The sequence below is a fragment of the Tiliqua scincoides genome, chromosome 4, assembly GCF_035046505.1.
Source record: "Tiliqua scincoides isolate rTilSci1 chromosome 4, rTilSci1.hap2, whole genome shotgun sequence".
Classification (NCBI taxonomy): domain Eukaryota; kingdom Metazoa; phylum Chordata; class Lepidosauria; order Squamata; family Scincidae; genus Tiliqua; species Tiliqua scincoides.
The window spans coordinates 211,386,246-211,530,424 of record NC_089824.1 but is presented as its reverse complement, the minus strand read 5'-3'; the positions used below and the strand labels follow the sequence as shown (position 1 = coordinate 211,530,424).

Genomic DNA, 144,179 nt, shown 5'->3' with positions numbered 1-144,179 from the left:
CCATAGAGGAGATCCTTTGGGACCCGGCCATCATCCATTCTCACAACATGACCGAGCCAACGCAGGCGTCTCTGTTTCAGCAATGCATACATGCTAGGGATTCCAGCACGTTCCAGGACGGTGTTGTTTGGAACTTTGTCCTGCCAGGTGATGCCGAGGATGCATCGGAGGCAGCGCATGCATATACCATATCTGAATATGAACTGGACAGGTGTGCCAAGTTTGAATTTATTTCTCATTATATTTGCTTTTGAAACAAAGCTGAGCAGATGCTGGTGCTCTGATTCGCCTTTTTCTAAGCTTGTATAAAGAACAGTAATTGTAACTGATTTTGTAAATATAATGTCTACAATGTAAATGAAGTATGTTCCCGATATGTAACAGTTGGACAGCCCAGTCCTGAGCTGCCCAGTGTCCAAGGCTGCAGCAGCGCCGAAATGACTGCCTCTACATCCTATGGATGTCAGGCAGCTGCATGTGGCTATCGACGTTTCGTCAGGGAAAGGGGACATTCGTTCCCTTGCCCTGAGTTCGGCAATCCCCACGATGGGGCTGCTCAACTCTGCTCCAGCTATTTAGTCAGCACAGAATAAAATAGTTCCATGTTGGGCTGGGAGGCCCGATGCATGGCTTTGGATCTGGGGGAGCCGAGTTCTGCCAGTCCTGTGCTCTCCTGCCCCACTCCTTCCCCACTGCGCTTTCCCCCTGCCTTCCCCTACCCCAGGACACCTCCCTCCCTGCCTCTACTTACTGTTTTGCCACCAGCCTCTGACCAGGGGCGGCCCAGTGTGGGCTGGTGCTGAGTCTGCTCTGGCTTTGGGCTGGCGCTGACTGCCCCAAGCATGCTTTACAGCACATTTACAACAGTGTGTGCCGTGGGCTGGCGCACATTGCATTGGCTCTGGCCCCGAGTCCCAAAACTGCACCTTGGTGCCCTCCCTAACCTACAATTGTACAAATATACCCATGGAGTACATTTAGAGCAGAAGGTGCCATGTGGAGAAGAGGAAGCAAAGAGAAACCTTTGAGAATAAGTAAGCACACTCCCACCCCTTGCACAAAAGGAGACAGGAAAAGAAAAAAGGGAATGCATAGGAGTAAGCTGTGGGAAGGGAGAGTTCTGTGCCAATGCACTCCTGTGAAGGAAAAGTGTAACTTCAGAAATGGCCCTGGAACAGAAAAAGCAAGAAGTTTCAAGATGTTTCAGTTTAATCTCAGCTGTGCATCTAATGTGAACATTGGCCAAAATCCTCCAAATATCCACTTGGTTTTGACTTCGCCTTTTCACCGGAAAGTCTCCCACTGAAACCAAAACTGAGCAAGAAACCTCCAAGCTGGATGTACCGTTAATTTTCCTCAGATTTTCATACAGTGAAAAGATTGTTTTGCTTCAGGCTTGTTCTCTACCCACTTCCCTGGCCCAGCGGGACTTTTTGAAAATATTTTTAGCATCTGACGGCTGAGCTGAAATGTGTTGCTTTTTTAACTCGTTCAATTTGCAGCAATTACATTTATTTTCCTGTAATTGAGTAAACTCTGGTACCCAGCTGTTGGTTAAGTTTTGGCTGATTAAAGATGGCAGAGATCAGAGATACTAACAGAGGGAGAATACTGGAAGTTGATGTGCTTTCTGTGGCAGAGCCTTTTCAAGTCCAGGGAACCCCTTCCGCTTTGATTGGCCTGCTGAGGAACCCCTCAATGTTTGCCACTGAACCCCAGTACGATGCCAAAAATTCTGACTGGAGCACATTCCACGGGGCACAAACAGGTCTACTTTTTTTGCTGTCCTAGGCAGGGCAAGACAAAGGCATTCTCTCAGAAATGGAGGAAGCATCCCAGGGACTCCTGCAATGTTGCTGAGGATTCTGGGTGGGCATCAGACTTCACAGAGAAAACCAGTTTGGCAATGGCAGTCCTGAGGGGCAAGGGGAAAACCCCCAGGCGCCATGCTTGTGTGCCCTGTGGGGGCAGCACGACCGTGCCTGCCGTGGTACCATCTCCACCTGCCATGCTGCCACTGTCGCATCCGCCCGCCCTCCAGAGCTGTTCCGGGGGCAGGCAAAGCTCTGTGCTGTGGGTGCAGGTGGTCCAAAAGCTTTCTGAGGCCTCCAGAGTGCCCTTAACAGTACTTCAGGTTTTCATCTGTATGGAGCCTGGTAAGTATCTGGTGGAGGCGGTGTGTTGCAGGTCCACAACTGTAATCTGGTAGATGCCCTTTCTGAGTTGTGCTGACAGCTGACCGACTGCAGTTATGGCAAAATGTCGCAGTCTGACAATTAGCTGCGATTTAGCACATTAGCCCAACATTGTTCAATCTCCATGGGTTATCTATATGATTCTGGGCTCAATTCAAGATGCAGGTTCAGTTTGGAACCTGGGTACCTGGAAGACTGTCTTTACCTGTATACCCCTCCCCATGTGCTCCATTCAAGAGCTGAGTCCCTCCTCCAAGTGGACATACAAAGCAAGGTTTGGTGAGTGTCCACTAATAGCAGGGCTTTCTTGGTAGCAGAACCAATTTTGTGGAATGCCCTCCTTAAGGAGGTTCGCATTACCTTTATGTGTCATGTTAAGACCTGGTTCTTCAAGAAGGCGTTTGGCATTGGTGGATGTGATCAGTGGTGTCGCTAGGGAGGTGCGAGGGTGTGGGCTACATTAGGTGACACGCATGGGGGGTGACACCACTCCTGGCCAAAATTTTTAGGAATTTTTGAATAATATCATCATGTTGTATATCATTCTGTGTGTAATTTCATAAAGAATGCAATGAAACAAATCATGTTTAAATATATCTATTCTATCAAACGTTATAGCCAAAAATCCAGTAGGGACACGGTTATGGTGCATCACACCACACCCGCCGCTTGGGGCATTGCCCTGCCCACCACATGGGAGGATCTCCATCATGGGGGTGATGCACTGGCCTCCCGCACAGGGTGACACAAACCCTAGTGGCACCACTGGATGTGATCTGCTTTATTCCTGCCGTCTTCTTAATTGAATCAGAGGGTGACTATAATGCCATTTTATTATGCTTTGGCTTTCTAAGTTGACTGGTTTATGGCGATTGTTGTGAGCTTTATGCTGTTAAGAAAATGTTAGACATTATGCTGTTTAGGCATTTTATAATAAAAAAATAAAACTAATGTAGGACCTGCACTCACACACTTCTTGTGGGACACTGGCAGTGCCTGTGGGCCTCACAGCTGCCTCGTTTGACCTGAGAATGGGACTGAGAGGACTACCCCCTGTACTTTCTGCAGGAACCCCTGGCTAGAAGGGGCAGGGCCAGCCGCCACGTATTGGGTGACACAGAACCTAGTGACTTCCCTGGATGATGGCCGGATCCCAAAGGATCTCCTCTATGGAGAACTCGTGCAAGGAAAGCGCCCTACAGGTAGACCACAGCTGCAATACAAGGACATCTGCAAGAGGGATCTGAAGGCCTTAGGAGTGGACCTCAACAAGTGGGAAACCCTGGCCTCTGAGCGGCCTGCTTGGAAGCAGGCTGTGCAGCATGGCCTTTCCCAGTTTGAAGAGACACTTGGCCAACAGTCTGAGGCTAAGAGGCAAAGAAGGAAGGCCCATAGCCAGGGAGACAGACCAGGGACAGACTGCACTTGCTCCCAGTGTGGAAGGGATTGTCACTCCCGAATTGGCCTTTTCAGCCACACTAGATGCTGTTCCAGAACCACCATTCAGAGTGCGATACCAGAGTCTTTCGAGACTGAAGGTTGCCAACTATTTAATGTGGAGTACTGGGATTTAAATCTCTTTCCCTGCTGAAGCCTCGCGATCCACACACAGTGGATACACAGTGGATTCAGTGTGCCCGTTTTTGGTGAAGCTGCACCAGCGGGGTGGGGGGAGCAGGATAGGATAGGGCTTTAAGGGCCCAATCCTATCCAACTTTCCAGTGCTGATGCATCCATGCCATCAGAGCATGCACTGCACCCTGTGGTGGAGGAATAGTCATGGATGCCTACTTAAGGTAACGAATGTTTGTTCCTCAGGGCTGCACTGTGGCTGCATCAGTGCTGGATAGGATTGGGCCTGAAGGGCGCAATTCCAGGTGTGTCCTGGGCTGGTACAAGTCCCTTGTACTGTCCTGGGAGGGTTGCAAATATGCTGTAAAGCACATTTACACCTCCCTCCAAGCATCCAGCAGGGGCATAGGGTGAGTCTGCACTGGCCGAGCTCAGCTGGCATGGAGGTCTGGGGGGTGTGGGGAGGACGGAGAGAAGGGGGGGAGGTGTTTCACAGTGGGGAGGGTGGGCAGCAGGCAGGAGAAGGGGCAAGGATCCGGCAGTTATGCTGGATCCTAGCCCCGTTCCTGGGTGGTGCAGAACAACTTCAGGCTGCTCTGTTCTGCTAAGATCTGTGCCACCTCTTTAGGTGGGCAGATCCGAGTAGACCCATTGGGACCACTGCAACTTTCCCCAGGATAACGGGAAAGGTTTCCCCTTGCCTGGAGCCTCAGCCAGCCCCAACTTGCGCTGGATACAGCACAGGCACTTTGGCCTGCCTGTTCCAGCACAAGTTAGGATTGCGCTGTGTGTGTGTGTGTGTGTGTGTGTGTGTGTGTGTGTGTGTCCATGCATCTGTTGTGTGTGTGTGTGTGTGTGTGTGTGTGTGTGTGTGTGTGTGAGAGAGAGAGAGAGAGAGAGAGAGAGAGAGAGAGAGAGAGAGATGTCCTTCCTGGATCCCCCCCCCCCCAAAGAATGAGTTAAACAACAGCGACTGTTCAGAGTGCCTTTCTCCAAGGAACAAGGGGAAAGGGGATGAGAGAGGACTGTAAAACGTGAGAGGAGCAAAAACGCACGGTGGTTGTACCAAAATCAGTCATGGACATCTGGACCACCCTGGTCCTTCTTCAGAAACGCAACACCAGTCACGCCTCCTGAGTGGGAAAAATCAATTCAATGTTGTCGCCTGAGTATCTGACTTTAACTCACCCAGCTGATGTCTTGGTGAGATAATTTGCTCTTCTCTGTTGAGCCTCCTCTTGAGCCTTTCCTGGAAAATCAATATTCTCTGCCTGTCTAGGCTGCAGCTCTGACAAGGATAAAATTATATTGTCTTTCTGCAGAAGCATAAAAAGTTGTGTGGCCTCCATTATAACCTTATTCAGTTAGTGTTGTTGTTGTTGTTGTTGTTGTTGTTAAGAATCACTGTATACCTCTTTTCAACAAAGTGCTTTATAGAAAAAAAAATCATACAACTAAAGGTGTTCTGAAACATTTTTATTTTTTTACAGATTTCATTTTCATCCCAAGGAGGAAAAGTGCAGACAGTGGTGTTATGTGTTTTTATTTCAAGGGCAGTGTTGGCAACCTTCAGTCTCGAAAGACTCTGGTATCGTGCTCTGAATGGTGGTTCTGGAACAGCGTCTAGTGTGGCTGAAAAGGCCAATTCGGGAGTGACAATCCCTTCGGGAGTGACAATCTTCAAACTGGGAAAGGCCATGCTGCACAGCCTGCCTCCAAGCGGGCTGCTCAGAGGCCAGGGTTTCCCACTTGTTGAGGTCCACTCCTAAGGCCTTCAGATCCCTCTTGCAGATGTCCTTGTATTGCAGCTGTGGTCTACCTGTAGGGCGCTTTCCTTGCACGAGTTCTCCATAGAGGAGATCCTTTGGGATTCGGCCTTTGGGATCCTTTGGGATTTCAAGGGCACATCTTTATAAATTATCACTTTAAAAGTGTACTAGATAAGTGATATAGGTGGTATAGTGTCAGCAGATGCAGCCACAGTCATTACCATGCACCCTTTCTTTCTTTCTTTCTTTCTTTCTTTCTTTCTTTCTTTCTTTATTTATTTATTTATTTATTTATTTATTTCACAGATTTCCCAGTTTATTTATTTATTACAAAAATTAGTAGTGCAGAAAGTGGTGTTTCCTTAATTTTTTTAAAAGAATCACACCTCTATATATAACTAAATGGCTGCCTGACCCAAAAGGGCTCACAATCTTTAAAAAAAGATGATTTTTTTTTTTCACTGAACGTGTTCATTGCTTTATTTTTAAAAAGGGCACCCCTTCTTTCTAATCAGATTAGGAAATGTGGTCCACGGCAAGTTGCCCCGTTTCTTGGGGCTGGGGCAAGAAACAATGTGTTATCTCAGCTCAATCCTTTGGAATCAGTAATTTGGGAGAATTAATACAGCTCAATAGTGGAAAGGGGATTTCACTTCTGGGTCATGCTGGAACAGAAAAGTGGGTCTTAAAAAGCGAGCAAATCCTAGTGTGAAAAATCCCACTAGCAAAAAAGACTTGGCAACCACTGAATTAACCTACTCACCATCTTTTAATTCTAGTGGGGAATCTTGGGCCTGAGAGCAGAAACAAAGCTCTCTCTCTCGCTTTCCATCTGGTCCATTGAAGTTGCTCATGGCCCTTATTAATTTGGCCTCATACTGCTTTTGGCTCAGTCCCCATCTCTGTGGGCCATTTCAGCAAAGGAGGGGATGTGAAAAGAATCTGAGAAGGAGATGGCTCAGAAGTATATGTGCATAATTTTTAATTCTCTAAGCTGCTTGAGGTTTGTTCGGCCGAAAAGCAGCATAGAACTACATATATAAAACAAACAAACAAAAGGCTTCCGGGGGGGGGTGGACACGGGACGGGACAGTGGGTCCTGTTCTGCAGTGAGGTCCTGTTCTGCAGACTCGTACCTGTGTGGGTGTTTATGTTAGTGAGAGAGCACACATGCCAGCATGTGTAGGCAGGCATATCTCCATATGGGGGTGTGCGGACGTACAAGAGGGGAAGACATTGTGTCTACTTAATGAGAAAGAAAGAGCATTTCTGTGCATTATTTAGTGTTGCCCACTGATAATGCCACTGCAGATCAAAAAGTTTCCTTACAGCAAAGATTTCACCTTTTTAACAGTCAGATTATAGATAATCAAGCCCATCAAGTCATCCATGAATCAAAACTGAGCAGAACGTCATGGAGCCTACTGGTAGAATACTTGGAAGCTGGATTACAAGTGACTAATTACTAATTTGTAATTACAAATGACTCCACAGTTTCAGTATTCTGGAGTGCAGAGGGAAAATGTGGGGTGGAAGGGGCTTTATGATAAACAAAGTAACAGCTCTGTATTATAACTCTATGAAGTAATTCACCTTTCTTGGGCTTTTAATGGTTGCTATTGCTCTCTGAAGTCCACAGAGTACTTTAACAAAAATAATAACTGTTATCACTAGATCACTAGACCATGATCACTAGAATGAACCTCCATGCTCAGAGACAGTAAACCTCTTAATAAACCAACACTGGTGAGATATACTGATGGAGGGCAGTGCCCCAGGGAGCACACCAGATAACAAGAGACCTGCATCCTGGTGCCCTCCCTTGCATCTGGCATTCTGACATAGCCCATTTCTAAAATCAGGAGGTTGCGCATACACATCATGGCTTGTACCCCGTAATGGATTTTTCCTCCAGAAACTTGTCCAATCCCCTTTTAAAGGCGTCCAGGCTAGACACCACTTTTCACCTCTCTCCATTGTGAAAATTGCCCATTGACACCCACTCTTTTTTTCCTGATCTTCAACCAGGTCTCAGTCCAGGAGAGGACCTGCCTTCTAATTCCCTGACTGTGGCGTTTTTTCAGTAGCCTTTGATGAGGGACTGTGTTGAACGCCTTCTGAAAGTCCAGATATATAATGTCCATGGGTTCTCCCACATCCACAAGCCTGTTGACCTTTTCAAAGAATTCTAAAAGGTTCGTGAGGCAAGACTTACCCTTACAGAAGCCATGCTGATTCTCCCTCAGCAAGGCCTGTTCGTCTATGTGTTTTGAGATTCTATCTTTGATGAGGCATTCCACCATCTTACCCGTTATAGATGTTAGGCTGACTGGCCTATAGTTTCCCGGGTCCCCCCTCTTTCCCTTGTTAAAGATTGGTATGATATTTGCTATCCTCCAATCCTCTGGCACCGTGGCCGTTTTGAGGGACAAGTTGCATATTTTAGTCAAGAGATCAGCAACTTCATTTTTCAATTCCTTAATAACTCTTGGGTGGATGCCATCAGGGACCAGTGACTTATTGAACTTTAATTTATCAATGAAGTCTGAAACATCTTCTCTTTCAGCCTCTATCTGACTTAATTCCTTGGTCTGGAGGGGCTGTTTGGGCAGCGGTATTTGCCCAAGGTCTGCTGCCGTGAAGACAGATGCAAAGAACTCATTTAATTTCTCTGCCATCTCTAAGTCTCCTTTTATCTCCCCTTTCCCTCCCTCACCATCCAGAGGGCCAACCGCTTCTCTGGCAGGTTTCCTGCTTCTAATATATTTGAAGAAGCTTTTATTATTCCCCTTAATGTTGCTGGCCATGCATTCCTCATAGTCTCGCTTGGCCTCCCGTATCACCTTCTTACATTTCTTTTGCCACAGTTTATGTTCCTTTTTATTCTCCTCATTAGGGCAAGACTTCCATTTATGGAAGGAAGCTTCCTTGCCCTTTACGGCCTCTCTAACTTGGCTGGTTAGCCATGCGGGCACCCTCCTGGACTTAGTGGAGCCTTTCTTCCTTTGCGGTATATACTTCCGCTGGGCCTCTATTACTGTTGTTTTAAGCAGCCTCCATGCACTCTGGAGAGATTGGACTCTTTTTACCTTCCCTTTCAACCTCCTTCTAACCAGCCTCCTCATTTGAGGGAAGTCCACTCGTCGGAAGTCACGGGTGAGCATATCCTACTCAATTAATTTGCTTTCATCGGTTTGTAAATGGACTGGTGAGTCCTGCTTAATCATGATCACAGCTTCTTATTGTACCTATCAGGAGGGACCAATCGTGTTCATAAGCAAGGGTGGAAAGAGTAGAATCTTCATTCCAAGTGAATGTTCAATTATAGAGATGACCTTTGAAAGCCCCGAGCAGCCAAGCTGAACGGAAGAGGATGTGAAGGATCCAGGATTCTGTTTATACAAACGATCAAATTTCAGATCCCATTGGTGGCATGAACCAGAGGAGAAGGGAAATAGATGATGCAAGGTATCACTTTTCTAATTTCATATATCCTCAAATGAAAAACAAATGCACAGCAGCAATCTAGGCTAAAAATTTACCACTTTTGTTTTTAACCGAGTGCACTTGCTGCAAACAGCAAATTAACAGAGGAGTTAATGACAGATCAAAAGGTTCATGTTGTCCCTCTCCAGTACTGATGCATTTCTGCAGGAGAACAGTCCTGCTGAATTCAGTCAAAGGTCTAATTCAGCTAGGACAGTGGTATTCAAACTGGGGCGTTGCAGCGCCGCAGCATGTGGGTCCTTTCCTCAAAGTTTTTGTATCATGAGGGAGAGGGAGAGATTTTTCCAGCCCTACGTACTGAAACAGTAAAGGGTTTCAGATCACTGTGGTGCGCATAGGCTTTTTGCTGGGAGAGGCTATTTAAATTTAAAAATTCTTAATGAATTTTTTTCCATTTATTTAAAAAGGGGATAGATTAAAATTTCTTTTTAACATGTTAGCTTGCAGTTATCATCTGGTACAGGATGGTTATCGGGAAGGACCACCGAGGTCTACCCTAAGCTATCATTAATTTGGGTTGGAACTACAAGTTAATAGGCAAATGGGACTTCCAACCTCGTATTTCCCCTGTAACACTGATGCCAGAGAGAAGGGAAAATTAGCCAACAGGGGGTATTTAACCATTCCCTCACCCGGCCTGCAAATGCCCCTGGGCCATGTATATAATTTTTCACCTGCCAGAAACTGAAACTAGATTTTACCCAGCTGGAAGTGGGGCAATGGCTTGGGGGGGTGATTTTCAGGGGAGAGTTAGCAGAGCAGGAAGGGTTGTATCAATTATCCGCATAAGCATGCACCCCCCAACCCCTGAATTCACAAAAGTGCAGCATATGTGGGTTTGGGAACACACATTTGTCAAGATACTAGGTAGACCCATTCTAGCAACAGGATGCATGTTGGGAGGTGTTCATCCTATGCGTAGAGGTGGGAGAAAACGGTGATAATGAAATAATAACACATAACACTGCTTTCTGCACTTCTTGCTTTGGTTTTTAAAAAATCAGAAATCTGTGAAAAAATATTTTTATTTTATTTAGGAGATATATACCCTGCCTTTGCACCCTGCTTAAGGGCCCTCAAGGCAGCTTAAATGAAAATAAAACTTTTATTTGGTTTTTATTTATTATTTAATGGCAGATGCATGGGTAATGAGTGCAGCTGAATCTGCTGACACTATACCACCTATATCACACATCTAGTACACTTTTAAAGTGATTATAATTTTTAATTATAATGTAAATTTTGAATGATTCCTGGATTCCTGATTCCAGGATTCCTGACTGCATAGACCAGGGGTGTCAAACATAAGGCCCTTGGGCTGGATGCAGCCCATAGAAGCTCTTCAGCAACCCTGCATGATAATTGGGTACGCCTGTATCTTGAAAATATGACCAGTAATTGCACATTCTCTCTTCTGTCATTTGGAGCTAATTGTTGGCAACCTTCAGTCTCGAAAGACTATGGTATCACGCTCTGAATGGTGGTCGAAGTTGGAGTGTCCTCTTCAGTGCGTGAAGCCTGGGTAAAGAAGGTATGAAGGATAGGCTGTTACCCATGCAGCAAATCCCCCCTCTCCACGTCGCTAGGTCTCTATAAAGAAGAAAAGTGCTTATTTCTGGCCATCATCTTCTTAATGACATCACTTCCTGGTTAATGATGTCACTTCCAACCCTCAGCTGGCACCATGGATGCTATTCAGCCCACTATTATTAACAGTATTTTATTATTAACAGTATTTATATACCGCTTTTCAACTAAAAGTTCACAAAGCGGTTTACAGAGAAAAATCAAATAACTAAATGGCTCCCTGTCCCAAAAGGGCTCACAATCTAAAAGATGCAAATGAATACCAGCAGACAGCCACTAGAACAGACAGTGCTGGGGTGAGGTGGGCCAGTTACTCTCCCCCTGCTAAAAAAAGGAGCACCCACTTGAAAAAGTGCCTCTTACCCAATTAGCACTATATGAAATGAGTTTGACACCCCTGGCATAAAGCCTGGCAGAAAAGAATCCCAAAGGAGACCTGCATAATCTCATAAATGGATTTGAAATCACCAGCCAAATATCTAGGTATAGGCCTTTAACTTTAAATAAAACACCTGGTGGTATTTTGTTGTGAAAAAAGGAAAAAGTATGAAAGAAAATAACCCCAATCAATCCCAGCATAGCAAACCCAACAAACACCTTGTTGGGAAAATGCAACAGGTGCCTGCGAGTAGCAGCTTTGAAAAGGATGTCTCTTACAGGCCAAGAAAGAGTAGCCAGAGCCTGTGTGTTCTTGGCCTGTGATTCTTGATTATTTACCTTTGCTTATCATAATATTGACAGCATTTTTTTTCTTTTCAAATGCTGAAGAATGAACCATGATAGATTTTTTTTTCTCACCAAGCTGAAAAACAAATCTCTCTCTCTCTCTCTCTCTCTCTCTCTTTCAAATAACAGCATGGCAATAGACCCTGGACCACAGAAAGATTTGGGTTTTTAATATGTTTGGATTTGTTTTAACAGCTGCTTTCTAGCTAACACAGCCAATGAGCAAATATGAAGGGTTATTTTACTTTTTCATTATTGATGGCCTAGATTGCCGATGAATTCCTTTCTTGAGGCATACTGGCACTGGCCGTGCTTGGGGCCATAATGCAGCCTATTCCCTTTTTTTGGCTAGCCATACTGCTAAAAGGGGGGGGGGGGGAGCTTCACTGAGATTGTTTGCCTCGATGATAAAAGCCAACGAAAAATGGAAAAGAGCAAGGTAAAGATGCTTATACAGTCAACTAATTAAATGTCCATCAAACCATTAAGAAGCACTTCTCTTTCTCTAATTCAATGATTTTCAGTATTTTGTTCTTACAGTGCACTGACCTCTGTGAACTTCTTATGGTCTTCACCTCTTGTGACATCACTTCCAGGAGACTCTTCCAGGTTCTGTGGCTCTATTTCTAGGGCAACTTTCTGTACTAATGAATTTTCCGTCTCTCTTCCTCCGCCAGCAGAGCCCCTCTCCACGGCAGAGGGATGGACAATTTGTTACTACACACAGTTGCCCTAGAAACAGAACCACAAAACCCAGAAGAGTTTTTCAGCTCCAAACAAGCACCTGCTGACCTTTTGTGGCACACCAATGTGTCGTGAAACAGTGACTGAAAATCGCTGGTTAATTGCATGTTTTTTATATGCCATGCAGGTCCCAAGGCCCACCTCTGCATCTCATTATCATCTTTATTTCCTGTGGTGAGCATTTCAATGTTGAGCTGCCAGTGGGGTTTGAAGCAAGATGCAGGGGTGGGTAGACACAGGAGGGGATAATCATCAACCGAATTCAGAAGGTTGCACCATAGCATCAAACAAAAAAATATAAACTTGCCCTTCCCAAAATGTTTGTTCTGTAACCTCTGACCCATTACGTTTTAACACCCCGGCCATTGTGTTCAGTAACGCGTACTCCCAGGAAAATGTGTATAGGATTGCAGCCTAAGAATTTTAGTGAGCAAGGTATTAACTGAGTGTCTAATCCACTTCCACAAGTTGCCGTGCAGTTTTCATGCTAAACTGTGCTTGCCAAAGATGTATTACTTGGATCTGGTTTCTCTGCCCCCCCAAAGTGGGAAATAGAGGTGGACTTGGACCTACCTCTGGAATAAACCAACTTGTTATTCTTCTTGGTGGACAAGGAATGGGCTCACAGCAAAGACAAACGAAATTGCTGCTGACCTCAAAAATCCAGCACAAAGCTTGAACTTGAGACCAGAACTGCTCTTCAGAGTCTTATAAGGAACTGGGATTTTTTTTACATAATTTCTAATTGGAGTACTTTAAATATATATATATATATATATATATATATATATATATATATATATATATATATATATATATATATATATATATATATATATATATTAAAGTGTTTTAAGTGAAAACACTTTAAATGAGTGCTCACAAGGGAACAGGGGACTGCAATTGCCCCCTGCCTCCAACACAACACCCTTTCATCATTGTCCAAAAAGGAGATCATATCACCCAGGTAGTTTCCCATTACATTGGGATGGGAAGTCCTCCCTGCATGCTGACTGACACTGCTGCCAGATGGTAGCTGTTGCCAGTGGTGTAGCTAAAGGGGCTGCAAAGCACTAAGTTTTACAGGCAGCCTCATGGCGGCGTGCAAGTGGGCCCTCCCCCTCCCCTTTGGAGTCATTCCAGACTGCGAGCATTGATTCTGTTTTGCTCTCACGGCCCAGAATGGCTCTGAAGGGGAGGGAGAGGGTTGCTTGCATGCCGCTGTGAGGCTCCCTGCAAAACTTAGTGCTTTGTACCCCCTCTAGCTAAGCCACTGACTGTCCTCATGGCTGATTTAGCACTGTGCATTGTATATCACATCTACTACTTACCATATTTATCGCTCCATAAGACGCACCTATTTTTTAGAGGAGGAAAACAGGAAAAAAATATTCTGAACCAAATAGTGTAATAAAATATTTAATAAACTATAACAGAATAACATTTGAACCATGTAAAGTGAACAGCAGTCAACAGTGGCATTAAGAACCATTATCACTGTCATTAACAAATGGAGAGACTTAAAGGTTTGAGTACTCTAGTTTTCTGGAAACCCCAAGAACTCATCATCGCTAGAGTCAGAATTTATGAAGCTCATTTGCTCACAATTACTGACATCACTTGCTTCGCTGTCTTCATATAAGATACCATCTTCACTTCCATCTAAGGCATTGCTAATGCCTCATTTTTTAAATTACATTTTTTGAATGTGAGCATAAACTGGCATGAAGATCCCCCCCCTTCTTAGGGTGAATGGGATCATAAACTGGCATGAAGATCCCCCCCTTCTTAGGGTGAATGGGATCATAAACTGGCATGAAGATCCCCCCCTTCTTAGGGTGAATGGGATCATAAACTGGCATGAAGATCCCTCCCTTTATTTGGGATCATTAACTGGCATGAAGATCCCTCTCTTTATTTGGGATCATTAACTGGCATGAAGATCCCTCCCTTTATTTGGGATCATTAACTGGCATGAAGATCCCTCCCTTTATTAGGGTGAATGGGATCATAAACTGGCATGAAGATCCCTCCCTTTATTTGGGATCATAAACTGGCATAAAGATCCCCCCTTCATTAAGGTCCCCAACGTGCACTCTTTTTTGCAGTATTCGCTCCATAAGACGCACACACTTCCCCCCCCACTTTTTTGGGGGGAAAAAGTGCATCTTATGGAGCGAAAAATATGGTACCTCACTGTTCTGACATTAGTAAGATGTGTCTCTTCTGACTTCTTTCCATTTTTTTTTTTTTAACAATAGCACGGGTGTGCTCACACACACAGAGTATCAGATGTGTGCTGTTTCGAAACCATTCATGGCTTTGAAGAGATAGTGTTGTGTCAGGTGAAGTGACAGCTACTGTCTTCTGGGGCTTTTGTGTAGCTAACCACTGAAGATGCTTCCTTAATTGGCATTAATTGCTAAAAATAAAATACATGCTCTGTGTTTTTTTGATGACTGGTGGCTTCTAGCAATGACACACTCCACCTGTTTGGAATCTGAATAGGAATAGTTTGGAGTTGGAGTCTTTCCAGCAAAGGTGACAGGAGCCGGCTGGAAGAAACAGGCCGGGATGTGCGTTCTAATGTATGCGGGGGGAGGGGAACAGATGCTGTTTTGCAGACTGCAGCGTCTGCCTGGATGCTTGCCTGTTCCCTGTACTAAATTCTTATAATTGTAAACAAACAGATATTACCAAACACATTTAGTTGCCAGGACAATACTTTCTCCTTCCAACAAAATGGACCCTGGAGCAACACCTCCTGAAACTTTCTACCACTCAGAAAAGTGGAGGACAGTAAAACAATACTGTATCTATTCAATGCTACTGGCTGTGATTTAAAAAGGACATTTACAGCACTTCGATGTCAGTCTGTGCCATCAATGGTTCTATTTATTATTAATATTAACTGCATTTATATACTACTTGTCAACAAAAACTAGTTCACAAAACGGTTTGCATAGCAAGTTATTAGGGCAGGTTTGCAAAACAGTGTGGTGCCCACACTACTTGGGATCTTCCCCGATGCCTTTTTGAATGCTCTCTTAACAATGGAGAGAAATGTCTGTCTTGTATCTTCAATAAGTTGTCTCAAAGGAGCACAGAGCAAAGGTTTTGATACCTCCTAGACTAAAAAGTAGAGGCCTTGCTGGCTTGAGTGGCGTTGTTAGAGGTGGTGCAAAGCACTAAGTTTTGCAGGTGCCTGACCATGCTGTGAAAACGGCCCCTTCCTCTCCCTTTTGGAGCCGTTCTGGGTGGAGGGAGCAAAACATTGGCATTGGCCCCCCTGCCAACATGCATTCACTTCCATTTTGCTCCCACAACATGGAATGGTTCTGAAGGGGAGGGGAGGGGCCACTTGCATGGCGTGTTCAGGTGCCTGCAAAACTTGGCGCTTTGCACCCCCTCTAGCTATGCCACTGGCTGGCTTTGTCTGTCCAAAACTTTCAGAGTAAATTTTCTTGGAAGTAATGTTGCTGATGGTTCATTTCGTAGGAATAGGTGTGAGCTTCCCTGGACAAGGTGCATTCCATTTCTGAACAGCACATTGAAGCAGACTGAACAAACTGGGATAATGTTTGACTACTTGAGGTCATATCCCCTGGGGGCTGGGGATAAGAATAGGCCCTCAGTTTGGCTGTACTTGTTGTAAGAGGCGACTAAACAGCCACCGGGTAGATAGGACTCGATAGCCTGGGAAGGCAGCTCATCTGAGAGAAGGAAAACTCTGATCCCAAACCTCCACTGCCTTGTGGCTACATCCAGTTATGGAAGAGGCTTCAGGAGTCAACCTCGAGGCAAAATCCGGAGCCGGAGTCCCTGAGGCAGTTCATGGCTGAACACAGTCACGTTCTGGCAACTCCTGCGACGCCACTGGAACCAACCATATTGACCTCTGCCTCTCCATTGGACCATTTCAGCGACGTGGAGAGGGGGGATTTGCTGCATGGGAAACAGTCTATCCTCCATATCTACTTTACCCAGGCTTTGTGCACTGGAGAGGACACTCTGTTCCAAAACCACCATTCAGAGCGTGATACCAGTCTTCCAAGACTGAAGGATGCCAACAACTTGAGGTCGTTAGACAGATGTTTGAGCCAGAAGAAGTGTTTATTTTTCAAGCAAGGAAAAAAAGGTTGTCCATGAAGGGTTTGTTAGTCTTCCAAGGTGATGATGCAAAAGTAGTGGTGCCTCCCAGAAGACCCGAGCACCTTGTGGGATATTTTGTCCAGTGTGAACATGGCATTTAGCCCAAATTTAAACTGACATCCCCCCTGCCTCTCTAGCTTCATGCTGTAAGCACCAGACCACAAATATCTTTCCCCCTCTCCGCTGTTAAGAAGGACGCGTCAGTTTTCGAGCTTGGAGAGATGCGGTGAGCTAAGGGCAGGAAGGATCTGTCATTCAGAAGAAAAGCTGGGGTAGAGTTTCCAGATCCATTTTAATTTCAAATTGCTTCTCTTAATATTGATTGGGGACAGAAGAAAGCCTTGTATGTTCTTTGCCATGGGGAAAATCACAAAGGGGAAACAAAAAAGCTTATAGCTTCCAAACTGGGAACGTGCAGTTTGCATCTGCCCTGCACAAAATGTACAGCTTTTGATCCTTTGGTGGGTGTACTTCACTTCCCAAGAAGATATTTTGAATGAATGAACACTCCAGATGAAAGCAGCAATTTCAAACAAACCAGACTGCTTTCATGATCTTCTGCAAAGCCTGCAGCGTGTTTTTAGCATAAGAAAAAGCAAAGTGAAAAGAAGTCACTCCCTTTACATACTAAGTTAACTCTACAATTATCCCTGGAGATGCATATGAGTGATGACCTTTATCAGTTATGAGACTATTTTTCTCACAATTATAAAATGTACCAGCACAAGAGAGAGAGAGAGAGAGAGAGAGAGAGAGAGAGAGAGAGAGAGAGAGAGAGAGAGAGTGCTGTTAACCTTTTCTTTGTGTGGTTTCGTTCCCCCTCATTGCATTTACATTGGCCTTGAAGAGCTGGGACATTTTGCAGATGGCTTAGGATCTATAAATTCTTATTGAAACCACGAGGAGCCAAGTATAACAGGTAGCCGTCCAGACTTGTCTAAGATGGATAAACTCCTGCTAGGCATGTAAATAATATGCTGGTCTTTTTTAGCATATAAACATATATTCTGAGCCAGGTATTCTCAAAGTCCTTTTCACACTCCCCTGTTGTTGTTTTATGACATACATTAGGTAGTTGCATGCTCAGAATGAGAACGTTTACGTTTCATTAAGTGGCTGCTTTCATTGAAGGAATCAAGTTGACAATATATTCTCCTACACAAGCCACACTGAAATGTCATACTTTTGAGCAGGTCTCATTCCTATCAAGGGGGCTCAAATGCAAAAGATTCCTGGTTGGTTCCATTGAACCAACAGACATCGCTAATTTATTTCTTTGATTATTTCACTTCCTGCCCATCCGTATTCCACATGGAAAGGCTACGGCGTTTGGGCCTCTTCAGCCTAGAAAAGAAGCGCCTGAGGGGGGACATGATTGAGACATACAAAATTGTGCAGGGGATGGACAGAGTGGATAGGGAAATGCTCTTTACACTCTCACATAACACCAGAACCAGGGGACATCCACTAAAATTGAGTGTTGGGAGAGTTAGAACAGACAAGAGAAAACATTTCTTTACTCAGCGTGTGGTCGGTCTGTGGAACTCCTTGCCACAGGATGTAGTGACGGCATCTGGCCTGGATGCCTTTAAAAGGGGATTGGACAAGTTTCTGGAGGAAAAATCCATTACGGGGTACAAGCCATGATGTGCATGCGCAACCTCCTGATTTTAGAAATGGGCTATGTCAGAAGGCCAGATGCAAGGGAGGGCACCAGGATGAGGTCTCTTGTTATCTGGTGTGCTCCCTGGGGCATTTGGTGAGCGCTGTGAGATACAGGAAACTGGACTAGATGGGCCTATGGCCTGATCCAGTGGGGCTGTTCTTACGTTCTTATGCTCAAGGTAATTAACAATAAATTTTAAAAGCATGCAATGTCCCATTTAAGATATACTGTTTAAATAGAGTAAATTTCAGTCAAACAGTATGCAAGATTTCAGCTGCCACCATGCATAGTGATGTCCCATTTAAACAGGATAAAATGCAACCAACGTTGGTTGATGTAAGATAATGCAAGTTTAATGGCCACACAGAGTGCTTTGCCAGGTCTGATGGAAAAGGTAGGTCATTCTCAGCTGCAGAAAGAATAGCGGATAGAGACTATGCAGTGTTCTTCAAGCTAAGGAGAGTGACCCCAATGGGATCTCAAAGCCTCGGTTATGGGGTTGTGGCAAAATATGGGAATGAAAAAGCTTGGACCACTAGACTAGAGCACCACCAGGTCAAGGGGCAGGAGGTCTGGCTTAATGGTAGAACTGCCAAACTATGATGTGCAAAGAACATCTGGGACTGCCAGAAACACCTGAGAACTGCTGCAGCTGACAAGATGCGTCATCCCAGCTGGTCAGAGGAGCAGAGGATGACCCCTTCAGTGAGCGTGTAGGAGAGTGCCGTCAGATAAAGCATGGAGGTGAATGCAGCCAGGAAGATACCAGACTGTGAAGCATTCCACCTGGTGTTCTATGAAATATTAAAACTTGTATTATGAAAATCTCTACATGGGGATATAGAAAGCCTGCCTATGTAAACCGCCTTAGATTAAGGTTGGAAGAGAAATCCAGTGATGAGAAAGGTGGTATATAAATACTATTGTTGTTTCTCCAAACTACATGAAACACAGTTGTTATCTGGTATTGAGCAATTGATACAAGTCACAGCTTGAGACCCAAGTATCAACTTGGTATTGGCGCAGAATGTATAATGTTCCTAAACAATTTTTCTAATAATGATGTTGTAGTTGTTGCTGTTGCTGTTATTCTTAATCTGGTATATTCCTTCAGGTACCAGGAAATTGTGTCCCAATCTTGCTCAGGTTCTTAGCGATTGTGCTCAAATAGTTTTCACTAGTGCCAGGCTTCATGGCAACTTTTTCTGCTCTCTGTAATTTGAATATTTGTTTACAGCAAACAGTGCTGGGAGGGCATAACAAAGGTGGGAAGCGGAGGAATAGGGTCCCTGGGGGCGGCGACGGCAGGATTGACAGTGGGTCCCCAATCTCATTCATTCATTCATTTGCGTTATGGCATGGAAAAGGTTGAAGACCACTGCACTAGAGATTATTCTCTGCATAAAGAATACTCTAAGAATGCCGCTATTCTTAGAGCAAACCTGCATGGATCATTTGAAAAGTTTCAGATGTGCATTTGGCACATCTCTCAAACTTACAGCACACATTCACATTGGGAATTAATCTTCTGTTCCTTGTACCCCACATCACAGAAGGGGTATACCCACAACCCCCAGTTGTGCACTGGGGAGTGTCTTTACTATTTCAAAAAAGAGTGGTAAGCCAATAGCAAGATCAAGGGCCCTTGCCAGTGCTGCCCATTTTAATGGAGCATTTGCGATTCTTTCTTCCAGGACAGAACAGGAACTTAACAAGGTGCGCAATTACTGTCTTTGATTGCCCACATGCAACTGGTGCCTCTTTTATACAAAATAAAACCAGAAGCTCATCCAAAGCGCCAGCTGGATACTGTGGCACACACTGCGGAACAGGCAGAAAAGCAAGTCCTTCACACAAAGGTTGCCAAATTTGATTTCAAAAGATTGCTCCCTGGGTAGGGGTGGGCAGAGCCTGCAGGAATGTGGTGGCCCAGGCACATTCTGAGGTATGGAGGATGGGTAGAATTGAGGGAGTCAGGAGTGGAGCCACAGCAGAACTGAGAGTTTACTGATTTTAGTGTTTTCCGTTTTGGTTGCCTTACACCATGCACAGAATGTTCTACTGATCAGGCAAGACAATACTAGATAGTTGGCAACTCTGTTCTACTTGGGGAGGAGCTGTAACTCTGGCAGAGCACATACTTTGCATGTACAAGGGCCCAGGTGCAATTCATATGCAAGCTGGAGCATAGGCGAAGATCCTCTCTACATCCGTCTATCCATATTCCATATGCTCAAGAAACTTAACAATAAATTTTAAAAAGCAGGTAATATCCCATTTAAGATTGGAAGCATGATAAAAGCAGACCCAGTTCCCCAAATTAGGAGACTCTCACATACCCAGAATAGGAAGCTAAACATGTAGACTATACAACCCATAGTGGTCCACTTGTTGACCACATTGAGAGAGGCAGTAGCGGTTAAAGTCTTTCGTGCATCTGGAACCCGAAGATTGGAAGCACAGAAAAACACACCCAATCCCCCAAATTAGAGCCATCTGGACATAGCTTTAAAGGCACACAAATCTGCAGCAATTGTGAATTCAGTGGCAATCTGCAAAGAGGGGAATACCATTCCCTGGTGTCCTGGCAAACGTCCAGCTTGGGAAAACTATATTCTCCGAACTTAAATCCCTTTTGCAGTATTAATTGGATATGGTATTCTTCTCACCCTACTGTTGTGATGTGGCGCAGAACAGCTGGCATCCTTCAGAGAGACATACCAGCATTAGGGAAAAAAGAGATATTCTTCTCTCCATAAAATTTGCGTAGTGCTTTTTGTTATGTTTGCAAGGTCCTCTAGGGAGTTTTGGAAGATGAAAGGATTCTTGCCAATTATTATTATTTTTTTTCTATGCTTACTAAGGGCATAGAGGCTTTCTTGCATGTGACTGTGACCATTTTTTTCTAACACCTGTATGGAAAGCAGTGTTTAAATTGCTTGGATCTTTAAAAAATAAAAAATGAAAGCTGATTGGGGGGGGGGGAGAAAGAGAGAGAAAAAATGGCTGCAAAAACATCCCCAAAGAAATTTGACTGCTGTGAGGCCCTATTAATGTCGGCTCACGGATCACATTGGAAGCATTGTATGGGAAGGATCAGACGCAGAATGTGAAAGTTAAGATTGTTGTTATTATAAAATCATTTACTCTGTAATTTTTCAAAGTTGATGTGCTTATTTTCGGCTGCATGGATCCCATTAGAGCCTGGGAGAGCTCCAAGAGGAGTACGTTGTGCTTTCTTTTGAAAGCGACTTCATTTTCAAACTGTATTTTAAGTGAGGTTTTTTTTTTTAATTTTCAGGAGAGGGAGTAATTTAGGTAACTGATCACAGAAAACGACCAGATCTCTGAATATTCCGTTCAGATTTTAATTCCACCTTTATTCAGCACAAAGTATTTATGGCTCAGCTTGATTTTAGTGCTGGCATGGCTTGGAAAGAAAACAACCCAATTAGTGTGGTCCTAGGAGCTGCTCTGGTGGGAATCCCTAGCATTGGCAGGTGCAAAGCCTGTGACACTTGCAGCAGCCACTACATCTGAGAGGGGTGCTTTCCCTCTTGCCGACGAGGACTATGGGGGCAAGCAGCACACTCCAAACTTGCAACCTACACAGCCATTTGTGGAGTCCAAGAATGGTTCTCAAGCTGTATCACTTTACCACTCTGTCTGCATGGAAAAAAAAAAACAACAACTACAAAAGGGTGGAGCAATTTTGGGAAAAGTGAAAACCCTGGTTAAGTGTGCTAGTGTTCGCTCTCCATTCACATGCAGGAATAGCATTGGCATTAGGTTGCTGCACTGCTTCCCCAGTATACCCTTCATCCACCCCCTGATGGCACACTTGGCACTACAACTGTCAGCAATACTGAGGTTCATTGGGCATTGAAGGGCATTGCCCAACCCAGTGTCTGACCTGGCCAGCCCCTGGCTCCTTCCTCAAAGGAGCTTCACTCTGCACTAAGAGGGTCCTTTAGAACACTTCCCAGAACACTTTGTAACAGCAAGTAATTCTATTGGCCAATGAACACAGGAGTCCTGGCAGACAAGCGGATGTGAAAAGATTTCCCTGAACCTGCCTGCTCACAGCACTTCATCCTCATTACCTGTTATTCTGTCAAATTCCTTCACTTGTTGAAGGAGATGTTTCTGTAGCTTGATGACCAGCTGCATTCCCTCCTTTGTGCAGCAGAAAAGCAGCATATTCTGTCTTTCCAGCAGTCTGTGGTAAGGTTAAAGTATGGTTAGGAGTCCATAGAAACCAAGCCCCTTGAAGGGGAAGACTTCAAACCAGAAAGGACCAAACCCACAGAAACTTCATGAGCATTAAAGAACTTGCAGCAATGAAGAACTGTATAGCTATACTGTTCTTTCAGCCTCAGTTCCCTATCTGAAAAAAGAACAAGTCTGTACAAACTTAAATCCATTTAGCAGTCCATTGTATTCCTTGCCCATTGCAGGAACTGTAGTTCTTTATGTGAGGAGTGTTAGAGATCTCTTGTAGGTAGTTCTCAGTATCTTCTCTGAACCACAATTCCTGTAGGAAAAAAATTTATAGATGGGTCTGAAATAATTATGTATCTGCCTCACAAATGTGTGAGAGCTGATCAGACTAAGAATACCAAAGTATTTTGCATATGTGCAGTCTGATCTGAATTGTGTTTATTTTAGGATAAATACCACAAAAATTCCATGGTAGCTACAGTCCATTTTCATTATCTGCTAGGGTTAGGTTCCTGTGGAAAATCTAGTAGATACCCAATTAGTGGATACTGAATCATTGAGCCTATGGGAAAATTTGAATTAGGTTCCAGGGGACCCTCTTCACTATACACTCCAGGAGGTCTGGTCTAGAGGGTAGAGCCTCCATTTGCCTGAAGATAACATCCGCAGGTCGCCAGTTTGAGGCCACTGGCACCATGCGACCTTGAAGCAGCTGACAAGCTGAGCCAAGCTATTCCATCTGCTCTGAGCGTGGGAGGATGGAGGCCAGAATGTTGCGACCAGATCAGAAAGAAACATCTGAATGTTGTGGTTTCTTGAAAGATAGAACCTTCTTTCAAATTGTAAAAATCCCTACGGGGTTTTAACTAGCCTCAGAGGAGAAATCTGAGGACCAAGAAAGGTGGTATAGAAATACCATTATTATTATTATTATTATTATTATTATTATTATTATTATTATTACACTCTATGAACTCTATGAACCTGAATCTTAACTTGAAGTCTATGGGACTGGGTGATAGTGAAGGCTTATTAACAACTGATGCTTCCTCTTCCGTGCTGGCTATCCCTCAACTCATTGAAGGTTGCTATCCAATGATGAGGCCTTAGAGTTCAGCAGTGGGGAGTGGGTTGCTTCACTTGTCCTCCTCCACCCATCTTTTGGCTCCTTCCCTTGGCTTGTCCTAGCCCCAGAGCAGTCCTCAGAGACTTCTCTGATCATCGCCAGGGTTGTGAAGGTTCAGCTGGAGTCGCCGAAATGGTGCCCAAGATGGTGAGGCGAGTCTGGAAGCGGACACAGATGTGTCTGATATTCTCCACAGGCCAATTCCAATGCCCATCTGATATGGCACCAGCAAAATATTTGCAGATAAGTCTCAGAGAATGAGAGGTAGGTGGCCATTCTGCCCCTCACAGACAAGTGAATTCACATATAAAGAGAACTGACTGTACTTCCTAGAAAGTTTGCTTAGCTTGAAAGTTTAAGGTGCAAACTAAAGCTAAGAGTAATCCCAGGATGACCAGTCAAGATGGGGATAATTTGTGACAAAATGCTTTGTTTTAATAACATTCCTGAATCTATTTTTCACGTAATGAAGTCTGTCCATTTTTTTTTTAGCTTGAAGAGAACTCTTAACCTCAGGCGGTAGTTGAGACAGTGGAATGAATATTAAACTATCAGAGTCATTATGTTTTGGCTTCCACCCCTCAGCTTGCCAGCAGAAAATTCAGCGCATGAATTATGATGCTCAGTGTTTGCCTTTATTTGAACAGTGGAAAATTGCTCCACGTTCACCTTTCGTCAACATTTTGTTTCTAGCTCGCTGCCAATACGTGGTAGAAACATGGAAGTACTTTCATTCTTTTTCCCCTGAATTAAAAAATAAAAATCAAATAAAATACAGACCAGTTTACTGTCATCATGTTTGCTCCATCAATGATCATTTACCTTTTCTCTTGAGGCTAATTTAGGAGTGAGAAAGGAAATGGGCAGACAGGCTCAGAAATGCCTTTTCAGAAAAGTTGGCTTTACCTGACACTGATAGTGGCATCAGGCTGGGTGAAATTTAATGGAGGATCTTAGAGGAGGCCAAACAGGAGAATTTTAACATGCTTCAGCATGCTATTGAATGTGACAACATGAATGTCTTATTCAAGTGTCAGCTTCAATTCAACTCAGTCATAATTTATTGGCAAATATGGCCGTACAAGAGTCACCAAACCATTACCAAGGTCAGAACTAACCAAGTGGAAATTTCTTGGTGAGACGTACTAGAAAGAGCCACACCAAATGCCACTGGAATGCATTGGCTCCTTCTCGTACTTTTCATAATTCCAACCAGGCAACTTTGCATGGTCTACTAATAGTTAGAGGTATGATTTTTGGGGTCTAATTTTTTCACAGATTTTGTTTTTCCCCAAGAAGGAAAAGTACAGAAAGTGGTGTTTTTATGCCAAGGGCACATTTTTATAATTATAAAATGTAATTGCTTTAAAAATGTACTAGGTAGGTGATATTGGTGGTACAGTTGCAGCTGTAGGGCCCAATCCTATCCAATTTTCCAGCACCGATGCAGCCATGCCAATGGGGCATCCTGTGTTGGAGGGACAGTCACAGATGCCTCCTCAAAGTAAGGGAACATTTGTTCCCTTAGATTGGGGCTGCATTATGGCAGCACCGGTGCTGGAATGTTGGATAGGATTGGGCCCACAGTCATTACCCATGCACCCCCCCAGTTCAGCCCATCCAGCCTACACAAGTGCAGAAAGTGGTTATGTGTTTTTATTTTGTTATCACTGAAAAATCACACCTCTACAAATAGTATCCTGCATGCCTGTCACTAGATTTATTGTTTACTACAAGTATATGAAGTCCTGTATGAACTTTGTAGGAGGAGAGCCTGATCTGTCCCAGCTGCAGTGGGTCAAATCTAGAATATTTTTATATTAATGGTTCAATTCAGTGACATTGCCTGACTGGTTGGCATCCAAAGCAGGGTGACACCATGACACCATCATGTCACCCCCTGTATCATCGTGTCATCCCCCTGCCTCAGGAATGGCTCCTATTTGGAGCCAAATGGAGGCATAGACAGGCAGGAAGGCCCTTCAACACACTGCTCGCCACTCCAAACACAAGTGCTGCACACACACCCACCCCTCCAGTGTGCAAGGTACCAGGATGCAGGTCAACTCTTGCAACACAGAGAACTGGATACCTGGCCTCAGTGCTGCCACCAGCTGGTAGTTGCCAAGAAGAGCAACAAAGATCCATTCTTGCTGCTCCCCAGCTAACTTCTTCTATGAACCTTAGGGGGTGCCCTAACAAAGGTGGTTCCCGCCCCCATGCCCCTTCAGACCTTTAGCTGGCCCTGGAAACAACTAACCCACATGAACTGATCTTGAATATGCACATGTAGTGTGAAGCTAAAGAGTTGGTTGCATGTGACTATGAACATGGCCAAAAGCAAATACTGATAAATATGACTAGGGCTGGGGAGACTTGGATTCAAATCCCTGTTCAGCTCTGAAGTTCCTACACGGTCTTGTGCAAGTCACAATATCTCTGCCTAACCTACCTCACAAGAGTGTTGTGAGGATAAAATGGGACAATTCTCGGGTACTCCAACTTATGCTTTTTGGAGAAAAGGTGGGTTATAAATGTGATAGACAGAAAACAATAAAAATTCCTATGAAAATGACCACCAGAGTAAAACCAGAAGTATTTTCACTAGACATAAGAAAGGGATGATCTTATTGCAGCCTGAAGCAGCTCTCAACCCTTCTGTTGAATTTTTCCTAAAACAACACAATGCTACTCACTGGGAGGAACAGAAAATCAGACCTTCTCCTTCCCACCCCCACCTAGTCTGGCTTTAGAGAGATGATTGCAAAGAATACAGCCTATTGCTTCAACATTCACCATGTACCCTGAACGACAGTCCTGGGTAACATGGAGCACATTTGCCCAGATGCCTCCTGGCCTCTTGCATTGACCGGAAGTCAGTGGGAGCTTTCTGTATTTAAAAATATTATGCACTTGCTCCAGTTTCCTGGAAACACATGCAAGATCACAAACAGCCCCTCTAAAATGCAATAAATGTACTGGGGGGGAAAAAGAAACGTTTGTCTACAACTTCTGCTCCTGAGAGAGAAAATTCCAAGGCTTGCTTGTTGTCCCAGGTTCTGGCTTGCTACGGAAATGTCCTTGCCAGGAGATACTCAGCTTTGTTGACAGTGGTCTTTCAAAGCGGCATTGGTGGGAAAGGCATGCCATGGCACGGAGGCAAAGCAGGTGGGTGATGGGGGGAGCGGGAGGATTCTTTGGCAGCATAGAGAAGCTTGGCCTGGTTTCCCAGTCAAAGGCCGTTCCATTTAGACAGGGTAATGCCCAGCAAGAAAGGGCTAGCCTCAGGCAAATGTTCAAGTCACTTGACTCAGTGCCCACAAGGATTGGTTCACACGACCCTGGTGTCATCTGGGACTCTGCTTGTTTTCCTTCCTGGTTCCAGAGGGTGAACCCTTGGGATGAAAGGCTCTTTTACTTCAGTTTTGGGCAATGCTGAAACTAGTTGTTAAGTCACCCCATTCACAATACCATCTGGGGCAAAGGGTTGCTACAGGGAAAGCTGAAATATGTTTGGTACCAACCATCACCTCCATAGCAGAATTCATACATGTGGCTGCACCACGCTTCCCAATAAATACTGGTCTGCTAGCACACTTCCTGGGGCTGATCGTGGGCCCGTGTGGACAGCAGCAACACCAGAGAGCTGGTGAGATGCTTTAACACCATAATTCCCATCCTGCGTCAGAGCATCTGACTTTGCTGTACCATAATAATAATAATAAATAATAAAACTTTATTTTTATCCCGCCCTTCTCCCTAACGGGACCCAGGGCGGCTAACAACATATTAAAAAAACAAATTTTAAAAACATTAATCCATAACAGATAAAAACATTTAAAAACACATTACAGGGCCATAAAAACAGTAGTCAGATTAAAAGACAGCATAAAAGAGCAAGTCACCGAGGAATCAAGCCTGTAAAAAAACCTAAAAGATGTATAAAAATGTTAAAAAGGCCAGAAATCAGAAAGCTTGTTTAAACAACAGTGTTTTCAGGCCTCGCCGAAAACTCTCAAGAGAGGGAGCCATTCTCAAGTCAAGGGGAAGGGAGTTCCATAATGTTGGTGCCACTACCGAGAAGGCCCTATTTCTTGCAGCCGCCCCCCGGACCTCCTTGGGTGGCGGCACTTGCAAAAAGGCCTTCTCTGATGACCTGAGAGGGCGAGCCGGATTGTACGGGAGTAGGCGGTCTCTAAGATATCCTGGCCCAGAGCAGTATAGGGCTTTAAAGGTCAAAACCAGCACCTTGAATTGGGCCCGGAAATGAATTGGCAGCCAATGTAGCCCCTGGAGAAGCGGGCTGACAGAGTCAAACTACCTAGCTCCGGTGACCACACGGGCCGCCGCATTCTGTACTAATTGTAGTTTCCGAATTGTCTTCAGGGGCAGCCCCACATAGAGCGCGTTACAGTAATCTAACCTTGATGTCACCGTGACATGGATCACCGTGGCCAGGTCTGCACGATCCAAGTACGGTCGCAGCTGGCGCACCAGCCGAAGCTGAGCAGAGGCCCCCCTAGCCACAGCCGCCACCTGGGAATCCAGGAGCAGCTGCGAGTCCAGGAGGACCCCCAAGCTGCGAACCTGCTCCTTCAGAGGGAGTGCAACCCCATTCAGAGCAAGTCGATAATCCAGCACCTGCATCGAGGATTTCCGAACCAGGAGAGCCTCTGTCTTATCCAGATTTAATTTCAGCTTGTTAGCCCCCATCCAGATCCTCACTGCTTCCATACAGCGCTCCAGGCCCTCAACCGCCACCCTGGAGTCTGGAGGAAAGGAGAGATAGAGCTGGGTGTCATCAGCATATTGATGACACCTCACTCCAAACCCCCGGATGACCTCTCCCAGCGGTTTCATGTAGATATTAAATAGCATGGGGGACAGAATTGAACCCTGCGGCACACCGCACCTCAAGGGCCAGGGTGTCGAACAGGCATCCCCCAGCACCACCATCTGGGACCGACCCTCCAAGTAGGAGCGGAACCACCGCAAAACAGTGCCTCCAACTCCCAACTCGGCCAATTGGCCCAGAAGGATACCATGGTCGATGGTATCGAAAGCCGCCCATAATTAATATATATATAATTAATAGCCACATGGAGGAGGAGTAATTGGGATTATATCCTCTGGTCCTGCTGCAGTCTCTCATATATTGATTGAACCTTGTGCACAGAACCTCTGGGTACAGAAGCTGTATGCATATATATAGGGTCTGTGCATGGGATGGTACCTTGCAAGAAATTATGTAATAACACCTGAGCATGTCCAGAATGCTTTTCATACCCCACTCAGCAACCACCACCCTCTCATTCCATCCAACACCTAAGATCAGAGGAGAAATGCTTCTCTTTCAGGGGTGTTTAACTATCTGTCAAGGTCCAGTCCTGGACACTTCTAATTTTGGAAACTAAACTTAGGCTGCAGTCCCATTCACAATTACCTGGGAGTAAGCCCCATTGATTTTAGTGGCACTTATGTTTGAGTAATGCCTAGGATTGGGTTTTGAGATAGCTTGCCTGGACTACCCAGTCAGTAGTATCCCAAAGTAGAATCTGAAAAGTACTATCCCAGACATCCCAGAGTCCAGGGATGTCCCACTATCTGTCCCATGATCGACCTGTTCATCTAGTACAGTGTTTCTAAAACTGTGGGTCAGGACCTACTAAGTGGGTCGTGAGCCAATTTCAGGTGGATCCCATCATTTCAATGTCTATTTTATTTTTAATATATTAGACTTGATGCTACCATGATATGTGATTGCATTGACGAAATGTTATAGATCTGTACTTTTAACAGGCTACTATGTACAATATATGCTTTTAACAACAATAGTCAAAGGGGCTTGCTCCGGGGTAAGTGTGGATAAGACTGCAACCTTTGAGATCCTTGGAAAATTTTTTAAAATTTCAACTGCTTTGGAGGGGTAAAAGGGTTCTTCTTTGTTTTAAATAAATTTTAAAACTTATTGTAAACTTTTAATTTACTTAATTTATTTGATGTCATTTTATCCTATGGGGTGTTAAATGCTTGCTTGATGACATCACTTGCTTGATGTCATCACTTCTGGCCATGACATCACATGATGCTTGCTTGATGACATCACTTCTGGCCATGACATCACTTCCAGGTTAATGTCATCACCAAGTGGGTCCTGACAGATTGTCATTCTATAAAGTGTGGATCCTAGCGCTAAAAAGTTTAAGAATCACGGATCTAGTATAAATCAAGTGGCACCCAGTGGAATACAGGCAGGTGACCTAAGCAAGCCTGATTCCTCTGCTGTCTCTCCTCCCTGCTGGCACCCTAGCAGTACCCAGTGTGTGCAGAGGAGCAATGCAACCTTGCTCGACAGAGGACAGGTTTGTCTGATCTGCAGATCAGAGCACAATCCTATGCACGACTACTCAGAAGTAAGTGTCATTTAATTCAATGGGACTTATTCCTAGGTCAGCTGGTGTAGGATTGGTATAGGAGACTGCCACAGCCCAGGTGCAGTGGTGTAGCTAATGAAAGCATAGCCTGGTGCTGAGTGCAAAACGATGCCCCCAAACTGGCATCCCTTCCAGAAATGGCATCACACCCAGACATTTAAAAAAGTGAAAAATGGGGCAGTGATATAGCTAAGGCATCTGCTACCCAGGGTAAAAGGAGACTTTGTAGCCCCCCAATCAAATTTCATTTGTTAATAAATAAATAAGAAGTTTTCTGGCTAATTGGCCATAACTTTTGATAGAATATAGATTTTCCAGCATGGCTTGTTTCATTGCATTCAGCATGAAATTCCCTTTCCAATGATCTATAACATGCTGGCATTATTTGTACAGACCAAGGTTTTCACAAAGAAAACATTTTCTGGTTGATGGGCCATAATTTTTGTTCCATGTTGGCATCCTTCAGTCTCAGAACTGAAGCCAGTCCTTGAACTGACAACACAAGAAAAAAAGGCACCCAAAAGCCTCCTCCCTCACTGAAAATAGCATATTGTACATACAGTACATGAAGTTGGCATCCTTCAGTCTCAGAAGACTCTGGTATCGTGCTCTGAATGGTGGTTCTGGAACAGTGTCCTCTCCAGTGCGCAAAGCCTGGGTAAAGTAGATATGGAGGATAGACTGTTTCCCATGCAGCAAATCCCCCCTCTCCACATCACTGAAATGGTCCAATGGAAAGGCAGAAGCCAGTAGGGTTGGTTCGCAGGAGTTGCCAGGACGTGACTGTGTTCAGCCATGAACTGCCTCAGGGACTCCGGCTCCGGATTTTGCCTCGAGGTTGACTCCTGAAGCCTTTTCCATAACTGGATGTAGCCACAAGGCAGTGGAGGTTTGGGATTAACTTTTGTTAGGCTACTGATATTCCAATGTGGTTTGATTCATTGCACTTAGCCTTAAATTCCCTTCCAAAGATATAGTATATAACATGCTGGTATTATTCATAAGGACCGAGGCTTTCACAGTCTTGGCCACTAGTGTCAGGCTCAGCTTGTTGCCCCCTAAGGGTGCAATCCCAACTAACTTTCACAGGCATGTGCCAGTGGGGTATGTGTTGCATCCTGCAGTTGGGGGGGGGAGAATCACGGAGACCTCCTCAAGCAAAGACAATGTTTGTTCTGTTACCTCTTACCTCGGAGCTGCATTGCCTTTGGTTGGTGCTGGAAAGTTGGTTAGGAAGGCGCCCTAAAGCTTGTTGCCTGGTGCGATTCCCACTCCCTGCACCCCCTTAGCTACACCACTGCCAGCTCAGAACCCAATCCTAGACATGTCTACTCAGAAGTAAGTCCCATTAGAGTCAGTGGGGCTTACTCCCAGGAAAGTGTGGATGGGATGGCAGCCTCAGAGCCCAGTCCTAGGCAGGTCTACTCAGAAGTAAGTCGCTTTAGAGTCAGTGGGGCTTACTCCCAGGAAAGTGTGGGTGGGATGGCAGCCTCAGAGCCCAGTCCTAGGCAGGTCTACTCAGAAGTAAGTCCCTTTAGAGTCAGTGGGGCTTACTCCCAGGAAAGTGTGGGTGGGATGGCAGCCTCAGAGCCCAGTCCTAGACAGGTCTACCCAGAAGTAAGTCCCTTTAGAGTCAGTGGGGCTTACTCCCAGGAAAGTGTGGGTGGGATGGCAGCCTCAGAGCCCAGTCCTAGACAAGTCTACCCAGAAGTAAGTCCCTTTAGAGTCAGTGGGGCTTACTCCCAGGAAAGTGTGGATGGGATGGCAGCCTCAGAGCCCAGTCCTAGACAGGTCTACCCAGAAGTAAGTCCCTTTAGAGTCAGTGGGGCTTACTCCCAGGAAAGTGTGGGTGGGATGGCAGCCTCAGAGCCCAGTCCTAGACAGGTCTACCCAGAAGTAAGTCCCTTTAGAGTCAGTGGGGCTTACTCCCAGGAAAGTGTGGGTGGGATGGCAGCCTCAGAGCCCAGTCCTAGACAGGTCTACTCAGAAGTAAGTCCCTTTAGAGTCAGCGGGGCTTACTCCCAGGAAAGTGTGGGTGGGATGGCAGCCTCAGAGCCCAGTCCTAGGCAGGTCTACTCAGAAGTAAGTCGCTTTAGAGTCAGTGGGGCTTACTCCCAGGAAAGTGCGGAGCCTCAGTCAGAGGCCGGCCTCTGCTGCGCTTCGAGAGAGGCTCGTGGGAGCAGGGACCCTGGAGGCGGGGGGGGCACTTGTGCGCCGGCAGGCGTGGAGGAAGAGGGGACACCGCCCCCAGTCTCCACCTCCTCTGGCGAGGGAACCTGCGAGGCGATCCAGAGGCTGAGTCCGCGCTCCTGAGCAGCAGCTTGCAGCAGGCGGAGGCAGGGAAGCCGGCGCTGCCCTTCCTGGGGGGCAGCCCCCAGCCCGTCCCGTCCCGTCCCGTCCCGTCGCGGCTTTTCCTCTGCGGCACATGGATCCCCGTAGCGAAGAGCGCTGAGCTCTCCGGAGAGCTTCCTCCTCCTCCTCCTCCTCCTCTCCTGCGGGGCTGCGAAGGAGCCCGCCGCCTCTCCTCCCGGGGACAGGTTGCAAAGACCTCCCCCCCGCCTGCCCAGCCGGGGGTTCCGCGATGCTCCGCTACTGGTGGCTGGTGGGGCTCTGTGGCTTGGGTGAGTTGTGTGGCTTGCTTGGTGCGTGATCTCCAGTGGGAGTGCTTGCTTCCAGTGGCGTAGGCAGAGGGGGGAGACACTCGGTTTGCTGAGGCGTGCAAGCGGACCGGGCGAGGGGTGCAAAACGGAGGCATTCGCCCCCGTTCTGCACCCCCGCCCGGAATGGCTCCGAAGGGGAGGCTCCGTTTGCACGCCCCGCCACACTGAGTGCCTCCGCCCCCCCTCTGGTTACGCCACTGCTTGTTTCTGCCCTAGTAGCTGATCACTAGCAGCCCAATCCGATGCATGTCTACTCAGAAGTAAGTTCCATTCTAGTCAACGGGGCTTACTCCCAGGAGATTGTGAATAGGATTGTAGCCTGGTTTCCCGCAAGGGTGGTGGGACAGCGCGAATTCACATGTGCAGAATTGAGACTGCAATCCTATCCACATTTTCCTGGGAGTAAACCCCACTGATTAGAATGGGACTTACTTCTGAGTAGCCACGCGTAGGCTACGCATAGGTTCGTTGTGGTGGAGAGTTGCGGCTGGATCGCGAGATGCATCGTCCGGACCGCTGCATGCTTCTTGGGAAGCGCTGGAGGAGCACATCCTGGGCTACCTGATGTGGGGTTGGTGGTCTGCAGCACCCTTCAGCTAGGCTGGGGGCCTCGGATCGCAGTGGTTAAGAGCCCAGTCCTACGCATGTCTACTCAGAAGTAGGTTGTAATATAGTCAAGGGGGCTTACTCCCAGGTATGTGTGGATAGAACTGCAGCATAAGACCCAATCCTATGCCTTACTCAGAAGTAAGTCCCATTATAGTCAGTGGGGCTTTCTCCCAGGTAAGCGTGGATAAGGTTGTAGCATAAGGCTGCAAGCCTTCACACATGGACCTGGGAGTAAGTGCGCTGGAGTTGAACCAGAGTTACTTTTCAGTGGATATGAAAGTAGAACTTCCCCTGCGTATTTATGATTGCAGTTCATTTTATGGAGTTTCACTCCGGTTTATTCTGAGTCCATGGTTGTGATCCTCTGTTCGTAGCCATGCTGGAATGCCACTTGATTTATATTGTGATGTGCGCACATGGTGACCAGACATCCTCTTTTTCCAGGGCATGTCCTCTTGGAAGGCAGCACATAGCCTTCTTGGAATTAATAAATTATATGTAATAAATTATATGTAATTTTAAATTTAAATTTAATAATAACTAATATAGTGTTTAACCATATTAAATCAATATACAAGTGTTTTTAGCTTTAGTTTTTCCATTTCCTACATTTTTTGGATGTCCTACATTTTGGGCCTTGTCCTCTTTTGCAGTTATGACATCTGGTCACCCTGTGTCTACAATTTGTACTAACCTGGAGTAAGGACCCCACCTTGAGACACGCACGGTCCTGTGTGTGTCTAAGGCTGCAATCCTATGCACTCTTTCCTGGGATTAAGCCCCATCCAACTAGGTGGGGCTTACTCCTGAGTAGACATGCATAGGAGTGGGCTGCAAGTAACTCTGCTTCTCAGAAGGCACTAACATTGTGTTCAGTGGGGCTTACTCCATGGAAAGCATTCATAGGGTTTGCAGCCCTTGTAACCCTGTCTATGCCCACAAATATGCAGAAAAGGGCATATTTATGTAAATATGTATCCAGTTTTTCACTGCTCTTTAACACCCTGATTCTAGGTGAGGGTGTTAATGTATCAGGGGTTTTGAATAAGCAGGAAGGCTACCAAGAATAGAAGTTTAACCCTTCCAGAAGTAAAGGGGTTGATCTTGCATGTGCATTCTAGAGGGTAGATCTTCCTTTGGAGCTTTCTAAAATGTTCCCCTCTCCTATCTGCTTTGCCTTGCACCGCCTCCATAGCTTTGGATAATGCTCAGTTTTGTTTGGAAGGATAAAACCTTCGCATCTCAAAGTGCACTGTTGAGCATGTGGGAAGCCAGCTGAACGGGTTGTAGAGGATTGCCTGCTTCTTTCTGCTGTATGGATTGAGCCACCTGGACTGGGCATCTGCTGTGTAGATGAGTGAACAGGCAGGGAGGGCACAGGCCCCAAACTCCCCTTCTCCCAAAAGCCCCATATAGATGTGCTGCGTGTGAACTTTCACCCCCTTCCCATACTATCTGTTGGAGCAGACTCAGTACAGTTACGGAGCAGTGGGGGAAAGGGCATTGCCACAGACTCTCCTTGCCTCCCATGTCTTGTGGCTGATTATAGGTTCTGTGGCTTGAAGTGTCCTGGCGCAGTGTGAAGCCGTAATGGTTCCCCTGAGCCTGCTGGTCTCATCTGGGACACACTCCAGGAGAGGAGCCACATTCGCTTGTTGTAGCTAAAACAACAAAAGGTTCTGCAAGGATTTCAAGACTGAGCATTTGTAGAGAAGCCCAGCTTTGTCAGGCATGTGTATCTGCTGTTTTTCCTAACAGAAAAGAAAATTTTTTTTCTCACCCTTTGGAATATTTTGGAAGTTGCTGTTTACTCAGTTTGCAGATATTTTGCTTATTTTGGAGATACTTTGCTGTAACAAAAGGGATGTGCATGGACAGACACACTTCTTAGGGATCTGCTTCTTTTTGCCATGTCAGCCCCAGTCTGTGCCAACTAATAAAATATCACAGTCCTATGCATGTGTAATGCATGTCTAATTCACCAGAAGTGATTGTGAGAAGCTCCAGAAGGATCTCTCCAGACTGGCAGAATGGGCAGCAAAATGGCAGATGCGCTTCAATGTCAGTAAGTGTAAAGTCATGCACATTGGGGCAAAAAATCAAAACTTTAGATATAGGCTGATGGGTTCTGAGCTGTCTGTGACAGATCAGGAGAGAGATCTTGGGGTGGTGGTGGACAGGTCGTCGACGGCGGCAGTGAAGAAGGCCAATTCTATGCTTAGGATCATTAGGAAGGGTATTGAGAACAAAACGGCTAATATTATAATGCTGTTGTACAAATCGATGGTAAGGCCACACCTGGAGTATTGTGTCCAGTTCTGGTCACCACATCTCAAAAAAGACATAGTGGAAATGGAAAAGGTGCAAAAGAGAGCGACTAAGATGATTACGGGGCTGGGGCACTTTCCTTATGAGGAAAGGCTACGGCGTTTGGGCCTCTTCAGCCTAGAAAAGAGACGCCTGAGGGGGGACATGATTGAGACATACAAAATTATGCAGGGGATGGACAGAGTGGATAGGGAGATGCTCTTTACACTCTCACATAACACCAGAACCAGGGGCATCCACTAAAATTGAGTGTTGGGCGGGTTAGGACAGACAAAAGAGAATATTTCTTTACTCAGCGTGTGGTCGGTCTGTGGAACTCCTTGCCACAGGATGTGGTGCTGGCGTCTAGCCTGGACGCCTTTAAAAGGGGATTGGACAAGTTTCTGGAGGAAAAATCCATTATGGGGTACAAGCCATGATGTGTATGCGCAACCTCCTGATTTTAGAAATGGGTTATGTCAGAATGTCAGATGCAAGGGAGGGCATCAGGATGAGGTCTCTTGTTATCTGGTGTGCTCCCTGGGGCATTTGGTGGGCCGCTGTGAGATACAGGAAGCTGGACTAGATGGGCCTATGGCCTGATCCAGTGGGGCTGTTCTTATGTTCTTATGCTGAAATAATATGCACACTTTCCTATGCACTGGTGAGGAAGAGCAAGCTGGTTTTAGCCAAGCAGTTGGTGCCGAACTCAAGGCATGGCTCTTGCTTGACTTTGCTAAGCTCCACTTCTTCTGGCCCAGTCGGTATCTGTTAAGCTTGGATAGCCAGGCACATCTGAACAGGCATTGAAACAGTTTCAGCCCTTTGATTGTGGTTTTCTGGGGGTCAACCTGCCATGGTTTCCAGAGCTTATTTGCACTTATAGCTTTTGACTATATGAACATTTTATTAATGTTGTTATAGTACGTGTACATTTGCCCAAAGGGGAAATAATGCTTATGTGCATATAATGAGTGATCGTGGCTGAAACGCTTGTTCTGGTGTATGTGTGGAGTGTCCTCAATTGGGTGGCTGTTGACAGTCACCTGTCGACAATTCTAGGCAAACTTTGTGAATATTGGAGAGGTCACCTTAGTAGAATTGTCAGCATTCACTTATGTGGCTCTGGAAAGTGGAGACATCTATTTTCAGGCATTCATAAAATTCAGTTGGAACAGTCAGCATTCATGCGTTGAAAGTTGGCATTCACCAGGTTTGGGATACTCACTGTGATGTCTTATGGGTGTGTGTGCATTCATTCATTCATTTTTTGTCTTGCCTTGTCATTTTTTGTCTTGCCTTTCATCCAGAGGTCCCAAGTGGCTAACATAAAAGTAATAGAACAGTTTTTTTTTTTTAAAAAAGAATTTCAGTAAAAACAATAATTTACAAAGCGAAACAGTACTCGGAGGCAAGAATAAAGCAACTATTCCAGCCATGGGCTGACATCAAAGAACAAATTAGCTTCAGAGCCTGAATGCCTGGCAAGACAGGTGAGTGATTTTTGTTAGATGAGGCAGGATAGGGTAGGGGCCCCAAACCTTCTGGAGTAAGGAGTTCCACATTTAGGGAGCAGTTACAGATATGGCAGAAGACAGTTCTTAAGTATTGAGGACCGAACTGTAAAGGACTTTAAAGGTAATGAATAGTAGCAACTGGAAACTGATGGGAAGCCAGTGTAGTTCCTGCAAGATGGGCGTGTTATGCCTCCGCAATGTGCCTTTCATCAGCAATCTGGCTGCAGCATTCTGACCTGGTTGCCATTTCCAAATACTTTTCAAGGGCAGCCCCATGTTGCAGTCATCTGACTGAGAGATGACCAAGGCATTTGTAACTATGGCCAATCTTGCTTTCTTAAGGAAGGGCTGCAGTTGGCGCAAAAGCTCTCTAAGCCATGTCCACCACCTTCACCTAAGAGCAAGGATGGGTGCAGAAGCACCTCTATGCTGTGCACCTGCCCTTTCAGAGGGAGTGCAACCCTATCAAGAACAGGCTAGACACCCAGGTCAGGATCAGCCCTCCCACTGGCCATCAGCGCATCAGTCTTGTCTGGACAGCTTCAGCTTTTTAGTCCACATCTTGCCCATTGCTTCTGCAGCCTCTTCATGTAGATACTGAATAGCATAGGGGATAAAATAGTCCTATGGGACCCTAAGGGGCCATGGACCAAGGGGACCAAACTAGTGCTTCCACACCCTCTCATCAAGGGAGGGATTCTTTAAATGCATAGATATACTTGTGCTTTGTAACTACAAAGAAATGGCAAGATAACTATTTTTTAAATGTCCAAAATAGGAGAGAGGAAGGGTCAGGTAACAAAAGAGCCACGTTTCATCTCTCACCGAGGACTCCTTCTAACAAGCACAGATGAGGTGGTGAATTTCTATCTGGATGGGACCACTTCAGATTCAGTGGTGGGGATTGTTATGATTAAATACACTTACGTTTTTAAAAACTAAATAAATCCCTTTCTTCAGAAGCCTAATAGAGAAAAAGATGCTATGTACCAGTGGTATAGCTAGAGGGGGTGCAAAGCACTGAGTTCTGCGGGGAGCTTCACTGCAGTGTGCAAGCAGCCCCTTCCCCATTCGCCTCCTTTTTGCTCCCCCAGCCTGTGATGGCCCTGAAGGGGAGGAGAAGGGACTGCTTGCAGGCTGCGGTGAGGCTCCTGGCAGAACTTAGTGCTTTGCACTCCCTTTAGCTACGCCACTGCTACATGCTAACATTTTTTGTGAAAGGGTATTCCACCACATGAGCTCTCCCTTGCAGCCTTCTTTGCACAGGAAACTAGTATATGGGGCATCTAGGCTAGTTGTGGTTCTTTCTCAGTTCTGGACAGAATGGAAGAAAGTAAGAATTCTCTGTGCCAGCCCTGTTGTTCTGCGAACGAGGGTAAGAACTGAAAGTTTACACAGTACTTTACCAGATCCATAATGTTTGTTTGTTTTTTAAATGGGGCTCTTCAGTATCCTACTGGAGCTGCTAAAACAAGTGATGTATGTTCTATGCAGCTGTGGGATCCTGTAACTGGAGATCCCTTAATGGGAATGTTGGAAGTGATAACTTGCAAGTTCCTGAGAACTGTTCTGTCAGATTGGGGGGGAGGGTGATGGTGGTGGAGGAATCAGTTCGCCATCCATGTGCTACTGCTCCTTTTCTGCCTTTGGACTTGTTTTCTTGGGAAGTGCAATGGGGAAACATCCTGTGTTTTCTAGGATTATTGAGTGGGGAATACCAAGTGAATTCTGTATAGTTTAAAAGCTTGCGTGCTCCTGCTTGAATGGAAGCTAGCTCAGTGAAAAACATTGACACACCTATATAAATTTTCTTTTAATCCCTGGGATCAACATAGAAACAGCTGTTCATGCAGCTGATGGGAAGAAACAGATTTTTGTGCTAAATTAGCCCCACTAAAGTAGTGGATGCTCTAGAACAGGGGTGTCCAAACATTTTGGCAGGAGGGCCACAACATCTCTCTGACACTGTGTTGGGGGCCGGGGGGGGGAAGAATTAATTTACATTAAAATTTGAATAAACTTGCATAAATGAATTTATTAGAGATGGAACTTTTATGAATGAATGAAGGTCTTGCAGTAGCTCAAGGCCTATAAAAGGCCTTGCACAAAGCAAGGCTGGCCTTTCCTTCACTGCCACTGCTGCATCACAGATGTGAAACAGCAAGTAGTGGAGGGAGCGCTCGTCCCACAGCTCAGGTGAGAGGTTGAACAGTCGTCCTCACGCTAAGAGCAGTTGCATTGGACCAGCATGGGCTCCAGCAAGTCTCTGGAGGCCCATAGGCTCATTGGAGACTAGGGACTCCCCGCGGGCCAGATTGGGAGCCCCTGGGGGCCGCAAGTGGCCCCTGGGCTGGTGTTTGGGCACCCCTGCTCTAGAATAATGGGGGGCAGGGAATCTTTGGTGGTGGTGGGACCATAACTTAGCCACTATGCAGATATCAGATGCAGTTGGAATGGGGCAGTTTATTCAGCCCTTTGGCGTGTAGACTTAACACACGGTGGATCCCTAGAGCAAGTTTTGGTCCTGTGCTGCCTTTCCCCAGGGTGTAGCATGTGAACACATGCACTTGTACATGTGCACCATTTGCCCCCCAAAAAGTGGTGGACTGACTTCTTGAGTGGGACACATAAGTTTATGTGTGTTGACATTCTGTATATTTTGGGGGACATGTCTGAGACCAAGTCTTACCTCATCTCTAGCTGTATATCGCATCGGTCCAGTCTCCAGTGGGGATAAAGATGTTCTGCTGGGGCTTGGGGAGTCTGGAACTCTCTCTCTCTTTTGCTCCAAGGTAAGCTTTTGGGCATCCTGGGATGAGCGAAACAATGGAGGTGTGGAACATGTGCAAATCCTCAAGCAAATTTATGGCATCCTGGGCTAAACTAGTTGTGGCATTAGTCACCTAATTAGTCATGGCATACTTGCTTTTCTTGTTTAGGGGAAGTGTTTGGATCAGAACTTTCTTGGGGAGAAAGGTGGGCTTAAACCCCTCCCTCCTACAGTTCCAATCCAGGTTACCTGGATTGTTTACAAAAAAAAAAAAAAGAAGACAGGTTCTTTGGAGCTTATGAGAGGACTAAAGTCATGTCTAAACAATGACTAAGTAGAGAGAGGCTTGGGAAGTAAGGGCAAGTGCAGTGTTGGCCATACTGCTTTTGAAACGGGAAACCATGTCAACTGGTCGTAAGGAAGCATCTTTACTTGGAAATAGAGAACTGACTGAGCAGTCCTCTGCACCCTAACCTGGCCGTAAGCACCATGGCACAAAATTGAACTTACTTCTGAGTAAACCTGCATAGGATTGTGCTATGAGCCTTTGATAACCAAAGTGCATGGATGCACATGTCTTGCTGGACATCAGTTTGGGGTTTGTGTATTTAAACTACCCCCCCTCTTCCCCCCCCTTATAAAAAAAACACTGCCTGAACTTAGGAGAATAGCATGTTAAGGAGACATCAGTACTTTACATAACATAGTACTTAATTTTTTTTTAAAGATAATTATGCACACACTTTTCTTAATTGCGCATAGAAGTTAAACTTTTCAAGTTTGCTTCCCTAGGATACACTACATGGAAAGATTAATAGACTGTGACAAAGCAAGCTGTGGTCCCCAGTAGTCTCCAAGGTGCAGTGGAACTTGTGCCATACTGACTCTCTTGAGAAACATGTGACTGATGCTTTATGGTTCCTTTTATAAAATGTGAACAGCAGCCACAGAGGCAAGATCTGGGTCAGGATTTGACTTGGAGGAAGGGAGATTTTAAATCCCCTCTTTTCTCCCAGTGGTCCTGATCTGGGTACCCTCACAAAGCACACATGGGCATTACTGGGACCATTTCAGGGCTGTCCCTCTGATCTCTCCCTGAGCCAAAGTCTTGCTTTGTGAGACAGCTCCAATCTGACTGCTGATTCTGGAGAAAAAAATCAGACCTATCTGACGTGGCTGCTCTCCAGGAATTGGAGCCATCAGAGCCATTCTGGGTTCATTTACTGATTGTGTCTTTTTTATTGTCAGTATTTTACTTCTGTGCTCCACACTGCTGTGCAGCTAGATAAATGAAGCAGATAAAAGTGAAGGCATTGATATGCTTATTTTGTACATATGAGCTTAGAACAAGACATTACAAGGTCAAATTTCTAGGCCTGTAGTTTTTTTTGTTATGCAGATAAGAATTGGGAGGTTGTGGGATACCTCCCCCATCATCTCTGATTGTATCCTTTATCTGGGCTATGAAACTGGAAGTAAGCCTGGGGCAGGAGAGCCCATGGGGCATTGAACTGATGAGTGCTAGAGTGGTTCAGCCACCCATCTCCCATCTCTCTCTCCCACCCACCCATCAATTATCAGGGTTTGGGAATATGCATTTGCCACAATAAACTACAATATACTTCTGCTCTTATTCTCCTTGCAGCAAGAGCTATCAGTTCTGAGCATGTCTAAGATGTGATCATATCACTTAAATTAATTAGATGGGTGAAAAATTTGCATTTTTATGTCAAACACTTATTTTGCTCTAAGGAAAGTTATTCATGAAAGTGCTTGGTCTAACTGATCTAATGAGATGGGAGTCACTCAGAAGACATTCCAAAGGGTCAGGAGTGCAGGCAACAGCTTTCCTAAATGTACCATCTTCTCAAGGTGATGTTTAAAGGCTGTTGACTGTATACCATGAGACATATGTGTGAACCCAAGATCAAAGACAGCACCGTCTAGGCCAAATGCATCTGTCCAACAGTATCGCTAGTGGCTGAACTTCATCGCCTCACACCTCATTTTGATCTTTAGATGCCTCTTGGAACATTTCAACAAAAACATCATTTGAGAGTGGCAATTCAAGGGTAGTTGCCATTCCGCCTTGTCTGCACTTATGCTAACTCCACAAAAAACTAGGGCCGTTCCTAATACTCCCCCCTCCATGCGGCAGTTCTACCTCTGGGAGGGACACTTTGCACAAGCCTGAGTGCATAACCTGGCACTTAGTGCCAAAGTTGATGGTACATTAATTGCGGTGTTGGGACCTATGTATTTATTTTTTTGAAATAGACCCTGATAGACCCTAAATAGACCCTGATCTGCATTGAGATTGTGAAGGAGGGAGGGGGGCTTTAACCCTCTATCCCTTCAATCTTCCCACTTTCCCTGAGAAAGTGCCCCCCGACCACACACACTGCTATTTGCCCCAGAAGGAAAACTCCCATTGGTGTCAGTAGAAGTTTTTCCCCCCTCAAGAAAATAACAGCCCTCTTGATGCAATTAATATATCATCTTGGTTGGTTGGCACATATTTTCTGTTTTTAATGCTCCCTGGATTCTGGTGCATGTAGCAAAGGTATTATTCGAACAAAAGGATACTTTTCCCCAGTGCAATGTAATGTAATTCAGCAGTGTAATTCTGAGAATTCACGTTTTTGGCTCCTGCATGGAATTACACATTTGTGTCTGTGGTGGACTGTCCAGACCAGTGGTTCCTAACCTTTATGAGCCTGTGGACCACTGAGGTAGAAATTGGAATTGTTGTGGACCACAGTGTGGCTGTGGGCAGTCTGGTCTCTGCCCTCTCTGGTGGTCTGTCCTCCAAGCACTCCCCCATGGACTATCAGAGAGAATGGACCAGCCACAACTAACACTCCAGAGGCTGGGTGCATTCTCCTCCCTCTTTGGAGGTCTGTGGGGAAATTGCTTGCTCAGCAAGATATTGTGTAAGTGGTCAAAGGTGATTTTTCCTGAGACCACTTCTCAGGGTCTCGCAGACCACCTGTGGTCCATGGACCACAAGTTGGGAACCAGTAGTCCAGGCAGAATGTCCAGAATCTAAACCAGATTCCAAGAAGGTGGAAAAGAAAGTTGTTGACTTTTGACTTCCGAAATCTTGTCTGTGGAGCAAAACTCGGGTGGAACCAGGTGGGACTGAGAAGGAGTCGGATAAAATGTGGTGGGTCATGAGTGGAGCCTGTCAAGTCTAGGGAGGATGCAACAAAATCTTTGTAGGGCTGGCTTGAAAGTTGACTCCTATTTCAGAGCCCAGTATCAGGGGGTTTTTTTTTGGGGGGGGGGGCGATCAGTAAAATTATTATTATGAAGAATACTTATTCTTCATATAAGATTATTATAAATTAAAGATGAGCTGGGTTTGCCCAGAGATATCTCATTTTTGTTTCATTAATTTATTCCAGATATGGGGCATCATGACCAAGAAGTAATATTTTAAATAATAAAAAAATGAAGTAACATTGAGATTGGCTCTTTCTTCCCCTTTCATATGACTGTTAGGGCCTGGGATTTCTTCCCTTTGCTTAATTTTTATCAGTTTGCTGTTTTAATGCATGTTTTCTCTATTCCATTCTTTAGGACAGATTATACAGAAACCTGACAAAAGTTCTCACAATATGCTGAGAGTTAGATTTTTGGGTATCTTCAGAGCCCGGGCTTGCCACTTGCATTTTCTTTTCAAGTGTTGGTAATGCTATTTGTTTCAAATAAGGTTATATAACAGCCAGCAATTCCTGGCTGTAGAAGGGCCCAATCCTATCCAACTTTCCAGCGCCAGTGCAGCCATGCCAATAGGGCATGTACTGCATACTGCTTGGGGGATGCAATCATGGAGCCCTCCTCAAGGTAAGGGAATGTTTGTTCCTTTATCTCATGGTCGTATTGCGGTTGCATCAGTGCTGGAAAGTTGGGCTCAAAGTCTCATTTTCCGTGAAATGCGTAGTACATCTTTTTGGAATTAGGAAACTGGAGACACTGGTCTTTTCAATATCCTTACTTAACAAAAGTTCAGACCAATCTAGGAGGTGTATAAATGCAAGGTTCTGGAGCCCTTTCACCTTAGGACCGATTCTTTTGCAGTGATTTTCTGCAGTGATTGTATTTTTTTATGCCCTGACCCCGTTGATGAGTTTATAGTTTCAGAAGACTGTGCAGACTCATGTGGTGTCGGGTGCTGGCTTTGCTCTGGTTCACAAGAGAATCTTTTTCATTTCCTGGCTTTGGCTATAGCCACTGCAGAGATGCTCCAGCCTTTGGAAATTAAAAATCCAATAAGATGCCTTGCTAGGAGTGGGAGGGGAGCTGCTCCTAGTGGTCTCTAATTTAAGGGCTAGGTGGCATAGCTTGCTGTTTATTGGGCCAGTGGCCTGAGCAATGACACGAGGAGACAGTGGTGTTGAATCCCACAAACCATCAGTGAGAAAGACATCTGTGCAGTTGAACTTTCTGTTGCCCTGAACTGCCCAACAACCCCCTCTCGAGAGTCAGGGGATATCTGAGATTATATGAGCATGTATACAGTGCTGAAACAGAGACACCTGCATTGGCTTGGTCATGTCGTGAGAATGGGCGATGGTTAGATCCCAAAGGATTTCCTCTATGGAGAACTTGTGCAGGGAAAGCGCCCTACGGGTAGACCACAGCTGCGCTACAAGGATATCTGCAAGAGGGATCTGAAAGCCTTAGGAATGAACCTCAACAGATGGGAAACCTTGGCCTCTGAGCGGCCTGCTTGGAGGCAGGCTGTGCAGCATGGCATTTCCCAGTCTGAAGAGACACTTTGCCAACAGACTGAGGCAAGGAGCCAAAGAAGGAAGGCCCATAGCCAGGGAGACAGATCAGGGACACACTATACTTACTCCCAGTGTGGAAGGGATTGTCACTCCCGAATCAGCCTCTTCAGCCACACTAGATGCTGTGCCAGAACCACCATTCAGAGTGGTGGTAGTCTTTCATACCATAGTCTTTCGAGACTGAAGGTTGCCAACAACAATGAGGGTTGGATGACCTGCAGGGTCCACTTATAGAAGGGGCTTACGCTGCCTTTTGGGAAATTCCTGATGTAACTCATTGTGTCCCACAGGATAACCTGTTCTGGATGGCCCTCTGAACTGGCTTTTCTGGGGAGGGGTGCTGCTAAAGATGGGAGGGGTGGGATCTTGGAATCCAATCCACAGTGCTTTTCCCAGTTCTAGGCTTCTCAAGCTGGATCCTGTCAGCCGCATCTCAGACCAAACAGCACATGGCTTGGAAGTAGGAATGGAGCTGCTTGTCCAGTGAAACTTGGAACTGATCACAGTCAGCAAAAAACATACCCATGGCCAAGTCCTCCAAGTACTGTGCCATTTAGACTGCAAGTGGGGCGATTGTCTTTCCAGATACTCTCCCATGTTGAAAGCCAAACAAAAACCTCCCTGCATGTACAGAACTGGCATAGAAGGGGGGAAACGTTCTAATTTAACACTCTTGTTTGTTCTGCTAGTTTTCTATAAGCAAGGAGGCTTTTCTGTCCATTCATATGTTTTAATATTTATATAAATGCCTTCAGAAAACGGTATATGGTTAACAAATTCATTAAAACAAGATAAACAGACCATATAGTACAGCAGTGTTCCTCAAACTGTGGGTCGGGACCCACTAAGTGTGTGGTGAGCCAATTTCAGGTGGGTCCCCATTCATTTCAATATTTTATTTTTAATATATTAGACTTGATGCTACCATGGTATGTGACTGCATTTGGGGAAATGTTACAGATCTGTACTTTTAACAGGCTACGATGTATATGCTTTTAACAATGATAGTCAATGAGGCTTACTCCTGGGTAAGTGTGGGTAGAATTGCAGCCTAGAATTGTTACAAATTTTCCTGCTTGATGATGTCACTTCTGGTCTTGACATCACTTCTGGTGGTTCCTGACAGATTCTCATTTTTAAAAGTGGGTCCTGGTACTAAATGTGTAGTACAGTGTAGTACAGCATAAAGGTGGAGGATTAAAAAGTGAGCCTCCCTTCCTGCTTTCTGAAGTGGTAGAGTCCTACCTAGAAGGGTCCTGTCGTTTGAGCTTTGTTTGTGTTTTGCTGACTGTGATCAGCCAACTCTCGCTGCTTATGGACGTCAAAGATTGCACCGAAAACCGCCTTGCTTGTATGAATGAGAGGGGCTATGCAGTGAAGGGAAGCCAAGGTTACTTCCAGACTTTGTCTTGCCAAGATGCAGCCTCTCCTAGCATAAGATTCCAGCTCTGATTTTCTTCCTTAGCAATTTCTGGTTTTTGAAAATCTCCTTACTCATCAGTCTTTACTTGTGGAGAAACTATAGAAACCGCAATATTCTCCTTTTTGCTAGCATCTCCCCTCCCCAACCCTTCTTTATGTGAATCCTGTTTTGATCTAAATCCTTGTACTTTGTACTAACCATAAGCTATCATTAGAGTAAAGAACAAACATCTTCACAGCATCTAAAAAGAGATCATTAATCACTGATATCCTTTTTTCTAGGATTTTTCTTTTTACATACAGCATATATGACTAAAAATGCTTTGTCCAAATTAAACACGAGCAGCTGTTGGCATGGGTGCCTTTTGCTTATTAAGTATAACTTGTTCGCTCAGTGTTTGTTTTATTCAACCCTTCTCCACCCAAAATTACACCCCACTGTTAATCTGGACTCACGTTTAACCAAATGGTTTTCAGACATAAAACTATAGGCGTAAAGCAGCCCATTGTGGGTTCTATCATGTTAAGGCAGTCTGGACTGCATCAAAAAAAAAGTCGGTGCAGTGTATTGGAATTTCAATACTTTAATGAAAGGGTAGGTAGAATTTGGACTATGTTGCTGGTGACATTTCCAAGAAATAGTGGTTACTTGCCGAGTGACGATCCAAAAATCAGAAGCAATAGCCTGGCATTCAGAGAAATGAGAGCTGTTATGACTATTATGTACGATGTAATGCATGTCACTTTTCCCTCTGTTGTCACAGAAATACAGTACAACTCTGTCGTTCTTTACCAGACTCTGAGACTTGAAATTTGTCAATGATAAATGGGTATTTAGGTTTTGGGGAGACACAGTGCAGATACATATTTAACTCAAACAGAAGTTAATGACTTGAGATTAGCAGTGCCTACAAAAAAATAGCAGTGCCGTCATCTCGTGCCTTTGGTGGGTCTGGCACTTTCCTGCAGGATCAGGGCAACCGATGAGGGTGCCGGTGTGAGCCTTTGCAGGGCTAACCCCTTAGGCAATGATGTGAAATAGAAAAGCTTCCAGCATTTTTTTCTACTGCAATGATCTTTTCTGTGGGCATTTTTCCATTTCTAAAAATACAGTGTTGCATACAATTAATTAGTAACGTAATACTGTAAATGAGTACAATATCAAATTGGACAGAGATGAATTCATTTTTTCTTCCTAGGAAGCATGTCTGCAGATATAATAAATGTACAGACATAGCTCTGCAGGTTTGCTAAAATTACAGCCCAATCCTAACTAAACCTTGCCCCCCCCCCCGGCTGATGCAGCCATGCCAGCAGAATATGCTTTGCATCTTGTGGATGGGCAGTTAGAAGTCTCCTCAAGAGAAGGGAACATTTATTCCCTTACCCTGGGGAAAGCTTCCATTGCCCCACTGAGTCTCATTGAATCTGTACCAGGTAACTGGTGCACAACTGAGGAGTATAAGGGAGAGGGAATGGGGAAAAGACTGGTGCTGATGGGATCCACCTCCTTCCTCCCCCATTCCACCTCTCGCTGGTGGCCCTCCGTGCTTGTGCTGGAATCACATCACATACACTGTGCCGGCACTTCTACCAGTGGAACACTTCATTAGGATTGGTCCCTGAGTATATTAACAGTTTCCAGTGCCTTAAAGTGTTTGTTCTTAAAATTTACACAGCGTAAGGAAATTTGAACTCTTTGAGGTGTTATGTCTCAAAATATTTACAAGTCTTAAAAAAAAAAAATTTTCAAGTAAAACTTTGAATGTGACTGTTAGTGTTTCTCAGAGTGTGCTCCTAGGAGACCTGGGACTCCCTGAGACCAAGGGCTCCTCAAGCACACCATAAGTGGCCACTATCTGCCCCCTACCTGGTTTGCTTGTCTGTCCCTCCCACCTCCCCTGTTCATGGCTCTCATTCCCATCTTGTTCCAGCCCTTTGTCGCTATTAGATGTTGGGTTTGCCATTGTGTCACTCCATGCTTGTGCCCTTCTCTCTGGGGCACCCTGAGACTCTATGTATGTGCCGGTGGGGCTCACTGAGAGTCCTTTTAGGAGTGTAAAGGGCTCTGGAGACCAAAAAGTTTGAGAATTGCTGGACTATTATATTTAAACAGCCCTAATCAGATATTTCAGTTCACCGTGGATGTTAGCTGGAATAATGCTTCCATGAATGGAAGCTCAGTCCAAGAATGGAAGAAGCATACCACCTGCGAGCGGGTTAATGGATTTGTTGGGTTGGTAGCTGTGCATTTATCATTGTTGTTCTTGCAGAAGGGCATGGTTTCAGATTTTATTGCAGTTTTATGACTTTATTATACTGATGTTTTTATGTGATTTTGTTAAGATACTTTATTTTTATTGTTTTGAAATATATGAACATAAAAATGTCTCTATCTTTCGGTATAAAATAATGTATTGAAGGGTACTCCCTTGTACAAAACAGCAACTCGGACAGGATTCTGGTTAGCCTGAAGCAGTGGTGTAGCTAGAGGGGCTGCAAAGCACTAAGGGCCCAATCCTATCCAATTTTCCAGTGCTGGTGCAGTTGCACCAGTGGGGTGTGCGCTACATCCTGTGGTGGAGGGGCAGTCCCTGGGGTCTTCTCAAGGTATGAGAACTTTTGTTACCTTACCATGGGGCTGCATTGTGGCTACACCAGAGCTGGAAAGTTGGATAGGATTGGGCCCTAAGTTCTGCAGGGAGACTCACTGCAGCATGTAAGCGGCCCCTCCCCTTGGGAGCCATTCCAGGTGAGGAGAGCACAGTGGAGCAAAACCGGAGAGGAGGGGGAGGAGCCACTTGGATGCTGTGGTGAGGCTCCCTGCAGAACTTAGTGCTTCGCACCCCCTCTGGCTATGCCACTGGCATGAAGGCCAGAGCTGGCTATGCCCCTCTGGCTATGCCACTGGCATGTGCACAGCTGTACACATGAAGGGCTCCTTTCCCACATATGCCAAATGTTTGGCTGTTGGAGAGTTGGGGGCACTGACAGGCCTGGCCAGCCAGCTGCCCCCAATCCCACTGCCCGTGCTTCCATGCCTTCCATGCAATTCCACTACCCTCCCCTCCATGCATTGACTGAATGGGGGTGTATAACCCTATTATACACCCGCCCTGGGTCCCTTTGGGGAGAAGGGCGGGATAAAAATAAAGTTGTTTATTATTATTATTATTATTATTATTATTATTATTATTATTATTATTATTATTATTTGCTAATGCTGCTGGACCGAGCCACTGTTAAAGGCTGGTTCAGAAGCTGACCACACACAAAAAAGAGTGGCAGTGTAGCAGGGTGAGAGTTAACAAACTACATACTTAGGTCAAGAAGCACCTGATAGTTGTAAGGTAAAAGCTATAGCTATATGTGCTGTCCCAGACTGATAACAACAATTTTTGCAGGCCACAGCTTGTGCAGGTGGCAGGTAGGAGCACCTGAAATGACAAAAAGTGGGCCATCCTTTCTGCTGGCAGCATCAGGGTATTGCTGAATGTGTCACCATCTGGGTTTGTGCTCTTGATTTATAGTGGCAGTATTATTGGGGAACGGGCTCTACTGCTCAGATGTTTGACTCAGTGCATCTAGCTGGCCCCATCCCAGCCTCTGAGGATTTGGGAAGAAGAAAACACAGTGTCTGTGTGTGGACAGTGTAAAAAAATCTCATTCTTTGCCCCACTGCATGGGGCAGAGTCGGTTGAGACATTCCGGTTTTGTGCACTGGGTGTATGTGTTGAGTGAATGTGGCTGTAGGGCAACAGTGTGACATGAAATTGGTAATGTTTGCTTCTGCTGCTTACAGACACTTCACTAGCCTGAACTCTTCCTCACTATTAGCTATTGACTAATAGTGACTATTGACACTGACAGCTATATTTTGCCATTGAAACCGCACCCTGAATGCTCGGGTGAAGTCATGCTTAACAGGTGCCAGTTGAGATCATGTCCAGCTGCCTGATCATTCCCAAAATGGCTTTTTGGGAGTATCCACCACATTTGCAAAGCTTTAAGCTGAAACTGTGAGGGGGGGGAGGGGGGGACACATACCCTGAAGCCACCCAGCATTGGTTTTCTTATTTTGTAACAACTAAGGCATGAGACCTTTGGAGGCTTAGGAAAAGGATATAAAGCAATTTACTCTTGCAGAGGGCTGGGGTTTGCTGGGGAAGTAAAACTCCTTTCTGAACAGTGAAGGGCTGAATTTGAAACATCTTGCAAAACCTTGCTTTAAACAGTGTTTCTCAAACTGTGGGTCGCAAGCCAATTTCAGGTGGGTCCCCATTCATTTCAACATGTATTTTATTTTTTTTATATTAGATTTGATGCTACCATGGTATATGACTGTATTTGGGGAATGTTACAGATCTGTACTTTTAACAGACTACTATATACTATACTAAGCTTTTAAAAGTGATAGTCAATGGGGCTTACTCCTGGGTAAGTGTGCATAGGATTGCAGCATTTGGGATGTTTGGGGAATTCTTTTTAAACAGATAAACAACTGCTTGGGAGAGTTAGGAGGGGAGTTATATTAATTTTTAAAAAACTTACTGTAAACTTTTAATTTACTTAATTGATTTTTGTCTTATGAATGGGTGTGAAAAATTTTACTTGATGATGTCACTTCTGGCCATGACATCACTTGCAGGTTAATGACATCACTTTGGGTGGATCCCGGCAGATTGTCATTCTGAAAAGTGTGTCCTGGTGCTAAAATGTTTGAGAACCACTGCTTTAAGGAATCCTGCTTGTGGTCACTCAGTTATGTAGGAAAGGGACACTGCATACAGAGGCACTCATCTTTTATAGTTTCATTTTATTCAAGAGCTGAACAGTGAGAATGATTACAGACTCTGGAATGATGCCGGTGTTTCTCAGTGTGCTGTGTGGCAAGGGTCTTTCCTGCCTGTGTGAAGCAGCTCTGTCTTATGAAAGTGACCATGTGGTTAAGCCTTCCTAAACCCTGGACAGAGGACTTAATAAACCATCATCTGTAGACTCTGAAATTATGCTTATGCCTTTCTTTTTGTTCGCCTTCATTACTTCCTGCTGCTGCCTTCGGGATTAGGGCCAAACCAGACATTTCAGTGGAGATGTTTGATGCATCTCTGCAGCTTCAAACTTTTTTGTAAAGAGCATCTGCAGGGAAGAATCTGGGTCAAGACCGCAGTGTGGGTTAGGTGGGTTTAACACTTTTCCCTTGTGCTGTTTCCAGTGATTCCTCTTCTGTAGCTGCTAAGTTCGTAATTGTTTTTCAGTGGTTCTGGTCCTTCCTGGCTGACAGGTCCCAGAAAGAGTTATTGAAGGACTTTGGTGTGGCAATCCAGCCTGTGGCAGGTTGTATCTTGTCTCCCATCTTGTTTAATATCTGTATGAAACTGCTGGGAGAGGGCATTCACAGGTGTGGAGTTGGGTGTCATCAGTATGCAGATTGATGATATCCAGCTCTATTTTTTCTTTATCATCTCATTCTGGTGAAGAGGTTGAAACCCTGGAGCATTGCCTGGAGGCAGGGAGGATCTGGATGTGGTCTAAGAAGCTGAGATTAAATTTGGACAAAACAAAGGTCTTCTTGGTTGGAAAGTCCACTTTGCAGGTAATGGAATATCAGCCTGTTGTAAATGAGATTGCAACTCACTGCAGGAATGGGTCCATAGATTATGGGTCATGCTAGCCTCTGGGTGCCAGTTTGTGGCAGTGGCCAGGGGGACACTTCCCAGTCTAGGTTGGTATGCTGGCCATGGCCCTGTCTCATTATTAAGAACTAACCGCAATGGTCCATGCCTTGGTGACATTGAAACTTAACTTCTGCAATACAGTCTATGTGGAGCCGCCCTTAAGGTCTGCCTGGAGCTGTCAGCAAATACAGAATGCAGCAGCCTGGATAGTTTTGGGAGCTAGGAGACCTGACTCTGCCTGCCCATTGCTCCTGTAGCTAACTGGCTGCTGCTAAGTTTCCATGCCCAATTCAAATTGCTGGTTTTGACGTTTAAAGCAGGGGTCTCCGAACCCCAACCTGGGGGCCAGATGCGGCCCGCAGCAAACCTCTTTCCGGCCCGCGGCCAACCTCTTGTCCCCTGAAAGCCTCTGGCCCACTCAACCGAACATGACCAGAACTGTGGTCTGATTGTGTCTGGAGGGTGTTCTGAGGGCCAGAAAGGTTGAATGAATGAGTCAATTCATTCATTTATTCACTCGTCTAAGTTCCATCTCTTATTTATTTATTTAAATTTTATATTTAAATTTTTTTCCGGCCCTCCACACCACGCCAGATATTTGATGTGGCCCTTTGGCCAAAAAGTTTGGAGACCCCTGGTTTAAAGGATAGATGGCTCAGGGCAAGTATGTCTGGGGAACTGCCTTCTCCCATACAAACCAACCTGTCCCCTAGAGTTAGCAGAGGACTCTGCTGCATACGTTGCCTTTGGTGGAGGCCAGAGTGACAGCAGTGAGGAGTGGGGCTTTCTTTGTGTTGGTGCCTTGATTATGGAACCCCTTCCCTATGGAATTATGAACTGCTCTCTCCTGGTTATCCTTCTGGCAAGGGTTGAAGACTTTCCTTTTCCACCTGGTCTTCCCTATTTAATTAGTTGCTTTTGGGTTTTGTGGTTATATTCCATATTTTGTTTTAATTTTTTTAATTGCACTATTCTTTATGGTTGTTCATGATTATTGCACTTTACAATGTATTTCTATTTCTTGCATGAACTGCTTTTTCTCTATTTATATACTGCCTTGAGCACTCTGTTTATTCAGAAGGAAAGGTGGGATATAAATCATATATGTAAATAGCACGAGGACTGGAAGAATTAATCCCCTCCCCTGCACTATACACCCCAAGCTGGACAACCCCCCTCCTGCTTTGTTCATCTGCTATTTACAAAACAGCATCTTTAGTGAAGATGCATTCACACATCTGTAATCACCTGTAGTTTAGCCCTTAGAAACTATTAATACTGGGCATTGGAAGGAAAAGGGGAAGAGAAATCAGTTCAGGTTTTCATGCAACATCAAAGCCTGCAGGCAGAATAAATTCCTGGTGTAAAAAACCCAAACAGCTGCTCCTGTGGACATTTTCAGGAGGAGCTTTAAGGCAGGTTAGCAATGCAACAAGCCTACACTTGCCTGAATGTTTATTTGCAAAACAAATATGTGTCTGTCACATTAAGAGTTGTGACATTCCCATAAATAGTGTGGGGGCCAAAGGATGGTTTTTTGCTTTCACTTGTGGTGTTACGAAAACCCTTTTCTTTGTGTTCTTTTTAAACTTCTGAGTATGATTTGGGCATCAAGGAATGCAGAAAACAGATGCTTTTAAATTCATGTGATTTTCCTAAAATTATGGGGCTGTTCCTCAGCAGTTTCTCAGTCTTTATCTGGGGTCAATAAGTGACAAGCAGAGCATTTTAGAGCTCACGGTGTGTATACCTGTCAGCTCTGTCCTTCTGCAGTGTTCCTGTAGGTCCTGTGCAAATTCAAAGTTAGGCTGATACCCTTGGGTGAAGATTCCCAGTGGGATAGTTGCTCTTCACTGTGGTGCCTCACTACAGTGGGCTTGGTACTTCTAAAAAAACCAAAAGCATTAATTTAAACATGCATAATATGTGTAAATGGTGGTGGGGAACTTGGACATCTCTTCCAACAGGGCAGCTTTTCAGGGTTAATAAGGCTGCAGTCAAGGAACAAAGATCTCAAGCCACACAAACCAGTGGCCCATTGAATGAAATGTTGGTGTGGAATTCTGGCAAGGTTATAATGGCTGTCTATTTGCAGTGCCATTTTTCTTTAATACAAAACAGACATTATAATTTTTTGTGTTCCTCAGTCATGTTTGTGCCCTCCCCTTCCTCCCTCCCAACCAAGTTAGACCACCTGGATAAGTCAAATGAACAATCCAAGTGCCTGCATTTGTGGTGAGGAAGACCGAAACTTTGGTATAATTTGAAGGAGTGCAAGCTCTGTTATTAGATTATGCAGAGTGCAGGTTGCTTGTCAGCTTTAATTTGAGCGTCTGTCGGCAGCATTTAAGGGAACTGGAATGCATCAAAAGTTGGCCCACGCCGGCAGGCAAAACAGTAGGCTGAAATTTCAAACTATCTAGAAACCACACCCTTGCAGGCATCCCCCCCCCCAAAAAAAGAACCCAGTATATTGAAACAGTGCCAATTCTATGCTTTGACTGAGCAAGCCAATTTTTTTTCTTCTGTAGCCAGTTGGGAGTCAAAGCTAAACATGTTGCCCTTTCCCTTTATTTTGGTTTCTGTCACTGGTGCTGTGGTGTGTTTCATTTTTAATAGCCTTCTAAATTTTTTTTTCTTTTGCGATGCCTTCTGTCATGCCAGCATCTAATGTAACTTTGACTACACAACATGCACTTTCTTTATGGAAAAAGTCTCATTTTTCATATTTCCTGGCTGTGTTTTCCATCCTCTTGGGACACTCCTGAGGCTAGTTAATGTAATTTGCAAGCTATGGATAGGTTCTGATGAATTTTCTCCATCGTGAAAGGAAACTTCTGAATCTTTGTCTACATGATATAAGCATGAAAATGTGATGCTAAGAGGGCAAGCAGTGCTGTATTCGCAGCTAAGTAATTTTTAGCTGCTTATTAACCATCTGCCTTACAATGAATTTCTTAATTAATCTGTTCCGTTGAAGGTGTTTATTACTAAACCTCAACTCTGCAGTGTGAAAATTTACAAGAGAATAAAGCAAAAGCTATTGCTGTTTCAAGCACAAAGGGCATTTTTTTTCCACTCCCCGTTACAGCACAAAAATAACTTCAAAAAATGAACCCCTATTTCCTCCTGTTAAAATTTGCCTGCGTGGATTTAATACAGACTCCTATAGCCCAGTCCTAACCAACTTTCCAGCGCCAATGCGCCCATGACATTGTTGCGCATACTGCATTATGTGGTGGTAGGGCAGTCACAGAGGCCTCCTCAACTGCACTGCAGTTGTATTGGGGCTGGGAAATTGGTTAGGATTGGTCTGCCACTGTTACAATGGTTAGCACTTTTATTGATTGATCTACTGATTAAAACTTGTCCCTCCAGAATTTTTTTTTTTTAATCAAGGCATATTTTTAAAGCCCAAATTCATGAATGTTTCAGTCCTTGCAGTTTTACCATGCTTGGTTTCATGCCAGCTGCCCTTTGATTCCATGTGGTGCTCTAGGACAGGGGTGTCCAAAGTTTTTGGCAGGAGGGCCACATCGTCTCTCTGACACTGTGTCGGGGGCCGGGGGGGGGAAGAATTAATTTACATTTAAAATTTGAATAAATTTACATAAGTTTACATAAATGAATATATTAAAGATGAACTTATATGAATGAATGAAGGTCTTGCAATAGTTCAAGGCCTATAAAAGGCCTTGCACAACGCAAGGCTGGCCTTTCCTTTGCTGCCGCTACTGCATCACAGATGTGAAACAGCAAGCAGTGGAGGAAGCTCTCATCCTACAGCTCATGCAAAGAGGTCAAACAGTTGCCCTCACGCTGAGAGCAGTTGCGTTGGGCCACTATGGGCTCCAACAAATCTCTGGAAGGCCAGAGGCTCATTGGAGACTGGGGGCTCCCTGAGGGCCGCATTGAGAGGCCTCGAGGGCCGCAAGTGGCCCCAGGGCCGGGGTCTGGGCACCCCTGCTCTAGGACATAACACGAAGTGTGAGAGAAGCCCTGGCAGGGGTCTTTCCTTAAAGCCACTCCTGCACCACCAGATTGCAGTTTTAATGCATTGTGAATGATCAGGAGACCAGCACAGGTTGAAACCTCTTGGTGCAAATGTGTCAGGACCTGACCAGGCCAGTGACCACACACAGATGTGCAGGTGTGAAGAAGCTGGAGCCCAAAAGGTCCAGGTGCTGCTCTGTTGCTTGGGCAAGGGCAGAAAACCAAGCCAGCATTGGGCCCAGCCAAGATGCAGGTTTCATGCTGCCTGCAAACATAGGAGATGATGTTGCACATACATACCTGAAGAGGGCTTTGGGGTTTGAGACACACCAACCCGGCTCCCTGCCTCCATTCATGAGGTTTCTGGTTCATGCATTGAAGTCCCTGCCAGTATACATAACAATATACGTCAATGACAATATGTATAGGGCAGTGGTTTTCAAACTCTCTTGGAGAGTTTGCACCGCTGTAAGACCTTGTGGGGGGGAGGCAGCAGGGGTGGGGGGAAGGCATGACACAATCCCCAGGATCACACTGCTCAGGAGGACTGCAGAGACTGGGATGCACTCACCAGTCCTTGCAGCAGCCATTCTGGTGTGCGGGGAGCCTTGCGCGAGCATCTGCACAGCTCCCCAGCTTGGTAGAAGTGAAAGTGGAGCAATCGTGCTCCGCCTCTGCAAAACAGGAAGTGGAGCATGATCACTCCACTTTCACTTCTAACAAGCTGGGGAGTCCTACAGACGCTCGCGCAGGGCTCCCCACACCTCTGACAGGCTGCTGCAGGGACTGGTGAGTGCATCCCAGTCCCTGCAGCCCTCCTGAGTGAAGCGATCCTGTGGATCATGTCGCTGCCTCCTCCCTGCCCCTGCCCCTTAAGGGGAAAGAGGCCAGGGCCTTCAGGCTGCGGCATCGCAATGCCCCAGTCTGAAAACCACTGGTATAGGGTATATGCTATGTCATGTACTGTATGACTCCCTTGGGGGGCTGAGGATAAGAATAGGCCATCAGTTTGGCTGTACTTGTAGTAAGAGGCGACTAAACAACCACCGGGTAGATGGGACTTGATAGCCTGGGAAGGCAGCTCATCTGAGAGAAGGAAAACTCTGATCCCAAACCTCCACTGCCTTGTGGCTACATCCAGTTATGGAAAAGGCTTCAGGAGTCAACCTCGAGGCAAAATCCGGAGCCGGAGTCCCTGAGGCAGTTCATGGCTGAACACAGTCACATTCTGGCAACTCCTGTGACGCCGCTAGAACCAACCGTATTGGCCTTTCCATTGGACCATTTCAGCGACGTGGAGAGGGGGGATTTGCTGCATGGGAAACAGTCTATCCTCCATATCTACTTTACCCGGCTTTGCGCACTGGAGAGGACACTCTGTTCCAGAACCACCATACCAGAGTCTTCCGAGACTGAAGGATGCCAACTTCATGTACTGTATGTGCAATATGCTATTTTCAGTGAGGGAGGAGGCTTTTGGGTGCCTTTTTTTCTTGTGTTGTCAGTTCAAGGACTGGCTCAGTTTTTGCCCCTTGAACATAGCCCTGCCAGGATAAAAGTATTGCAGAATAAGGGCACTGTATCCACTTTTAGTTTGGCATGTGCTAGATGGATGAAACCAATGTGCAACTGGGTGTTTATTTCAGCCAAAGTGAAACATTTCACATTCTTTTTGTGTGTGAAAGAGCAGCATCTGCTGTATGTAATTCACTTGGAACAAAATTTGTAAAGAAGCTGCTCTCTAGTCATGACCACGCTTTCCATGCGGTTTGCATGTGTGGCATTGTAATGTACCCGTAATCTTTACCTGCTGGGACAGGCTTGTTCCTTGTTGTCCACAATATGCAGCTGCGTGTTCTGTTCTAAATTATACCATGGGGACTGAAGCCTTGAGAGCTTGCACTGCGGTCTGACAGACCTAAATATGCCGGATATTCTTCCTGCAATTCAGAACGTATTGTCTGTCTTAGTTCCCTCCTGGAACAGCCCCTTGCCTTGGTTTGCCACAAAAAATTCCCAACCTTTCGTGCTTGTACCCTTTTGAAGATTTATTATGTTCTGTCATTGCCCCAGCACATGCTTGTCGGATGAACAGGCAGTATATCCTGAGCCAGTAGCTCACTACAGGGGTGGCAAGTATTGCAGGCGACGCAGCACACCACGTAAGCAGCCTCTCTTACTCGCTGTCAGCCATTCTGGGCAGCGAAGGCAACTGTGTAGCCATTGTCAGTAGCATAGCTAGAAGGGGTGCAAAGCACTAAGTTTTCTAAGTTTCTAAGTTTTCTGGGGCACCTTCCTTATGAGGAAAGGCTACGGCGTTTGGGCCTCTTCAGCCTAGAAAAGAGACGCCTGAGGGGGGACATGATTGAGACATACAAAATTATGCAGGGGATGGACAGAGTGGATAGGGAGATGCTCTTTACACTCTCACATAATACCAGAACCAGGGGACATCCACTAAAATTGAGTGTTGGGCGGGTTAGGACAGACAAAAGGAAATATTTCTTTACTCAGCGTGTGGTCGGTCTGTGGAACTCCTTGCCACAGGATGTGGTGCTGGCGTCTACCCTAGATGCCTTTAAAAGGGGATTGGACAAGTTTCTGGAGGAAAAATCCATTACGGGGTACAAGCCATGATGTGTATGCGCAACCTCCTGATTTTAGAAATGGGCTATGTCAGAATGCCAGATGCAAGGGAGGGTACCAGGATGAGGTCTCTTGTTATCTGGTGTGCTCCCTGGGGCATTTGGTGGGCCGCTGTGAGATACAGGAAGCTGGACTAGATGGGCCTATGGCCTGATCCAGTGGGGCTGTTCTTATGTTCTTATGTTTTGCAGGCACCTCACTGCGTCGTGCAAGCAAGCAGGCCCTCCCCCTTCCCTTCGGAGCCGTTTGGGCCCGAGAGCAAAATGGAGGCGTACGCTTCTGTTTTGCTCTAGCAGTCCGGAATGGCTCCAAAGGGGAGGGGCCACTTGCACAGCGCATTAAGGCACCTGTGAAACTTAGCACTTTGTGCCCCCTCTAGCTACACCACTGGCCATCGCTGCCCAGAATGGCTCTGAGAGTGAGTGGGAGGGGCCGCTTATATGGTGCATTGCAGCGCCTGAAATACCACGCCATAGCTATGCTACTGTTTTGAGCTGCTTTTATCCTGCCTCATAACAGAAACCTTTTCCCCCTCCCCGCTCTAATAATTCCCCTTGTGATGTTTTCAGCTCCTACCAGAGCCACTGCTTGTGTTGCTCAGGGTGAGGCATATTTATTTAACTGTTTTGTGGTCAGTGGTCTTCTTGCTCCTGGGCCTGAGGTTGTTATTAGTTATTTAGACTTTGGGAATAGTTTTGAGGCATCTTTCTAGCCAAACCACCACCTGATTAATAGTTGTGCTCTTCAGAAAGGGAAAAATTGTGCTTATGTACCACGGTTATAATCAGACCACATTGGCCAGCAGCTGTGCCAACATGGCAGATGTCTCCTTGAGGCTTGAAAGGAACATAAGTAATTTCACTTCACGTCTTCTGTTTTGCTTCCAGTTGAGGCTCCAATCCTTTTCCTTGTCAAGTGGGAGCTGTGATTTGGAAAGGGCTCCTGTTTTTTGTGGGGGGGGGGGCAGGTTAAGGCCACTGAAAATCCTGTGTGGGTTTTGCTCAGGAGCATCAATATCTCTAGCCAACTTTTCACTCCTGTTCTAAATGATAAAGTGGAACTGTTGCCAAAAATAGGTGTTTGTTCGCTTATAAAAAGGCTGCTCAAGTGACATTCTTGCAGTTCTTGAAAGGTATACAAAAGGAACCACAGCAAATAGTCTTCAAGTACTTCGCTTTCCAGTGTAATCTTGACTATATGGTTTCAGAAAGTAGGCCTTTGAACTATGTTGTGAATCTTGATCCTGTTCCCTATCAAAATTCAAAATAGTATCCATGATTATATTTTTGCTTCTCCCCATAAGCTTAAGAATGTGAATTGCATTCGCAATACATTTATCACAGTACAGGTTTATTTAAATCAATGAAACCTCTCCAGACTAAGGGCTGATTCACACGTACATGTCCATCTTTTTATTTACTCACTCATTACCACCATGTTTATTTGGCAGGGGTTTTAGGCAGGTGTACTAACATCTGGATAGATGTCCAACTGGCAGTAACCAGTAGGACATTGGCTGGCATTGCTATATTACTCTAGGAAGACAATAGATTTGTATCAACCATGTGCTCTTGCTGAGCCAAACCACTTTGTGAACTTTTTTTGTTGAAAAACAGTATACAGGCAGGACCTCAGTGTCCACAGGGATTCCATTCCTGAACCTCCCGTGGATACTAAACCCACAAATAATTAGATCTGTGTTGAGCCCCTTAGAGAACCTCCAGACGTGACCGAAAGTGGTCATGTCCAGAGATGTTCTGAGGTGCAGTAGGCAGTGTGCAGTCTCAGTGCTCCTTAGAACACCTCCCAAAGGCATCTGAGAGGCATTCCTGGTTTTTTGTAAAACCAGAAGTGCATCCCAGAACCTCTGGGAGGCACACGGAGGCTTCAGCATCCACGAGGTTCAGTGGGGTCTTGGATTTGGAACCCATGTTAAGTCAAATCTGTGGGTTCCAAACCCACAGATGAGGAGGACCAGCTGTATAAATATTCTTAAAAATAATGATAAATATTGCTGGCGCAAGTCCACATTGATCCATGCAAGAGGATCAGGTCCACAAAGGTGGGGTGGGATGTGGCATGTGCTAGTTTCACTGATCCTGCTCCCTCCCAGGCCTGATCAGCCCACCCTCTCTGTCGCTGCCCTTCCCTTTCCTGTTCCGCCCCCCTCCCCCACCCCTGTGCCAGACTTACCTGGTCCGGCAGACCTCCAGATGTCCTGCTTCCCACGGGGCTTCCTTGCCAGTTCTACTGTGAGTAGTGCTGTCGCAATGCTCTTTACAGCACTTTTGCAATCGCATGCGCCGGTAGAACACATGTTCTTCTAGCGGAGCCCAACAATAGGATTGGTCTGTATTAAGCTGTTAAATGAAAGTATCAGTTTGTGATCAGCTTATTTCTGCTTATTACCTGAGCTGTCACTTTTTGACATTCTCCTCTTGCCCAGGGTGTCATAGATGCTGCCCAGGCATGCCAGAGTTTTTAAACTCTGAATCCTGTGCCAGTTCCTCACGCTAATAATTTTGCCTTTGCAAAGATCGCAGTCAGTTTTCTCATCCAACCTTACACCACAGCAAATTAGTGCGCAGTTTGGCTCTCACATTGTTGCAGTGCTAAAACTTGCCATTTAATTGCCAATTAATGCTTCAATCTTATCCCGTCACATGCACTGAGGCAGCCGCACCATGGAAGTGCACGTGCAACGCATCCTGTGATGAGCGGGTGACTTGGAGTCAACCTCAGACTTATGGAACTTTTGTTTCATTACCTCCAGGAAATCCCTTGTTGCCCTACTCAGATCTGTACCAGCTCTTTGGCTGGCATAAGTCCCAGTGGACCCAAGGGGTCATTACCTGTGCAAGGGGCATAGGATACTGGCAGTGACATGCCACTGATAACTGCCCCCCCTGCCCACTCCCGACATACCCTCTGGTGGTCCAGATCCCTTCCCTGATTCTCCCCCTCCACCATGTTACTCCTCCTCGCCCACCCCTTGTGCCAGCCCCATGACGCTGGGGGAGCCAGATGAGATTGCTGGTACCACTCAATTTCTCAATAATACATTAGAGTGTGAATTCTGGTGGCACAGATGGGGGATAGGGTCGGGCTGCAAGAGTGCTTATTTATCACTCCACTGGTCAAATTAACTTCACCACTCTTGTCTGCTGAGGGACAACCATCCTAGCTATCCTGCTGAGAGTGGCCTGGCAGAAGTACAGCGTTGTTAGCTAAACAAATACAAATACCACCGTCACTAACTGGAGTAGTTCTACTGAACTACAGCTCATGTTTTATGATGTTATTATGGCTCACACTTACTGTGGGATGAGGCACTGAATGTGCCTTCATGTTTATGGCAGTATTTTTTAAAGATTGCAGCCGTGTCTCCCCCACCCTGCTCCCAGCAATCTAGATCAAGACTGTGACATGGGCGGAGGATTTAAACTTTCTATCTGTAGTTTGATCCTGATGAAAATCACCTCCTTGAACCTACTGTATGCCCTAAGAAGGAAACTGCTCTGGGTGTTCCAAAGCTGCTATAGGTTAAATTCCCCCTTGCCCTGTGTTGTGGCCCTGGTCTGCCTCAGGTGCCCCTGCGGTTTCCAAAAACAAACAGAACCAAGTTGGAAATATGATTCTGCATTTAATGTTTTGCTTCTTTTCATAGGGGGAAAACAACTTTGAACGGGGATAATTTTCTTCTATTTGCTGCTTCTCCGCTCCAACCTCTCCTTCCCCAGCTTCTTTTCTCCCCATAAGGTTTCAGCCAGATGGTTGCAAAGGTGTATGGATGTGTGTGATGTGCACTTCTGCCATCTGATTTACTAAGTACTTAATGTTGTACTTCCTAAGTACTTAATGTTGACAGAGCTGATCCCTGGTTTGTATCTAAGTAGCATTAATGATAGTGTACAGTAAATATTTGGCTATTTGCTTGTGTGTGATTTGAATGATTCTTGGTGACATCTCTGTTTTTCTTCCCATTTGTACCCCCCCCCACATCTCTGATATTCAGAGCTATTAAACCACTGAGGGCCCAATCCTAACCCCTTATGTCAGTACTTTCCAGCACTGGCATAGCGGTGCCAATGGGATGTGTGCTGCATCCTGCAGTTGGGTGTCACTCACGGAGGCCTCCTCAAAGTAAGGGAAGGTTTGTTCTCTTACCTCAGAGAGCTGCACTGCCCTTATGTCAGTGCTGGAAAGCACTGACATAAGGGGTTAGGATTGCAACCTCAGTACTATATGATAGGGATGGGGAATTTTGTCACCTTGATGCCCCACTTGTGATCGCCCAAAGGCATTTACTGGCCACTGCTGTGAGAGTGAGTAGTGGACTGGATCAGTGTTTCTCAGCCAGAGATATTCGTATCACCGATGGTACTTGGTGTGGTGTCTGGTGGTAGTTGCCGGACCCCAAGACCCTGCTACCTGGCAGTGAGATAAACAATAAACATGACAAACAGCAGGAGGAGCCTTGGCTTGGCAGGCAGTGCTCCAGTGTGTGCTTTTCATGTGCCCTGAGCTTCTTACCGGTGTTTGTCGCATTGTGTCTGGTGATACATCACTGCAAGTTATTTCTGGTACTACTTCCAGTAGGTGGACCGTGTGAAGTGGTACGTTGGAGGACAAGCATTGAGAAACACTGGGCTAGATGGATCTTTCAGTCTCCTTCCTGTGTTCTTGTGGTGCACAGTCAATTATCTGCTTTTTTACTTTGTCTTTTAATTTTAACAGCTGTAATTTCTTCCTTCTAAATCAGGCTCTATGTGCAGCACACGTAGTTGGCTGGTTGCAGGTAAGGTTGAACTGGGAATGTACGGTATAATCCAAATTAGCCTGCTTATGGTTGCCACATCATAATGCCATGTCATGCTCCGTTGACAGGAGAGGCTATAGTTGGCAGAGTGTTCCTTCTGGGTAGGTCTTAAAGGTACAGCAGCCCTGTCAGGATCTCTGGTTGACTTAGCAACATTGTGGTCCACAACCTGGTGTCCCAGGCCTCCCTTGCCTGCCCAGTGGCACCTCCTACCATAACCATTAGCCTGTTCTTGCCTCAGTTTCCCATCTCCACTGCCTTTTTCCTCAAATCTCCTAAAATTATCTGTCCCTCAGGCAATGGTTGTATTTGCTCAGTACTTTGCCTGCTGTTCACCTTTCCTGCCACAAACATCTTACCTCTTGTGTTCTCTACCCTTGAACTTCCTTGCTTCCCCAGCCTTACTTCCATCTGCCTCACAAAATGACTGGCCTGTGTTAGTTTAATGCCAGCCAAACCAATAACGCCTTCTCCTTCCCACCTCTCTCTCCCCAGTTGGGCAGCAAAATTTCAGGGAGCTTCATTCTCTGACCATTGGAATGTCTGTGAGCATTCCGTTCCACCCAAAGCTGCTTTGATCCAAATGTGTTTAAAGAAGCTTAAATGGTAACTATCTATATACACTTACTTGGGAGTAAGTCTCATTGAATTGCATGGGGCTTGCTTCTGAGTAGGCATCCATAGGCTTGAGCCAGTCCTATCCTCCCGGCACCCCCATTGGTGCAGCCGTGCCGAAAAGGTGCTCACTGTTTCTGTTTGCCAGATTCCTGGTCTTCACTTAGAGAATTATGCCCACTTAGAGAATTCTCTAAGAGAATTCTTCACTTAGAGAATTATGCCCACTTTAAGGTAATTAACTCCCTTTCGTTCCCCAACATTGGCCCCAGTTCTGCATTGAGCACTGCTTGACCCCACCACCAGGGTAGCTCATCTGTTACCTGCAGAGGTCCTCCTTCCTTCCTCTCCTGCCAGCAGCTTCTCCAGCCACTACAGCAGCACCTTAGTCCTCAGCAGGTCTTGGACGTGGCAGCCACAAACCAATCTCCAGTGTCTCCAGCAGACCCTGTTCCAGCAATGCTCAGGAATTCATTTGCCTGTCTCTCCTTTAGTCAGTCCATTGGTTAGTCAGCAGGTTCAGTAGTCTATCTGCCAATCCGTTCATTCCTCTCCTTCCTTCATTCCTTCCTCCAACCTTCTGTTCCTTCCTTCTGCTGCCCACACCCCTTTTCCTTCCTGCAGGTGCTGCTTTTAACCCTGTGGACCTTGTTCTGCAGCTGTGTGGCACATTCACTGCAATCTAAGGCTCTGGAGGCCCTGGTGTTAACCCCATGCTTGCTTGCCAGGGCAAGGGGCCACTGTTGACACCACACCCTAACTCCTCGAGGGATCTTGCGCATTTCCATTACATATATCTAGCATGAGGGGGAGTGGTAGGCTTTGGAGGAGAAAGGATCCCTTTACTCCTCGATAAGCCTCCTATTCCACAGTGGGTCTTCTCGGATCTGCACTGCTGATTTTGCTGGTGCAAGTCCGAGGAGAGAAAAGGTGCAGGGAGGCTGCTGTTGGAAGGAATAGGATCTGGGGATAGATCACTGCTGGGCCTACCCCCTCCTGCAGCCTCTCCACCCCTTCCTCCCCCTCCCTGCCCAATTTTGCCCTGTCCTTGCCCTTGTTCCACCCTCTCCCCACCCTTTCCTGCCTCCTTCACAGGCTTATCTGCTCCAGTGAGTGACCAGAGATCCAGTGACACGTGTAGGAAGGACTTGGCCTTCCCACTGACGCTCTGGCAACATGCTATTCAATGCGCTGCTGGAGCACACTTTGCTTTTTAGCAGCTAGTGCTGGCAGAACACGTGTAGGATTCGGCTGTCCATTGACAGCCCTACATTCAAATCTGTGTTTACTGTTTATAACGTAGTGCATTTTCCCCTTATAAGTATTTGTTCAGATTTTCAGCCAACGCTATTATATTCACTTCTTTGGGGAAAAATACATTTCCGTGCATGAGGATGCTGCCACAATGAGGGCAAAATCTTTCACCCTTGTTATCAGATGGAGGGGTTTCTCCTAGGGATTCTACTGGAGATGCAAGCGTCCTTTCCCCACATACAGTTTAGAAAATGGGGATGGCATATCTGGAAGGAGAAAATCGTACTCTGAGTGATCTGTCACAGCAAAAGTCTGATCCCCTGCTGGCTTGCATCATGACAGCAAGTTCAGAGAGCTGAGAAGGGACTCAAATGACACATTCCCATCATTCCCTGGGTCCATTTGACAGTCTTCCTATGGGAAAAGCCCTAATTTGCCTGGCACTGTTGCAATGCCAGTCAGAATTGCATTGAGACCCCTTGGGCAGACTGTTGCATCAGCAGGTGCTATATGGCAGAGCGAAATTCCAAGGTAAATGTCCAGATTCCAATCACTGATATTCCCATTGTAGATGGCTGGGAGAGAATGGCGCATGGGCTGTGGCTGGGGCAACCCTACAAGATAATGTCCGGGATGGGATGGAAAAAGCAATCATCTGGGTCCAAAATTGCATTGCAATGATTCTGATGTGCAGATTTTTGAAATGAAAATCAGTGTGCTGGGGGAGGGTAGCTCTAATAGCTGAGACTGCGAAGCAGACAGCTGCAGATTTGTTCAGAAAAAGACACTTAGACGATTGCTAGAGAAACCAGGGTAGTATCTCTTCCACTGGTAAACTCCCACTGACTTCAGGTCAAGTTTTTAAACGAGTGATACATAAAACCAAATTAAAGCCTTGTTTTGGCTCCACATCCTCCCATTGCCTCAGCCAATAACATCCTGTGCTACGGGAAATGAGGCAAGTGACAAAATTACTGTCCTTGTAAAAGGGCAACAGGAATGTCTTAATGTTCCCATGTTGCAATTTCCCGGTGTTTGCTGTTACCCCTCAGTAGTAAATTGTGGCAGAAGAAGGGAAGAGAGCTGGCCTAGAGATGGGGCAGGCTAGAAATCCTGCTAAATGTAAAATGGATTATTTGTCTGGACCAATTTCAATTGCTGCTTGCATTTGCATTGAGCGTCTCATTGTTCCGGTCTCCCAGATGAAGAGTTCTGTGCAACTCAAAAAGCTTTGTTAGCTGCCTATATAAACTGAATAAAGTCAGCCCATGGAAAAGTCTTGCTGCATTCAAATGTCCAAGTGGTATAGGCAGTGTGTCTCCATAGACTCTACCCTGAATCTTATATTGAGAGGGGACTGGGAGCGAACACCAACCAGCAATTTTTCAACGTTTTTCTTCTCATGGCGAACTAACCTCTATGGTTTTTTCTAAGGTGATGTCTCAAGCCTCTTATGATGTCACTTCCAGCATCCGGGAGACTCTTCCGGGCTCTGCAGCTCTGTTTCTAGGGCAGTGGTCTCTAGTGATGAATTGTCTGCCCCTCTTCCTCTGTGGGTGGAGAAAGAGGTACAGACAATTTGTTACTACACACTTTTGCCCTAGAAACAGAGTTGCAGAACCTGGAAGATTTTTTTTTCAGCTATTTCCAATACTGTGCTCCAAACTTCTGTGGCACACCTGCAGACCTTTCGTGGCACACCAGTGGAAGATCACTGCATTAGGCAATAGCTACTAGTCATGATAGCTAAAGGAAGCCTCCGTGGTCTGAAGCAGTGTACCTTGATGCGGAAACAAACAGCGGAGGTCTGGGGCCTTCATATGAGCTTCCCAGAGGCATTCAGGTGTTCACTCTTGGAAACAGTGCTGTACTAGGTGAGCCTTCTTATAAATGACAGTGTATGATGTAGCGTCGTGTGCACAAATAATGCTATATTAATAATTTGTGATAACAAAAGTCCCTATGGAATGATGCCAATGTTGCTGAAATGAGATGGAAGAAAGGATCGTACTACTGTAGGTGGGAGAAATCCATTTTCCTATACGACTCCCCTATGTGGAACCAGGAATGAGCACAGCTAGAACTGTCCCCCCTTGCGTGCAACTTGTGGTGAGTTTTCACATGGCGGCATATTCAAAGATGGTGCTCCTGTTTGTAGACTGAGATGACACAACCACACATAGTTCTTGTCATGTAGACAAGGCCCTGTTCTGTGCGCTTGAGAACACAGAGTTCCGATGACTGGAGCAAAAAGCCATTTGGGGGCCAGAGCTTGGATGTGTGCAGGCCTCTCTAGCATTCTGCTTGTGAATTTGTATGCAAACCTTCCTTTCCTCTGGTGCCAGCTTTAGGCCTTTTGGAGACAGGCATAGGAAGCTCCTAATGTATCCCTTTCCCTCTTGTGGATTCGTCCTGTGAGCATTAAAATAGCAGGTAGCAAATATTTTCAAACGCCTGACCGGTTGCTCTTTGTAGCTAACGAGTAGCAAACAAGGGCCTGATACATTTTTGATCATGGTGCTAAAATTAGAGCTCCACTAAAAATAAAAAATAGTGCCAGCTAGATATGCCTTACTGAGTGCTAGAAAATTGTCCTGGGAATAGAACTGCGTCGCTGGAAACAGAAGCTGGCAGGTTGTAATACAGACATTTTGGCCAAGTGTCCAGACGGAGAGAGCTGCAGCAGAGGGGTTGCTTGCGGTACAGTGGATTAGAGTCTTGGCCGGCGTTGATGGGTGTCCAGTGGCATAGCCAGAGAGAGGGCAAGGCGGTAAGTACTGGAGACGCCTCAATGCGCAGTGTAAGCAGCCCCTTCCACTCACAGTCAGCACATGCATGGTGCCCTTGCTGCCCCGAATAGGTCTGACAGTGAGTGGGCGGGGCAGCTTACATGGTGCATTGCAGCACCTGCAGTACTTATCGCACCATCACATCCCTCTGGCTGCGCTACTGTGGGCAGTCATTTTATCCCAACTATTTCTATCCCACCTTGTATTACCTAAACCCCAAACCTTAGTTTTTGCCCATTTTAAATAAGTCTTAGGGTGCAATCCTGAGCACTGCTTGGGCCAATGCAAGTTCCTTGTGCTGGCCCAGTACTGTTGCAAAAGTGCCAAAAGACCCTTTGGCGCTGACTAGTGAGTCGGGGAGGCCAGTGCAAGGACGCACGTTTACCTTCCTGCACCAGAGCAGGCCCCGAGTCCGGTATGTTTGTGCTGGCCCTTTCAGGTTGGTGCGAGGGTCGGGGGGAGGGTGGGAGGGAGGCATTTTAGGATGGGGGGAGGGCAGGTAGTCTCGTGGGTGGGTGGCAGGGCCAGGATCCGGCATTTCTGGATCCTATCCCTGTTCCTGGGCAGCCTGAGCAGTCTCAGGTTGCTCGGATCTGTACCACCTCTTCAGGTGGTACAGATTCAAGTAGCTCCATTGGGGCTGTTACAGCATGACACGGGCTATGGGGAAGTGATTCCCCTTGCTCTGGGCTACAGTGCTTTTGGCCTCAAACACTGCTGTGGATTCGGGGCAGGCCTGCCAGCCTGCTCCAGGGCAGGTTAGGATTGGGTTGCCCATTACATTTATGTTTGACTAACAGTAGCTCTGAAGCAAAATGCATACTCTTTGTTCTTGATTATATGTGCATATCTTGTAGTAAATGTTAAATTATAAGAGAGTAAGGGAGGTGGGGGGAGAGAGAAGGGGGAATGCCTTTTCTAAGACAGAGCTTGTTAAGTACTTGTGTTAAAAATATTTCTTTTAAATACATTGTCTGCCTGAGTAGTTAGGAGTACCATTTTAGACGACAGGTAGTTTTTTTAAAGCAATTACATGTTGCAGTTGCAAAATACTGTATAATCTTTTATCTCTTATGAGTAGCCGCTATATCTGTAAAATGAGCATAAATGGTGACATATCTCATAAGGCTGCCTTGAAGGCAAGCAAGATAAAAACTACTTGAAAAAGCTGTATAAGTGACTGAGCAGAAAAGCAAAGGGTAAATATTAACAAATTCTGCAAAGACACAGGTGTTTTTTATTAAATGCTGCGCTTGAGAGTATCTACATCCATGTCCTAAAAACATCTGATTTCTCTCTTCAAGTTCATGCATCTGGAAATAAGCTATGGGATGCTCCTGGATCTCAGAAAGAGCAGTTCGGCCCTGGAAAACTACAGTGGGAGCCACTGTGCCAGTACCAATTGCGCCACCTGCAGGACGGTGCTAGAATTTCAGCTCTTCTGCCTCCCCGTTTGGAAGGTCGTTGGATTTCAACAGGGTAAGGCAGTGATTTTCAACCTTTTACATCTCATGGCACACTGACAAGGCCCTAAAATGGTCAAGGCACACCACCAGGTTTTTGACAATAGACAAGGCACACCACGCTGCCGCTGGGGGCTCACATCTCCCATTGGCCCTATTAATAAATGACCTCCCCCCAAATTCCTGTGGCACACCTGGGGTTGAAAATGGCTGGGGTAAGGAATGGAGTTCATGTATTGTAGTAATGTAGTAGGCCATGTAAACTGACCAGATGAAGCAGACGAGCAATGTAGCTGTTGATTGTGTATTACTCCTGTGTTTTAAATTGTAGAAATGGGTGCTGATTAATACTTGGGAAGCATTTCTCTGTTCTGTTCACTACTTTTTGAACTGGAATTCTTCATAGCTGAGAAAACAGGAGCTCCATCTCGCTTCTCAAAGGCACAAAGCCCCCCCCCCCCATCTATAAAAGTATCACATTGGACTCTTAAGCAGAGTTCTGAGTTCAATGAACTACTTGAAATACCTCCTTTCCTATTCATGCTTTGTAGACCTGTTTCATTCATTCTTGAGGGACTTGTATACAGGTATGAGATATTTCTGGTGGGGTTTGTGCCCTTCATGTTCTTACTTTAATCAAACCAGTTGAAACAACTTAAATTGGCTTAATTATACCAATTTAGTAGGTCTGCAAATCACCCTGTGGGCGCAGTACTAGCCAACTTTCCAGCACTAATCTAGCTGCAATGTGGACCCAAGGTAAGGTGACAAATATGCCCTTACCTTAAGGAGGCCTCCTTAACTGCCTCCCCACTGCAGGATGCAGTGCATGCCCCACTGGCACAGCTATGTCAGTGCTGGAAAATTGGTTAGGATTGTGCTCTGCTTTGTTTAATCAGTCATAGAATATAGCACAGACTTGTAGATGCTGCTGAAATGTCTGCTGGTCATATAGGAAATAATTCATAACTACTACTGAAAATCTAGTAGCCACAGGTTGTGCTTGCCTTTCAGTATTGGATTTTTTTTCTTTTGCATAAAAAACAGGATTTTAAACAAATTTACTTCATTCCAGTATTTAACATATTTTTGAAATAATTTATTGCTATAATCGAATTTCCACATCATAGCAGATCTTTTCTATTGGGCATTTCAATTTAAAGCTTTCAATTTTTCCACTTTGGTTGTCAGCTAAACTTTTGCCAACCATTCCCTTCATATCTCAGTCTTCCAAGTATTATTTCTTCCCCCACCAGCCCCCAAGTTTTGTGACAAAATTCTGGTTGTGTCTATTAAGATGCTCATCTAGCATGTTCTAATACACTGTGGGTGCAACTGGGCCAAAGTACTGTAGATGTAAAGGAAACTCTCCTCCTTGTCTCCAGATGTGAAGTACGGCCAGGACCAGAATTCCTCACCCGATCATATACATTCTACGCCAACCGCCTCTTCAAAGCCTATCAGTTCTACTACCAGGACCCTTCCTGCCGGCACCCCACCTACACCCTAGTCATCAAAGGCAAAGTACGGCTTCGCCAGGCCTCTTGGATCACCCGTGGTGCTACCGAAGCGGATTACCATCTTCACAAAGTCGGCATAGTCTTCCACAACCAGAGGGCTATGCATGAGACTATTGCCCGCATCAACCAGACTTCAGGAGAACACTGCAGTGGGTTCTTGCCAGCTGGACGGACTTGGACACCTGGCGCCCTCTACGAGCTTCTGAGTGCCAAAGCGGAACAGGATTGCACTGCGGGCCTGGGCTTTGCCATGCATGAACTTAGTCTGGTGCGGGTGGAGAAGTACAACCAGCCCTTGCTACTCCAACAAAACCAGGGGAGCAGGGAAGTAGAAGAGCTGTATCTGGGAGACATTCACACCGAGTGGTCCGAGAGGCTCCATTATCGGCCAACAGGATACCAGCGACCTCTGCAGAACGCTATGGTAAGGGTACAGTTTGTAGTTCTGAAGCAGTCTTTTGTATCATGCAGGACTCATGGGACCAAATTGTACTCCCTTGCATCACCAACTTTACTGCTGCATTGCAGCTGTTGTATTGTGGACCCTTGATATAACAGACTGGAGAAACAGGCATTTTCTGCTTCATTAAAAGCTAGTCGTATACATTTTGCACGTGCATTCATCCATTGACTTAAATGCATTTGCATTTTACAGGCTTTTGGCATTAATAAATACTCCTTTCCTCTGTCAGAGTGCAGTCCTAACTGTCTCCTAGGTGTTGCAAACATGCCATAAAGCCCACTTGTGCCACTTCAGCAGTCAGGTAGGCTGGTGCGACAATGTGCACTGGCCTCCCAGCACCAGATGTGGACCGGCGAAGGACAAGTTTGCACCAGCCCAGGGAGGCCGGCACAGGTGATTGGAGAGGTGTGGCAGGAGGGAGGTCAGGTGGATCAGAGAGGGGATGGGACTGGCATGGGCAACTTAGGTCAGATCCTAACCATTCCTCCCAGCCTGCCCTCTGCCTGCCTCCAACCAGCCTGCCTAGTACAATGTGCTGCACTGGAATTGGATTTGCACCAGCAATTTTTGCTGGCACAGAACTGAGTAGCCCCATAGGGGTATCTGGCATGCTACACGGGGTAAGGGGATAAATAGCGTCTTACTCCAGGTTGTGCCAGTCACCTCCTAACCTGCACTGGATACACCACAGGCCTGTTCCAGTGCAGGTTAGGATTGGACTGTCACGCTTTTAAATCCAAGGTTCACTTTTATTGAACTTGAAAGCACTGAGTTCAAATATATCCTCAGCCAGAAAATTGCTGGGCTCTTAAGCAGAGTTCTGAGTTCAATGAACTACTTGAAATACCTCCTTTCTTATTCATGCTTTGTAGACCAACTGCATGGAAGCAACTTTCAGAGTCCTGATGACTGGTAAAAAGAGGGCGGGGTGTTTCTTCTGCTTTAAAAAAAAAAGCATAGAAGACGGGCTCGTATTCTGCCCAGGACTGTATCGCTGCGAGAGGACATCCCGCACCTCCCTTTTGAGTAACTGGTACCTCCCTAAAGAGCCACGCCTCACAGTTTGAATAACACTGGCATATGGGGACTTGAGTGGATAAGAGAGTAGGCAACAGTGGACAGTATGCAAGGTGCACCTGACTCTTGCAAAACCAGCATGCAGATACGCCTGAACTGTTGCTCTCCTTTCTGTACAGGTTTTCATGGCATGTGTAAAAAGTAACTTTAAAGATTGTGAACATAACTATGAGGATGAGAATGTGGAGAACATTAAACTGTGAGTGCACCATGTGTGGGGGTTTTTTTCCCCCCTGATCATAGCACGCTGGCAAATCAGCATTATTTCCCAACCTTTACAAGGGAGAGACTGTAGCTCAAGGGTTGAGCATTTGCTTTGTAGCAGGGATTCCAAATTTGTCCCTGGTAGCAGCCTCAGGTTGATCTGACATAATTGGAAAGCCTAGAGATGGACTGCTAGTCAGCTTAAGGCATACAGAGCTCGATGGACCACTTTTCCGAAGCAGCGTAAGGGAGCTTTCTGTTTACAAAGTGCTGCAGTTAGGCAGACCCTGGGCCTGAAGCAAAACCCATTCTGTGAAATTTCTTCCCAAAAGAAACTTGGAGTGCAAGACGGCCCCATCCATCAGGCTGGATGTAGGTATGGCAATTCCTGGTGTCATAAAAGAGCAGTAGAAAATGCCTTTGATTTTCTGCCCTCTGTTTTGGCAGGTCCTCTTGAAGTTCATTTAAAAAGATGAAGAGCAAGGGAAACAAGCATTATCCCATAAACCATTATCCCCCAGCAGAACGCCATTTACCAGAGGAAATTGCCCTGAATGTAATTACGGGCGGCAGGCCTGGGTTATACAGGAACCCCACTTCCAGTTCAGGCGAAATATGATTACACAGCCAGCCTTGGTTTCTTTTTCAGTTTTTGTCAGCAGCTTGGTTGCTTTCCCAGAGTGTATTTTTATCAAAATCATAACTAATCAATTTAGAAATATGATTGAACTGCAAGATAGGACAAACGAGCAACAGCAGAAAAATTCTTATGACCGTTACCAGATGGCGAACAGAACAAAAACCAATGAAACACTTGTCTCGGGTGGCAGGGTGGCTGTTTTTCCACCCATATAATTTTGCAACTGGGATTTTAGAAAAAAGAGGGGAAAAAACTAGAGGTCTTGGAGACACGTGTTCAGATTGGCATAAAACTGAGTTAACTTGGGCCAAATCATATATACATATGAGTTAAACCAGATGGTAAACACGAACGCTTTTCTAAAATTAATTTAAAATCAAGCTGAGCTCCTTTGAAAACATACCAACTTCACTACAATCAGCTCACAGGTCTGCACGGCTTGTGACCAGTGGATGATGTCACTGCTTAAGGATAATTAGATGCTGTCATTTTTATCCTTCAAAAGAGCTTCATTTGGATGAAAGCGAGTAAGATTTTTAGCTATTGCCGAAGCCCTGCGCATTTTGGCTTGACTTAGTAGTCAGCTATTGTTTTTTGCTGCTATCAGTCCTGTTTCCTTACTTTATTCTCATGGATGTGTAGAGGATGGGGCAGGGCTGGAGCCATGCTCTTGCTCCATGATGGGCTTTGGAAAAACTCAGAAGCAGCATAAATCCATAGGGACTAGAAACTTGCTTTTTTTAAAAAAGTAGAGCTATTCAGCAATAAGCTAATTTCTTCACTTTTCCTGTGTGCCTGGAGATTAACTATTAATGTCAGTGAGTTGCTCCAGTGTCAGTGGCTTGTGGATCACAGCCAGTATTCTGTGGTAAAAGTTCCTAACTGGCTGTACAAAAAAGCCTCTTTGATTCCCCTAGATCTGTATCTGGTTTTAAAGGAAAAAACTGCTTGCAAGAAAATTATGTCCCATTTTTAAAGTATTTCCTGCTTATGAAGAATGTACATACTTTACTAACTGCTGGGATTACTGAGCTGTGTATCATCACCATGCCTTGGAGTGACAGTTATGGTAAGGAGAGTTGCTAATGGTTGAATTACTGCAGGCTTCCATCAACAGGCATGTAATATTATAGTTACCAGGATAGTGGGCAGTGTTACTTAAATCTCTTTCCCATGCAAACATTTCAGTGAAGATTTGGCTAGCTTCTCTCAAAATTGACCATGTGTAGCAACACGCACTTATGAAAACCGATACGCATCACTGTAAATTGTGTGTTACCCATTTCCATAATTAGCATAGGAACAGCTTTAATGCTGAGCAGAAACATTGTGAGGTCTCTTCGAATACATGATCAACTATATATCTCCCCCCCCTCCCTGTTTGGCAGCTGAAGGTACTCCCTTGCAGTGAAAGACTAGCTCCTCATAGTGGGGTAGCATGGAAACCCTCTAGCAGGGATTTTCTCACTACTAAACAAACTGCAAAGATTTAATTAAAAAAATTATGCTTCTCCAACCTGTAAAACACCACCATATACTTTTATGTCCAGATACAGGTTTGTGAGGTTTTTTCCCCCTTCATTGTGACACATTGCTTCAGCTCAGGGGGTATCAAACTCATTCATATAGTGGGCCAGTTAGCATTCATGGTGCCTGCTAAGGGGCGGAAGTGACATCATTAAGCAGGAAGTGGTGTCATTGAGCAGATGATGACCAGAAATAAGCACTTCGTTCTCATATAGAAATTCATTAGCTGCAAATGACAAAAATGTACAAATCATAATTTCAAGATATGCGAGAGGCCCACTTAACATGGTGGGAGAGCCCAATTATAATGGGGACTAGAGAAATTGCTTCCAGGGGGTGTATCTGGCCTGTGGGCCTTATGGTTGACACCCCTGCTCTAGCATTTAAATACTAAAATTTGCAAACGGCATAGACCAACAAAAGTGACTGGATCTCTCCTTTTGCGGAACATGTTGAAACTTTGCCCACGGGATTCGAGTATATAGCAGGTTACATCCTTTAGAATGCTAAGAATCTCCACCAGCTTTCGTTTTAGCAAGTTGCTAGACGGCATGACTTGGAGCAGAAAAATAAAGTGAATATGTTCACTGATAATGGAATGCAGACTGATGGGATTTTGTTCTGAACTCACAGTGGATGCTCATTTTTGCCCTATACTCTAAGAACATAAGAACAGCCCCACTGGATCAGGCCATAGGCCCATCTAGTCCAGCTTCCTGTATCTCACAGCGGACCACCAAATGCCCCAGGGAGCACACCAGATAACAAGAGACCTGCATCCTGGTGCCTTCCCTTGCATCTGGCATTGTGACATAACCCATTTCTAAAATCAGGAGGTTGTGCATACACATCATGGCTTGTACCCCATAATGGATTTTTCCTCCAGAAACTTGTCCAATCCCCTTTTAAAGGCGTCCAGGCTAGACGCCATCACCACATCCTGTGGCAAGGAGTTCCACAGACTGACCACACACTGAGTAAAGAAATATTTTCTTTTGTCTGTTCTAACTCTCCCAACACTCAATTTTAGTGGATGTCCCCTGGTTCTGGTGTTATGTGAGAGTGTAAAGAACATCTCCCTATCCACTCTGTCCATCCCCTGCATAATTTTGTATGTCTCTACATTCCTTCTGTCATCCTCCTCTAGTTCCTAATAACAGAGAAGGTACATTTTCTGCAAAAACTACTGCTTCACTTGCAGTTGGGTTTTCCTTAAGGTGTTTCTTCCCAGTGCTGCATATGCACAATAGGGACCAAATGTGTACACCTGTGGGCTGGGCAAAAATGAGTTAATGAAAAGCGTGGGTGTTTGTAAATATGCAGTAAAAGTATTGCTAAGAATTTGCTCTGTCCTTCCAACAGCACCACATACATCCGTGCCCTGCCTGTGGGATGATATACAGAGCTGATGAACACCACCCCCCTGTATTGCCAGTCCAAGCTGAAATCGCCATGCTGCTCAGTGGGCGTTGGGTCAGTTTGCGGTGTGAGGTGCGTCCAGCGGTGCTTTTCCTCACAAGATACTTCACCTTTCATGGCAACAACCGCAGCTGGGAAGGCTACTATCGTCACTACTCTGACCCTCTTTGCCAACAGCCAACGTTTACAGTTTATGCCTCAGGCCACTACACACAGGGAGCTCCATCCCTCATCGTGAGAGGAGGCACAGAGCTGGTCTTCAAAGTGACGCAGGCTCGGGTGACACCCATGGACCAGACAACTGTGGCAATGCTGAACTCCTCTGACTTTGGGAGCTGTGGGAAGGCCGGAGCTTGGAGCATTGGGCAGGAGCTAGACGTGACACATACAAACGGATGCGCAGCCCTGGGGATCAGGCTGCCCCACACCGAGTATGAACTCTTCAAAATTGAACAGGATGCCAAAGACCGCAGCTTGCTTTTCATTGGCGAGAGGCCTACAGATGGATCAAGCCCCAACACACCCAGCAAACGGCCCACCTCTTATCAGTCTCCTCTCCTCCAGTGTGCTGGACCTTCAGGTGCTTTCGCAAGGCACTTTCAGCCAAGCTACCACGGAAGGTTAGGTGCTTATATTCACAGCAGAGCATTAAAGCCATCACCCCCGGGACTCGTGTTGGCATTTCTAGCTGCACGGATGGTCTGGTGAGACAAACTCTCAGACTTTGCGCTTGCACAGAACCCAGATAGCTTTAGGGGTCAAGTCCTGCTTGTATCCTTGTCCGAATGAGCACACGTGGAATCTATTTTGTTTTATACCTTGCAGACATATACACTATATTTTCTTAAATGATGGCTGCACCTAATGGGTGATCTTTCATGCTTCTTATGTGCCTCCGCACGGACTTACAGTGTCTGACTCAGCATTCTTGGTTTTGAAAGGCAAGGTGGCCAGCTTTTTCAGTTGTGACTTAATTGAACACACCTCATTGCCCACTTCCGGGGGAATGCCCAAGAATAGATTATTTCCTCCCCACAAAGTTCTTACGTCTGGAGAAGCAAATCTAGCTTCACATGATAATTTGCCTGCCTGGGTAAGCCACACAGGAACATGCTGCCTACAGGGGAAGATGGTTTTCAATTTTCCCTCGAAGATGTCTATGCTCTCACCTATCCTGTTCCAGAGGATCCTCCTCTCCCCACCAGTGGATCTTTAAGGGGCTACTACCCCAAGAAGGGGGTGAGGAAGATTGCTTGTGGCACCCCCCCATGCACAGTTGTTATGCTCCAGCCCACTGTTTACCAGAAATATATGAAAAGCAAGCATTGGAGTTAGTGCTGCTTGTCTAGCTTCCATTTTATAGGTCAGATGCAGAGAAAGTAACACGTCTAAAAGAGGAAAATAATCCAAGGAGGGGAGATGGCAAGGAAGACTTTCATGACAGCTGTGCAGCTTCTCTTAACAAATGGATTTGCTTGCTTGTTTTAACAAAATACACAACAAGCTAGTGCTCTCCTTTTATGGTTCTTGCAAGGCAGGTGTTTTGAATTGCTTTCAGAGACTAAATTTGGCATATAGCAGCTCCTCCATATATTGTGTGGAATTCACATGACCTCTCCTGAAGAATTATACACAGCATTTGGTTAGGTGGAGAAGCCTGACAAATCTCAACTTCTAAAATAAAAACAAGATTCTAGTTCTCAGGGATGCTTGAAAAAGCAATGGCAAAAATGCTAGTACTAAGAGGCAGGCCTGTACAACATCGGCACAGCCAATGCAATTCAGTAGCCCTGAGGTTCTCAAACTGGGGCATCATGACACCCCTGCCTGAGAGCCTTAGCCACTGGCCCCTTATAGGGCAGGGAGAGGCAGCAGTGTGATTCCCAGGATCATGTCCTTGCCCTAGCAACTCCCCCACAAACTTACTGAGGGAGTAAAATTCCCTCAAAGTTTGAAAAATGCTGGCTTGGAGAGTAAATGTTGTGCAATTCCAATTTTGAAATGCCATTGTTGCACAGGTCTCATCACCCAGCTCCCCCAACTTTGATAATCCATTGAAGAGGAGCTATCCCTTGGTTAACTGAGAAGGTGCTCTGAATGGCTTATCTCCCAATTCTGTTCCTCTCTAGTGAAAAATACCCCTTTATCAGTTTCCCAGCATCATTAATCCTTCTTAATCAGTCAGTAAACAAAAATAACATCCAATTGAGTTGGCTCTGAAATACACAGCGCCTGGCAACTGGCAAACACTCTCACCTTTGTCTGATCACAATTTCAATTTGGCAGCTAGTAGTTGGAGCTGTCAGGTTCCGGTATAAGCAGCAACCCTCACATTCTATGAAGTGGTGATAAGTATTTTTTTTTTTAAGTATATAAGGAACTTTTCAGAGTACTGGTGACCTGATCTTCACTAACTCAGGATAATATAAAAAACCATTCTGCTCTTACTGCCTTCCTTTTGCAAAGATTTCCTTGGAAAGTGTTGCCCTTGCCAAATGCACCCATTTCCTTTAGTATTTTTCTTTTGAAAAAGCAATATGCGTTGTATATTTGCAAGGCTGTGGCTAATAAATAATTGGTAAGATTTACTGATGTACCAGTGGGAAACTGCATTAGGAACAGACTCAGATGCAATGCTCCACTTCATGTACAATTTTTAAGATAAAAAATGTATTACAGCATGTTTCTTCTGCACAGGAAACTCACGTACATAAACAGCTGCTTATCTGAAAAAAATGACCGTTTTGTCACTGGCATAATTACAGAATCCATTTCCACTCTTGTTGCTGACCAGCAGTGGGGCAGTATCTGAATGATTGGTAACATCTGACACACATCTGGTCCTCACTGCCTTGTCTGGTGGGGAACTTGGAATGAGTTGCTGAAATCAGAAATAAGGGGAAGAGCTCAGTGGCAGAGAACATACTTTGTATGGACCCAGATTCAGGCCCCAGCATCTCCAGTTGATTGTCAGGTAGCAGGGCTGGGAAAGTGTAGGAATACTCAAGACCCTGACAAGCTGGTGTGGGGTAAACAAACAGCATGGGGCTACTTAGAGTCATGTTTCAGCTCAGCATAATGCTAGGTACTCATAGAGCTCAAAGTGAAGATGCATTTTGGATTAAAAATCCATTCCCACTACAGGCATATCTTACTTGAAGGCACTTTGCTAATACAGCACTATTATTGGGGGCGGCGGCTTGCCTTGTTCTTATGGGGATTTGTAGCAGCAAAACATGCATTGGATGAATTGAGTTGACTGGTGCCATTTTGTTACCCATACTCCTATACCATACATACTGTATCATTTTTTACTTTTGCATCTTTTTTATGCTTGGCACTATTGTGCTTAAATATAGTGTAAATATGTTTTTAGAATTTATATGCGCTGGAAAGTAAAAAGAGCTGTGATTTACTTTAGGTAATATTAGGGGGAGAATGGTGGGATAGAAACAAAGTAAATAAATTTTTGCTTTAGGCTATGTTCTGGAACCAAACCAATGGTGATCTTGGCCTGTGTCATCTGGGGCCAGGACTACAAAGTGCTTGCTCCCCCCCCCATGCAACTCCACCCCCACGGAGCACATCTGGAGGTCTTCTGAAGGCCGGGAAAGCCTTGCACAGCCTCTTTGGCCATCAGAAAGGGAAAAAATAAAAATGGGCAGCAGGAGGGTGGGTCATGGTGCCGCCCTTGGGTGGTGCCCTGGGGTAACTGCCTCCCTGACCCCCCCATACACCAGTGAACCTAACCCACCAGATTATCAAGGTACGCCTGTACTCTTCTCTGCATACAGTCCCACACTTGATGGCACCAGATGTTGGCTAAGAGGTTCTCCCCACCCCCTCCTCACAGCTCAGCAAGTTATGCCAACAACAAATATGAGTAGAAGTAGTACCCAGCTTTGTGTTAGCAAACCTAGCATTTGAGTTTGAAAGATGCTGACACTCCATCCCCACCCAAAGTTCAATAAATTGCCCTGTGCATCAACCTTGTGTGGCTATGAAACGACTTCAGTTTTAATTGAGGGGTGGTGTAGAAGAGACAAGAATAAATAGTTCTCTTTGTTCTTCCTCAGCACAAGGTCTAAATTTCAAGTATATGGTCTGACATAACTACAGGAGCTTGGTTCCTGGATTCTGCACAGATAGCAAAATCCATGAATGCTCAAGTCTGCTTAAAAATGGTGTTAAATTGCATACATTTCATAAATTTGCGTAAATTGCCTAAAACCTAATGATACAAGGTAGATAAGAGCTCCAAATAGACTTGTGAGATGGTGGGAGGTACAGCAGGGAATCTAATACATTGTCAATCCACAGTTGGTCAAATTGGTGAATGCGCATACAGCGAGTCCATTGTGTATGAAAAATATAGGCATATCCACATATGTGAATATCTTCAGAGATCAGATCCGTTTATACAGCAGAACAAATCCCCACTTTACAGGCATTAGTAGCTTACTAGAGCTCTGACACACAGCTAACATGTATGACTGCATACCGGGGGGGGGGGGGCGTAGGTGCACAGAAGGGCACCTGCTGGGCTGGAGAGCAAAATCAGGCACCAGGGGAATGCCCACTGGGCCAGCACTGTCGAGATTGGCTGATCTGAGCTCTGGAGTTGGTAGTGCTCATGGCCCCCCCAACACAAACACTGGATCCGCTCCTGTTGCACAACCAATGCGGCTGGCTTTCTGCTGATGGGGCTGGCCTTCTTGGGTTTTGTTTTAAAAGAGACACTTTGATCCAGCTGCATAATCTGCTTCCATACATTAACTTCTTAATTAATTTAGCCATTTAGTTATTTGATTTTTCTCTGTAAACCGCTTTGTGAACTTTTAGTTGAAAAGCGGTATATAAATACTGTTAATAATAATAATAATAATAACAATAACAATAACAACAACAACAACAACTTAGAGATTCCTCTGTTCTTCAAAATTTAGCCAAATTGTTTAGGCAAGCAGTTGCCCCAGGCTTCACCCCAAAGTCCAAAAGAACAAAAGCAAGTTGGTACCACAAAGTCAACAGAAACCAGAATGCAGACATTGTGTGTTCATCCTGTAAACAGATACCAGATGCTTGTAATTAGCTCTTGGTACTTATTCTGCCTGGAAAAAAAAAATGCTCACATTCCTTTTAGCTTCTTTCATTTTCCGTTTCTGAAACAGCAGTAGGTCATCTAAATGCATGTTTGATTGAAGCAATTAGCAGGCCTTGGGCTGGGTGACCATACTTGGAACAATACGATAAACACAACATTACCCATATAAATAAAAAAAGGCTATAAACAGTTGGTAGAAGTGTTGTTAAAAACACATTAAAAACACAAACTGCCACACTTTGGTATTTAAGATGTTTTCCAGAAATTAAAATAGATTACTTTTCCAGTTAGAAATAATACAGTGGCTGCATCTGCCAGCCACTGTATCACCTGCCCAGTACACTTTTAAAGCATTTAAGATTGCTTTCTGCCCTTTTCAGCTTTTTCAAATAGTTAAATCTGTGAAACAAAACCATTTTCAAATGCCTCTAGCAATTGGTTATAATTCCCAATGACAGAGAACAACCTGTTCCCAAGAGACTGGATTTTATTTAAAATTTTAAAAACCAGACCAACCTCTAAGCCTTCAGAAGCAAAGGCACCACGGTGTCCCAGGTTTACAGAAACCAGGTACAGAGATTGCTTGCCTGAATTGTTCATCATGGTTGGGGGCCCTACAAGATGCTCTCCCCCTTAGATAAGAACAAACTAAGTATTATCTTCTGCGGGGGGGGGGGGGATCTCATTCTTTGTTTGGGGCAACAGAATGATCTTCATTCAGCAATATGAAATTTTTCATATTGGCAGAAATCCGGCAGATCAAGCCATTGGAACTATTCTATGCTTTCATCTAGAGTTTAATTGCCAACACACTTTGTTACCTTTGTAAACTGGAAGATTGCAGTTGTACCCATGCACAGTATACCCTTTCCAAAAAGTCTTGGGAATCCCTTAATCCAGTGGTTCTCAAACATTTAGCACCAGGACCAACTTTTTAGAATGAGAATCTGCCAGGACCCACCGGAAGTGACATCAACAAGCAGGAAAATTTTTAACAACCCTGGGCTGCAATCCTACCACACTTACCCAGGAGTGGAAGTGACATCAACAAGCAGGAAAATTTTTAACAACCCTGGGCTGCAATCCTACCACACTTACCCAGGAGTAAGTCCCATTTAATCATTGTTAAAAGATTATATATAGCAGCTTGTTAAAAATACAGGACTAATATTTCCCCAAATGCAGTCACATACCATGGTAGCATTAAGTCTAATATACTAAAAATAAAATATTGAAATGAATGGGGACCCACCTGAAATTCGCTTGTGACCCACCTAGTGGGTCCCAACCCACAAACACTGCCTTAAACACCTGCTTCATATTATGAACTGGAGAATAAAACACGGTTAGAAGAACTGGTATCAGAATCAGGCAATTAAGCTTCTTGTTAATGATCATTTTGCAAGGGCTGCTGTACAAGAGTAATAAAACAAGGACAAAGTTCCATTAATTTTGGGGAGAAGATTTATTTGAATTTTTTTTAAGATGCTACATAGTCAAACAGGATTGGTCTTTTTTTTTTTTTAACAGCATAGAACTAATTCCTACTAATTTATTTTCCCCTACATAGACTTTTTATATACAAAAAAGTTTCCTGACCTCTGTTTTCCCCAATGTTTAGATGATCAAAACTGACAATTATGTGGTGCCCAATGCATTAGGAGGCAGAAGAACCCATCATCACTACAGCAACAAAAGGAAAATATAGTTCTATTCACCAACTTGGAACAGGTGCCTTTTTATTTTATTTTATTTTGAACCAATTATAGCAGTAGTCAGATTTCTGTGACAATAAGGAAAACATGAGATGAAATACATTTAAATAAGTTAAATATGCATTAAACATCTGAATATAAAGAGTTTAACTCAGCTAAATGAACCAACAGCAAGAGTAGCTTGGTCCCCTTTTGGAAGAACAAGGCATTGTCCTTCATTCCACATAACCTGTCATGCAGATGACTGCCCAGTGATGCCTTTTAATCAGCCAACAGGGGCTGCATTCGGTTCCTTCTAGCTTTTCTCTGCTCAAGCATCAGAAATCAGTTCAACTGAAAACAACTGGAGGTGTCCTGATGCTGTGTGTTTAAATCTACTCATATATATCCTGCCTGAACCACACACAGGGCAACTCAGCTGCCTAAAATCAGGAACTCCATCCACATGAGTTCCATGCATAACATCCCTAGATTCTTGTCTTTTTTCCAGCACAGCTTGCAATCCAAGTCACTCTCCATCTCCCTGGATGCAGCACCATTCAAGAATCAGCATATATCTTTCTAAGCTGCATTCCCAAGAGGAGTTGCTAGAGAGAGCTGGAAAACAGCAGATGCTGAACTAAGATCATCTACTGGTGGACACCAAGAACAAGCCCTCATCCCTTCTCAGGACAAAGACCTAGTCTCCAAAAGTTTCATGAGAAAGTAACTGATAGAAAGGAAAAACAAGATTATGCAAGAGACAAGACACAACACAGTTTGTGGTTAAGCACATGGGACTTCGCTCTGGGTGGAAGCACTGAGGAGGAAAACATCTTGAGAGGGAGGGAGCGCAAGGATGTGACGGATACGGGGCAGAAGCACATGGTCCCCATTAATGCGGTGCCATCAGGAGTGAAACAGACAGGAGGAAACTATTTTATCTGACAGGACTAAGAAAGGGGGGGTCAGGGCACACAATGAAATGGCCCATGTTGCTCCTCTTTCCCCAAAGCCTAGTTAAAATGGGAGCTGCATCCTTAGTTCAGCCTGGAACACTTTGGTGCCACAATTGACCAAGGCAAGAAAGTGGGCCCCTTCGGTATTCAAACCAACACTGTCATCCAAGTTTCGCTCATTACTAGTGTCACTGAGAGCTAAAGGAATGCTACTGACTGCCATCCTTCTCAACTGCTCCTGCTCCTATAGCTAAGGACAACTCCGAAATCCCGAGAGCTTTTGATTATACTTATCCTGTACGCAGGCCAGCTGGGACCAAGTGCAGAAACACCACCTGCTCTTCAGTTCTGGCGATGCCAGGTTCCCTTCTGGGTCATGAATCTGCTCCAGGACCTTCTCCCTTTCTGCCCTTTCCTCCCAGAGTTCTTATCCTCCACAGCTGCAATGACAGTGGTTCACAGTCCCAGTGGACAGCCCAGGACCTAGAGAGGCAGAGCCATGCTTACAATTCAGAGTGTACTGTGATAGCTGCTTAAAGAGCTACACTGCTGAGAATGAGACCCCAAGTCATACCCACTCGACAGAACTGTTAGTGATGAGGAGGAATAGTGGGTTAACCTATTGTACAGAAAGCCACCAGCCTTGCCTGTCTAGGCCAACTTCAAATAACGAGAGGACCAACTCCTTCTTTGGAGGAAAAATTATTTCTCCACTGAAGAAAAAAGTCCATTAATATGTGTCAAGGTCCAAGAAATGCTTAAAGTGACTTTTTTCCCCAAAAAATGCACTGTTAGTGTTAAATTCATGATTTCTTCCTCACTGCTCACCCTAAAGACAATTACTCTTTCTTCTCCTGCTTTAATTCCTTGTACATTTTAAACTTTCTAGAAGATTATGTTATGTTAATGTTATATTTGTGCAGGGGGTAAAAATTTAAAAGGCAAGACCTGTGAGATGTCATACATTTTTTTTAAACATTTGTTATGAATAAATTTAATCCAATGATATGGCAGATCCATCAATCCAATTTACAATACTCAGCATGCTGCCTCTACAAGGCGATTTTCCCTATAATTACGCCAACAATAAAGAACAAAACCACCAGCGCAAGTAGTCTAGTGCTGAGACCCTCTTCCTTCACAACAGCTGCTGAAGCAGAGATTGGGTGGTTTGTCTGGGGTGCCTTCCTCATTCGCAATCCATCTTCTTCCTGCAGCATGGAGATGGGGAAATTTTTAAAAAAAACAACTGCTGTGAGTTCAGAAGCTCAGCATTCCTGAGCAAGGTGACACAATCCCTTCCCAAACTCAAGCTCCTGCACCCAGGCCTATTTTGTGGTTTAACCCATTTCTGCCCAACGTTGCATATATGCAGCAGGGATCAAATGTGTACACCTGTGGGCTGGGCAGAAATGGGTTAATGTAACCAGAATTCCTGCCTGACCAGTTACCTACGCACAGAAATTTCAAGTTCAGTCTAGATACTACGCTGAGCAGGAAACCTACAAAGCTCTAACCTCTATTAACCTCTATGGGCAGGAGGTCTGGTCTAGAGGGTAGAGCCTCTGTTTGCCTGAAGATAACATCCGCAGGTCGTCAGTTCGAGGCAGCTGACAAGCTGAGCTGAGTTATTCCACCTGCTCTTTGGTGTGAGTGAAGAAGCGTCTTGGCTGCCCTCCATGTGAGAGATGAAGGAGCTGCTTGTCAGAGCTTGCGTGGGAGGAAACTGGAGACCAGAATGTGATACCAGATCAGAAAGATCCATCTGAAATGATGTGGTTCTTGAAAGATAGAACCTTTCTTCAATTGTAAAAATCCCTACAGGGATTTAGAACAGCCTGCCTATGTAAAGCGCCTTGAATAAAGTCTGAGGAGAAATCTGAGGACCAAGAAAGGCGGTATATAAATCCCTATACTACTACTACTACTACTACTGCCAATACAACAATTAACCATGGTTAGACTCAGTAGAAGAATCTGCACCAAGATGAAACTTGTATGAGACAAAGCACACTTCCCCAAGTGTTACATTTTGTTGAGACAAATTTCAATCCCACTCTTTAATCCAAAGGCTCTCAGAGAACTGAACACCACTCAAAAAACACACACACATACACACACATAAAAAGAACAACCAATAACAGACTAGTTGCAGGTTGGAACACAACAGACAAAAGCAAAATATAAATGGTTTGAGTGGCTATCTTGTGCCAAAAAGCTTCCTGCAGAAAGCATTCCAAAATTGGGACACCACCATTAATGAGACCCCATCTTGAAAACTACCATATTTTCAAAGGTGAGACTTTAAGATGATCTTTGCTTGTGGACAGTGTATCATAAGCACATTAACACTCTTCTATCCTGGTCAAAACAAATTCTGCCATTAAGCACTGAACAAAAAAAAAAATAGTTTCCGTAAAAATAAAGTTACACACATGCAATAATCTACACTTACCTTAAATTGTTTATTCTCCTCTCGTAACCTCTGAACTTCTGACTGAAGCCTCTTGCATTCTTCCATTACTTTCTTAACTTCACTGTCATCCAAAGAAGAACTTAATGATTTAGACATTACAGAAGATTCTGTCTTTATTGCAGCTGTGGATATAATTTTATTTATTTCTACATCATGCTGCGGGAACAAGAAAAGAAAAAAGTTAATAATGCCACTTTATTAATATGACAGAAAGGCAGAGCCCTAGATCTTTAATTCTAAGACCACACAGCTCCCAGGTACAACCATGAATCTGAGTCAGGGAACCACTTTTTAGCTCTACATTAAATGCTGCACTAGATGAGACTAGTACCAGTGGGGTAGTTCACTGAACTGGCTTTTATTATAAGAAAAGCCACCATCCCCTGATAAATATTGAAGTTATTGGGTAAACTGAAACATATGGCCAAGTAAGGAGCTGAGAACTAGATGCCGTAACCCTGAGCTAAACTCTGCAGAAGTGAAGTGGCAGATTTCTACCAGTCTGGTGAACAGTCTTTGGGGACACTCACTCTGAGTGTGTTTCAAGGAACTTGAAAGTACCAGACCCTGACAAAGACTGCTAGAACCCACTGGGAGAGCCACCACTCCCTCCAAAACATTATACTGCCCCTGGCGTTGGAATCCGGGGAAGGGGGGCAGCCCTGGTATTTCAAGGGCTAGAGGCTTCCAAGTATGGATGCCTTAGTACCTCCTGAAAAAATTACATTAATTCCTAAGATACCAGATCACATCACCCCTGCAACTTCCAGGTTCCTTACCCTCTCTAAAAATTCCCAAGTCATCACAACACAGTGCATATGTTTTAAAACTGTTTGATTAGATGTGGGCATCTATAGTACTGTTATTAACAGTTATTAACAACTGTGTATGTGCATCGGCAACTAGAATTAAACAGGGCAAAATACCTGATACAGGTATAATGTTACTCAAACCAAGGGCAGTGTGTCAGGCCACAAAGCCTTAAGTGTCCAGTAATTGCATATCATATTATTGGCAGGCATAAAAGAAGCAACCTTGAAACTTCTCTTTAACTAGCACTTTCCTTCTACTCAGTGGCAGTGAGCAAGCAGCTCACAGGCTGTGCAAAGGCAGCTGCTCCATGGTTTAGGACAGGGGTCAGCAACCTATGGCCACCCAAAATCATCTGGCCTGTAGTACCAAAGAGATATATACACCCAGCCCACTGTGCTCCTGAAAAAGAATTCAAGTTGTAATTCTATCTCTGTAAGGCTTGCAGTATAAGCAGACCAAGGGCAGAAGCTTCTTTTGAGCATCATTCTCTATCTGGGCATACATCTTTCCACACCGTGCCCATCTCTTTTCTTAGTTCTGTGGCCTAACCAGGAGTTTTGCATGTGTTCTTATTACTGATGGACCCAATATCTGGCTTCTATGCCAAAGAGGGTTGCCAGCCCCTGATTTAGGAGATGCCTGAAGACTGTTGGGAAAGTTGGGAACAGGCTACAAATTGCCAAGTGTTGCACAATCACTCACGAAGGCCGAAATAACTGGCTGAAACTCTAGGGGCACTGCTGCAGTATAGAAATCAGTTTAGAATACCAGCATGAGTCAATGTAATCACTGTTCCTGTGTTTCAAAAGTACAGGAAGAAACACCAAGGGAGGGGCTCATGCTCCAAACCAATTTAAAGTAATCAGCTGGTTCTCTCTAATCACACCAATTCCTAAGAGGAAGATGCTTTTGAAGGGAACTCCTCTGTAAAACCTCTAGAGGTATCCTACACACCCTTCCCCTGGAACTTCTGGAATGCTCTGTTCCGTGTCCATCAATGAAAATTAGTCTCAAGATCAAATACCAAAAATAATTACTAAACAAAATAGCTTGCTACTGCTTGTCACAGGTATCTTGCTAGAACATTTAGCGATTAACAAAAACCAACTCTGAAAAAAATTCAGTATTATCTGCTGCAATATGCTGCATTCCTCCTTTCACATGGCCACAGAAGCAGGAAACAGGTAAATACATAGGACTTAAACTCTAAAACATTTTGAAAGACACACATTTCTAAATATGAAGTGTTGCTCTCATCTCACCAAGCTCCTTCATCCCACATCAAGACAGTGCTGATGCCTGATTTCTTGCTACAGCCAAATCTAGTCTGGTATTTTTGACCCTAAATAAAAACCAGGGGGAAAAAATCCACTCCAATCTGGCAAAGCAGGGGAAGTGCTGGAGTGTGTGATGCCCACCATGTATGAAATCACATTTCATTCATACAGGCTAGTGCTTCAAGCAAGTAACTGAACAGTCCAGAGTTTTCAGAAGCCAAATCGCAGACAGTCTTATTTATAAGGAGCAACTGCTTCCACCAAGTACATAAAATACTATCATACTCACAGGTTTATCATTTTCTGCTGGCAGCTCAAACACACATCTAAGTTTGGAATCCATGAGTTCTTCTGGTTTTGCTTCTTTCCACTAAAATGGACAGAATGGGGGGGGCAATTTAAAGAGAGACTGAGTTATTGACAACTGCTTCAAAACAATGCAATTCGCTTCCTCACCAAGGCACAACGTGCTTTGCTGTTTCACAAGGTGCTGGATCATTTTTGACTTGGTACATTTAATAAGCTGTTATTCAGGTTTTAAAGGGACACTTTGTTCCAGTCACTTGAAAAAACTGATCTGTCTGAGCCTTTGGGGTGAAAAGGGGGGGGGAAGCTACACATCGGAATAAACAGTGTTTCATAGCTTATGAGAAGGTTTAAGAGGAATTAAGAATAGTACCTATTTGCAAACACTTAGCATTCCAAAAACACATTCACACATAGCACAGTTCATCTCATGGCCAGATGGCATAGGACAAGTCGCCTAGCGGCTAGATCCATTTTATTTAACATGGTATTTCCTATAAGGCGGAGTATGCCAAAGAGCGAAAATGCAGTGGGACTGCTACTAACAAGGCCAACTTGTTCCACAAAGCATGCTGAATTGTAGGTTGCACACAGTGTGTCCACAACAGCAATTTAGATGTTGTAAACAGGAGGGCTGTTTGCTACAGTTGAGGGTAAAATGCTTTGCAAATGCAAACCAGTGGCATCAACATCATCCCACGGAACCAGCAAACTTCCCCTCCTAGATGTCAGAATACAATTAACCATAGTTATTGCTGGCATTTCCTGCTCTTTCCAGCGTGCATGTGAGTAATCAGGATCATTACAACAGCCTACTAGTTTATTTCAAACAACTTTTAAAATAACAATATTCATCAATTTGTGGATTTTAAAGGGACACTTTGTTCCAGCCACTTGAAAAAACTGATTAATCAACATTAATCCAAAGTTAGTTGTACAGATGACACGTCAAAACACAGAAGAGCAAAATAACTTTCAACACTGCATTATTTCATAAATCAAGATAGGGTCAAACATGACCACGGTGCTAAGCAACTGATCCATGCAACTGACATGGCTTAATTACAGATCTAGTTCAGGTGTGTCATACAATGCCAGCAGGCAGGATGTAGCCCATGGAAGCTCTTTATCCAGCCCCAGTGATAACCGAGCACCACCATCAGCTGCTCTCAGCTGGTGAGCTTTGAAGTGATGCACCAACAGAAGTGGCATTGCTGAAAGGGTGGCACTGGGACAGTCCAATTATCATGAGGGCCACCCTTTCAGTAGCACCTGCAGAGGTGTCGCTGCTAAAGGCGCAGGCCACAAGGTAAGTGGGCTCTCCCAGTTCCACCCTTTCAGCAACATTGCTTTGCAGAGACACTGAGAGGGAGAGATTGAAGGAGGCCTTGGAAGATGAGGAATGGTAAGGGGGAAAGGAGTAGGCCAAGAGGGGTGAGAAAACAGGGAAGGGAACTGCCAAGACCCTTTGGGATCACAATTATCATGTGGTCTGCCCTTTTGGCAGTGCTGCTTCTGCTGAGGCACTGAGCACCTCTCAGTTACTAAGCTGCAAAGTGATGCCCTGGCAGAAACGGCACAGCTGGAAGGGCAGCCTGCATGATATACGAGTTCTCCTATATTTATTTATAGAATTTATATCCCACCTTTCTGTCCCAGCAAAGGGCATTCGAGGCGGCTTACAAAAGAAATCATATAAAAACATAAAATATATAAATACGTATAAAAATAAAACATTTAAAAACAATAAAACTTGGAACCTAAAATTAAAATACATAAATAAAAATAAAAAATAATAAAAGCCATGCCCCCTTGTATCAGCATTACAAGGCTTTTTTAAATAAAAAGGTCTTAAGCCCCCACTGAAAGGGACTCTAAAGAGGGAGCCGTTCTCAGTTCTGGGGGAGGGAGTTCCACGGATGGGGAGCCACCACCGAGAAGGCCCTCTTTCTTGCCGCCATCCCCCTCACCTCCACTGGTGGAGGCATAGTCAGAAGGGCCCCCTCTGATGACCTGAAAGGATGGGTCAGATTGTATGGAAGGAGGCGGTTCCGAGCCGTATAGGGCTTTAAAAGTTAAAACTAGCACTTTGAATTCAGCCCAGAAAAAACTGGCAACCAGTGTAGCCGCCAAAGCAGCAGCCCAACTGAGTCAAACCGATGAGCCCCAGCAACTACACGGGCGGCCGCATTCTGCACTAATTGTAGTTTCCAGACCGTCTTCAGAGGCAGCCCCACGTAGAGCACATTGCAGTAGTTTAATCAAGGTTTGCATATTTTCTCTACTGTCAACTGCAGCTAATGAGTTACTAAGTGAGAATAAGAGTACTAACTTCTGATCATCAACTACTTAATGACATCACTTCTATCCCTCAACAGGCACCATAAATGCATATTTGGCCCACTGTATGAAATGAGTTTGATATTCCTGATCTAGACGCTGCAATGTCATTCACACAGAATGAAAGTATATCACCTTAGCATACCACTTCCCGATACTTACTACTGCTTCCATGTCTGAAGTATCAGGTGGTGCAAACATTGACTGAACCATGAACTTGTGTTTACTTTTCTCATTAGGATCATAGTCGAAAGGCTGTAGCATCACTGAAAAGAAAAAACATCATCACTGCATTAGAATGCCAGCATTTGCCATCATATCTGCATCACCAAGACATTTGATCTGAAGGTTCAATCTGAATTTCGGAATTACAAGTTTCCACATGTAACCTTAGTCAAAAGGTTAAGACAAATTGCACAAATGAACTTAACAGATGAATACGGGAAGGTAATTAATTTAAAATACCTTGTGTATCACTGTATTTCTTGGTGTAAAGTTAGGTTGTACCCACAAAGAAGAAGCCCCCATCCAATTTCCAGCTATTCCTCTCCCTAACACCCAACACCACCTGCCAAAATTCCCTCTCTTATACAGGATTGGTTGGCAACCTTCAGTCTCGAAAGACTATGGTTTAAGCCTACAGCACCCGGTATTCCCAGGCAGTCTCCCATCCAAGTAGTAACCAGGCCTGACCCTGCTTAGCTTCCGAGATCAGACAAGATCGGGCATGTGCAGGGTAACAGTTGCACCCTACCTCATCCCAAGATTGGAGTTCCTCCTGACCCCCAGAAACAGTTTTTCTGGGAACTGATGGGGGTAGGGGTTGTTCACCTGTGCAAGCTATCTTCTGCTCACACAAGGTTAGGAACCATTCTATCCTGCATACCATCACAGTCACCCATGCATCGCTAAGATTATAATGGAATTGTTACACTCACTCACTCACTTTCTATATACTGAGTACAACTGCAACAACATCTGCAGAATAAAAACAGCGTAACTTCATCACCACATTCTAAGATGATTAAAACACCTGGAAAAATTCACACACAAAGAGGTCTTTGCCCAATTCCAAAGGGACACTGAGGTAGGTGCCAGGCATGCCTCCCTGGGGAGGAAAGTCCACCACCATGAGGTCCTCTTCCTAGTTCTTCCTATGTCACTTGGGTACCCCCACCATGTGAAAGGAAAGGTTCCAAGGAGCCTTGGACCTTCAACAAAAGAACAAGAGCGTTTCAATGTAAAGATCACTACTGGCAACAGGTTTTTCCCTTGCTTTCCTATTTACATTAGTTTAAACTTTTTTCGCAATCACAAGCTTCACAAAAAAAGTGACACTAGTTGACATTACAAGTTTTAGAATTCTGTACCTCCCCCAAATCTCTTTAGAGTTAACTTGTAATACAACACAATATAGTAAGCCAGGGGTCTCCAAACCCCGGCCCGGGGGCCAGATGCGGCCCGCAGCAAGCCTCTATCCGGCTCGTGGCCAGCCTCTTGTCCCCTGAAAGCCTCTGGCCCACTCGACTGAACATGACCAGAGCTGTGCTCCGATTGCATCTGGAGGGTGTTCTGAGGGTCGGAGAGGCTGAGTGAATGAGCCCACTCATTCATTTATTCATGCATCTAAGTTCCATCTCTAATTTATTTATTTAAATTTTATATTTAAATTTTTTTCCAGCCCTCAGCACTGTGCCAGATATTTCATGCGGCCCTCTGGCCAAAAAGTTTGGAGACCCCTGCAGTAAGCTCTCACTTAGTTGTTATATTTTAACATTGTTTTGTTTTAAAGTTGGTCAGCGGTTCTCAGTCTTCTAACTTCTGCATGCCCTGCAGCTGCTTAGGGACACCGGAAGCCGCTTCTGGGTCATGCTAGGCCTGCAACCCACTTCCTTGGTCTTGTCGTGCCCCAGAATGCCACAAGCAAGACATTCTAGGGCACGACAATGCTTAGTGCGATAGGAAAGCGTTCAGTGAGCCCACCACTTGAGAGGATGTTACTGAACCTTCCTACGGTACAATCGGTTTAATTACAAGTCATTTTGCTTAAAGCTGCAGTTTCTAAGAACTCATCAACAAAGTGAGGATTTGCTGTACAAGTTAAAGTTTTAAGATGCATTCAGGTGGCAAGAGAAATGGTTAGGAACTTAACCAATAGCAATTTAGTAATTTTCCAACATGGTTGGGAAAGTCAAGCAAGCAAGCTACAGTAGACTTCTGTGAGAGGCAAGACATCAAAAGGGTTCATGCTTTTCTAATCCGTGATTATCCTGTGGGCATTTCTAGGTGCATTAAGCCACATGCAATTTTTTTGAAAAGAACAGAAGGTAAGAATTAAGTAGTGCAAATTGACAGAGCTAGTCAAACTTAAGCATTCTACAAATGTCTTTTCTTAAGGTCTGACCAGTGTAATACATATAAGGTAGTTATGTGCTAAATTTATCTCTTTCCTGCCATGAACTCCACACAGGTTGACCAGAAACAATGGAGGACAGAGTGCCTATACTTTTAACCAGTGTATAGAAGAGGGAATTTTGGCAAGTGTAGCTTTTTAAACCCTTCCATGTTGAGCTGCATCTGCCAAAATTTTCTCTTCTATACACTGGTTAAAGGTATAGGCACTCACTCCTCTATTGTATCTGGTCACCCTGATTCCACACAACCTGCAACATTAGACAAAACACAGTTCAAGTCATTCTACATGCCAACATCAAAAGCAGTCGAAAAATGTCACCGCTACAAATTTTGAGTGGCATTTAGTGATAGTGACACGAACCAAAGCTCTCTCCAAAAATGGAAGGAGCGTTCCTGGTACACACAGGATCCTTTGTGAAATGCTCTTTCCATTTATGGATTATGTTTCTGTTCAAGGAACAGTCACCATCACCAAATGCCACCTTTAGCAATGGACACGATTTCCTACATCAGGTTAGTATTATTAAAAATGTAAAGAATGTGCACTACCAGGGTGATTAAAGGCAGCAAAAGAAGTCACAGCCAAAGTTGTGATGAAAATACAGCTAAATCCATGCTGTTATACACAGACTAAGTTGTTGCTAATAGCAACAGACTACATTCTTGAACAGCAAAGTTCACCACTGGGCAGTTAATTTCTTTAGCTGAAAGCATTTTAACAACACAGGATGCTACATCTGTTCAAAAAACGTTAGCTACAGACATCAAGCATGCAAGTTGCAACAGAACACTTAATAGAACTCTGCATGCAGAACACTGGTTTTCAAAACTATACAAGATTCTACACTTAAATTCCAGGTCTGTATTCTTTTCTAACCTCTTGCAGACCACGCTAGACATTCATCATAGCAGCATCTGTGTAAACAGTGGATTTTCACACTCAAAGACTAAAGACCCAACCAAAGTCCAAAGACCTGGCCTGTTTCTATTTCAATCCTCACCCACCTAGGACAGGAAAAGAAACACATGACATTTCCTCCCCTCCCTGAATTGTCAAAACAGTGATTCTATTGAAGCAACATCCTTTCCAAAGAAAAGGGAAGAGAGTCAATATCATAAATGCAGCTTGGGAAGAAGAAATAACCTGTGAAGGGCAAGGCTATGCAACGCTGTGGATTCATGTCTCTACTGACCCGAAGCACTTGCATTCCTGAAAACCTCTGGGCTTGCTCACTACTAAGCACTCATTTTTGTACAAGATGTTCAAAGCTAAGACAAGCTATTCAGAAGCTGCATTCTACAGCATCTTCTGCAATGGCACAGCTGCCCTATGGCACAACATTAAACCACCTCCACATTTGTTATCCCACCCTTTTCCCAGGAAGGGCAGGTCTATCAATTTTCCTAGGAAGCTCAGGAAGGGCAGGTCTATCAATTGCTACAGGCATTGACAGCTAAATGGAATCTCCAGGTTCAGAGACATTATACTGGCAAAAACCACACATGGGGTGGGACGGGGAAAGAAAAGAGAAAGGACAGCAGAAGTCTATTGCCTTCATGTCCACTGCTGGAAACAGAATGCTGATACAGATAAAGGTTGTGCCTCACTATCCACTGGGGTTCGGTTCCTGAACCCCCAATGGATAAAATTAGTGGATACCAAATCAATGGAAAAATAGTTTTAAAGACCCACTTCCAGAGGGGTTTCTTGCTTCTCCATTGTTACCCCAGAATGCAATGGTAGACACTAAACCACATTCAGCCACTAGATGACGTAAATAATGTGATCTAGTGCAGGGGTCTCCAGACTTTTGGGGCAGGGGGTCACATCAAATATCTGGTGCAGTGTTGAAAGCTGGGGGAAAAATTTAAATAAATAAATTAGAGATGGAACTTAGATGAGTGAATAAATGAATGAATAGGCTCATTCCAGTCTTCAGAACACCCTCCAGATGCAACCAGAGCACAGCTCTGGTCATGTTCAGTTGAGTGGGCCAGAGGCTTCAGGGGATAAGAGGCTGGATGCAGGCCGCAGGCTGCCACAGGCCGCATCTGGCCCCCAGGCCAGGGTTTGGAGACCCCTGATTTAGTGGAATGAAATAATTATTTAACAGCACAAATGTAGGTAATTTGATTCTGATGCTTTTTTCCTTGCTAAAAGGCATTTAAAAGTGGACCTTGTATCAGTGGTGAGTCAATCAGTGGATACCAAGGTCCCACCTATATATCATCAGGCTGATGCAACTGGGTTATTCTTATGCTTGAAGCTTATGAGGTAGCTGTTGTCCAGTCACACTCAACCAAACCACCTTCAGAAGGACCTTGAAAAGATAAAGTGCAATAGCCCTTCCCTGCAAGTACAACAATCTGATCTACAGATGTGATGAAGCAAAACGAAGCTATTCAAACCACTATTTACTGAAATTCTCTTTTGGAAGATCATTCCACTGATGAGCTGCTCTTTGACAAGTTTGGGTGCTAAATGAAACACCACCTTCCTTTATTCTGAAACACAAGACTTCCTGACCCAGTTGCTTCCTTTTAAGTACTTGAGAATTGCCTACATGCCCCCTTTAACCTTTGTATTCTCCTCCCTTAGCTTTTCCTACTTAAGGAAAGTCCCATTAAATTCACTGTGGGCCTAGCAGGGTGCCTATTGCTTTCATATTTTTGTCAAATAACTGTCGTCTTGCAAGACTGCACCCATCCCTGTCACTGCATTAGGGCAACTTGACAATTATAGCAAGATCAGCACAGTGAAACACTGGAGGGAAAGGGCTGATTTAAGCAACTCTGTGACAAATCACAAGAACAGACAGGGATGTGCTGACAGTGCTGTAAAGCATATACCAGCAGTTTCCTAAGGAACTGATGTGCATACATGCAAGGGATTTCTGAGGTCCAAGGATAGCAATTATATTTCAGGAAAGGTAGCTTTCCTGGGATGAGGAAGAGCTAAGAATGAGCTGCATTTGTAGCCAATGCATTTGTATTTGTAGCCAATGCATTTGTCATCTGAATCGGATGCATCATTTATTTGTGTCACCACTTGCTAAGGAAAACAAACTTTAAGGAAGTTGTGTCTATGAGCAGTGCTCCCTCCAGGGTCGTGCTGCAGCATGGACCCCATCAACGGCTGTGTGATGGTGTCTCCAGAAGCTCAGTGATGTCATCACCAGACTTCCAGGAAAGCCTAGCTCTGCAGAGATTGAACCTGCTAGTTCAAATTGGGTTCACACAGAGGACGTAAGCTAGATCACGCAAACGCACAAGAGTCCCACAGCAAGTCACTCTGATCCAGAGGTTAATTCTTATTTATGCTGAACATGCATGAAGGGAGAAGACAGTCTAATGTTGGAATTATCAGACTCAATTTTTGGTTTGCCAGCTATCTGGGAAAGCGATACATGCCTGTCCTAACATCAAAACTTGCTCATATTCCAACTATTCTCCTTAAATGCCCCTGGAAGAAGTAAACATGGAATTTCAAGTCTCAAAAAAACTCACAAGAATTAGAACAGCTGACCATAAAACCATGAAATCTTTCCCTCTCCTTCAGGAACATGAATTTCCCTGCTGGGTTTAGTCCTGGTTAAGAATTTAACATGAGTGATGTTAACTATGGTTAGTCCTAACTACGGCCAAGAATCTGAAGCCATGAACTATCCCAAAAGGCCCTCCCCCTATTTGTTTAACTATGGCTGAGCAACAGACACAGCTGTACAAAGCTGTGCACAGAACCCACAAAGTTCTGGTTCTGTGCATGCAGATCTTGACACAATTTTATTCATGGATCAGATCAAGAGCTGCAACTCTATGGGTTTGTTTTTACCATTGTGTGTGTGGGTGTGCGTGCTACTGCCACGCTCTTTATGTTGCAACTGGTAGTATTGTAGGGTGTTCCATTTCTGTCCCAAGTATGAGCAATGAGGAAATGCAGAGACATATTCTTGGTCAGACCCCAACAGTTCTAGAATTCCCTCCCCTTGGAGTATTGCCAAACTTCCTACAGTTTTGTGTAAAAAAAAAACCTAACATTTCTCCTGGGCTGACTCTTGATGGCTGCAGTCCAGCTGAGGGAAGGGTGGGGGCATTAGTTAGAAATTCTAAGCATTTGGCATTTCATGGAGTTTTACTTAGATGGTTTATCATCCCAAGTTTATTTTATAGTCTCTAAGCTATGAGCCTTTAGGGTGGTGGGGCAAGAAAAAAGTAAACATGTATTAATTAAACCGTGCTTTACAGAAAGCTGCACAAGAAATTAAGACCACATGATCTCCAAGAAGTTGGAAATGAGCTGCTTAAAGTTGCATCACATGTGGGAAATATGGAAGCTTAGAAGCAGAATTAAAACTGCTGAACACCAGATGGAAAGAGTCATACTTGAGATTCAAGCAGTGTTACAGACCAGCGCTTGCTCGCAATGTTAGACGACACCAATATGACTTCATCCTTTGGCCTTGCCCTTTAAGTGGACCAAGCACATTCGCCATGAACATAGAAGGCTATTCAGTGTTACACCAATTTGGAAAAAAGTGTTTGAACAAGCATGTGCAGAATGCATTCTCTCAAAGTCGGGGTGGGGGGACTTTGAAATCAAAATTAAATATTTCAATGTGAAACATACTGTTAGAGCGCAAATCTTGGCTTCTCAAGCTTTCAACCTTACTCAGTTTCACTATGTGCAAATTTTAGACATGTGAATGCCCAGCTGCTGTACTTATATCTGAGTAGCAGAACCATCAAAACTGGCAGTAAATGCCATTCACAAAGATGTACTGTACTACACCGGTTATTTGCAGTTGCCAGCACTGGAAATGTTCTGGCACATGAAAAGAGCTTAGAGCAGTGGTTCTTAACCTGTGGTCCGTAGCCCACAGGTGCTCCATAAGACCCTGTGGTCCACAAGGTCTCAGGAAAAATGAGATGATCACCTTCAATCGCTTTCAGCATCTTGCCCAGCAAGCGCTCCCCACAAACCACCAGAGAGGGTGGAGAACGGACTGCCTGTAGCAACACTTCAGTGCTGGCTGCAGCTGGGGACAGTCCTTTCTCCACCCTCTCAGGTAGGCCATGGGACTGCACTCGTTCAGAGAGATGCTTCCCCATGGACTACCAGAGTGGGTGGAGAATGGAGCTCCCACAGCTGCCGCCAGCATTCCCAGCATCTTGCCAAGCTCTCCCCCACGGACTACCAAATATAACTATTTTTTGTGTGCAAGAGGGCTGTGGGGGAGTTTTCAATATGGTCCACAACGATTCCAATTTTTATGCCTCAGTGGTCTGCAGGCTCCTAAATGTTGGGAACCATTGGCTTAAAGTCGGGGGCTACTTTCCTTTGGAATGTGAACTAGACAACATCACACACAGCATAGGTGAGGTCCAGGAGGACTTGCATGCTGCTGGGTGCCCTGCTTGCTAGAGAGCCAGCGGCACTTGCCCCATGAGAACAGATCATGGCCGCAAGCATGATACTTATGCATTGCTCAAGCTTTACTGGGAACTTCTGTAAGTCCTTGCTCTCTAGTAAGCAAAGGAACAAATTGCATTTCTTAGGAGCAATGGAACTCTCTTGGCTACACAGAAATCAGGTTATAGGTTAGATATCCTTGAATTCAGGGGTGTGCTACAATTGCACAGAAGAACTGCATAACCTTCCTGGAGCCCTCCAAAGCTATAACCACAGCTGAGGTGTGAGAAACTGGAAGCATATTTCATCATATTTCATTATGAATGCATTTGGTTGGAAGAGATGTATGGCAAAGTGCATACAGAACTGCCTGATATCTAGCTCTATGCAGTACAAATGAAGTCCCAGTTGTAATGAGGTCTTTGAACACCAATGAACTAGTAGCATTTCTCATGCATATTAAATGTGCAGCTGAACACTACATTTTTAACAAAGCTGTTTTTGTCATTAGAGCAGGCATTAGCCAAACTGATTCAATATTCTTTCCATCTATCCTATTAAGTTTGAAGACTGCACACTGGCATGAATAGAAATGCTACAAGGTCATAACCACACATTTGTTATTCTGCAAATTAAGCTGCCCTTGAAATCAATGGAAAAATATGAAATGATGAAACATGCCTATGTTAAGGGGCATAATCCAACTAAAGATTAAGCACTTAATACCACTGAAGTCAATGGGACTCTGATGTTTAAATTTTGTCAAGATCACATCTCAAATTTCAAAACCCAGTAAGAATTAACACATAAATATTTCAGTTCACCCACTCCAACTATTTATATACAGTGTTATTTATGCACAATGGCTTGCAATTATAAGCTGTTAATATCTGCTAAGATGATCTTTGTTTACTCAATTTTGCTTTTCAAAAATGGAATAGAGATTTCTCTCCCATATCAACTATTTATCAACAGGATAGAGTTTTTAAAAGCTGCAAACTGTTTCAGTTTTATACAATTTGAAAACTGCCAACAAAGGCTGTAATTGCTTATTTATTTATTTTATTGGCAAGTTTATATCCTGCTTTATCCCCAAGTGGGCATTCAAAGTGACTAACAAAAAGTCACTAAAAACATAAAATAAAAAAACTAACAGTTCCTAAAAAACTATATAATCTAAAAGTCTAATTAAAAGCCAAGAGCAAGAGAACCAGCAAACACTAAAAAGAACAAGCCCATAAAACTATTACTTTAAAACTTTAAATATTCATATTAAAAAGTCAAAAGCTCAGAAGGTGAGAGCAGAAAGAAATGCCTTTAAGCCCTGCCAGGAAGCCTCTAAGGAGGGAGCAGTTTGTAGACTAAGAGGGAGGGAATTCCACAGAATTGGTGCCAATGTGGAGAAGGCCCTACTCTAGTGGTTCCCAAACATTTTCAACTGGCAGCTCCCTTGACCTACTGTGCCATTGGCCACGGCTCCCCATTATGGCTACAATCCTATACATTGTATGGGGCAACAGGTTTTTCATGAGGTTTCTGTGACTCCCCTGACTAGTTTCCATGGCTCCCCAGGGAGTTTGTGAACCACTGCCCTACTCCTTGCCTTATTGACCAATCCATCTTACTCTACATGGGTCTTATTCGACTTCTTCCTACTCCCAACACAAAACAATAACTTTGTGCAGCAAAAGATCATGCACTTTATTTTTCCATGCTGAGCCCTAGGTAGATGTGGCTCCAAAAGCATTGGAACAAACTGACAACTGTTACCTAGAGTGTTAAGTAAAAGACTCCTGACATATTCTAAGATGAGGGTGTAGAACAGACAGTTCAAAATCAAAACGGACGAAACAAAAACATAGTACTTGATGGAGTATTTTGTTACTACCTCCCAAGTACAAATATCCCAGTTCAACAGCAGCTCAAGGTTTGCTTTGTATATCCTGCAGAGCTAGAGCCAGAAGTGCAGAGAGCTCTGGTTATCCAAGTACGAAATATCTGGAATGGAATTAGCTACTGGGATTGCAAAAACCAAGATGTTTTACGACACTTGGTACCCTTTCTTGAAATATGTTGATCAAACCTCTCCAACTCCAACCAAAAGCTTTCTCACTAACTCAATAGTTGTTTTTCTGAAAACAATTCTTTGGTAATTGCCTGTACCTCATGGTTCCTTCCCCCACAACATGTACATACAATTCCTTAGTGGTATGTATTCCACTCCCCTTGCCTCCATAGGGTCCTCTAAGCCCAGAAGAGTCAGCAGGCCAAGTGTTTCAGTGGAAAAAAAATGCAGCTTCTGGCCTCTGCTGGGCTCCCCTTGGCTCTGAAATGAAACCCCTGCGGATAAGGGAGCATGCCTGTATGTACAGGATTGCACTTCAGACTCTGAATAAATGTGGCTACAAATGGCAGGTTATAAAAATTTTAAAATATTCATTTAATCTAACATCTTTCTTTCCTATTCAACTTCTTACTACACTGGGAGTTCAGGACATTTGGGAAAGTGGATTGCCTCCTTGAAAAAGGAAGGAGAAAGTACAAAGACACACTGACCCACTTTCCTTCACAATGTGGGATCATTTATTTAACAAATGATTATCCTGCCCTTTTCCCTGTTTACATGGGCAACCAAGGCAACTAATGACATCCTAAAACTCAATTGACACTATTTTTTAAAAACGTAACATAAAAACAAAGTCAACAGAACACATTGAACAATCTGAGAGTAATAAAAAGTAGCCAATTAAGCAATAAAAATAATTCTCGAAAGAGAAGTAGACCCACAAAAGCAAAGCAGTGATGCACATAAAATCAATCAATCCATGATAATAAAATCACAATACAGGCAGCAGTAAGAACAGTTAACAATAAAACATACAAAGAATAAGCAGAAGCAAGGCCAGAATCTCGTACTCCACCCAAACCATAATGCAAACACTAACTGAAACAAAAAAGCATTCAACCCCCACCAAAATATTCAAGGAAGGCCGCCATACTCAGGTAACACAGGAGGGAGTTCTATAATTACGCTGTAGCAAAAGCCCAACTTGACCATCACCCCAATCTCCTTTGAAGCGGCACATGCAAAAGGGCCCCCTCACAGGATCTTGGAGATGGGCAGGACTATATTGGAGTAGATAGTTCTCCAGGTACTCTGGCCGTAAGCTGTAAAAAAGCCTTTAAAAAAGTCAAAACCAGCACCTTTAACTGGGCCCAAAAATGGACTGGCAGCTCTTGAAGGAGCGGTCTGATAGAGTTGAACCGCTGGGTCCCAATAACACCAAGGGCTGCTGTTCTGCACATTAACTACAGATTCTGGACTATTTTCAAGGGCAGTCCCACAAAGAGCATGTTATGGTAAGCTAAACAAGATATTACCAAGCCATGGATCATCCTGGTCAGGTCCCGCCAACTCAGGTACAGCTAAAGCTTGTATACATGCTGCAGCTGGGCAAAAGCCCCCTAGCAACAGAATTGCCTGGAGTTGCGTGTTACTCATTTTCTCTGCGTCTGTCCAACATTTAATAAACTCTGCTGCTCCATTTTGGGCCCCATCATTTTTAGTTATTCTGGCCCCCCCATCTTCTCGCGACATTTCTCTTACACGACTTCTCGCACAATATTACATCTCTCGTTGCTGAATTCCTCACAAAGGTCCTTACTGCTAACAGTTCTAATCAGCCCTGATTGGTGTACTTGCGGGTGCAATCTCCCTGTGGTCATTTATAATTAAATGATGTTTCGTATTGGTGTAGTTTATTTATTTATTTAATTACGTATGTTGTATGTATGTTGTAGCTTTTTTTTCTGTTTTGCTATGCCATTAAAGGTTGTTGAAATTGCCTGGAGATCCAGGTGCAATTGTGAATCCAGCTGTAAGACATTCAAGGTGCTCATTTTGGTCAGTAGTCCCACACCTGCATCATGGACTTCTCAACTAAGAGGACCTCTGTTTGTCCACATTCAGTTCCCAACTGCTTCCAGACAACACTCAAAGACCTCAATATCCACCCCAGTATTAGGTGAAAAAGCGAGACAGAGATGGGTGACAACAGCGTACTGGTGACACCCCATTCCAAATCCCTGGACGAATCTCTCCCAGCAGTTTCTTGACACTCCACATGGATTACTTACAAATTACTTACCAGAGACGTTAATTGATGTTCCTGCATCTATAATCCCACTGTTGGGCCTTACGCAGTACCTGCGAGGTGCTGTAGTCTTCACTTTGAAACAAACATTTCTGTCTGTAGGGTTGCCAAGTTTCAGATTTGTGGTGACAACATCTGTAAAGGGCCCTGTGGAACAATGCAAAAGGGGACTTCAAAACGTTTTCCAGAGTGTTCAGATAATATTTCAGCACTCCTATTCAGAAAGACATATGCCACAGCTACGGCACGCAAAGAGGTTAGAACTGCATCCAAGACATTCCTACCCCTGCCTCCAAGGGGATCAGGGCATACATGGTTCCCATCTTTATTTCCTTTTATCCTCCAAATTCTGAGATAGGTCCATCTGAGAGGTAGCAGTTGGCCCAAAGTCACCCAATTTACATTTTTTAGTAGGAACCTGAACTTGTGCCCCCCAGTCAGTCAAAAACTCATATCAACTGCACCACATGGAATCTCTGCTTGGCAAGCTCTGCAACCAGGTGCAATTCTATGACTTCAGGTAAACATTTAAATCAAGCCATACCAATTTCCTGAGATTGTACCACTGGAGACCGCAGGCAGGGGCTCTCATGACTGAATCCCCTTTCACAAAGACAATTTATATACAATTTAAAGTGGTGGCTGTCACATGTTAATAAAACTATTGCAGTTATGTGCAGGTGTGTATAGAATGATGACCAAAAAGCACAGGGACTATGACTGAATGCTAGCAGTCCAAAAAGCAACTGAATGTACGTAGCAATCGGGGGGAGGGGTACAAAGTGGGAAAGGGACAAACCAATGGTGCAGCAATCCAGTTTGCTGGAAACTCAGCAAGCCGCATGGGACGTATGAACCATCTCCTATTACAAAACATGATTGTTTGTGCAGAACCTATCCCATATCCCACTAAATGGCCTTGAGTTAGTTACACAATACTACTATATCTGTCAGTATTGCCAGTAACAAGAGAGTAGCCAAACTATACTTCCACAGTGAGCAGTCTGTGTTTTCCACTCCCATAGCATACAACTTTTTAAAAGTCATTATTAGCCACTTGAAAAGGCTGTGTAATTGTCTTTCCTCATCTCTTCCCCTCATCTGTGTAGAAATAATTAAGACTAGAACAGAAGGAAAGCTACTAGACTCCAAGAAGTGTTTGATCAACTGTCAAATCTAATCTAAGCACTCAAAAGTGCTTCCACATACATTATCTAGTCTACACAAATGGTAGGATCCAGAAGCCATGGAATGGATAACATCCAAGCTGCATATACAGTAGCACATGAATGGAGGGGGAGAGGAATCATTTTTTAATTAATATTCCCTTGCAAAGCAAAACTCCATACAGGTCATGCAGCAAGGAGCAGACCTGCTCAGAACCTCTCCCCCAGCCCCTGCATGTGCCTGGTCAGTGATTTTCAAACTGTGAAACCATGCAACCCTGGGGTTCCTTAATGAGAAGATCAAGAATAGAGGGCAGGCCCCCCTGAAGGAAAACGCTATAGAACAGGGGTGCTCAATAGGTGGCTCGCGATCTACCGGTAGATAGCGAGGCAAAATGAATAGATTGCGGAGCCCTGTCTCTCCAAACTGTTAATATGTCAGTTTCGTCTAGTGACTAGACGAAACTGACATTTTTAGCTGACACATGTGCCTCCTGAAGCATCTGGTGGGCCACTGTGGGGCACAGGAAGCTGGACTTGGTGGGCCTCCTCTGACCTGGACCAGCAGGGGCTCCATACATCAAAGGGGGTGTCTGTCAGACGCTTCCTTCCCCCTGGTAGATCTCCGGGCCTTGCTGGGTTTCAAAGTAGCTTTCGAGCCAAAAAAGTGTGAGCACCCCTGCTATAGAACATTTCAAACTGCCCTTCCTACTGAGTCATACCATCGGTCTACCTAACTCAGCAAATTACAGATTGGGTTGGGAAGTTGAGACCAAGATGTCATGATTTGCTTAAGGCCAACCAATGAATTCATGGCTAAACTGACATGTAACTTCCTGGCTCATGCCCTGAATTACTATGCAACACCAGTGCCTTATTTTATTAGTGTTGTGCTCCAGTAAATATTTTCTAGTATAGCGCTAGACATATTGAGTTTCCAACTTAGAATAGTAGGATATGCAAGGCCTTGTTAGCACCAGTTATAAATAGTTCCCTAGCAAACTATATCACAACCCAGCTTGCAAATTCTAAAGTTTCTAAATGGATGTTGCTATTATTGGCAAAAATGAAAGGTCAGGAGTTAATGACTTCTCTGGTCAATAACTGCAAGACGCTACAGAGACTGAAGTTTAAAGTGTGGCCTTTAATTTCAGTTTCGATAAGGGATACATGCAGATTTTAAGAAATTTGCTTCTTTTCCAGAAGTATTTTAACATATGTTAATTCTTTAGAAGTTGTTTGTTTAGGTGGAAACAACAAAATTCATGCCAGATCACAGTATCTTAGGTTTGGATTTAGTATGCACAAAGAACTCACATTCATTTCCTACCAATCTAGAATGTTGTGCAGGAATCACTAAAGTGGCAGAATGTTTCTAGCTAGATGTGTTTTATGCAAGGGACAACATAAGGCATTTATAAAATTATGAATGTTATGGAGTTGGTAAAGACATTGTCCCTCTCTGAAGAAACCGTTTACCGAGACATCAGTGAGGTTCAAAGCTTTGGGCAACTGCATGAACCAACTATGCAAATCTAAAATTGCCCCTGAAGATTCTGGAAGTGGGTTCTGCAACATAGATAAAATCACATAGATAAAATCACAACCAGCAATAGGAAACAGTGGCAGGCTTGGGATTCACCATTTCTAGAGCTAGTTTACTCTACTAGAGCTAGTTTACTAGAGCTAGTTTACTCTTGCCTAAAGGACAAAATAAAATGCTAATAATGAAGGAACAGTATTTATCACTGCACATAAAACCCAAGCTAAATTCAGACCTACTATTCTAGATCATCTGTTTGACTACTGGTTTGTCTTGCTATAAACTTGAAAGCTATCCCAAAATGCTTCTTGTATGGGGCTTGCGCAGGAGAATGAAAATGCAGGCAGCTTTTTGGACTGCAACCTTCATCAGTTTGTACTTGCTCTTATATTTTAAAGGCAGCTCTAGGCAGTTGTCACCACACGCAGACTCTTGTGTTCATGATTTAAAGGAGGAGAAAAATCAGAAATACTTAACCACAATAACAGAAAAGGAATCTCGCCAAGGACAGTGTTTCTACATAACAAGTCTTAATTACTGCCATCTCTGGGGACATTTATAAATTAAGCAGGGATCAACATCTTTTTATTATAAAATGCTGAGGAATGATAAATCAGAAGAATACGTGAAATACAACTATATGTCCAATATGTTGAAAATGGCCCTCTGAAATATACAAGGTTTCAAACTGCAAGGAGAAATCTGGCAGCTCCCATACCTTGGTTAATTCTCTTTAACTTTAACATCCCCTCCATACAAGCCTTTGATACTTTAAAAATTGCAGAAGCCAGGTGCACTTTTATCCTAGGTTACATGATATCTGGAGTGATGTAGTTGCATCATGTTGTTCAGATACCATGCACACCTCCACTCACATGATCTGGATTGGTCACATCATCATTTACCACACTTGTGGTGCACATGTTACCCACAGAAAAACATGAGAAAAACCAAATCATTGCGGCAGCATCCACATCATTTCAAATACTGTAGAAACTGAATCTTAGAATACATGGTTCAATATTTGTTCTGTGGGTCATGTAGCTAACATTAAAGAATAAAAAAAAACTGCAACCAAACTATCATGTAGAACACAGAAACTGTTTGACAGGCTCTACCATCACTGCTCAACACCCCCCCCCACCAAAGATAAACCCATACTGCAGTATCCTGCACATGAATTCACAATTTAAAAACATCATAAGCCATTTCTGACCAATGTTGCATGTACGCAAAAGGGACCAAATGTGTACACCTGTGGACCAGGCAAAAATGGGTTAAGCTGCAACAGTCGGCTTAGAACAGGAAAGGGAAGCTCCAAAACTTAACATGATTCATATGAACTTGGAATGCTGCTCAGTTGTTCTGTTCTTACTCACTTCAGTGGGATTAACTATGTTCCACGCAAATCTGTATAATTCACAGCCATTGCTTGGTAGGAAGCTACACAACCAACTCTGCCCTCTCCCCACTCAGCTTCTTCCCTGGACACAGATAAAAATACAAGACACTCCTTTTCAACATATCACAAACGAATGTTGTCAGTTAGCCATTTCCTTGGAGAGCTCTTAAACTGCTTAACCTCACAGTTTCTAAAGAGAAAATAAGAATTGTCAGAGGTTAACAAAACTTCATGGATAACTGTTACAAGTAACTCAAAACGCCTACTGACACAATTGATCCAAGAGTTGGCATTTGACTCATTTCATCACCATCAGATGTTGGCGCCACAACAAAGATTAACAGACTTCAGTAGCAACATACATACCTGAACACACAAAAATAACATCCCCCCCCCAACTAGTCTGCATAAGATTAAACACTGCTACTTAAGAGTTTAATTGCATTTTTTTTGCAATTAAAATTTAATTGCATTTTTAGATAAGGAACCCCAAGTGGACTGTATCTGTGCATGGAAAATACATGTTACAGTTCCTATAACAGAAGTAAATATATATACTAGAACTGCAGTATAATTAGGCATGACATGTATTTATATGAATGAATAGAAACATTTACGCTACCAGCTACTGCCTGCAGTCCTGACTGGAGGGAAAAGCAGAATGTGAATGCATTACCATATTGCAGCCAAAAATTTTCAGAACTTACAGGAAAACATTCAGTGTGTAAAATCGGACCATACAAAAGGCAATGAAAAGAGTATTTAACTGTAAAACATTATTGTACCATATCCACTCTAAATTTTGGACCACTAACACTTCTAAAGACAATTTTAACCAGACAGGAGGTCAGTATTTAGTACCGCTGACAGATAAAATGCAAAATGTGTAAACTAAAGCTGAGACACTTGCAGTGCAAGTCTATGTAGGTATACCCAAGAGCAAATCCCACTGTACTCAGTGGAGTTTCAGTTAAGACTGCATAGATTGAAAACAATGTCCAGAATCCAGGAACAGAAGTTTCCAGACTATCAGGTGGTGGTGTGTGGGTTTATTATACAGTACACATACATACTCCCCTGGCCCTCTCTCCCTCTCACGATGTCCCTCAGCAGCATCCACAGCCTGCCTGCTTAGAGACCTACAAGGTCAGGAGTCTGCTTCCCAGTCCAGAGTGCCTCCAGCAAGATTCTGAAGCCAGATTATTGGGATTACTGCTGTATAAAGTACTGGACTACTGTGGTTTTATAGGAATATCCTGAGCCTCAAATAACTTAAAGTCTTTCTCAAACATCAGGAACTTTGGAAAAACATAGGAAGCTGTCTTATACCAAGTCAATATTATCAACAAATGAAACAGTGGCTCTCCAGGGTTTCAGACAGGAATTATTCTCCACTCTACCTGGAGAGTGAACCTAGGTCTCTGTGCAAAGTTTGTGTTTTATCATTAAGCGATATACTGGAGTCCATGAGTCTGGCAGATATGCAAGAATTTATCCTATTCATTAAATCCATGTTGCAAGCTTTAAATCAGCCCAACCCTACCACATTTTGAACTTGCACTACCCAGGGTGAACGACTGGGTCTGCTCACAACTGTCTAGATAAGCACAGCATGAGACACATCAAGTTCAATGTAACCCACCAATTATGTACTGTGACCTGCAAGGGACACTTATTTAAAAAATTTGTATCCTGCTTTTCTGGTGCTCAAAGCCCTGTACAACACAAAAGTAAGACATACAGAAGATAAAAATATCTCAATAAAAAGATTAGAATGAAACCATTAAAAATGATACAAGAGCAGATTAATGTATAAAACAGCTATAACATAAAAGCAGCAACATGAATTAATAAGGGGGTCCCTAGAAGGTTCTTCCTTCCTAAGCAACCGAAAACAAAAGGCAAGTGTTTAAACCGTAAGAACTTCGAGCCATCACAACAGTCTGCTTTTGCTGTCTGCTTGAAACTGCAGATATTATGCTATTTTTCAAAACAACAATGTCTGCATTTGTGTCTGTGGGAAACTTGCAAAATGGTAGAAAGGGAAGCGTGAGCAGAGCCAAAGACAGTTGCAGGCGTGTAGTGTACTCTTCACATAAGAAAATTCATTGTCCTGAACAATGGCAAACAGTTTTGGTTGTGTTCACAACTTTGTCCAACATAAGCTCTCAAAGACAGCCCTGTGCAGAAGCAGCAAAGGAAAAGAAAAGGGGGCTCTGTTGTGCTATCTGCTAGCTTCTCTCAATGCTTGTTAGCTGTTTTGAGCACAAAGCTGAAATGGAAATGAGGTTTCAGAATGGAACATTTTGGGGAGAAATTAAGATGGGTTATTTTGATCCCTACATCAGTGTTTCTCAACATTTGTCCTCCGCTGTACCACTTCACATGATCCACTTATTTGAAGTACCACCAGAAGTAACTAGTGATGACAACATCGCCAGTTATTTCTGGGTTAGGAGGCCAGATGTGACATGAGCAACATCAGTAAGATGCTCAGGGTGGATGGGAGAGCATTTCAGAGCACAGAAAAGCATGATTTGGAGCTCTGCTTGCCTCCTACTGTTTGTTGTGTTCCACGTCTCGTTGCCAGGGGTCCTGCAGGTATCACCAGATACCACCTCAAGTACTACTGGTGGAGAAACGCTGCCCTGTATCTTGAGAAATGCAATCCAAAGAAAAATGTCGTGTTACTCCATCAAATTAATAATTGTGGTCCTTGACACAGGCTGCTTGATCAGAACAGTCTTTCTGGCTAAGTTGAAAAGACTACAACTGCAGCCCTAAGCATGCCTAAAACTCAAATGGGCTTGCTTCCAAAAATGAAGCAAGCATTGCATCAAGTTGTGATGTCAAAGCCAAAGGATACAAGTGGAACCTATGAACATTAACTGAGGAAAGGAGAGGGGGAAATGCAAACACTTTGGCAGTGAAGGGGTAGTCCCCTCTGTCCGAAGAATCGGGGGGGGGGAATGGTGAAGAAGAATTTGGGCACAGAAGACATGCACATAGGGAACATATCAAAAGCTGAGCTCCCCTCCCTCCACAATCCTGTTGGAAAGGAAAAAAAGAGTTGGTGGACAGAAAATCAAGAGTAATCCTATCCAGTGGCTCACTAGGACAACTGGTTTTGGAAGTAAGCACCTCACTTCATTCAGCCAATACAATTCTTCATTCCCTGCCCCAGGATGACAACTGTTCCCTGCTGCCAAGGACCTTGCACAACCAGGGTTGCTTTGAGAAGATGCAAGGTCATTCAAACTCACCATCTTTCAGCAGGAGAGACCCCCTCTGAACCCTTCCCTCCACACAGATCCTCCTTTCAGATCCTAGGATGTCCACATGCAGATATCCCACTTCATGGATAAATAAGAGTCATGCTTCTAGAACAGTAGTTCCCAAACTTTTTAGGAGCTCTTTCAGCAAGCAAGAAGCTCCTTCTGTGGAGCCTGCATTGAACGGACATGTTACTCTGTATGTAACCAAGTGCAAGCTAAGATTCTTAGACTGCATTTACACTAGACAACCAGAGAACTGGAGAATTCAAAAAGAGTTGCGGGTGGAATGTTGTTCATACTTCAGAAAGCTATACTGTTTGAAACTTTTGAAAGTTATGGAGCTTTCCACTGTCAGAAGCCAAGGCATATTAAACATATGAGAAGAGGGCTATTTTGTTGGATTTAAAAACAAACTCTCAATTATGCCAGGTCAAACACAAAAGTTTGCTGCTCTGCTCCCCAGATGATTGATGTTCAGAAGTTGCAGGGATGCCACCAAAAGTTCCTCTCTTTATATGCACATGCTACTGGCAAATGGGTGCTCTTAAAATTAGCTTAGAAATCAGACTGGGGAATAGAAGATGGACCCAAGGGAGGGACACGCAAGGGTCATGCTGATTTCTTCTGCATTGCTAGTCTAGCCCTGCACAGCTGAATCGGCACAGTTGTTTCCACTATAAACACCTCTTTGAAAGGCAGTTATGATGTTACTATAAAAGTTCCCTGAGCTCAGAAAGCTGGCACACTTTTCTAGACTTGCAGAAAGTGGAAATTATGAAGAATGTTTTTACAGTATTCATCATTCAGCTTCCCCCCCCCCCATAATAAAAATGATCCATAACCAGAAACACAAAGATAATGGATTAAGGACCAAAACTCTACTTCACATGGAGTAACTATTTCCAAAGAGTTTAAGCAAAGTGCCTGATGGCTCCGTAAGCAAGTACAAATACATTTATTTGATCAAGAGTCCCCCCCCAGGGCACACACAAGAGACTCACTGTCATGGAAGGCTTCACATAATTACCTCACTGTGCATGCACACACACTCTGCAACCCCTGCATACACATATAAGCTCCTGAAATGCCAGAGATGTGACATTTAGCAGCCCCAAACAGACTTTATTTCTATCCCATCTTTCCTCCAAGAGAGAACGCTCAGGGCTGCATGCATAATCTCCCCCACCCCTTCTCAATAAGACTAGGAAAATAAAGAGAGAGCACAACTGGCCCAAGGTCATCCAATAACTAAACAGGAATTTGATCCTGGTTTTCCCAGGTCTTAAGTCTAACACTCCAGCCTACTACATCAATCTGCTTCTCTGACTGATATTCAGCCTGTGAGAGACACAGCACCTAGTGACCTGCGGCAAAACAGAATCTGAAAAACTTTGCCAAACAGAAATACAGTTGCTTCTTGTGATAGGATATCCAAAGTTAACGAGGACTTCATGACAATCTTTCAAATTCAGCTTAAATGCACATGCATTAACTAGCTTGAGACACTATTGGTTATCCCAAACTGGAGGGATTTATACATTACACTCCATCTGCCTTGCTGCCAACAGCTGGAGGGGTGCAACATAAGAGCAGCCCAGCCAGTCAGATCAATGATGCATCTAGTGTTGCACCCTGTTTTTACAAGGACTAACCAGATGCCTCTGGGAGACAAACAGGAGGAAATATAGACAAAGAGCCCTCTCCTTTGAGAGATGCACAGCAACAAATATTTGTAGGGATACTGAACCTGGAAGCAGCATATAATTATCAGGACTAGCAATCACTGACAGACATGTCCTCCATGAATTTGCCTAATCCAGTGTTTCTTACATTTGTCCTCCACTGTACCACTTCACATGGTTCACCTATTTGAAGCACCACCAAAAATAACTAACAATGACATCATCGCCAGTTCTGAGTTGGAGATGCAACAAACACAAGTGAGAGGCTCAGAGAGGACAGGAAGGCTTTTCTGAGCATGGAAAAGCATGCTTTGGAGCCTCCTACTACTGTTTGTTGTGTCACGTTCCTGGTCTTGCTGCCAGATGGCAGTTGTCCAGAGACCCCACGAGTACCAGACACTACCTAAAGTACCACTGGTGTTACCCGTACCACTGCATTGAGAAACACTGGCCTAATCCTTCTTTCAAGCCATCAAGCCTAGTAGCTGGCCTTTGTAATGCCACTAATGGGCCAGGCAAGACTGCATAAGTGCAGGAACCGGTGAGATTATGAGTCCCCTCTTGGACAATTTTGATGTCAGACTATCAGGAGTACTGGAAAATTAGAGTTTTACAGTAGTGAGGCAAACCAACCAAATAACTAGGAAGCTTTGTTTTATGTAACTGCATCTCCAATATGTAGCATCAGCCTCTGCCTATATTTTTTTTAAGTATTTCAAGGAATAACGGTGCTGACCCACTGACTCACTTTAGTATGGAGTTAACTATAGTAGTTTTAAATATAACTGTTCCCCAAGATCTTTATTTTATGCCATTTTCAAACAGTTACAAGGTACAAGTTCAAGGTACAAGTTCAACTTCAAGTTCACTACAGCATCCCGGCTCCAATTTTGACCTGTTCCACCTCATAACAGAATTCCAAACAGGTTTTATAAATCCACAACACATCAGTTTTTTATTCTTTATATCCTCAGAGAGCCATTTTACACCAATCCCTTGACCATACAGTTTCTATATATAGCTTCCACTGTGCAAGTATTTGTCCATGGCTAGTAACCTTTATCAGCTTATTTTCAAAGCTGATCAACACATTTCAAGTTCAGAAAACAGAACTATTTTCTTAAAATGCTGCAGAAATGAACGACAGATGAAATTTATGCAAGCCATATAGGAAATATGACAAATCAACTGTTAAAATTAGAGATGTTGACTCAAGGAGCTTTTCAAATGCTATTAGCAGCCAGTACTTTGATTACAGAATCAAATACAAGCAAGCTATATGATTAAAATCAAAGTGCTTTATTTAAGCACATGAAGGCTTTCAAAAGTCAACAACATTGAAGTAGCTAAAATACTAGAGCTTCACTGGGTGCCTGATCAGTGATTCACAGTCTATCAATCAGTGCTATCTTGCACTGCAGAGAAATCATGTGGCCTGTTGACCCACCTCACCCGAGCAGTGACTTTTCTAGTAGCTGTCTGCTAGTGTTCTTTTGCATCTTTTTAGACTGTGAGCCCTTTTGGGACAGGGAGCCATTAGTTATCTGATTTTTCTCTGTAAACCGCTTTGTGAACTTTTTGTTGAAAAGCGGTATATAAATACTGTTTAATAATAATAATAATAATAATAATAATAATAATAATAATAATAATAATAATAGCAGCAGCAGCAGCAGCAGCAAGGTATTCATCCAATCTTATATAACTGGCATGGTAGACAGTCAAGGGGGTGAGAGCATATATTGTTGCATGATGATGCCCTCCAGTAACACTGTAATACATGCGATGTTCTATCTCAAAATCCTACTACTGATGGGACACAAATTCTTAGCATGCCCACTTCAACCCCATGTGTCTTCCACATCACCAGACCACCATACGAGCAACGTGTCAACCACAACATCACTGCTGTCTGAATCCAGACTTTAAGTCCATTTTTGTGCCACAACCCAAAACATAAATTTACGATTGCCTACTGAAGCTTGACAGCACAGGGTCAAAGCAGATAACCACACCAGGTGCTGAAGGCAGCACCTGGTGACTGAGGATTCTATGACTGACGGAATAGATTTGTAAGAACCCCATTGAAAAATAGTGATTTAGACCAGCCTGCCCATGTAAACCACCTTGAATGCTCTCAAAACAGAAAGGTAGAATATAAATAATGAAATAATTACAGTACAAGACAGGAGACGCATTGCTGATCCTACCCCCTCCCAGGATCTGATCCATCCCCCACCTATTCCATTTTCTCTTGTGTCTTAACAACCCCATGAGGTAACAGCCTTGGGAGCTGTGGGGCAAGACAGAGAAAAGACACTGTGCAGGATTATATCAAGGACTCAGTTTTGATAAGGCAGTACCATTATTGGACTGGATCCAAGCTGAATCTTGTACTGGCTTTGAAAGGTTGTCACGACCTCCCAAATTTGCAACACCATTGGAGTCATGACCCACAGGTTCAAAGACACTGCTGTAAATAACAACAACAACAGTATTTATATACCGCTTTTCAACTAACTGCTCACAAAGCGGTTTACAGAGAAAAATCAAATAACTAAATGGCTCCCTGTCCCAAAAGGGCTCACAATCTAAAAAGATGCTTTAAGGCACACTGTTGCCAAATAAGGGAAACCAATACACTTTTTGTTTTTAAATGCCATGTCACATCTTGAAAACCCCATAACTTGACAGTCTACTTTTGATTTAATAATAATAATAATAATAATAATAATAATAATAAAACTTTATTTTTATCCCGCCCTTCTCCCAAAAAGGGACCCAGGGCGGCTATTTTGAGTATTTCTGGTTGGTAGCAGAAGCAGGAGGCTGAAAGAGTAGCTGGTGAGAGAACAATTTGCAACTTTTTCTAATCTGCTACATGTAAAGCACAGTCATAAGCAGCCAGTGTGTGTGAAGAAGCTACAGGTGAAGTCAAAGGACAGACCCTCTGCAATGGGGTGCACAGGGATCCAGCCAAATAAGAGTAACAAGCAATGGGTGTCACAAACCTCAAAATTGCAATCTAGGAAGACCACAAGAAGAAAGAAAAGGGGAAAAACCACAAGGGAAGATCACAAGGAGGAAGGAAATAGTGAGTGCTTCACTATCCATTTTGACATCACACCCAAGGATGCAACCATGACAGAAGTCATTTGGCATCTGTCGCTAAAATTGAGAAAAGGAATCTAACTGCTGCCAAAATCTCAGTGATCTCTCTCCTCTGCCCTGGCTTGACACACAGGATAAGAACAGTGCACATTTGTACATCAGTAGTTGGGCAACTCCTGAGCCATGGCTCTCTCAGCAGGATCAGTAGAACCCCTGCTTTCACTTAACATAAAATGCCAAAAGTAAACAAATGCCGAAAGTAAACAAAAGCCAGAAAGTTGGGCAAGCCAGACAGGATCAAAGGTGAGGGATCAATCAAGTGTTGGCACCCCCCACAAGTTACCATCAGGCTTTCAACTGTGTAGTGTTGTCAGCACTGAGCCCTGCAGAGGCTTGTTTAAAGTGCACGGGGGCTGCCAGAGAATACACACTAAACCAGATATTCTCAACCTTTTCTGGGGCTATGGCCCATTAGGAGCTCTTCTCTTCTCAGGAGGGCAGGAGGTCTGGTCTAGAGGGTAGAGCCTCCATTTGCCTGAAGATAACATCCACAAGGTCGCCAGTTCGAGGGCACCGTGCGACCTTGAAGCAGCTGACAAGCTGAGCCGAGTTATTCCATCTGCTCTGAGCGTGGGAGGATGGAGGCCAGAATGTGAAATCAGATCAGAAAGAAACATCTGAATGTTGTGGTTCTTGTAAGATAGAACCTTCTTTCAATTGTAAAAATCCCTACGGGGATTTAAATAGCCTGCCTATGTAAACCGCCTTGAATAAAGTCTGAGGAGAAATCTGACAACCAAGAAAGGCGGTATATAAATACCTGTATTATTTTATTCTTCTTCTCGGGTTTCAGCTTCCCCCCCCCCAAAAAAAAGCAAGGATACAACATGAACAGATAAATATAAAACCCTCTTCTCACAGTTTTCAGTCTGTGGTCCCCTTCAAATGTGCCAAAGCTCCCCAGAGGGCAATATGGCCCCCACTTAGAATGGCTGTGAACTGTTCCATATGTTTGTACAACAAGGGTGGAGTCTTCGCTGACTTGGGAACTCTGTCCCAATCACATGAGGGCAAAGTTTGGAGCACACAGAAAGATTGCAGCTAAGTTGTCAACAAATCCTCATGATAAAACTCACAGTTTTAATTTATCATATTTATAGCCTACCTTTCTTCTTCTGTGGTGGAACCTCAAGAAAGCAGAGGGCTGCAAAGCAGCCTTCCACATAGGCAGTGACTACACCCAGTGATACAACTCCAACAATATGACTCTTCAGACCAGTTTTGTACTCACATGCTTAATCTTCCAGTAGCACTTTAGCTTAAGAAGAAATGTAAATTCATAATACTAGACATCATTCCAAATGCCCCATAGCCCAAAAAGGAGAGGCAATGTGGCCCTTAGTGCTCAACAACTTACCCAACTTCAGTTCTGGCAACACATTCATGCACAAATGGTACACCCTTAATAGCAGAGATGTGAGAACTTGAACCAGCCTGATCTGAAAAACATCCTGAACACTTCCCAAAGGAGATATTTCATCCTTGGGAGCCTACTTGGCTTCAGGAGCAAGTTGAAGGGTTACATCACAAGGAGATGCTCTATATATTTTGCTAGAATGTGTACCTCCAACACTGGCACTTAGCTACTGAAATCCAGATTCATACAGCCTCGAAGGACTTCACATGAGCATAAGTAGAGATGAGTTTTACACTGCAAATGTAGCATGCTGATGAACCTGAGCACTAGGACATCTGTATGTAACACCTGTGGAATATCCCTGTATCATGTGCAGTGCAATCAAATGCATGTTTACTGAGAAAGATTTGCAATTGCTAGAATGGAATTTACTCCCATACAAGTATTACTTCCATTCCAGTAGAATAGAATTTACTCCCATGTAAGTATGTATAGTTACAACCTCAGTAGTAGTATCACAGTCTTGACAGGCTGGAAAATTCACTTATTTCCCAAAAGCTGAGCTTTTAAAGATGACTTAAGAGTCTGAGGAGTTCAAAGAGAAAATATTACAAGCCTTCCTTTGCAGAAGCAATTTAGATTTAAGAGAGTGAGGACATTATATTTATATTGTTGTTTTCTTACAGATAAAACACTAGATTGTGATACTGCTCACTTCATCTCCCTGCTCTTAAATGACTGCCTCATTATCCACCTGTGCTGTATTGAGAAGGTAGATTATTGTACTCCAAAATAAAAAAGATGTTATCATCATCACAGATGAGAGCTCCATCTTGAAGCATTCTGAAATTGGGTCTCCCTCACCCCCCGGCACTGCTGACACAGAGGATACATTCTCAAATATGACTGCTGCATTTTAAGGACATGGCTATTTTCTGATAGACCAACATAGCACAGATCTTGTCCCTTTTTTTTCCTCATGTCTATTGCATACTATGCAGAAAGTGCCAGATAAGTAGTATGATTAAGTTTAAGTAAACACTACCAACAATTTGCTTATAGAGTTCTAACCTTTGTTAAACGCTGTTGATAAATTTAATGTTAAATTAGTGCTATGCATACTGATACTCACCAGTCTTGGTCAGCTCAGATCTTCAAGCAGAATCAAACTGCAAAGTTCTTCCTGTACTGCAGTAGTTCCCAAAGTTTTTTTCCCCACTTGCGTATCCCCCTTGACAGCCTATTTCCATAAACTGTACCCCTCATATTAGCAGAATGTCTGTAATTGCTGTTATTTCAAATTCATTTATTTTCAACCGATTCATATCTGATAATAACAATTTGATGACCAAAAGCTAGCAGTTGGTAGGACTTGCGCAGCCAGCTAGCTTCCATCCTTCTTGCCTTGCCAGCCCCACAGGCCTGCCTTTTTCTGCCATTATTCAATTCTTTTTTGAGTACTGCTAAAGGTCTTGGCAAGTATCCCTGGGGATACACAAACCCCAGGTTGGGAACCACTGCTGTACTGTATCGCTTCAGGATGCAGGTAGAAAGTATGTTTGAATGGTCTGCCTCTATCTAAAAAACATTCCTGAACATAGATGCACAGCATGTAAGGCTAGCTTCAACCATTCTTTCTTTACATGTTAGTTTTCTATAGGCAAACTATAAAACAGGGCAAATCTAACAAATTCCATTGAGTCACTGGGGAACAAATTAGTCCAGGGAAGAAGTTAAGTCACAGCAGAACAATCCCCACTGCCAGGTCTACAGTGACACAAGTGTTATCACATGACTCAGTTGAAAGCATAAAAAGGAAGAAAGAAGAAATTGTGTAGTCCCTTGTCCTCTTGTTGGCATCCTTCAGTCTCAGAAGACTATGGTATCGCGCTCTGAATAGTGTTCTGGAACAGAGTGTCCTCTCCAGTGCGCGAAGCCTGGGTAAAGTAGATTTGGAGGATAGCCTGTTACCCATGCAGCAAATCCCCCCTCTCCACGTCGCTGAAATGGTCCAATGGAAAGGCAGAAGGCAATACGGTTGGTTCCAGCGGCATCGCAGGAGTTGCCAGAACATGACTGTGTTCAGCCATGAACTGCCTAAGGGACTCCGGCTCCGGATTTTGCCTCGAGGTTGACTCCTGAAGCCTTTTCCATAACTGGATGTAGCCACAAGGCAGTGGAGGTTTGGGATCAGAGTTTTCCTTCTCTCAGATGAGCTGCCTTCCCAGGCTAATGAGTCCCATCTACCCGGTGGCTGTTCAGTCGCCTCTTATGACAAGTACAGCCAAACTGAGGGCCTATTCTTATCCCCAGCCCTCAGGGATCCTCAGTGCAGAGCTAACTATAGTAGTTTTCCAAATCATCTTCTATGTTAGTAACTTTATTTGGAATTAAAAATCCACCCCATGCTATTGAGTATTGTAATTAGCCTTTGGAACGCCTTGACACAGGATGTGGTGATGGTATCTGGCCTAGATGCCTTTAAAAGGGGAATGGACAGATTTCTGGAAGAAGAGTCCATCACAGGTTACAAGCCAAGATGGTATGTGTAACCTCCTGGTTTTAGAAATAGGTTACCTCAGAATGCCAGATGCAATGGAGGACACCAGGATGCAGGACTCTTGTTGTGTTGTGTGCTCCCTGAGGCATCTGGTGGGCCACCGTGAGATACAAGAAGCTGGGCTAGATGGGCATTTGGCCTGATACAACATGGCTCTTATGTTCTTATGACTAGCTGGTTCTCCTTAGTGTACTACTTAAGACTCTCTTCTTGCTACTAGGAAAGCTGTCAGCCATACTAGTGCTGTGAATCTGCAATACATAACTGCATGCAGATGGTAAAAAACAAGCAAACCTCTCCTGATAAAACAAAAGACACTGCTGTGATGCAACTCATTGTTTTAGTTCTGCTTGGAGCCAGCACTGCTAAGCCTTAAGCCACTTTTGAAACATCCTTGATTTGGAAAGGGAAAAGGGAATATAGATTGCTGGCAAGGTACAAATCCCAGGTTTGATGTTAGATTTCTCCTCCACTCCCTGGAAGGCGTGGAGCAATGCAGAACTGTAGTTTTCCTGCACAAGATAAGGTGAGACAGAACACACTCCAAGGCCACTGTATCCAATCAAAACAGGGACCTGCATTCAGGCGAGTGAACCACCAAAGCAGACTCTGCTGAATAGCTTCTCAGTGTGGAGGGAATATAGTTCCCAAGGAGGACAGCCAGCATCACTACAAATACAAGCTCAAACCACTAAGGCCTCTTCCATGTAAACTACTCATTTTGGTATGCTTTTGGCATGCTAAAGTTGTAGAGGCTCATGCCATTAAAAACAAAGGGAAAAAGAAATTCACTTACTGTAAAAGATAGTGCAAAAAATATGAACCATTCCAAATGGAAAAAAAAATGGTGCTGGTGAGTGATGGCATTCATCTGAATGCCTCTCTTAATTGTGCTTTCATCTTATTTTTGTTCGAGAGAGAATACAGGCCAAGGTAGCTTTTCCACAGATCTGTTTACTGCTTCTCTACTTCCATTTGGAGTATGTTTTGTCTACAAGGACAGGAAACTATTCACGTATTGCTGTAATATTCCACAAGGGTACATAAGGGCAGTCAAGCAAGGTTCAGCTCTACCGGCATGATCTCAGTTCATCCCACTTCCATTACCACTGTATGCATGTATAACTTTCAAGCCTGGTACAGGACAGTCTAAAGCTCACTGATGAAGTCAAAGACATTCACCTACCAACTGCAGTATCAGCCAGAATGAGTTCTTAATAGTCAAGTTTCAACGGAAAGGAAAAATAGAACTTATCCAAGAATTTATCCTGTGATAGCTGAGTAATACTAAAGTAAACAAGCACACATTATCATTTAATCTGACCTCTCTCCAATTCAAGGCAAAAAACTATTCGCAAGCTGAACTTGGCAGTTTCTAGCTGGAGTGAAGAGTGCACCAGACCAAGACGTGTGCCAGATTCTCCCACAACCCCCTTCATTTCCACTTTAATCTCTTCTCCAATTTCCAATAAGTCAAATGTAATTTACATACCTTATTGAGCTCACAGTGAACTGACAGGATGTGACTTCCTAACCAGTGAGTTTTGATGTGCAGTAAACTAGCTTGTCAAGCTACCAAAGAATGCAGCAGTTTCCAGTAACAAGCACACAACCTACACAACGCCAAAACACCTTGGTATAAGCCTGAACAAATGGCAAATACCTTTTAATTTATCAGAGTGCATGGGAGCCCAGAAACTTCAAGTCCCATAATCTTTAAGGCTCTATTTCACTGGTTCTCCAACTTTTTAGCCCAAGACCCACTTAGAATGACAATCTGTCAGGACCCACAAGAAGTGATGTCATTAACCTGGAGTGATGTCATGGACAGAAGTGACATCATCCATCCGGAAAAATTTTGAACAATCCTAGGCTGCAATTCTATCCACAATTACAGAAGTAAGCCCCACTGACTATCATTGTTAAAAGAATATACATTGTAGCCTGTTAAAAGTACAGATAACCCCAAATGCAGTCACATACCATGGTGGCATCAATTCTAATATACTAAAAATAAAATATTAAAATGAATGGGGATTCACCTGAAATTGGTTTGCAGCCCACCTAGTGGGTCCAGACCCACAGTTTGAGAAACAGTGCTTTATTTGATGCATGCCTTGTGTTCCTTCCATACTTGCATATAACACAGAGCTTTGAGAAGTACTTTTATTCCCCAGTGTTCCCAAGGAAGAAAGAGACTTACCCAAATTGCTACAGTCCCCTACAACTTAGAGAAACAACAAAAGTGTCAGCTGCACAATAAAACCTTCATAAGTGCTCCAGGCAACAACCACCACTGCCTGCTCAAATTCCAACCTTACCTCTTGTTGACATAAGAACATAAGAACAGCCCCACTGGATCAGACCATAAGCCCATCTATTCCAGCTTCCTGTATCTCACAGCGGCCCACCAAATGCCCCAGCGTGGGCCGCTGTGAGATACAGGAAGCTGGACTAGATACCAGTTTTGCTCAAATAAAGCTACTAGTCCACAATTTCTTAGCAGACTGCCCACACATCAGTTTGTGGTGTATCAGCAGGCCAAAAGAAACAATTTCTTCCAAGCTACAGAAACATTCCTGCCTGATCACCTGGAGACAACTATACTTCACCATAGCAAAGTATGCAAATAGCTATTTGCAAGTTTCAGTCACACATAGTTAGGGCAGACAATATCTTCACCAGCTCTGTTCTTTAAACAGCACTGAAATTGAGTAGATGAAGATTTTCCCCTCACATTTTAGCTCTACATCTTGGAAAATGGTCACCTGCATGCCAGGCTGATGTTCACAACATAGGAGCAGAGCCAGCCAAAGAGAAGTTGGCAACCCTACTCACAGGTCATTGTTTCTTTGCAATGAACTTGAGCAATAACAAAATTCAGGACTGCTTGCCCTGGGAACAGAGCCACCAGCTTTGCTAGGGGTTGTTCTTTTTCAACACACTAACTTCTAATGGTAATCAAACCAGAACCTTGAATTCAGGGATTGTTGTAAGCTTTTGTTGAACTTTTTCTCTGCAAGCTAAACAAATACAAGAACTCAGGTTCAACAACTGCACTCCCACTCCACAGGAATCTTGCAGCCCAGAGTCCAGCACATCAACTTCCATGCTGAAAGCATAATTTACCTGCCATCTGATCTGCATAAAAAACAATAAATGGTAATGGTGCCTAGATGAGATGGGGGAGAGAGAGAGAGTGACAATGAGTTCTAAAGGTTAAAGGCTAGCAGGAAAGCTCCAACACAATTCACCTGGACTCCATCCTCTCTGTTGTGTCCTTGACTGTTGCCCAATACCCTAGCAAAAGCTTGAATACTTCAAGATACCTGGCAACCCAGGCACCCATACACTTAATGATACCGAAGAAACTCAAAGCACTTCTCCAGCTCTCAACATGATGCCTAAGAAACTCAAGAGCACTTTTGCAGGTCTTTTCATCCCAGCCCTGCTTCGTTCCTACTATTTATTCATTGCACTGCTTTGCAATTTCGAAAGAAGAGTTTATCCCACTTCCAGAAAAACCTCAATGAACATGGAATACCATTCTAAGCATGTTAACTTGCAACCATGTTAGGACTGCAACTTTTATTTTTGCTGTTGCTGAACTGAATTACGCACAAAATCTAATCAAATCTAACCCAACAAAATCCACATCAGCCAAACTTCCAAGATTTAACCTCCTTGGTCATGATTTGGTGGTTCTGTTCTCTTTTTTCTTCCAGAAAACAGCTTACTTCCAATAACACCTGCATCCCTATAGATTTCAAAGACAAATTTAGTTTTTTATACCATCTAAATGAAAAACAAGTATTTTAAGGCTACAATATTATGCATTCTCAACTGGGAGTAAGTCCCACTGAACAAAATAGGCCTAGTCATATTGTGCTGCCAAAGATGAGGTCAGAACAAATAAGACTTTCGCCCCCTGATATATTTAAGACCCCATTATTTGTTCACAGAGCAGCTTCAGTTAAGCATTAATGTACTTACATCACAATTTTTAACTGCACTAAAATTGAGTAGATGAAGTTTTTTCCCCTCACATTTTAGATTCACAAAATGGAAAACTGCCACCTGCATGTCAAGTTCAGGCTCAAAACACATGGCTTGTAAAAAGGTAAAAGCCATGACCACAGGTAGGTTTTTTCAGTGATAACACAACACCACTTTCTACACTTCTCATTTTGGTAATAAAAGAAAAAGACAAAACCCTGAGATCTGTGAAATCAGTAAAAAATAAGACAATTCTCTAGCACCTCTATGTGCGTGTGGTTGCATCTGCTGACACTATCTCAACAATATCATCTACCTAGTCCACTTTTGAAGTGATTATAATTTATAAAAATGCACCCTTGCAATAAAAACACATAATACTACCTTTCTGAATTTCTAATGTTGGAAAACACTCTTAAACATGAAAAAGTAAAACCATTTTATCCACCTCTACCCATGACATTTTACAGCACATTAATGGGGCTATTCTGAAGAAAACAGGCTTCAAATGGCAGCCAAAATCTCTTCAAAATAACAGTATTTTTGTATTAGGACCAATGTCTTTTTTTAAAAAAAGATCTATTTTGCGACCATCATGCTTTTGTATTTCTCTTTGGATCTTTATCCTTGACATGACATAACAATATCTATCTATAGTTACATTGGACAAACAGAGTAAACCTCGTAAGAATGAACATTAGAAATGAACCAATCAGACATTAGAAATAGCAACAGAGACAAAAAGTGGAATATTGCTGCAGTATCCCAGGAAAATACATTTCTGACATCAAGGTCATTGAACTCTGTTAAAAAAATGGTTAAGTGCAGACAGAGAACAGGATTAGTCTTTACTGAAGGGTTTCGATGGATGGTTGGCAACCTTCAGTCTCGAAAGACTGTGGTATAAGCCTACAGCACCAGGTATTCCCAGACGGTCTCCCATCCAAGTACTAACCAGGCCTGACCCTGCTTAGCTTCCAAGATCAGATGAGATTGGGCATGTGCAGGGTAACAGCTGGGCAGATGTCTCACAACACTAGAGATAACTATCTCAGATGTGGTACTGTGCAAATTGAGCCCACAACAAAAGCTATAAGTGTGCCAAGATCCTTCTATGATCCCTATAACTGAATCTTGTTTACATCAATTGATTGACTAGCAGGTTATGGATGCAAGGAATCTCCAATTTCAGTATACTGTTCATTTTTATTTCACCTTGCATCTATCACACACACACACACTTTTACGCATCTGAAAGCTGATGCCAAAATTAATGTGCTCATATTTAAAGCGCCAGAAGTGTCAGTAGTCTTTTAGTTGCTCAATTTGGTTTACAATCCAGCCTGGATAAATTCAAACCCTTTCACACTGGCCTTGTCCACTTTAATCAAATATGTTCAGGGTGAAGCCCCTGCTAACTGGGCAAAGAGAACACCTTTCAAAGTGGTGTCCCTTTATTGTTAGTAGGGGAGAGCAACTGTCCATTGGTTGGTGTCTATTCTGTATTTTATTTTTTAGACTGTGAGTCCTTTGTGGACAGGGAACCATTTCTTGATTTATTTCACTATGTAATCTACTTTGCAAACTACTCTTGTTGAAAAGTGGTATATAAATATTCTTAATAATTCTCAGATGCACATTAATGATTGCAGCCTCACATTAATTATATAGCTGCCATTTATTTATGTTTATACTGAACTGCAGCATTCAACAATGTTAAACAGCCAGTTGCTGTCTTTGAAGTAAAGCAAGCATGTTATCCTAAGCATGCAATAAAGGAGAGTTGCAGTCTAATCAATTGATCCTACTTCTAAGTTTTAGAATTGAAGCTCAAGTTTGTTGTTATGAGTACCTGCAACATCAATGCAAGCAGAAACATCTCTGATCCACACATTATAAATAAACCTGCTGGCAGTGGCTGCTGGTTAATCTCACAATATTATGTTACTAACAGCCGTTGGCCATCAAAGCATTAGTAATTTCCTCAGCGTTTTATTTCTAAAGTACAAGTAACAGGAGTGGGCACAAAGATCAGGATCTACTGGTTGATCCCTTGGCAATTTGTAGATCAGTAAGAGTTTCCTGATCTTAAAGATTTAGTAGCAACACACAGTCCTTAAATTAGGCTCTGAATATATTTTTTTTTAATGGGGGGAGGGCAGGAGAATCAGAAGTGCATTTTAAGAACTGAAAACTTAGTTCTGATACCAAAAACAAACATTGGGTTTAATTTAATTTCTCACATTTTTATACTGTCCTTCCTCTAGGGCAGTGTTTCTCAAACTGTGGGTTGGGACCCACTTTACAAGCCAGTTTCAGGTGGGTCCCCATTCATTTCAATATTTTATTTTTAAGATGTTAGACTTGATGCTACCGTGGTATGTGACTGTATTTGGGGAGATGTTATAGACTTGTACTTTTAACAAGTTACTATATATGTTATTTTAACAGTGACAGTAGATGGGACTGACTCCTGGGTAAGTGTGAGAAGGATTGCGGCCTAGGATTGCTAAAAATGTTGCTGCTTGATGATGTCACTTCTGGTCATGACATCACTTCTGGTGGGTCCTGACAGATTCTGACAGATAAAAAGTGGGTCCTGGCGCTAAATATGCGAGAACCACTGCTCTAGGGAGCTCTACGGAGCACTTGGTTCCTCCCCTCCTTCTGTCCTCACAACAACCCTGTGAGGGAGGTGAGGCTGAGCAATAGTGACAGACCCAAGGTCACCAAGGAATCTTCATGGCTAAGCAGGAAATTGAACCTGGCTCTTCCAGGTCAAGTTCAACTCCCTAATCAGGACACCATCGTTTGCTTTTCTTTCTTTAATAATAGGCCCCACAAACCTGAAGCCTACTCACCACTGGTTAAAATAAAAACCTCAAATTACAGCCCAATCTTAACTAAATCCCCACACAGTGATGCAGGAGAGCAGGTGCAACTTGTTTCCCTTGGTGAATTTTGGGCAGCTGGAGGCTTCCTCAAGGTTCAGGGACATTTGTCCTCTTGTCCCAGAGTAAGCCCCCAGCAGTTGCAGTGGGCCAACTCAGACCTGCGCCAGTGATATTCCATTGATGAGTGTTGAGGGATCAGGCTGGGAAGGGGATTTGAATACCCTGTGTGCTGGTGCCATAGATCTCACCCCCTCCTGGGCCTGATCTGCCCATCCACACCCTTGTTGCCATCCTGTTCTGCCCTCCCCCACCTTCCCTCCGCCCCTCCACTAGAGGAACCTGCTTCAGCAGGTCTCCATCACTCCACCACCAGCATGTGCAGGAAGGCTCTTGCCTTCCTACTGGTGGGCCTGCTCCCTATGCTGTCACAATAAAGTTTATACAGCTTTTGGGACAACATGCACTGGAGGAACGTATATTCCACTGGCCTGTCCTTTAATAAAGACTGGGTTGTTAATAAAACCCAAGTTTTACTAAAAGGCCTCCCTTTGGCTAGGAGCCAAATGACAATAGGTGTTCTTGCCTTAAACAAAAACAAAAAACACATAAGTGGCAGTATACTGTTACACACTGGATCAAAGGTCTCACAATTTACAGCAATACAAAGCTACAGCTGCCCCACAGGCTCCAGGCCGCTATGCGATGTGTGTCTATGTAAATTCTGACAGCTTCCAGGGCAGTGAGATTGCTGAAAGGAATTGCAACAAGACACAAACCTAACAAGATCAAAATGCCCACATGTCTATTTTGTTCTCTTCTTTAGTTCACCAGCAACTAAAGCTACAATTTGTGCAATATTAACTCTGGCTCAAAGGACTCCACAGCAAAATAAACATTAGCTTTTCCGTTATGCTCTCCTTATTTGACATAAACATGGAAATGCTGCAATCCCAAATGTTCTTAGGGAAAGTAGGTCCTACTAAACTCCATAAAGATCTCCTTCTAAGTAAAGATGAGTGGGATCAGGCTGAAACCCTCTCATCTAACGCTAGCTACAAGCCTGTAAGGTGGGTAGTTTTTTAAACCAGGGAAAAATCCAAGGCTTACATGCTTCCTCCATCACTAGTACATGATTGTGCAATAACAGAATCAGATTTTTTTAAAATTAAAGTTGGGGACACTGTAATCCTTACACAATACTGCCCTTCTGGAAACAAACCAGCCTCTCCTTCAAGTCATCCCAAATGCAGTTGTGAAAGGTTGCAAAAGGACAAGCTGGAGATAGCCACCACCACCCTCTCTGTGGCTTCCAATAAGGGGAGCTGCCAAAAACTCTCAATGGGGATATATGTATTTCCAATCTGATGCACTGTAATTGAGGCTGCTCCCTTGGAAGCAAGGCCTGGGGGGGGGGAGAGCCCATCTGTGTGCTCCTGCCTCGAAATACTGGGCTTGGAAGTAAGGTATGTGTGTTTACACTGCAATTAAGGCTGCTCCCTTGAAATCAGGACCAGGGGAGCCCATCAGTAGGCTCCTACCTCAAAATGTTGGGCTTGGAAGCAAGATGTGTGTGGAAGCAAGATTTATGCATGTGTGAGTGCTAGCAAGCAAGATTTGTGTAAGCAAAATTCAAGTGTAAGCAAGCAAGATTTGTGTGTGTGTGCATGTGTAAGATTTGTGTAAGCAAGATTTGCGTGTGTGCAAGCAAACAAGCAACATTTGTATGTGTGTGAGTGAGAGCAAGCATGACTTGTGTAAGCAAGATTTGTGTAAAAACAAGCAAGATTTGTGTGTGTGTAAGCAAGCAAGATTTGTGTAACAAAATTCATGTGTAAGCAAGCAAGATTTGTGTGTGTGTAAGCAAGCAGGATTTGTGTAACAAAATTCATGTGTAAGCAAGCAAGATTAGTGTGCAAGCAAGCAAGATTTGTGTGTGTGTGTGCAAGCAAGCAAGATTTGTGTGAAAGCAAGCAAGATTTGTGTAAGCAAGATTCATGTGTAAGAAAGCAAGATTTGTGTGCAAGCAAGCAAGATTTGTGTGTGTGTGCAAGCAAGCAAGATTTGTGTAAGCAAAATTCATGTGTAAGAAAGCAAGATTTGTGTGGAAGCAAGATTTATGTGCTTGTGTAAGCATGCAAGATTTGTGTGTGTCTCTGGGCGTAAGCAAGCAAGATTTGTGTGTGTGTGTGAGAGAGAGAGGGAGAGCAAGCATGACTTGCTTAAGTAAAATTCATGTGTAAGCAAGCACGATTTGTGAGCGTGTGTGAGAGAGGGAGAGCAAGCAAGATTTGTGCGTGCGTGAGAGCGAGCACTGCGTGTGTGGGGGCTCCAGGCGGGAGGCCGAGGCCGAGCCCTGGGAAGAGGCCACCGCAAAGCCTCCCCAGCTGCCTCTCCACGAGAAAGGGAGGACCGCGAGCCAGCGGCAGCGGGGCGAGGAGAGGAGCAGCCCGGGAAAGGACACGCTCCCCAGCGGGGGGGAGCCCGCGGGTGGGCGGCCAGCCAGCTCCCCGGCCCAGCCCGGCCCGGAAAATGGCTGCCGCTGGAGCAGAGCGGAGCCTCCTTGGCAGGGCGGCTGCAGCAGAGCGCGGCCGGGGCTGCGGCGCCTACCTCTGAACTTGAGCTCGTGCTGCGGCTCCAGGCTGAGGACCTGCTCGGCTTTCGCCATCTCCTGCTGCTCCGAGGCGCGCGCACCGGCCGGGCTTGGAGAGGGAGCGCCGCGGAGGCAGGCGGAGCGCGCGGGAGGAGAGGAGAGGAGAGGAGAGTCCGCCCGGGAAGCCTCTGCCCTCCCAGCAGGAGCCCCCCAGCAGCCGAGCGGAGCGCGCAGGAGGAGGGCGCGGAGAGGCGGCGGCACTGCCGGGGACGCGGCCGGAGCGCGCGGGCTGGCTGAGAGGCGGCGGACCGGGAGGCGGGAGGGCTGCAGCAGCGGGGAAGGGAGGGCGGCAGGCGGGGCGGGGCGGGGCGAGGCCGCAGCTGACGTCTCCAGCCGGCGCAGGGCGAGCCCGCCTCCGGGAAGGCGCGCGGAGCCGTGCGCACTGCTGGGCAGCGGGGGAGGCGGCGCTGCGCCACGAGCACGCAGGCGCTGGGAGGAGGCGCTGCGGGACCCCCAGCCGCCCCCTCTGCGCTTGGCCGGCGAGTGCCAGGAGGTGCCCAGTGGGCGCTGCCCACCCTGTGCGTGCTGGTGGTGGAGCTGCAGCAGAAGAGGCTCAGGCTGCCGGCCTAGCCACACTTTCCTGCGAGAAAGCCCCATTGACTTGCATGGGACTTACTTCGGAGTAGACAGGCATAGGACGGTGCTGAAAGGCTGCCAGCCTAGCCACACTTTCCTGCGAGTAAGCCCCATGGATTTGAATGGGACTTACTTCAGAGTAGACAGGCATAGGATTGGGCTCTGGGCCTGCAATCCTGTCCACACTTTCCCAGCTGCATTTACTATAATGGGACTTACTTCTGGGTAGACATGCATGGGGTTGGGCTCTGGGGCTGTAATCCTATCCACACTTTCCTGGGAGTAAGCTCCATTGACTTACCTGGGAGGAAGACCCAAGAATTATAATGAACTTACTTCAGAGTAGATAGGCATAGGGTTGGGCTCAGAGACTCCAGCTCTATCTACACTTACCTGGGAGTAAGCCCCGTTGACTATAATAGGACTTCTGGGTAGACATGCATTGGGTTAGGCTCAAAGGCTGCAAGACTATCCACACTTACCTGGGAGCAAGCCCCATTGACTATAATGGGACACTTCTGAATAGACAGATATAGGATTGGGCTCTCATATAGTCCAGCCTCACAGTGGTCCACCAGGTGCCCCAGGGAGCACACAAGACAACAGGAGTCCTGCATCCTGGTGCCCTCCCTTCCTTTGGTAGCCTACTTTTAAAACCAGGAGGTTGCACATGCTCATCATGGCTTGTAACCTATGATGGACTTTTCCTCCAGAAATTTGTCTAATCCCCTTTTAAAGGCATCTAGGCCTTTTCCCTCACACAACACCAGGACCTGGGGACATCCATGCGAATTGGGAGATTTAGGGTAGACGAAAGAAAATATTTCTTTACCCAGTGTGTAATTAGTCTGTGGAACACCTTGCCACAGGATGTGATTATGGCATCCAGATGCAGCAGCTGCTATATCCTATCCCTGTCCCAGCCCTGAAAGCCCGACACAAGTCTGCTAAGTGCTGTGCCAATGATTGAGCTGGTGTGGATCCTGGCTGACCCATAGGGGCTGTCAGGGCCCATCATGGGGTAGGGAACCAATGTAAGCTTACCCAGGGAGACCTCCAGCTGCCTCATTGGCCCTGAGGGTTACAGCAATGGTTGTTTCAGCACCCTTGTACCATTGGATGGGCAGCCCCATTAGGTAATCAAATTCATTTTAATCATCAGTTCATCATCATCAACAACAGTATTTATATACCGCTTTTCAACTAGAAGTTCACAAAGCGGTTTACAGAGAAAAATCAAATAACTAAATGGCTCCCTGTCCCAAAAGGGCTCACAATCTAAAAAGATGGAAATGAATACCAGCAGACAGCCACTAGAACAGACAGTGCTGGGGTGAGGTGGTTGAGTTACTCTCCCCCTGCTAAAAAAAGGAGCACCCACTTGAAAAAGTGCCTCTTACCCAATTAGCAGGGGTTTACTATATGCAGATATGTGATTAACTTTAACTGATTACATTCAGTAAATTAAAATTTTAAAAGTGTTAAATTTATTAAACAAGCCAGTTAATTTGTAGCCCTATTCTTGAAACACATGAATATCACACCTGCCTTAAAATTGTTCAGCTGTTTAAAAATCATCCTTTTTTAATAAATGGAGCTTGGCTGATAGTGTTGTGAACTAGAACTTTAAAAGCATACTATATTAAATGAATTGGAAAATATCATTTGCAACAAACCTCCAAAGCTCCTTTTAGTAGGAAACTAATATATTTTCGTTGGCACCTTCAGCACACCCACTTATTTTCCAGCCTAGTTTTGCAGGGGAGTGGTTGCAAAACCAGATTCCTGGTATGACTGGTTTCACTGTTTGTATGTTAGGCAACTGCTTTTGTGTTCAATTACAGCATCCCATTACAGATAATCCTGAACCTTTCACCAACTCCCTTGGGTATCTACCCAAGATTTAGAAGATCCCCATTTAATAGTCTAAGGGATGCATTCGTAAACACACTTACTAGGCAGTAAGCCTCACTGAACACAGAGGAACTTATTTCTGAGTAAACATGTGTAGCATTATAATGTTGGCAATCCTATAATATTTTTCTACATGTGAACCCCTACACGTGTAGAATACAGTGGGACTTCTGCACTTGAGAGCAAAACATGCATAGGATTGTGCTGTAGACCAGCATAATATATAATAAAACCTACTGAACTTTCAAACATTGGCAAGTGTATGCAATCCCTTACATTTGAGAGTGAGTCCCATTAAATACAATGGGTCTTATTTCTGAGTAGATATTATAGGATTGTGATGCAAGTCTATTTAGTCAGTATTATATAGCACAATCCTGTGCAAGTTTACTCAAAAGTAAGCCTCACTAAATTCAATGGGCCTTACTCCCAGGTAAGTCTATAGGATTGCTTACTAATTAGTTTCCAATTTAAAGTATTTAGGCTGCAATTCTATTCATTTTTACATGGAAGCAAGTCTCATTGAACATAATGGGGCTTACTTTTGAGCAGACATACATAGGTTTGTGCTCTTTGTCCGGTTGAAAACTATACTGTATTGCTCATTTTACAATTACTTATTTACAGAGTTGGGACCACAATAAACTAATCACCCAAGTTATACTGTAGTGGTCATTTTCAAATAAATTTTGCCATTATAAGTAATTTTACTTTCATCCTCCAGAGGCAAATTTGTTTGAAGGAGGATTATAGGATCATAGAGTTGGAAGGGACCCATACAGTCAACTAGTCCAGGGTGGGCAAACATTTCGGCAGGATGGCCACGTCATCGCTGTGTCAGGGGGTCAGGAAAAAAAGAATTTACATTTCAAATTTATATAGATGAATACATAAAAGATGGAACTTATACGAATGAATTAATTTTACTGAGCTTACTTATAATACACATGAGAACTATAATACAGGCATGTAGAACCACATGAGAACTATGAACTGTTTGCCACACACCTCTTGCACAGTGAAAACATACAGACCAAGCCAGAAACACATGGAGGTATAAGTTGTTCAGAGGCAATGGGAAGGAGCGTTAAAATAATGTCCAGGGAAAAGCAGAAAACACATGGAGACTATAAAGGCCTTGCTCTGATTTGGCCTGCAGCTCACATCTGGCAGTCGTGGGTCAACACAGGCTCCAACAGTCTCCAATGGGCCAGTGGCTCTTTGGAGACTGGGGGGCTCCCTGTGGGCTAGATTGGGGGATCCTGAGAGCTACAAATGGCCCCTGGCCAGGGTTTGCCCACTCCTGATCTAGATCCAACTGCCTGCCTGTAGTAGGAAATCTTCCTAGAGCACCTCCAGCAGGTGCCTATCAAGCCTCTGTTTGGAGTTCTCCAGTGAGGAAGAATCTACCACCTCCCTTGGCCACCTGTTCCACTGTGGAACTGCCCTGACCATTGAGAATTTCTTCCTGAAGTCCAACTGGAAACTCCTGTCTTGCAGTTTGTATCCATTTGACCTAGTTCTGCTCTCAGAGACAGCTGAGAACAAAATTGTGCCTTCTTCCATATGACAGCCTTTCAGGTATTCAAAGAGCACTATCCTTCCCCTCTCTGCTCTGGGGCACTCCACGTGAAACTGTCCTGCAGGTTGAAGCAAAGCCATTGATGAGCACCTTTTGTGTATGGTCATCCAACCAGTTGCAAATCCACCTGATGATGGTATCATTTAGCCTAGTGGTTCCCAAACTTCTACTCAGAAGTTGGGAACCCTGTAAGTACTTGCAGGGGGTGGTGGCGACAGTGCTTGTGATGGCACCACAGTGATTGTGGCAGCACACGACCAAGGGGATGTACTTGGGGGCAGTGCTGGCCATTTGGAGGGTGCGGGCAGGGGGCTCACAGTCCATTCTGTCAGCCTCCCTGCTGCTTCAAAGAGCTTGCATCGTTGATTGTGACCCACTTCTGGTTTGCAAAAATTGAGGTCTCATTCCTCACACAAACATCCCTTAGTACCACCAAGAGTTGGATGCTAACAACAACAGGACGGTCTCATTGTAGAACTTTCCCCATCTTAGCCTGTGTCATGCACAGTGGAACTGTGGAGAGTCTCTGGATCCATAGGGGGGAACCAGCTGGGGAAAGGAACAGGAAGTTTGGAGAAGAAAGTCTCTGGACAGAGCAACACCCTTGCTGCTTTTTGCTGAGTGCTGACTTTTGAGGGCATAGTAAGAACTCAGAAAAAGAACTTATCTTCAGTCTAAAGTCTTCAAGTGATTTATGATAGAGAAACATGCCCTTTATCTTGTCCCTCCTCCTCTAATTTTATCAATATTTTAAAATCTATTTTTAAAACCTGGTTTTGGCTGTATCTGCAGGTTTGGTAATCTCTGTGACCGTTTTTCCACCTCCTGATTTTGGCTCACAATTGCCTTTACTGTCTTGTGATTCTGCACATCCTCCCTGCATATATACAGTACCTTATACAAAGGGAACTATGTGGTGTAAAGAGGGAAGGACCTCGACATTTAAACACCAAATTGCCTTGGTCTCCTATCATGTCTTGGGCCCAGTGGCATAGCTAGAGGGGGTGCAAAGCACTAAGTTTTGCTGGGAGCCTCACCACAGCGTGCAAGCAGCCCCTCCCTCTCCCCTTCAAAGCCATGCCAGGCCTGTGGGGAGCAAAATGGAGGTGGAACGCTTTGCACCCCCACTAGCTATGCCATCTTGAAGTTTCCAAATATTGGGAGGTACTGGACCACTGCCACTAGATGGAGAGTTTCAAGGGCAATTGGGGCAACCTAGCAGGCTGCCCAATCCCACTCCAGAGCCTGATGTCTTTCATAGTCTCAGCAGTTTTTTCAGGCCACTGGCAAATCTCTGACCTGGTAGCAAGCAGCAAGGTAAGTGATAAAAACATTAAGGAATTTATTCAAAACCAAAGTCAGAGGTGGAGAAAAGGGGTGGGGGCTGAGTGAAGAATATAAGCAGTCTTCAGGTCTAACACATACAAATAAGAAACCCCATCACATCTAGCTACATGTCCCTAGCTACAGCTTATTCATGACAGATGCCTTGTGATGTTTCAGCTCCCACCAAAGGGAGGGGTTACTTCAACCTCTTGGAGGGGGGAGCTATACCTGAGTATACCCTGAGAGCACCATAGCAAAGAGTCCAGAGTATATTTAGTCTCTCATTTAAATAATGTGAATATTGAAGCAAGTCAGGTTTCAAAACTGTCTTGAGTCCACCAAAGTGACTTCTGATCAGTCAGGTGAGCTTAGATGCCCAATGGAATGCCCCTTGCCAATCCCAGTAGGAGGGCTCTTTGCCTTGCTGGCTATTGAGATGGGAAAGTAGGGCATCCAGAAATGGCAGAGACTAGTGAAAGCCTGATGGAGTCTATCAGAAGCTTCAGTTTGGGAGAGGAAGGACTACTGCCCTGCCATTACTCATGGTTATGGCTAGTGAAAATCTTAAATCATTCCAGAAATAACGTGAAGCCTGCCAGCAAATAGAATATACAAAGCTCTTTGACTATACTGTCCCTGGAAGCATGATGTATGGGCAAGCGAGTCAGTAGTTTCAGCTAAAAAACAATACTATGGTTTTGAGCAATAGGCAAACCATGGTTTAGAAATGCTTCTCAGTTCTTGTTTTCCATCTTCTCAGTTCTCTGCTTCATTAGTTCCCTGCCATTTTGTGGAGCAGCAGCCTCTTGAGAAAGAGCAATGTTCCATCGGTTTGTCAGTGGTCTGTGAATTGATATAGCAGCAAACCACAGTTAGCAGAAACTATAATTTGCAACTTACCAAACCATGATTTTAGACTTTGATTTGTCACTCCCAAAGAAACCATGTTTTATGGGAAGGCTCAGATTCAGATATTAAAACAAACCATGTTTTGGCAAAACAAACCATAGTTTGGTGTTATGCCTGAGGCCAGTCAATGTGGGGCAAATGTAACACCAAGCATGGTTTGACATTACATGGATGAACAAATGTGGTTTGCACTTGGTTTGAGATCCTGATTTGCACAGCAAGCAGAAACTACACTTAGGGCACAATCCTAACTAGGTCTGCTCAGAAGTAAGTCCTGTTTTGTTCAATGGGGCTTACTCAGGAAAGTGTGGTTAGGATTGCAGCCTTAGCCAGGTCAGATGAAAAGACAAACTATGTTTTGCCTTATACCCCAATCAGAAAGAAGGGAATTGCAACATGTGAGTGCAACATGGAGTGTGCAGTCCAAAGGCTCTTCCTGTTTTTCTATTTTAATTCAGTTGGGTTTGCTCTAAGCAGCTCTTTTTTGGGAGTTGTGAAGGTTGCAAAGCTGTGATCTTCAGTAGACTGTGTACCCTTCATCCCACCCCAATCCCTGATGATTGTTAACAGTGGATCTCTCATAGCTCTTCAAGCCAAGAAGCATGCAACAGTGAACACCTCTTGTTTTCTGTGGCAAGTATTGAACACTGTCCTTGTGAGAAAGGGCTGTGATTGCAAAATAGTACAGAAAAGCAGTCTGAGGGAATGTTTGATGGCTTCTTGTGGGGCAAATGATGGCTTAATGAAATTGTTAATGGGAAATACCACTTCACTTTGGTTTGGTTGTCATCCTCGAGGCTTTATTTATGGGGGGAGGGTGTCTCAGGGGAATGCTTGCTTGAAATAATGCTTTATAACCGGAATCTAAAATTTGCTGGGCCAGCAACGTGGGCCTTAGATGTGTACTAAGTGATGCATGACCAGAGCATTTCAACACAGGAGTGTGGCAAAAGTTACCAGATAATTTCTGAATGTTAAAAATGTTCTGGTTCACTAATATTTATCATACATAGGATTAAGTGATTTTCTATCCATCCACCTGCCTGGAAGCAAGTTCCATTGCCCTGTGGCCTGATCAAAAAACATTATTTGGGATTTAGTTGAGGGAAGCATTAATTTGACCTTGATGGTATTTAAGGACATGCTTTATTGTTTCATTTAAGACTTTTAATGGGAGTTTTTTTGCCATACACAATGGCCCAGGATCTGAAACATGGTGGGACAAAGTACTAAAGCCTCCCCCTCCCCACTTCACTCCCATTTCACACTCCCCTGCTCTTTACTCCCAAAATGCAGCATTTACTTGCATTTGTCAGGTCAAATCTAGTTTGACCTGAAAGAATGCTAATGGAATTTTTGGCATACTCACCAAAATCCAGTTCCCTGAAGGAAGCCACTAACAATTACAAAGGTATATATGAGTGATACAAGCTTGTAGGGTAGCATGTATGCATTACTTTCTGAGTGTATGGTATATATCACATACATTATCTTGATGGAAGGCCTTACTCTGCAATCCTGACTGCTAAGTTCATTCCCATGTTTCTGCTGGGGAGCTGGGACTGAGGGGTCCGCCTAAGACCACCCACTGAGAATTTACAGTGTAAATGACTGAGAAAGTCTTGATATGCAACTCAGCTGTAATCCGATATACAGTTTCCTGGGAGTAAGCCTCAATGAGCACAATAGGACTTACTTCTGAGTAGACATGGAAACACAGACAGAATATCTTGCTACAGGATGTGGTGATGGCATCTGGCCTAGATGCCTTTAAAAGGGGATTGCACAAATTTCTGGGGGGAAAATACATAATAGTTACAAGCCATGATGGGTATGTGCAATCTCCTGATTTTAGAAATGGGCTATGTCAGAATGCCAGATGCAAGGGAGGGCACCAGGATACAGGTCTCTTGTTGTCTGATGTGCTCCCTGGGGCATTTGCTGGGCCACTGTGAGATCCAGGAAGCTGGACTAGATGGCCTGATCCAGCAGAGTTGTACTTATGCTCTTAAGACAGTAGGAATCAAGGGCACACAATGTGTCTACCTTCACCACTTCTGCTGACCTTGCCCATTTTGACTGCTACTTTATACTCTGGTCTTTGCTCACTTGCACAAAAAGCGTTGCTGATCAGGATTAGCAGTGTTTGCTCAGATTCCAGTAGAGTACCGGTGTAGCAGCAAACAAGCAGCTGCTGAGCACTTCTGTGATAGGATGACCCATGATATTTATTGGTGGTCATAGCTTCCACCAGCCTGCATATTACCATTGATTGCAGCAGGAAGCAGCATTGCATCCCAGATGGTCATGGTACCATCTATCCACTCTGCTGGAAGAAAGGTGGCCAGTTAATGTCTTGAGGTAAATTTGTATTGATGGTCCTACCCATGTTGTCCATACTGGTCATAACCCTCATCAGTGGCTGCCTGTGATAGGGAAACTTGCAAACTTTCAGGCTTTTGGACTGGATAATAAATAATGGACTATGGGGGGGGGAGAGGTTTGCACACTTCGGTGTCTCTGCAGAAACCTGGTTATGGTGTCTAAATCAAATGTGAAGCATTCTGTATGAATAGTGACAGCCACCCAGTGCCTTGCCTCTTGTCAGCCTCCAGTTATTAGTTGCTGTTATTAAGGGCAATAACACAACTTCCTCCTTAGGTTCAACAAACATAGAATCCAGTTGGGGGGAATTTATTACCTAGTATGGGGCATGATCCAAAGCTGCTCTAATGCAGGCACCTTGCAGAAGCAAAGTCAAACTGCATTGGGAAAGACTATTCTACACTGCTGATTGGGAACAAGGCTTGCTGTAAGGGCACAAACCTGGCACATGCATATATAGGATTGTGCAAGATCTTTCTCTCTCTAGCAGCTGTTTGTACTTTCAGTATCACAGCCAAGACTTTATTCGTCTATGAATTGAGCTTAAAGGAAGGGACTGGGGAATCTCCAAGGTTTCAGACTCCTTTTCAGCACTCTGCACCAAATGCCCCTTGAGATCTACAGTGCTTCAATTCTAAAAATAGACAGAATTTCACACATACCTGGGAGTCATTCCCGAAACCCTGAAGGCCCTAGCCCTGGTTGGCTCTGTCCTGATGAGGGGAAAGCACTCTTTTTTCACTGATCAGAAGCCGGTGGGGTGGCACATCTTAGTTCATATTCTGTCCTGTGCATTTGTCTTGGACTCTACTGGCTCACACCGAACATCTGATCTCTGTTTTACAGACTTAGAAGCGAGTCCAGCTAAATAGCAGTATTGAAGGTATCTCAGTGTCAGGGTCCAGTGGGAGTTGGGGCCAAGGTAGTCAGGTCTCTGTGGTCAAGTTCTGCCAACAACCTCCATTGTTCAGGAGGGCTAGAAGCAGGTAAGGTAGCCCAACTTAGGCAGGTGGTTAAATTCCACGAGCAGACCATGAAGGGCCAAAAGCTAATGTAGTAATCTAGGGTCAGGCAGGTTACCAAGTTCTGAAGGGAGCCTAAGTTTAGCCAGGAAAGCTGCTCTTCAGTGATGTTGCATAGTGGCTGAAAGACACTGGCCCAAATCCCAACCAACTTTCTAACACTGACACAGCTGTGCCAATGGCGTATGTGCTGCACTTGGCATCCTGCAGTTGAATGGCAGTCACGGAGGCCTCCTCAAGGTAAGGGAGTGTTTGTTCCCTCACCTCAGAGCTGCATTTCCCTTACCTTGGAGCTGGAAAGTTGGTTAGGGTTGTGCCCTGAATTACTTAATTTTATTTATTTACAAATTTATATCCTGCTTTAGCTTCAAAGTGGCTTACAAAAAGTTACACATTTGGGTTTTTCTACTTTTGAGCCTTCCCCCTCTGCCATGAACTCAGGTGGTGACCTTATGTAAGCCCCTCCATCACCACAGCAGTATGGAAATACTTGCCTTAAAGGATTGTTGTAAGCAAACATCATTCATGAGATCTGAACACTCAATAGTGCTGTACAATTGCCATAGTATGAGGAAGAATTGCTCAGACTAAAGATTGCATTTTGAAGGGGCTGGAGTTGTTTAAGGCAGTGGTTCTCACACATTTAGCACCGGGACCCACTTTTAGAATCAGAATCTGTCAGGACTCATCAGATGTGATGTCATGATTAGAAATGACATCATCAAGCAGGAAAAATTTTTTAACAATCCTAGGCTGCAATCCTACCCACACTTACCCAGGAGTAAGTCCCATTTACTATCATTGTCAAAAGAAGTAGCTTGTTAAAAGTACAGATCTGTAACACTTCCCCAAATGCAATCACATATCATGGTAGTATCAAGTCTAATATATTAAAAATAAAATATTGAAATGAATGGGGACGCACCTGAAATTGGCTTGTGAAGTGGGTCCTAACCCACAGTTTGAGAAACACTGGTTTAAGTCTTGATGGAGCCATTGATCCTTGGGTGCAGATGCCCGTGTGCTAAATTAGCTCAGTTGCACTCCGTAAGAAACACAGTTAATGTGTTATTGCAGAAATATAGCCCTTGAATGGCAATAGTAATATACTAGCACCTGACTACCATGAGAGCTTTCTTAAATCATGCCTCCTTATAATGGGAAAGTGAATGTGGCGTTGGGCTGCTCATGATAACCTGCTTACATAAAATGGCTTGGCACTCTGTGTGGTGCTATGCAGTGTAAAGACACCCTGAAGAAAATGGAATAGGTCACAGGCCTTTAAAAGCAAGTAAATCATGAAATGAACCTAGCATTCCAAAACATTTGGCTGTAAAGAATGCTTCAGCAGGCAAAACCTAAGAAGTATTGCATTCTACAGCCATCTTGTGTGAATCAGACATCTTCATATTGATTGAATGTTGCATACCCATAAAGCAAAACTAACTACAACAAAATTGTGCAGAAATGCGATATTTTAAAAATAAATTTTTACTTATAGGATGTTGGATTCTTAATTTGAGGATTTATTTTACAAAATATTTTTAAGAACTTCATAATATTGAAGATACAATTCACAGTGCAGCTTTGCAGAGTTTCAGGGCGTGTGTGTGGGGGAGGGAGACACAAGACGCTATTTTGTATTTCTCCAGAATAAAATATTTATTAAGTTCTGAAAAGGGGTTAGTAAGGCAGCAGGTCAGGACACTAACAGTTTGGCACCTTTTGCCAGTAGCAATTTACCTTTGTATTTCCAAATCTTGGGTGGGTGGGTGGGTGTGGTGGTGGTGGTGGTTTAGATTTTGAAGGTGAACTACCAACTCTGCCACTAGAAACCCATTTAGTACAGAAAATTCTTTACTTTTAATGTTTTATTAGAAAGAAGTGTACAAGGTGATCAAGCAAATATTCTGTATTTTTTACAAATTAGTAGCAGCAGTAATGGGACTATTATAGGACTCTTTGTCCTGGGTATATTTTTCAAGTATTGTTAAAAAACACAAATACTACAATCCAGAAGACTGTTCACAAATTTGGTGCAGAAACATACAGTTGCTTGTTTTGTGCTTTCAGCCAATGGAAGCGGAGTATTCTAACTAGTGCTCCAACAATGCATACTGGCTAGAACAGGGAACAGTTTTCTATGAAATGCTTCAGGACAGGAAATAGCAAGTGAGGCAATCTATCCTAGATGCCTTCTTCAACGGGAAGCTTATAGTTCCTAAGGATGAGTCATAATCAGACTCATCCCCCTGAGAACAGCTCTTCCCATCATCTTCTGCTACAACCAAAAAGGAGAAGTGATGGCACTAGTAGTCAATTACGCAGCAGAGTCTGACGTAGTGCAATGGCGAGTAGAGTATTATCAACATCTACATCAGAACAATTATAATAACCTCCTGTTGTGCGCCTTCACATGGCACTCTTTTACTGAAACATAACCATAGTGCTATGGGAGGTACTGTTATTTTTTTGCTGCACGGCCCACAGCATTTTAAATATTTTGGGCAGGCAACAAATTAACATGAAAGCCATTCATATTGATTAACATTCAGTCAGATCAATCTGGACCCTTCATCCTAATAATCAAAAGATAATCTAGTCAGGAAGGCCTTGTAGTGTTATTAGTTGCTGAAGCTTAGAATGTCACACGTCCAAATAAGCTTAGAATGTTACACGTCCAAATACAGCAAATAACAACAGACAGTATATTGGTCAAAGCACAACAAAGAGGCTCTTAATGAGGCAGTCAGCTCTCCCATAGACTGCAGCAGAGTGAATGTTTACACCAGGGGTGCCCAAACCCCAGCCATGGGGCCACTTGTGGCCCTTGAGGACTCCCAATCCAACACAGGGGACCCCCAGTCTCCAATGAGCCTCTGGCCTTGCTGGAGACTTGCTGGAGCCCGCACTGGCCCAAGCAATTGCTCTTAGTGTGACGGTCAACTGTTTGACCTCTTGTGTGAGCTGTGGGACAAGGGCTCCCTCCACTGCTTGCTATTTCACATCTGTGATGCAGCAGCAAAGGAAATGCTGGCCTTGCTTTGTGCAAGGCCTTTTATAGGCCTTGAGCATTCATATATATAAAGTTCCATCCCTAATATAGTCATTTATGTAAATTTATTCAAATTTGAAATGTAAATTAATTCTCTCCCCCCCCCCCCGGCCCCTGGGACAGTGAGAGAGATGATGTGGCCCTCCTGCCAAAAAGTTTGGACATCCCTGGTTTATACAACTAAGAGGCTCTTAATGCAAAAAAGTCAAAACAGCATGTGTTACAAACAGAGCATTTTTATTAAATCATTTACACCTTTATTTTGCACAATACATCCAGCTTGTGAGTTAGCATATTCTTATGCTTAAGAGTACATTTATTTAAGCTGAAACAAGGCAGTTTTATATGTTAAATCAAAGATTAACAAAATACCTATTAAAAAAGAAATGACAAAACCCTCTACAAATGGCATGAGATTAAGAGTTTAGATTCCCCCCCGCCCCAAAACCACCCTCTACAAACCAACAATACATATCATCTTAGGACCAGCCCAAGAACATAACAAAAAAATCAAGTCTTCGGACTTTCATATGCTTGGCAATGCATTGTTCATGTTTTGCCATTTCTGTATCACGCTACATTTCGTGCAAAGAAAAATGGGCAGAATTCATTGCAGTGTTATTTGTGTAATCCTGACTGAAATCAATTTGGGATTCTGTTTTCAACATCATCCGTGTGGAGCGCTATTTATGCATTCAGTCAAACTTCACAGATTTTTACTCCAAGATCATGGAGTAAAACTTTGTACCTACTCATTAAACTTCTATTGATTTTGGTTCAGCTTGTCTTGGAGAGAATCTCAGTGAATTGCAACCCTGCAACAAATCTGGAGTGCCAGAAAATGTTTCTGCAATGGAGTGATTCAATTGTATTTAGCAAAATCTGCTCAATTTCTGCACTGGTTGAAGGCAAAGGCAAAATCTTAAAAAATGGAGTTAGGGTGAACATATTGAGTAATCTAGCTCAAAATCATGCTGTGAAGCATCCCCAATAATATCTCCCTCCAAGAGAGACAATTCCCTGCACTCAACTCCACTGCTAGACCGATCATATAGACCAGGTGACACAGGCAGCAGAGATGTTTGTGGCAGAATACAGGAGGAGAGTCTTAGCAGAGGTTCAAGCCTATCCTGCTGTCTGCCTCAGCCCAGCAAATGATGTAAAAACAACCCAAGGCATTGGAGACAACATACATAACTGTAGCACACATTAGAATGACAGGTCTCATACTTCAGACTTCTTGTAGAGATTTACCAAAATTTTAAAAACCAAGTGCTCTTACCCCTCATAGATCTTTCCTCTTCCTTTTAAATCTGAGAGTTGCAAGCATACCATCATTCCTTCATCTTTTGTTCTCTAAGTAAACATACTGAAGTCCTTCATGCATTTTAGCTTTACTACTCTTTGAATTCCTTTCCACCTTACCAACTCACTTCTTGAGTTACACTACCCAGAACTGAATAAGGAACCAACTCCAGGTAAGATCAGAATCAAGGACAAGAGATTGAATCAAACATTTGCAGATTCTTTGAACTACTTGTTAATGCAACTTAAAATGGCACTACTCTTTTCTGTCACAACATCACACTGACAACTAATGCTTTCAATCTCTGCTACAAATCCTGACAACTCCTTAAGTGTGGCTGCCTGGTCACTTATCTCCCCTTTTATAAATGGTGCAAGGGAGAGCACCAGGATGCAGGTCTCTTGTTATCTGGTGTGCTCCCTGGGGCATTTGGTGGGCCGCTGTGAGATACAGGAAGCTGGATAGGCCTATGGCCTGATCCAGTAGGGCTGTTCTTATGTAAAATTCCATAAGTCAGAGTCAAAGAAAAATTATTTCTCATCATCCAGGAGATCATTCTGAGTTTTAGCCTATCCTCTTAAAGTGTACACAGTCCTTATCCATTTCTTGGCACCAGCTAATTTGATTAACATACCTCCTACCCCATTCATATAAATAAAAGCAAAATAGCACTAGATTCTATTCGGGTGCTTCTGAGTACCTTGTTCTAATCCAGGGTCAAACCAACAGTTGCTAGGACCTTCCCAACTGGCTCTCAATCCAGCTTGTATAATGCCACTTATGAACTTATAAAAACTGCATGATTCAGGTGCCCCTTCATGATAAGTGTACATGATGCAATTTCTCCCACTGATATTGGCAGAACATATGAAACTACCTTCTACTGGGTCAGGCCGTTGGTCCATCTAGCTCAGTGTTTACATAGACTGGCAGCAAATCCCCAGCGTCTCAGACACACAAAGGCAGTCCAACCCTGTCTGGACATGCAAAGAAGTGAAACTGGAATCTTCTGTAGCAAGTGATCAACCAGTGAGCTACTCTCCAAGACAGGCAACATTTCTGATTTGGGGGTGAGTGACAGATTCTCAGCATTAGAGACCCCACTCTTGGATATGGTCACAATAAAATTCCAAACACTGTGAAATGCATATACCTTTTTCATGCTTCACAATTACTGCAGTGTTTGAAACATAAGTCACAGTGTCACCCTAGTTTTTTGAAGCAAAGGGATTTGTGATTTTGGCATGCTTGCTCTGCATATAGGCCCACTATTGTTTATAACAACAATCACTCAGTGTGTACAACCAGTGAGCGGGCTAGAGCTACAAGTGATCCTGACAGATAATCAGTCACATGCACTCTGAAACCCAGTGAGTGAGAGTGTGCACGTGTGTTTAACATGTAATAGACTCCCTTCGCTTCCCTGAATAGCCCCCAAGAGCTAAGTCAATCAAAATAAAACAAGCCTCTCATTCATTTCTGTGCCACTATCTGCAAATGTGGTATCCCAGCAAGCCCAAACAAAACAGGAAATGAACACTTCCAGTCTTAGTGCTCCAAGACTTTTATGCTG

The 144,179-nt window shown here is 44.2% G+C and overlaps 2 protein-coding genes and 1 pseudogene across 2 annotated transcripts; 1 reads left to right on the top strand and 2 right to left on the bottom strand.

The window, feature by feature from the left end:
- The first annotated feature begins 32,238 nt into the window (after positions 1 to 32,238).
- On the top strand, positions 32,239 to 78,635 carry APCDD1L (APC down-regulated 1 like). The gene is made up of 4 exons (XM_066625074.1): positions 32,239 to 32,320; positions 68,879 to 69,053; positions 70,423 to 70,981; positions 75,831 to 78,635. The coding sequence occupies exons 1-4, from the start codon at positions 32,281 to 32,283 to the stop codon at positions 76,593 to 76,595; spliced, it is 1,539 nt and encodes a 512-aa protein (XP_066481171.1). The 5' UTR covers positions 32,239 to 32,280; the 3' UTR covers positions 76,596 to 78,635.
- Positions 78,636 to 82,437: 3,802 nt separating this feature from the next.
- On the bottom strand, positions 82,438 to 128,803 carry VAPB (VAMP associated protein B and C). The gene is made up of 6 exons (XM_066626218.1): positions 128,489 to 128,803; positions 102,830 to 102,982; positions 91,019 to 91,122; positions 88,500 to 88,580; positions 86,100 to 86,276; positions 82,438 to 84,855 (listed from the first exon to the last, which is right to left on the bottom strand). Exons 1-6 carry the CDS (start codon positions 128,544 to 128,546, stop codon positions 84,697 to 84,699), a joined length of 732 nt encoding a protein of 243 aa, XP_066482315.1. The 5' UTR covers positions 128,547 to 128,803; the 3' UTR covers positions 82,438 to 84,696.
- Positions 123,894 to 124,008, bottom strand: LOC136650444 (5S ribosomal RNA; annotated as a pseudogene).
- Positions 128,804 to 144,179: the final 15,376 nt, after the last annotated feature.

Excerpts from the sequence above, each read along its gene's own strand:
- APCDD1L (XM_066625074.1), top strand. The coding sequence starts at position 32,281 with ATGCTCCGCTACTGGTGGCTGGTGGGGCTCTGTGGCTTGG. Across the intron at positions 32,321-68,878 it reads GGTGGGGCTCTGTGGCTTGG|TTCATGCATCTGGAAATAAG; the intron begins GTGAGTTGTGTG and ends TCTCTCTTCAAG. Across the intron at positions 69,054-70,422 it reads GGTCGTTGGATTTCAACAGG|ATGTGAAGTACGGCCAGGAC; the intron begins GTAAGGCAGTGA and ends CCTTGTCTCCAG.
- VAPB (XM_066626218.1), bottom strand. The coding sequence starts at position 128,546 with ATGGCGAAAGCCGAGCAGGTCCTCAGCCTGGAGCCGCAGCACGAGCTC. Across the intron at positions 91,123-102,829 it reads AACATCAATTAACGTCTCTG|TGATGCTACAGCCTTTCGAC; the intron begins GTAAGTAATTTG and ends TTTTCTTTTCAG. Across the intron at positions 84,856-86,099 it reads AGGAGAATAAACAATTTAAG|GAAGAAGATGGATTGCGAAT; the intron begins GTAAGTGTAGAT and ends TCCATGCTGCAG.